The sequence below is a fragment of the Dermacentor andersoni genome, chromosome 3, assembly GCF_023375885.2.
Source record: "Dermacentor andersoni chromosome 3, qqDerAnde1_hic_scaffold, whole genome shotgun sequence".
NCBI classification, from domain to species: Eukaryota; Metazoa; Arthropoda; class Arachnida; order Ixodida; family Ixodidae; genus Dermacentor; species Dermacentor andersoni.
Window position 1 is genome coordinate 113754116 of NC_092816.1, and position 144085 is coordinate 113898200.

The window sequence follows — 144085 nt, forward strand, 5'->3', positions numbered from 1 at the left end:
GCGCATGCATGTTGTTATGTTTTCAAAAGAATAATATATGATCATAAACGCAATGACTTAACAAATCAGCAACCCATTCCTACGTTTTAGGAAGTAAAAATAGAAAATATAGTATTTGAAGAACCCTCCTGAAGAAACTAAAACTGAAACCAAATCGTGAGTTTTGTGTTTCGGCCATCTGGTGGAAGACTGCCGAACTCAGTCCTGCGCGGTGTTCAAAAAATTGGCGTCACGGCATCGAACCGCTGCCAGCATGACGCGGAACGATAGCTGATAGCGGGTGTACGACTCGGCCACGGCTTCCGACGTTTCCGCAAGTGATAAGCTTGAGGTTTTATAGATACCACGTGAACTTGCACGACTGTGTGTCAAAAATTTATTTTGGGAACAGTGTTACCCCATGTGTTGATAGTCAAGATAGGCATCGATTGGAAGCTGTCTCCGGACTACATACGCTGCAGCGACTTTTACGATAGACGCCGTAGTGTTTTCACAGCTGCCGCTTATGTCTCGAAAATCGAGTACACATTTTCGTCGTTTCCTTAAGCTTCCATTCCTGAATATTTAACCGTTCTGGAAACAGAATTTTTGCTTTCCACAGCGTGATCGCTGCATTTGGCTCGTGTGGATTGTCATCCAGAACATGTCTGTCGCCTCCCTTTTTCAATAATCGACCTGTAGCTTTTGTTATTCGCGAAAAACCCGCTCGTTTCATTGAAAACGCGCTAACTTCGTGCCGGCGCCGCTTGGGGCGCTAGTTGGTACTTGTCCAGAAAAGCTGGATATGAAGACAACTCGAAGTGCTCGACGCGCATTGCAACGGCTGCTCGCTTGCTCGTACAGCAGGCGACAAAGTGATTAGGCTTCGTGCACTTGTTGCATGTTTTGCCGCACGCCGGACACTTCCTGGGCACATGCGAGAAGTTTCAATACCGGTATTTTCGGCGTCCGTGTTTAGCTTGCGTTAGTAAAACAGGTTCAATCTTGTTTTCCTCCGTCCACGCCCTATTTTGCGATTCGGCAAGTTCCTGAGCTTTGCAGCATTCTACTGCTGTGGCTAGGGTCAGGTTTTTCTTTCGAAGATGTTTTACTCGCAGGGAAGAGCTGCAAATGCCTTGGACGATTTGATACCGCAGCGTGGAATTTCGTAAATCCCCGAAGTGGCACGTTCTTGCTTTTAATTGCAGATCCCGAAAGAACTGCTCGAATGGCTCGCAGTGTGTCTGACGACGCGAACGAAACACATATCACTCATAAGTTTCATTACACTTAGGCAAGCAGTAGTTTTCCAATGCTTTAACCAAAACGTCGTAGTCTTTAGCTTCCTCCGGTGATAGGTTCATAGTATTAAACACGTCAATTCCTTCTTGACCCGCAACCTGCGAAAAAATTGCAGCTTTCTGCTCCTTACTGCATGGCTTCGTGTGCTCAGTTGCTATCAGGTACAGCTCGATGCGTTGCTTGAATGTCTTCCAGGACGCCGCTGCGTTGTCGCCCACTTGCACTGGCTCAGGTGGGCGTAGGTCGGTCATGGTCCCGTGAGCGATGCCACTTCTGACACCATGTACCGGGAGTAATGCACACGGTCGTGGCTACAAGAAGAATGCTTTATTGGTAAGAAGGGAACGTATATATAGCTGCGCTACTCTGTTCGTTTGCACAGTGTTGCTCTCTTGGTTGACCATCGTGGCCCCAAGGTCGTACACCGTTGTGATAGAGGACGGCCGGATTTTCCGCCGAAATAGGCAGCACCTTCGCAAAACACCAGAAGAGTTCCATCGAGCCATCCATTACCAGACGGACGACTGCGACGACACCCCCGATTCATCTTCGAGCGCAGCCTCGCAGCAGCAGCCAGAACCTCCGCAGGCCGCACCGGATCGACCACCAGCAGGCACAACCGGCCTACCCAACCTCCCAGATTCACTAAGGCGATCTAACAGACTACGAAGACCACCAGATCGCCTGGCCTACGCGCACGGATTCCAACAGGCTGAAACAGCCTAGAAGTGTTGACTGCTACTCTTCGATGTTGAGTGCTTTCCGTGTTTTCAGTGTTTCCATTCTTCAAAGAAAGGAGGATGCAACGGCCAACCAAGATAGCAATACTGTGCAAACGAAGAGAGCAGCGCAGCTATAAATACGTTGCCTTCTTATCAATAAAGCATTCTTCTTGTAGTCACGACCGTGTGCATTACGCTGAATACACGCATGTGTAAATATATAATCTGAGGAGGTTGTCTTAGTATATATAACAGGGGTTCGATTCTGAGCAGCACTAAAAATTTATAAATTTTTCCGTCCTTGGAGAGCGGCACATACCCAATGACACATAGTAACGGACCTAAGCTGACGTCGAATAGGTGGATTGAAGAGTAGTACGTGCCCAGTGGCATGTTCCCTGACTCAACTTGGCGTTGAGCAGTACACATAAGAGCACCACGCACCCAGTGCCACATACACAGCACGTAAGTTAGTACGATGGTAGGTTTTGAACCGAGATCCCTCAGTACATTAGCCCAATGTACCCATCAGACAATAGACTATCCACTGACCCAAGCTCGCTAGAAAAGATTAACGACCCAGACATGCAGGCATATAGACAAACAGAAGTATAGGCACCGGAAAATGCGTGAACACTGTGAATGATAACTGCTTGTAGTACATTGAAGTGAATGATGACGCTCTAAAGTACCGATATGGGGTTTTGGTATGAAGCTCCAAAAGTGAATGTTTCTCACTCTATATTTCATCCCTGTAATAAATATGTTATCGCAAAATAACACCGAATGAATTCTGAAAAGTAAGAATTTATCGAATCAAGCACGCTCATTATTAAAAATTTGCGTTCCTTTGAAATTGGAGCTTGTTCTTCGGTGTCATCGTAATTGCTGCTACTTGTGTGTTTCTTCTGTTTAGCGGTAAACAACTAAACGCTCCTGCATTCTTTCGAGGACTTTGTTCTACATTCTTAGATGCCACTCTTTTTCGCAGTTATACGAATATGTACTCAGTTTTGTGCACAATGATGTCATATTATCGTGGGCACAAACCATTTACAGCATGCGACGAGCTATATTTACATAAACGAGCGCAATACAATGTATTAAAAGACGGCCGCGCATTAAGTCGAGTTTATAGCGGCACAAAACTACACGTTTCAGCAAAACATCTGGTACCCAAGTCTTCCGCTTTGTGCAGGGAGAACCTAACGGAAGCTCAAAAAAGGAAGACCGCGGCTATGGCTGGCGCCATATGGCACTGCTGTTGTTCTTGTGCTTTGTCGGTGTGGTGTATGGAGCACTGACAGCTGGATTTCTGACAATGTTCCTTATCCCCTCCAAGTCATTCGCTGCTCTACCAAGAAACAAAGTAAGCGCAAATTTTTCATGAACTTAATGCAACCTGACCCTCCGTCCAGTGTACCATCTGTAATACTAAGCTTCAACCTCTTATTTGCGAAGATTCAGTCTTTTATTCTATGACTTCTTGGTTGGTCTGCGATCGTGAACTCTAAGTAACAGGAAGTGATACAAATATTTATCTAATGGCCTTATTAATGACCTGTGCTATAGACAAGGTTCGTTTTTTTTTATAATGCCTTGCACCGCAGGAACTGACGGGACTAGATTTGTCCTACCTTCAGAAACACGCTTCAGAGGCCACCTGCAAGTTAAACGCATTAATTGCTTGTGTTGGGAGCTTGGTTTAGCGGCAAGTACACATGTTTCGACAGGTTGAGAATGCAGAATCGATTCCCTCTATTCAGAACTAAAAGTAGGTTTGCCGAATGGCTGATGTGGCTCCACCGTCGGGAGAGCAAAGGGAAATGACCCCTACGTCGAGACACGGCAAACCAGGTAAACTGGCTTTCTGCGGAGCAAAGACAACGTACGGTCGCTACAACCCCTCCCCCCCCCCCCCCTCAGAATTCTGGAGGCTTAGGTGTGAATGGGGGAAGGAATGAAGAGTTAATGCTCAAGATAGGCTGATTGCACGCGTTCGCACGACATTGCCTCTTTTTTGCCGCGATCGTCAATGTTCAAAGTTTTTTTCTGAACAGAAAACGTCACGAAAGGGGCCTGCATAGAAAGGAGTCAATGGTGGCTTGTCGCGCCGCAAAAAGACGTGTGTGGTTGTGTTCACTGTTGCGAAACAAAACACAGGGAGCCCAAGGGAGGTACGTGGGAGTGTACGTCGACACACAATAACAATTGTTATTAAGATATATTTTTCCTTAGTGGGCCCTTCCTTCGGTCCAATTCTTCCTTATTCTGTACCTTGCTTACTAGTCGGTTATATCGCCGGAGATACATGCCGTGCAAGATATCTGGCATATCACATCACCAATGGATTCGTCCTGCTTGAAGGGCAGGCCATGTGTGGGTTTGTGAAGCTGTCAGTCGGGCACGCGAAGAGAATTTGTCGACTTTAGAAGTTACAAGTTTGCAGGGCTGCCTGAGATGGAAGTGCTCTGGATATGACGCAGGCTGGATAGCTCATCATAAGCTCAAGTCCTGTCAGAGCGCTGCGCAATAGACGACGAAATTTTGGTGGCCATGTAGGTTAAGCGATTTGACCAAGCCTACCAAGAAGGAAGCTGCAAAACCGGCCCAACTGCATGTCATAGGTATTTTGTAATTGAAAAGATATTTAAGACGCTGAGGAAAGAACCAAAGCGTTTCCACGTCTACGGAACTTCAGGTCCACGGCCTGTTGGCACTAAATAGGCGTGTCTCCAACTCGGTGGAAAGTAAAGACAGGGAAAGGTGCCTGTTGGAAGGAGTGGAATGCCTTGCAAGAAATGTTCGGCGCGAACAAATGGAGTGTAAGGATCCAGCTATAGGCAAGTGGTTTCCTATTTTATGCAAAACAATCGTCAGCTCTTGGAGGCCGATAAGGAGGGAGGATTTGTTGTTATGTCATCCAAAACCTACAGTGAACAAGCTGCACTTGCAATAGGGAAGAGCTTCAATAGGGAAGAGCTTCAATAGGGAACAATGTAGACGCCAATGCCACGTCGCAGCGTAAAGATCGTGATCCTTTAAGACTGTCCAGAGCGGCTAATACTGCGAAGCTAGGTGTGCTGCCGGTGTTTTTAGCGTGAAAACGCATAAGTCAGAGAAGTCAGAGTGTTTTAGTGAACGAGATTCGTGGCAACAACTTGTAAGCCGGGTTCTTTTAGAGCAACTAAAATCACTTATAGTAGAAGATCCGTTTGTTGCTCAAACTTCAGATGATGTCACGCAGTTCTTGATACGTGTTCAGCGGGTGGGTTTCCGGTCTCAGTGGATGTAGTATATTTATTTTATTCGGTGCCGCATACAGAACTATTTAACGTTGTGAAAAACTGTATTGTCGAGAACGGCGTTCTTGCCTTTGAGACGGCTGCAGGGATTTCCATTGATAACATGTATGACCTCACTGGAATTTTGTCTGCGTTCCCCATTTTGATGTACGAAGAACAGATTTATATTCAAAGGAACGGGAACTGTATTGGATCAAGCGTGGCAACAGTACCGTAAAACACGTTCTTAACCTCTTTTGACAGGGCGTTGGCCCAGACCCTCCATGTTGCAAGTGTGCATACGGTTTATAGATATGGGGATAATTTTTATTTGTGTTAAAAGTCGAACCGTGTATGACTATCACTAACTTGGTGGATAGAATCCTAAAGGAGTAGACAGCATGCGAAGCGGTTGTCCTTCATGCATGAGCTGTTTTTTGATAACCATATACATTTTATAGATATGAACCCCACGCTGTCAGAAGAACATATCTGCTGGACCTCCTGCCCCCGATCATGTAAAGAGTTGATTTCCTACAATGCGGCCCCACTCAAAAGTCATTAAGAGAGGTATTGCCTCTGTGGTTTTGAAGGTGCGCTGATGAGATCCTGACCTCACCGGATGGTTGAGAGCTTTGACGGTCAGGTCAGCCGATCTTATTCCGCTGTTTATCCTCGCTCCGTCGTAGGTGCAGTAGCTGAAACCGTCCTTCAAAAATTGAAAGGAAAAATGAAGGAACGGGACTGAACGAAAACAAAGAACAAAAGATTACATGTAGAACGTTGCGCACAACCTTAAGAGGATACCTAGTAGGCACAAGGTACCTTTGGTCTTCTCGGCACCCAAGAAAGCTATCGCGCCTGAACATGTGGATTTCAAAAGCGCCTGAGCCATCCGTATCTGCTAAGAGGCATTCAAAGTCCCACGTCACCTGTGCGGTGGGTGCGGTTTATGAAATTCCGTTCAGCTACGGCTAGACCTACATCGGCCAAACAGGCCGATGTGTTAACCACAGAGCGAGGGTACATGAACTTTCCATTAAGGATAACTTATCGGCACATACCTGTCCGCTCCAAATCCTGTAAAGGTAAAGGAAGATTTAAAAAAATCGCCATTCTTGACAGAAGCAACCAGGTGCTGGCACGTGAAATGTTGGAGACAATTATATATGAAAAGAAGATATCTGGATTAGCGATACGTCAGTAGTATTGCGAATTGCTGAGTTTAAATTTTTTTAGACGCTTTTTGAGCTAGCACATGTTCGTATTAGCGATACGTCAGTAGTGTTACACAGAGCTGAGTTGAAATTGTTCAGAATCTTTTGAATCTAACACAAGATTGATATTCACAGAGTTATGGTGATATGATGCGCGGAACTTTGATGCTCATGTATGGCATGGCTACACATTGCCATGTTTTCAAGGAATAAATTTAGTTGCGAGTGACGCCCTTTCCTTTCGGCTGTATTTCTTCGTGCGTTCCGTTGTTTTCGTTGTAAGAAGTGTACGTCGAAGCTCGTCGAGCCATGTGTGTAGGCTCTATAAGTGTTGCGCGGTGTCACTGCTGGAGTGCCTTGCTGGGTGCAGAAAAACTGGCCTTGAGCGCGGATTGCTGACACATAGAGCGTCTCGTCTTAGCTGACTCCAAGGTTATCCTTGATTGTTGTTCGCAGCCCACGTAGTACTAGAGGTAGCCTTTCCACCCAGTTCGGATTGTCGAGGTCAATGACGCGGTTAGTTGTCTGTAAAGGCGCTCGACCATGCCGTCGCTATGTGGGTGGTAAGCCGTGGTCTTATGAAGGCACCTGTCGAGCGGCGTCTTTAGGGCAGAAATAAGCGAACTTTGGAATTGTGGACCTCGGTCAGTAATTCGCAAAGGGCAGCCGTACCGCGCATGTATCAACAAATGCTTCCGCCACTGTTTCGTCTGTGATGCCTTGCAGCGACGCCGTCTCAGGTCACCTTGAGTACCAATCAACACACGCGAGAAGGTGCCTGAAACTTTAGCAAGGTGGGAGAGGCTCCCCCAAGTTTAAATGCACGTGATTGAAACGGCTCCCGGGTAGTCGAAACGGCTGCACCACTTAACGTGTGTGCCGGGTCGCTTGCACAGTTTGACAGGATTGGGAGCTTCTTGCCCAGCATCGAACATTTGTGTAATCTCTGGCCAGACGAAGGGGTCTGTGATAAGCGTCTTTGTCGCTCTGACACCGGGGGGGGGGGGCTTAGCCCATGCCATGAATCGAATATTGGCTGCCAAAACTGATGAGGCATGAACGGGCGAGAAGCCCCCTGCGATGTGTCGCACGGGACCAATAGCCTTGTGTAGGGAAGCGGCACCTTAGCAAAATGGAGCGACGAGCCTTTTTCCCGCAATTCGCGCAGCTCGGGGTCGTTTTCACGGCGGAGGCTAGAGCATGGAAATGCAGAGGGCCAGCACACACAGCGCCGATCTGCGACAGTGAGTCAGCTGCCTGATTTTCGGCCTCCGAGATATGGCGGATTTCTGCAGGAAATTAGCAGAGTTGTCGGCGCTGTTAGACTCGGTGGTTGGCGGCGGGCATTTCCATCAACACTGCTCATGTAGGTCGGCGTGCTAGGTATTGAGGGCCATCAGTTGCGATGGTATCACGCGATTTGACCAACGCAGCGACAGGGGAAACATATCGGCTGGTCGTCCGCAGTTCTCCACTCAGTCGAGTTGCGACACCGCAAAGAGAAGCGTCGCGAGGGAGCGAAAATAGTAGAAGGGCGTTCGTTAGCTCTGGGATTGGTGACAGCACAGACGGAATGTAAACCAATAGGCTCAAGTTGCTGGCGAACGATGGCTTGTACCAAGGAAATGAAAAAGTGGTAGCATTAGGGCTACGTGAACAGAGTGATCCGGTTGCCATCGCATCCAGTTCACGTCTAACGATTCGCACCACCTCCTCTGATGGCGACGCATGCTGGTGTGCAGGTTGATCTTCACATGTCGACGCTGCGGCAATAATGGGAAGTCTGGCGAATGGTTGCAAGAAGGGTCGGCTTTTGGCATGCTGGAATCGTCGGCACACTTTAATGATAGCATCAATTGTGGAGCAGACTTTGCACATGAGCAGATTAAAGGCGTCTTCAGCAATGCCCTTAAGCACGCGCCCGACCTACTCAGCTTCTGTCATGTCGTTATCGGCTTTGCGACAAAGTGCCAGCACGCCCTGGATGTTCGAGACATAGGATTCCGTGGGGAATTGGGCACGGGAAGCCAGTTCCTGCTTTGAGGCAATTTTATGGCCAGCTGGTTTGCCAAACAACTCTGTCAACTTCTCTTTGCCTTGGTCCAGCTAGTTTGCTCCTCTTCGTGGTTTTGGTACCACACCTTTGCCGTGCTTCTTATGTAGAACAGCAGGCTGGCTATCATCAGCCTAGGTTTCCATCTGTTGATTCCTCTCACGCGTTCGTACATAGCCAGCCACTCTTCAATGTTGGTGCCATTGGTCCCGTAGAAAGTTCCAAGATCCTTGGGTTGCACAAGCACAACCGAAGGTAGCAGCGACATAGCCGGTGACGGTGACGTTGGACGCGGCAACAATGTTGATCCGGCGTGCTCACCGTCCGTGATGGTGCGGACGGTGATGCGATGTCCACTGCGGAGCTCCGTTTCCAGTCGTGATAACCCGCACCTCCACCTGTATGCTACGGGTATGTTGGGAGAATACAAAGGCTGTATTTGCATTATATATATATACAATATCACCCAGAATAGTTAAGATGGCTGACCAACAACAACACGTAGCAGCCAGCATCTCCCGATTTTCTTCTTCCTCTCTCTTCTTTCATCCTTCCGTAACAATATATTTACTGTTTGTTTTCAATTTTTTATTCACGTCGTAAATTTCTTATATAATTTCGCGAAGATCACATAATCTCCAAAAACGAAACTACCTGTAACTCAGGAATAAAAATGGAGGTGACAATTTCATCAATTGCACTTAAAAGCACATCTAAAGCGGACAAAAGTGATACATCATACATTACACTAAAGAATACCACTAATTTGTGAGTCTACCTTCTGCGAAATCCTTGTAAACTATGTAAGTAATTCATGTAAGCGCAAAGGCGTTTATTATTCACTGGCGCTTGGGAGCGACCGTTAAGCCCGGAATACATGGAGCGTTTTTGAGGCGATTTTCGCCTCACGGCGCCGATTTGACGCCCGGCGTCGAGAAAAACGCCCACCGCCGCCGATCAGGAACCGCTAGATTTTGACGCGGCGCGCACGCGTCTGACACTACCGGAAGTGCCTGTCGGAGTCCCATCCGTATGTTTTCCGCGGGAGCGCCCAGCCGTTTCACCGTTCCTTGCCGTCCCTTGAACACTTCTCGCGCGTGTGCGCTGGTCAGCACCATGGCTACGTCGGCGAAAGCATACCTGGTAATGTGTATAGACATATTAGTGGGGTATTTATTGCATAATTTATTAATTATACCACAAGAAAACAACATATAAGCATTGTTCGTTCATTTAGTGGTAGCCAAAACATTTTTGCCTTGTCTGGCCACACTGCGGCGGCGTTCGCCGCTCGTGCGCCTCATGTAGCCTGGCCGGCGTCCCGCAAGCACGTTTTTTTTTTTTTTTTTTTTTTGGCTCGCGTTCAAAAGTGCCAGGAGCGTTACAGAGACCGAATGGCATCACTTTGAATTGACAAAGACCGTCGGGTGTTACAAAAGCAGTCTTCTCGTGGTCGAGATCGTCCACGGCAATCTGCCAGTAGCCGGAGCTAAGGTCAATAAAGAAGAAATAGCGAGCGAGCACCGTGGAGACAGTCAAGGGCATCATCCATCCGAGCTAGGGGATACACGTCCTTTTTGGCAACCCTGTTAAGGTGCTGATAATCAACGCAAAAGCGCCATGAGCCATCCTCCTTTTTAACAGTACAACAGGTGACGCCCATGGACTACATGATGGTTTAATACTGTTCTTGACAAGCATTTTGCTAACTTCGGCGTGAATAACTTGACACTCAGCCGGTGACACTCGATGCGGGCGGCGATGAATAGGAGGGGCATCCCCGCTATTATTGCGATATTTAGCAGCTGTAGTTGGGCCAAAGGACGAGGGTTAAAGTAAAAAAAAATATGGTGGTCGGATATCATGGTAGAGCTCACGAGCGTGCTCACAGGGCAAGTCGGGCGCAATCATTTTCTGTAAGTCAGCGATGGTACAAGTTGTCGACTGCGATGGTAGAGGAGGATCACCTGAATTGTTGTCTGCTGCAATACGTGCTACTGAGTAATCTTCGAATGAGCAAAGCTGGGCCAGAGACATCCCGCGTGGCAGCACTTGTGTCGACAAGCAGAAATTGACCACTGGCAGACAGATGCAATTTACCGTAATCGATAAAACTGTATGATGTGGTTTGATCCTATGTGTAAGGAGGACGTCTTGCATGTAGAGACCGTCGGGGACTGGTGGGGATGACAGTAAGTCAACGTATGTCAGTGCTGAAGGTGGCAAGCGAACGAAGTCGACGGAAATGAGGCGAGTGTGGTGTCGTTCATCGGGATCCAGAACGGGCAGGTCGAGGCGGAGAGTACTGGTGGAACAATCGATGAGAGCAGAATGTGCGGAGAAGTTTAAGCCGAAGATGATGTCGTGGGGACAGTGGGTGATAACTGTCAATAGCACGATAGTAGAGCGATCGGCGAAGGAGACGCGGGAGGCAAACATATCAATTACGGGGGATTTTCCACCATTGGCGGCACGGACAACAGACGTCGTCGCGGGAGTGATTAGTTTCTTCAATCGGTTACGAAGGTCAGCGCTCATTACCGACAAATGCGCCCCAGTGTCTATAAGAGCAGAAACAGAAACACCGTCGACTTGCACGTCAAGAAGGTTGAAATGAATGGGCAACGTCAGTAGAGGATTTGGCGGCGTAGGGAGCAATGCAGCGTCCCCTTGATGCGCTGCATCGTCTAGTTTTCCGGCTGGGAGCGGCGTCCGAAGACAGTCGGCGAATAGGAGCGACGGGGCTGGGGAGAGCGATTTTGTCGTCGTTGGGACGAAGGCGAACGACAATAGGGGCGGTTTGGCGCAGGAGAATCAGTGGCGGCATTACCGGAGAGTGCGGCATAGGGACGAGAAGGGCCTCCTGGGGACCGATTGTAGGCAGTATAAGTAGACCGGGTCGGGGAACTCCAGCGACTGACACAGTGCAGAGAAATGTGCCCGATTTGACGGCAGTGAAAAATGGTCTTGTCGTCAGCAATGTGCCTTTCAGATGGGTTGCGGAAACGTGTTGCGTAATAAGATGCGGGACGGGACAGAATCGAATAAGACGGGTGGGTAGCAGGGCGATGGGCCGAGCAGCTGTTGTGAAGACCCATGTTTGCGAACTCCTGGCGGACAACTGCCTGGATCAGGGAAACGGTGACTGCAGGTCCGTTGGAGGGGCTGGAGTCGAAGGCAGCCGGATAGGCGGCCTCGATCTCACGCCAGACGAGCCTGGTAACATCACCAGTTTTGTTGGCATGAGGAGCGTCGGCGCGGGAAGATGTCACTAGGATGCTGGCCCCACGGGCAAACTGCTGGTCGATACGTCGGCTTTTAGCGAATTCCAGGCGGCGGCACTCTTTTACAACTTTATCCACCGTCGCCACGTTGTTGAAAATGAGCAAGTTGAAGGCGGCATCTACAATGCCTTTGAGGATGTGGGAAAGTTTGTCTGACTCACTCATGTGTGCGTCAACTTTGCGGCACAGAGCCAAGACGTTCTGAATGTATGTGACGTAGGGCTCTGTTGACGTCTGCACATGGCCGGAAAGTGCCTTCTGCGTGGCAAGTCGATGACAATAGTGGTTGCCGAACATGTCTCGCAACTTGTACTTAAGCGAATCTGAACTGGTGAGCTCATCTTCTTGCGTTCTAAACCAAACTCGAGGTGTTCCACCTGAGGCAAAAGCCTACGTTGGTGAGCATGATAGAAGGGTCCTACTGGTTATTGCGGCTGACGTGTTCGTACAGGCTGATCCAGTCCTCTACGTCTTCCCCATCTTTGCCCGAGAACACGCCAGGATCACGGGGAGCGGGGAGAGCGATGTAGGTCGTCGAAGTGGCAGCAGGTGTGGGAGCCGGCGGAGTCGAGTTGTCTTCGCCGGGAGCCATGAAGGAAGGTTTGACGTACCGTCCACTGCGAAGCACCGTGACGAGGTACCGAGAAGGTGCACCTCCACCAGATATGTTATCTAGGAAGACGCAGATGAAAAGCTATATACAAGTATATTTACAAGGAAATACGTCGCACTTGGCCAAAATGCAACAGCGCGCGCTAGCCGCTAATCGTCGTCGTCGTCTTCACACTGCTCGCCTCTTCATCATCGCAAATACGCTTCCGTTGCAATATGAATGTGTTCCATTGTATCCTTTCCTGAAGGTAGCCTGTTGCCTTGGTTGACTAAAGTACAGTGTTGCTCTTATTCTATTGGAGATTATTTTGGTAAATATTTTATATAATACTGGGATTAAGCTAAAGGGCCTATAACTTTTCAGTTCTTTAACATCTCCCTTTTTTGTATTAGTATATTTGCATTCTTCCCGTTTTCTGGGACCCTTGCAGTAAATAGACACTTCGTATAAAGAGCCGCCAGTTTTCACGCATTATCTCCCCTCCATCTTTGATGGAATCGAGTGTTATGTAGTTATATAAATTTATAAGGAGTTATATAATAGTTATGTCACGAGTGTATGTACGTGAGGAGTGTGAGGAGTGTGTGTATCCTGCTCATTAATATTTCTAATTGAGGTATCCTGACTCCTCTGTGTACTGTACAGGTCAGTATAGAATTCTTCCGCTGCTTTTACTCTATCTTCGAGATTGCTCATGATATTAGCCTGCTTATCTTTCAGTGCATACATCTTGTTTGTCCTATTCCAAGTTTCTTTCTCACCGATTTCAGGCTGCGTCCACTTTTTACGGCTTCTCACGTTATTGTCTTTCTCACGTTATAGTTTCGAATAACCCTTATTTTCGCTTTGTTGATCAGTTTTAACACTTCCGCGAATTCTATCCTATCTCTTCAGCTGGACACTTTCATTTGTAGTTCTTTGCTTAATAGGTCCTTTGTTACTTGGGAGAGCTTGCCTACAGGAAGCCTTGGTGCCTTGCCTCCCACTTCAATTGCTGCCTCTGAAGCCAACCTAGTTACGGTTTTATTCAATAGTGCTATACCATCGGCATCTCTCTGTTCTAAAGCGAATATAAGTATGGACTCTGTACCAAGGATGAGAAAGTTTACAGTATCACGCATATCATATGAGAAATAACGTAGTGACAACAGCAGCAAAGTTCTCAAGATATATATATATATATATATATATATATATATATATATATATATATATTCTAGCCGGCTTGTTCAAGCGGACGTGTATGCTGTCGCGTAGGCTGTGCCGCAGGCCAGTTCTAAACGTCCAAATTATTTTTTCTGCTTTCCACATATATTCTTCCACAGAGTGCAGCATGCACCAGCAACGACTGCAAGGTCCTGGCGCAGTGGCTAAGGGTGAAAGTAGACCATAACGTCGACCCCTGCGATGACTTCTACCACTTCGTGTGCGACGATTACAAGGACGCAAATGCTCTACAGAAAGTAAGTCCCAAAGCTTGAAAGGTTGACGGTAGCTACTACTGATGCACGGCTGCTATGTAGCTCGAAATAATGCAAAAAATGCAAACGATACGACAGAAAAGACAACACTGTGCTCCCGAAAAATGAAGGTGTACCGAGGCCTACTCAATATCAGGGCCCGGTTTCCTGCGCATGTACCAATGTCCACAACTTGTGGGGCACCGCGTACCCGATATGCATGTGGTTTTTAATTTTACGTTGCTCTAATATGGGACATCGCGATGCCTCCAGCGCGAGAAAAAAGGCGAAAATTGATGCATTGCATACATTTATTGGCTTCTAAAATCACTTTCCACGCCGACTTAAGTGTCAGACATTAACAAATTTCAGGAGCAAATCTGACGCAATGGCACGTGACTTATTCTGTTCGATTGGATAGGCTCGGCATAAGACAATATTGCTACGGAACAGTACTTGCGATCACGAAGAGGCGAGCAGTGTGAAGACGACGACTACGATGAGAGGCTAGCGCGAGCTGTTGCCTCTTGGCCAAGTCCGGCGTAATTTCTTGTAAAGATACTTGTATATAGCTTTTCGTCTGCGTCTTCCTACGTAAAATATCTGGTCGAGGTGGACGTTCCCTGCACTTCGTCACGTAGTTTCGCAGTGGACGGTACGTCGAGCCTTCCTTCATGGCTCCCAGCGATGACAACTCGACTCCGCTGGCTCCAATACCTGCTGCCACTTCGACCACCTACATCACTCTCCCCGCTCCCCGTGAACCTGGCGTATTCTCGGGCAAAGATGGGGAAAACGTCGATGACTGCATCAGCCTGTACGAATACGTCAGCCGCAATAACCGGCGGGACCCTACTATCATGCTCGCCAACGTAGTCTTTTACCTCTGTGGCACACCTCGAGTTTGGTATAGAACGCAAGAAGATGAGCTCACCAGTTGGGATTCACTTAAGCAAAAGCTTCGAGACTTGTTCGACAACACTACGGTCACCAACTTGCCGCGCAGAAGGCGCTTTCCGGCCGTGTGCAGACGTGAACAGATCTAGGTCACGTACTTTCAGGACGTATTGGCTCTGTACCGCAAAGTTGACGCACACATGACTGAGTCAGACAAGGTTTCCCATATCGTCAAAGGCATTGACGATGACGCTTTCAACTTGCTCATTTGCAACAACGTGGCGACGGTGGATGCAGTGATAGAAGAGTGCCGCCGCCTGGAACACGCTAAAAGCGGCCGTATTGACCAGCAGTTTGCCCGTCTGCCCTACACCCCAGCGACATCTTCCTGTGCCGACGCTCCTCGTCCCAACAACACTGGCGATATTACCAGGAGCTTCCGGCGTGAGATCGAGGCCGCCTATCCGGCTGTCTTCGACCCCAGCCCCACCAATGCATCTGCAGTCAAGGTTTCCCTGATCCATGCAGTTGTCCGCCAGGAGTTCGCAAACATAGCTCTTCACAACATCTGTTCGGCCCATCGTCCTGACACTCGCCCGGCTTGTTCGACTCCGCCCCGTCCCGCATCTTCTTGCCCACCACGTTTCCGCAACCCATCTGAATGGCGCACTGCTTACGACAAGCCCATTTGTTTTCATTGCCATTGAATCGGGCACATTTCTCGGCACTGTCGTAGTCGCTGGAATTCCCCAACCCGGTCTACTTATACTGCTTACTCTCGCCCCACAGGTGGCCCTTCTCGTCCCTATGCCGCATGCTCCGATAATGCCGCCACTGATTCTCCTGCACCGAACCGCTCCTATTCTCGGTCGCCTTCGCCCCAACGACGACAATCTCACTCTCCGCAGCCCCGTCGCTCCTATTCGCCGACTCCCTTTGGACGCCGCTCCCAGCCGGAAAACTAGACGATGCAGCGCCTCGAGGTGACGTTGCATTGCTCCCTACGCCGTCAAATCCTCTACTGACGTTGCCCACTCATCTGAACGGTCTTGACGTGCAAGTCGACGGTGTTTCTGGGGCACATTTGTCGGTAATGAGCGCTGACCTTCGCAACCGCCTGAAGAAAATAATCACGCCTCCCACGACGCCTGTTTTCCGTGTCGCCGATGGCGGAACAGCCCCCGTTATTGGAATGTGTACCGCCCGCGTCTACTTCGCCGATCGCTCTAATCTCGTGCTATTCACAGTCATCGCCCACTGTCGCCACGACACCATACTTGGCTTAGACTTCCTCTCCGCACATTCTGCTCTCATCGATTGTTCCACCAATACTCCCCGCCTTGACCTGTCTGTTCTGGATCCCGCTGAACCATACCCCAGTCGCCTCAGTTCCGTTGACTTCGTTCGCTTGCCACCTTCACCACTGACTTACGTTGACTTAGTCTCATCCCCACCAATCCTCGGCGGTCACTGCATCGCGGCTCCTATGCAAGACGTCCTCGTAACAAACGGGATCACAGTACCTCATACAGTTTTATGTATTACGGCGAATTGCGTCTGCCGGCCAGTGGTCAATTTTGCCTTGACGACACAAGTGCTGCCACGCGGGATGTCTCTGGCCCAGCTAGGCTCATTCGAGGATTACTCAGTAGCATCTATTGCAGTAGACGACAATTCATCCGATCCTCCTCTACCCTTGCAATCGGCAACATGCACCATCGCCGACTTAGAAAAAATGATTGCACACGACTTGCCGTCCGAGCACGCTCGTGAGCTCAACCGTGTTCTGTTTTCCTACCACAATATTTTTGACTTTAACGATCGTCCTTTGGCCCAAACTACAGAAGTTAAACATCGCATTAATACCGGCGATACCCCTCCTATTCATCGCCGCCTGTATCGAGTGTCACCGGCTGAGCATCAAGTTATTCACGCAGAAGTTCGCAAAATGCTTGCCAAGGACATGATTCAACCGTCACGTAGTCCATAGGCGTCTACTGTTGCACTGGTCAAAAAGAAGGATGGCTCATGGCACTTTTGCGTGGATTATCGGCACCTTAACAGGGTTACCAAAAAGGACGTGTATCCTCTACCTCGGACTGATGACGCCCTTGACTGCCTCCACGGTGCTCGCGTTTTCTCCCGCGGACGACCTCGACCGCGAGAAGACTGCTTTTGTAACACCCGACGGTCTTTATCAATTCAAAGCGATACCGTTCGGTCTATGTAACGAATCTGACATCTTGAGCTGGTTCGTGTTCAAGACTCGCATCACCAAAGTGTTTGACCGCCCCGCTGTCCGCAAGCTATGTGCCCAACAAGGTCTACGCCAGTGAGCTACATTGAGGAAGTATTAGATCTCTGCGGCCATGTTAATCCGGACATTATGGAGGATGAGAAGATCATGCATATTTTCAAAGGTGCTGAGGACGACGGATTTCAAAGTGTCTTGCCAAGAGTCCAACCATTGTTCCTACCAGGCGCCGTTTTCTTCAACGTAAATCAAAGTTTCGAAGATTTGTGCCGCGAACCTAATATCGCCCGCCGAACCGTCTCACAGGTTGACTCCGTCTCGACCATTGCAGTTGCTGCTGGCCATGGCGATCATTATTCTCTCGTACTTCAGCTGAAGGATTTCATATCAGACGAGATGGCCCGTCAGCTATCGCACCTCCCTCATAGCCGAGAGCCTCCTCAAACATTGACTCTGGCCGTGCAACAAGGCATCCCTGCTCACATATCTGACACACATTTCCCTGTTCGCCCATTAGCTTCTATGACGGCGCCACTTTCCTATGCCAGCTACCGGCCTCTTACTGTAGAGGCTTGGACGAGTTGGTCGGGGTTCATAAGGATGGTGTTTTTCGTAGCGCACGAAAACAGAAAAGGACAGAGACGAGTAAAGAGCGCTAACTTCCACCTAATTTTTATTTGTGGACGAGCATAATATATATGGGCGGCAAACAGGAAAAGACCGAGAAGGGTGGGATACGCAGAGCCAGAACATCATTGATAAGTAAGGTCACTTCCGTGCTCGTGATTGCCCAACGTTCGGCCAAGCAATATCTTTCAGGTCACGACAGGGCACTGGAAGCGGTGCTTACGCAGCGGTCCCCTTCATTGTGAATGTATTCTTCTATTATTTTTTCGGTCAACTGCGGCCAATGCCAATGCATTAACACGCACTGATGAAGGAGGGTGGTGCAATTGCCATCCCGGCAATGAATGTCAAGATGCCCCTGTACCGTATTGTAGACGTTGTATCGGAGCTCCCGCAAGCGGTCGTGGAGGCATCTGCCAGTGTGGCCTACATAAGTCTTACCGCACATCAGTGGGATCGAGTTAAGGTCCCTTTACACGCCCAGGACAAAACCCAACCTGTGCTTGATGGAGCACGAAGTTCGCGCGTGGTGCGTTGATTCTAAACCACCCGCACTCTAGCGCCCTGGCCAATCTTTATAGTGTGCAAAACATTGTGCATATACCGCGAACCGTCAGGCCAAATCTTTTCAGAGATTTCACGTTTCTCGGACATATGTCGTCGTTTCACGAACTTCAGCAATTTTTCAACCACCGAATAAAACAAGTCTACTGGATAATTGGCTTCTACCAGGTGCCTCGCCTGTTGAGACGAGCTACTTAGCATTGTGTGGGGGCAAGATTTCTTGAGGGCGTTGGCAAGTTAAAGATAAGTGATGCTCCTCTTTGCTCCCTTTGAGTGGGCCGAGAAACGCAAAAATGGTTTACCGCTTCTTGGTTCATAGATGCAGTAAACGTGTGCAGGCGTGAATAAGAGCTTCAAATCAAGAAAGGGCCTCTCTTAACACCTCCGACGGCACCGCTTTCTTATACCGGTTCACCCCTCCACAGCCCAACTATGCTATCGCGATTGCTAGGCCACCCCCACCGTCATATTCCGCCCTAACAGCAACGCACGTTCTCCTTGATCTCGTTCCATGCCAGTCACCCGAGCTTATTCTTTGAGCCGGCACGTGGCGCACGCCAGACCAGTATTCCGTGACGATACTGAGCGGTGACACCTTAGGATTTCTGCAAGCTGCCACGTGTATTGAAAATGTTGATGTTCACGATGGCGCCGCCCGTTTAAACCTTGATGGCACAACCTCTGTGTCACAAACACGAGCTTCAGCCATTTGCGACTGCACCCCCACAGCAGACCTTTCGCCACCTAATCGCACCCAACTTCTTACTCTCCTTGACGAGTTGTTTTGTTTCTTCGTTCGACTGCAACCAACCATCCTTGAGTAGCATGACAAATGTCTCTTGCACCATTGACACCGGTTGACATGCCCCGTTACGACAGCGTGTGGATCGTGTTTCCTTAATAGAGCACCCAGTTATCACGGAACAATTGGACGACATGCTGCAGCGTGGCGTCACTAAGCCTTCTCAAAGCCCTTGGTCCTCACCTGTCGTTCTATTATGCAAACAATTATGGCTATATTCGATTTTGTATCCATTATAGCCGCCTAAACAGGACTACCAGTAAGCACGTTTACCCACTGCCCGAATCGAGAACGCTCTTGATTGTCTACACGATGCCTTTAGATCTCTTGCTTGGATGAACTTTAGGTCACCGCTCTGGTACCAGACAGGTTCCCAGGGCTGAGGCTGACCACCCAAAGGCAGCTTTCATCACTCCAGATAGCGTGTAAGAGCTTAACGTTATGCTGTTCGGGCTCTGCAATGCGCTCGCAACCGTCGTGCTCATGATTGATACCATCCTTCGCGACTACAAGTGGAAGATTTGTATATGTTGCCGTGATCACATAGTTGTTTTCTAAAATTCCCTTCCGACACATCTCGTCCGTCTGCATCACATGCTAACCTGTCTGACTTCAGCTGGCCTACAGCTCACCCTGAAAAACTGTCGTTTCGATGCCCGAAAATTAGCTATTTTGGGTCACGTTGTCTCGAAAGACTGTATTCTTCCCTATCCCAACAAGCTTCGCGTAGGCGCCGTCTTTCCGAAGCCCACGTCTATCAAGGCGCTCCGAAGTTTCATAGGCCTGTGCTCTCATTCTCGTCGCTTCGTCCGCAAATTCGCCTGTATCATCGCACCCTTATCGAAGGTGCTTACCACAAGCAAAGGCATTTCGCCGTGGTCATCAGCATGCAATGAAGCCTAAAAATATTACGCGTTTTGCTGACTCCACCGCCGATTAATCATCATTACGACCTAACTGCGCCGACAGAGGTTCACACCGACACCAGTGGCGTCGGCCTTGGCGCTGTCTTGGCCCACCGGAAAGCCACGAATGAAAAACACGTCATAGCTTATGCAAGCAGTACCCTTTAGAAAGCTGAGTTGAATTACACCATGATGTGGAATGTTATCAAGGTTATAAACAGGTATAAGGTGCCTCAGAAAGGCTGGCCAACGTTTCGATGGGAGAATCTACCTTCTTCAAAGGCGGTCGCGTCTTCGTCGGCATGTTAATTTTAAAGGGTTTGTAGAGTGACGTCCCGTGCAGTTCTTGTCGGTGGCAGCTGGCTGTCAAGGGAGAGGCTTCAAAGAGAATGAGCGCTGTCGCCTGACGTCTGTAAGCGTGGTTCCTAAGTCGAGGGGACAAGAGCGGGAGAGTGGGAAGGCGGGGAGAAAAGATAATAAAGAAAGGTGAAGAAAAGGCGCACCAAGAGGAAAAAAAGAACAAAAAAAGAAAAAGAAGAGCATGGCGGGCAGCTGGGGAAGCGAGAGGTTAGGGAGCACTCAGGGGTGTTGTTGGCAGCATGTTTTTCTGGCGTAGGAGAGCTGGTCAGGCGGTCAGTGCGCGAGTAACAAAAAAAAGACACAGGAAGACATCACTTGAAAGAAGCACTTGAGTAGCGTAGCAGCAATGCATCGGGTAATATTGAAGGAGTTAAGATGGCGACAAGTGATCTGGGGCGCAATACATGTGATAGCTGGAAGGCAGCGGCGTGGTCTTTCAAATGACCTTAGCCCCAGCAACTCAACGTAGGTGCGGTCACGGCAGTATATTAAACTGGCGAACCCTGTGTGGGTGAACTTAGGAATGTGTTAGTGAGGTTGTTTCAAAAAATATAATAACAGACAAAAAAAGGGGGGGGACCGTAACCGGAAGAACAAATAGCATGGTGACATGAGCAACCGTCATCCGGGCACGTCTTCCTTGCCTGTTCCTTTGTTTGGCTATGGACACCGCCTCATAGCCCTAGCCTTTCTCCTAAACTACTCACACTGTACCACAGCCCGTACCCAATCATTGACGCCACTTCACCCGTAAACTATATCATTTGGTCCGTCATACAATTACCGCACCTTTGTTGTCGGTGTCACGAGACAGTGCACGTTAGCCGGCCCCTCAAGACATATTACGATCCCCTCACCATGCCTGCTTCCTAAGTCACCAGGAGGGTTCGGTTTCACATCCGCGTCCAGTGTAATGAAGCAGACGCGCCTCCCGTTTTCGGTAGCAGCTCGAAGACGACGACGACAACCCGTGCGGAGACTGCTAGAGATGTCGTGCTATTTGCGGCTCCTAGGCTGCTACTAGACTGGTTCTGCCCTTTGTTATCGAATCTCAACAGAAAAGGAATATAGTTAAAGCTATTTGACGGGGTCTTATTGCGTTATGTTAAAGGAGGATTGTTGGCTACATGGTCTTGGCGCAAGTAAATGCAGCCCGCATTACTACACAAGTTTCCTTGCTTAGTACCAACGCGCACTTCAATACCTAAGAATAATGTCCTCTTTATTCAACGCACGTTTCTGATTTGAACTATTCTGATATAAGTTCTTCAAAGTTAAGAATTACTAAAGGTCCTCATATATTTCTTCCACGACGAAAGCACAGGAGTATTGAAATTTTTGTGAATAGACAGAGGGGCGTGTTAATGCACCTGTCATGTGAGAAAATGGAAAGATTTGAACCGCAGATGTTTTCTTTAGTTAGGCACACGAAGTTCTGCACGACGACCTTGTGCTCGGCTACAAAGACCGCAGTTGTTGCCGTATTCTGCAATTCAGTTCTTTCCTCACTCTGCTGCCACTTCACAACACCCTGATATTACTACTTGTGCCATTCTTCTGCGATTCTGTGAGAACGTTCTTCGACTCTTATTTTTAAGTTTGATGTAATAGTTCTGCGCAAACCCGCAAGGTGGATAGAAGTAATTAATAAAGGAAAAATGAGTCATACAGCGAGAATGAGACAGAGCGGCGGCCCCCGGAAAGGCGGCGATCCCGAGTTCAACTCCCGGAACAGGACGAATTTTTTGTCAACTGCGAGGCTTTTCTTTCGAGGAACCCGTACGGTTTTCCTTTGTAGTACTTAGCTACGTTTGGGTGGATTAGACATTTTCCCTTTAATAAATTGTTCTAAGTTTTAGAACAACTGAATAAACATGGGAAACGAACGTGAAATTTTGCTATAATATTCTTTTATTCAAATCACTTACGTCCTCCATTACCACTTAGTTTTTATTATGATCCCTCCAGCGCTCACTGAAGATAATTTAGCACATTCTGCAATACCAATAAGTAAAACTGAACGGTGTACTTCGTTGGGCATCACTAGCACAACGCAGTTGAACGATTAATATGTTTCCACTCGGCTACAAATTTTATTTTCTGCCACAGTGCCGCAAGCTATCGCTGTTTCGCTCTTGAATAGAGGCCTTGCGATTTCGCAGAAACCCTAGGGATGTACACGACGTGAGCTGGTTGAAGTTTTAGTTGTCCTGACATTTCCGTAAAATTTCATAGGCAATTTCAGTATTGCTTATTTGTTTACGAATTAATAATACTTCCCAGTTGTGCTGATAATTATGAATTCCATGAGACCTAAGTTGTTATACTCCATACATCATGTCTGTGATGGCTGTCCTGAAAATTAGCCAGGCTGAGGTACTGTATGACGTTGTTTGGAAGGCGCTTCGTTAAAACAAAAACATTGTGTGTGCGGAACCAGAAAAGAGACAGGCGAGCCGGCGGCAGTAGCCGTCAAGAGTTTACGCGGCCGAAGTTCTGCGAACAAGCGTAATTTCAAAGAAGCTTGTCCCGCAGTCGGTAAAACTATGCAAGCAGGTAGTTTATTCCAGACCAGCATATGCTGTAAATCCGAATACTACGCGGCGTGCCTAGGGGGCAGAACTTTCAACTTTATTTTCACATTACACTGTCGTTAAGCTTTTGATGCTGGCTATATGTTCCGATGGTAGTAAACAGCTTATCGGCTGATATGTTATGACGAGCGCCGAGATCTTGATTATGGAATATTCGAGCGTAGAATGGTAGAACATAGGTAAGGTAAGGCGACTTAATGAGACAAAAAGAAGATCAGCATGCTTTTTCTTTAGCAACTGGGATGATGATGAATGAATGGTGAGAGTGAATGAGTCTTATCGCGCAATTCTGGAAAGACTAGAGTTTGCTGCAGAGGTTCTAAGGGGTGATAATATTTTTTAAATAATAAAAAAATTTTCAAGTTCTCTATGGCAGATATCATAAATGTTGTCCTTCATATGTATTATTCTAAGTGGTCGACATTACCAGCACGACAAAGCAGAATAGGTATTTACATAAATAAGAAAATCCCTTATTATTACAAATAATTTATTCACGCAGAATCCAAGCACTGTCGAACGAAACGGTACATACCGCGCCAGCAGTACCGAAGCTGGAGCCGAGAGTATGTCTTTATTACATCAACGTGACCGCATTGTGGGTCGTCGTGGAACGTGGTGCAGATGTCGGAGCGGAAGTGTCGGGGTATAACAAGCAACCACTTGCGGCCGCTCGAATTGTAGTTGCGGCGGTACAGCAGGTTATGCCGAATGATGAAGTGCGCGGCTTGGCGACGGAGCGTCCGAGAGGTCGGCGCTGGAGACTGGCTAGACAGGAAGTTAATAAGCAACGAGATCCGTGGGTCTTCGCGCTGCTCTGAGGGCATGTCAGAAATGTTGAGGGCGAAGGCCTTACGGCCATTTGGAGAAATGCAATGGTCGAGCTTCCCAATATAAATACAGTAATCGCATCGAAGCTGTATTCGCAAGGACTAATTTTATCCCGCCTGCAATCACAGTGTCCAATTCATTATTTTCAACTTCACCCTTACTACGTAATACTTTGTGATTTGATATCATGGATGTGCACTTTTTTGTTTGCACCCTCTCCTGCTTGGAGCTATTGTGCCCAGTATTGTACCAAATAAATAAATAAACGCGGGAAAAAAGCAGCGCCGGGTTGTAAGCGTTGGGGCCGCTGCACTGCGAGCCACATACACTATAGCTACACCGGTGCATAAAAAGACGTCTTTGTGTGCATGCCAGCTCTAGCTGCAGAACAATTTATGAGATACTTGCGTCAAACATCAGTTGCCGTCTCCAACGTGTCAATGGGCCCGTTTATGGGTCCTGTTTGTGAAACTTGACAAGTGGATAGGCTACGCCGCGTAAACGAGACCGCGCCGAACCAGTTTTTCAGTTTGCGAACAGCGAAAAATTAATATTTCTCCGAGCCGTAACTGATCATGAACGAAATTGGAGCAAGTGGTAGTTGAACCGAACCCCTATTTCTCTTTGTTTCCACATACTGATAATTAAATATTTATTCAAGTGATCATGTACCGAGACCATAGAAATTTGCCCGTATCATGCGCAGATAACATGGGAGGTCACGCGTATTGGCTTATCGGCCGCTCGCGCAAGCACCGTCCCGGCCACAGGACAGACCGCCTGGCAGAAAGCAACGGCACTCTTCAAGGCCTGCTTGTCCATGGTCGATACCAAGCGTGTTGAGGTGAGCACCACGCACACAGAATAATGTTGTTTTATGCCTCATGCGGTGCTAATTTAAGGTATGCATGAGGCTTTGCTTGGTATTGTATAGTGGTACTTTATCGTTGTCAGCATCCGAAAGTGCAGGATTCTTGCAGGTTAAGAGGCCAGCATTATTGCTTTTGAATAGATGCACGACTGGAGAATGGGAGGTATTCTTTTTTTTTTTGTCTACTTTGAAGGTGTATCACTAAAACTTACGAAGAAGAGAAAAGTAAGCATTGATACGCACAAGAAAAAAGAAATTAAGTGCCGATATAACGGTTAATTAAAAAAAAATATGCGTAAGCAATAAGTCTTACCGATTTAAGTTTCCAGATGCGTGAAGTCGACTGCGCTCACCACATTGCAAATTGTTGCTTAGGAGCTAACTAAACACATGCCCCGCCTCTTCGAGGAGCGAAGTGGAAGTGCAACTGACAGTGATCCGTCGCAGATTACCTCCTGCTGTAACACACACACACACACACACACACACACACACGCACACGCACACGCACACGCACACGCACACGCACACGCACACTCACACGCACACGCACGCACACGCACACGCACACACACGCACACACACGCACACACACACACACACACACACACACACACACACACATGCATACGTACATACATACATGCTGTCCCGCGTGGAAAAAAGAAAGAAATCTACATTAAAACAAAATGAAATATCTCGTAGATTACTGCAAGGAGGCGCATCATTAGAGTAAGGAAATGCATCGCGTTTTCCTACAAGTGCTCTTATAGCCAAGCGGTACAGAAACGTCGTGTACCGCTGATGTCGGTCAGCATTCAGGTCCAACTGTAGGTCTTAGTGTCGGCACTCCAGCCCTCACGAACAAGGTCAGGAGAAGCACATTGTGCATTTTGTATTTGTACTCGAGGCACCCAAGCCTTTACCAGTGCCGGTAAGAACCAGCGCAGCGCAGAGTCCACACAGGCCTTAGTAAAGGTGCGGAAGAGGCGACATCTTACGAAGAAGGCGGCACCTACTCGGAGCGCTCAATTGAGGAGCACCCTTGTGTTGCCAAAGCTATGGCTGAGTGTGCTGCATGCTGCAGCCACAGATGAATGTTGAGAGCGTGCTCCCATCAGCAAGCCCTCAAAGCAGCCTATAATGTCCCCGATGATCTGAATCTTAGTTCGTTCCCTCGATGTCAGTGTAGACTAAGCGAGGCGCTGTTGCATGATTTCTAACAATGTGGGGACGTAGTGGCTAAGATGTAAGCGGAGTTCAGTATATGTGGAATAATTTCAGCCCTTGAAATAAATTACGCGTGCAAGTGCTCCGGAACGTGACGAGTGTGTCTTACAAGCACTGCAAAATTTATCCTGTTGCCTTTGGCATAACTACAAATGCCTGTAGGGAAAGGTAGATCTATGTATTCTAAATTTTTTCTCAAATAATCCCTATCCCAAGTGCTGGAGGGCGATTTACGGCCACATGACAATATGTTTCCCAAATGTCAAAAAAATGCAAGGTTACGCCGAACACACATTCGGTAAATAGAGGAAACACTATGCGTATTGTGTAGTGAAACTTCACCACTTCTGGCCTAATTTGAACGCTGAGAGTAATTATTGTATCTCCGTATTTTTTTCCACAATTGCACGTGTTATACGAAGGGCGTGGTTCATTTCCCCCGTGTCCTCGGTAAATGACGGCAGATTGTTGATATTTCGTTAGAGTTTGGAGAAGGTTATGGTTAACGTGTAGCCTAGGTCAATGTGTGAGGACTGGTTTTTAAGTGTGTCTTGCGAACGACGTAAAATTTAACCCACCGCTCTTGGACAAGTGTAAAGACCGCTAATATCACATTACGCGAAAATAGCTGAAGCACTATGCCTTGCCTGTATGCGAAGTCAAATTCACGGGATCAAACACAGTGTTTGTAAAAAAAATATCCATGAAAGTCCTCGAAAGCGTTAAATGCGCACCCTGTGTCAAACGGGTCAGTCAAATACAGGCATGTTTAATTATCTGGTTCATTTCAAGCAACTTAACCTCCTAATAAACTTGACCGACGAACAGTTTCCTCGCACACGAGATTTTGATTCTCCAAATAGCACAAGTCTGCTCTGATTTGTTATCATTAAAGCTAAGCAGCCGTCAGTCATTTGTTCTGATAAAAATTTCAGCATTTACTATGATAATTTTATAGCTTGGGAATATTGTATTATTTGTGATGTAATGCTCAGCAGTGAAGTGGAATATTTTATGTATGGTAGGGTTTTCTGTGTAGGCTGAAAAACAAAGCATGCATACACTGTATGGGGTGAGCACGTTTGCGTTTTTCCGGAATTTACGAAATCCGCTTATGGAAGATACCATAATTTCTATCCCTTGGATGAATTGTTCGAAGAGGCAGATAATATTAGCACGGGAAATTGAAACATGCTTTGAAATATTAATCGAAATTTACTAATCAGCTATTTAATGAATTAGTGCAAGGTAACTGTTGGAAGTCCTGAATGGTAGCGAGTGAGTGCGCAAGACGTATTCAATTGAAATGAATCTACAAGATAACGCCAGTTATGAGAAAATGTTTCCTAAACTGGGGGGGGGGGGGACAAAATAGAGAGGCACTCTAGATACTTTTTTGTTTCAAGTCATAAATGATGGTGTTTATAGAAAATCAGTGGAACAAGCACTCGTATTTATGAGTTTGATGACGCATATCCCGGACTGGTATCATTCTGTAATTTCAGTCCAGGTAAATACGGCTTGCGCGCTCAACAGCTACAATGCGTAAATTGCAATATGTGTCATAAAGCAGTTAATCAGCTTGTGCATGTCCGCCTCTCTGAATAATTCAACTAAAGGACTAAAATCGTTTTATCCAAAACAGGCGGTTTTTAAATATACTGGGAAAGCTAAAAACGGAGACTTTGTATTGCTAGAAAAAGTTGCAATCCAAAATTTCTTGTGTGGTTCACAACCCTTTACAACTTGAGAACGGATAAATGTATTCACAAGCTTCAAAATTCACTTACACAAGGTAACTGAATCACATAAACAATGCAGTCCTTGACGGGACTTCAGCACGACTGCCACCAGCTTGTGCTTACTCTTGGTACCGCAAAAATTGTTCAATTTCATTAGAGCTGGTTGAAGGATATTTGATGAACCGTGTGTAATGAACAAACACGTGCTCAACAGACACCGGTATAGAAGGTGGCCCTAACTTCTCGTCTTTGCAGACCACAGACCTCACAGCGTGGATGATTTCTCTAGGCCTGGATTTGAATAATTTGACATCTTCTGACCGGTTTGAAGTTGTGGACATGATCGTGCGCTTATCGCTCGACTTCGGCATCCCTGTGATCCTTGCCTTCGCTTTTGATAGCGAGGCATTGCTCAACAACAAGCGCTTGATGTTCGTGAGTACCTATTTCTTGCCGTTTTATCGTGATTATCCATCAGCACAATGTATACAGGGTGTCCCAACTACTATGCATCGAGATTTAAAAAATATGCAAATGGCACGTAGCTAGATAGAACCAATGCCAGGTCGCTCAGAGATACCCGTCGCTTAGAGATACTCGGATTTATTTTTTTGCATTCTGCATAATTAAATAATTAGCAGTTTTATTTATTTCATTTCACAAATAACCTGTTTACGTAAAAAGCGTCAATGAGAAATTTTCAGAGTAACATGAAAAACTCCCGATACAACTACACAAAACTGTTTTTCTAAGCGTAAAACAAGCCCGCGAATACACAAAAAATTGCCGCGTGACTGGCAGCACGAGCTACTTTCTTTCCTTTTTTTTTATTGCGATAAAGGCTTGCCCTTAAGGCATAATTCTCGGAGCGTATATGTGTATTATATGTCTGCTGTGAGGCCTGTGTTGTGTATGAATTGAAGCAGTGTTTTGTGGAATCTGTTGTCATGTATCAAGCGGTCATAGCTGGTTGTCACACTGTAGCGGAGGCCGGCTTGCAGTAGGAGACGCGAGCGTTCCGATTGTAAAACCGTACATGTCCATATTAGGTAGTATGCATCTGCTTCCACCACAGGAACGGAGCAGTATGGACACGTAGCACCCAGTGGTAAATGCGACCAGTTCCACTTTGAGACAACAGCCGGTGTATGGGCCACCCAGGCCCGAAGCCTCCTAAGCACAACTTCCTCCGCCCTAGTAAGGTGAAGGGGGAGGGAGCAGACACACGGTGGGATAAGAGCGCGTGTGTCCTGCCGGAGAACATTTTTACGGGCTCGCAGCGAGTTACGGGGTTGGGGTGGGAGGGGAATAGGTGGAGGATCGGGATTAGGAGGGCAGTGTGCCCGCTGGTCAGCAGCAATGTTGTGAGGGCTCGCTGAATGGACTTGAATCCAGTGTACCTTAACGCAAGTAGCTGTTTTACTATTCATAGTGTGTATTGTCTCGCAGATTTCTATCGCCTTATCAACCTTCTTGAGTTCCTGAATAGCCGCTAAAGAATCAGTGAAGATATCTAGTTGCTTGATGGTAGGCAGCTTAGATGTCGCATCTCGCACAGCGTCGTGGATGGCTTGAAGTTCCTTTACTAGAGCGCTGGCTTCCGTAGATAGATAGCGCTGGTGGCCGCTGATGAAATTATGCGTAGTACTCAGGAATGATGTCCTTCCGCCGTCTGGGGGAATGGCAGCATCCGTATAGACTTTGCAGATGTTAGCGCATGATGCATCGACGATGTTGTGTTCGTCAATAATACCTGTTGTATCGCTGCGTCGTAACTTCGTTGGCTTATTAGTTGTGATGCTGGTGAATTCCCAGGGAGGCATTGGATAGGGCTCATTGTCAATCCGAGAGCCGCGTTGAAAATGAGCATGCAACGCAGCGACAGCGGGAACAAGTTGCTTTTTTTATTTCACGTGCTTTTTCACGTTGCAAAATTAGCTCTGCAATTGTGTTGAGCTGGGCATGTTTCTGTAAGGTTGGTATCCGAGTGACGCGGGGCAGCGCTGTGATTGTGCGCATAGCATCGCGATTAATTGTCTCCAACTGTGCCAGCTGTGCCAAAATCAGCCGTTGAAATTGTGCCTGATATAAAATTTGTGGCTGCAAGACTGCACGCAACAACTGTCGAGCTACGTCAGTACGAGCTCCAGCTGCTTTTGCTGCAATGCGACGAATAAGGTGAAGTGTTTTTGTCGAACTCTGTCTGGTTTTACGGAGCCAGTGTGCACCACTGCCGGAGCGGTGAATATCGTGACCCAGTATGCGGAGCTCAGAAGCCTCAGGGATTGTCACTGCGCCGAGTCTAAATGTAAAGGGGTGCTGCGTGATTCTTGTGCGTCCTTTCTTGTTGGCCACCACAACATAGCTTGATCTTTGGGCGGAAATGTCCAACCCTGCTTTCTGAGCGTAGTTGTTCAGAACATCAAGGGCTTCTTGAAGCTGTTGAGTTTGTCTAGATATATCTTCATGCACGGACCACAAAGTGACGTCATCCGCATAGATTAAGAACCTCACGTCTGGAATCCGATGCAGTTGCCAGGCTAGAGGTATTAGAGCAACCTTGTAGAGAAAAGGAGCCAAAACCGAACCTTGTGGGACTACTCTGTTCGATGTGAAGTATCTTTCTTGCCTTCCATCTACTCTAATCACAAATATGCGTTTAGAGTAGATGGAATTTCAGGCTCCTAGATACGCGATGGCAACTGCAGTTCCCAGTGCAATTCTTCGTCGTTACAATCACCCCGTGGCAGTAAAAGGAGCCATGTTGGCTACCTACAGCCATGACACAAAGATGGACACATAATAAGGCGTGAACCTGTCTGCACAAACTATTTCAGGTCTCCGGCAACGATGGTCACTTGGGGCTGTCAGTGGCTCGTTGTTGTAGCTGGCGGGGGACGTTTAGAGCGTAGAAAGATAATAGGTTTGGGCTTGTTGGTTACTCACCGTGACACTAGTAAACAACGCAATAAGGACGAGGGACAAGTCAAGACAGAAGTAGTTGTCCTGTCTCGACGTGTCCCTCATCCTTACTGCGTTACATTACTTGTATCACGACGCTATCGCGGCCCCATTACGAAAAAGTACTCCAATATGTTTTATTCCAAACTCGCGACGTCCAGTTTGCGTACAGCCGACGCAAGGATCCGGTGGTGGCCCGCAGAGTTGTCTCAACAGCCCAGTTAAACACTCTCCATTTTTATAGGAGGTCACTTTTATTTGTTTTCAAAACAAATGACATTGCCTACGCCGAGTGGTTTTTCTTATCTCTCTGGCAAAAGGCGAGGAGCGCGGTCAAATTGAGAGAGTGTCGATGGGGCCACGGTACGCAGGGAACATAGATAAGCGCATCAAAAAGGTGGTGCCGCGTGTGCGATTGGTCCGCTTTCACATACGTGGCTCTCGGTGAATGGTCGAAAATCGTGGTGGCGTACTACGGAAGGCTAAGTGTGCTAAGAAAACGGCTCCTCAGCGAAGAGTAGTTGGCAGGGTGGTTTCGTAAACATGCCGAAATGGCTCGATAACGTTATGCAGCCGCGCAAAACATTTTAGTATGTGCACATAAACCCATGCTTTACGACTGCTGCGAGTGTCTGTGCCTGAGTGACCAGCGGGCAGCCATTTTTTGTTCCTTTCGGAATGGGACAGTCTCCGAATATTCAGAAAAAAAATTGGTTTGTTTGGCCTAATAATGCGTCTGACGCGGCGAGTTTTCGCGGATTTGTGACGTCGCGTGACAGACAGGCGAACTGGGCGCAGTGCGAAAGGTTTTGGCCAAAAGCAGAGGGCTAATGGTGAAGAGGCGTCTAATGTGGAATATTGCTGTTTGGTTCTGTTTAAACATACATAATCAGTGTGTAAACGTCACATAAGATGGGGAGCTATCGCGGTTTTCGTGACGTCCTGTCACAAGCAGGCGAAGTTGGGGATGGGCCGAAATATTTTTGACCAGTAGTTTAGGGCAGATTACAGCATTGGAATAGGAAAGTTTGGAATAGCTTTACGTTATAGTGACTAGGGACCGCCATATTTTGGTAGTAGTTTGGAAGAGAGGCGAGGACTCGTAGGTGGGACTGACTCAGAGCCGTGCAACGGGTCCAGTCGGAAATCCAGTAGCAGGTCGGCCGTGGTCGTCTCTTTGACGCTTTTGGCGGGATTGGCTTAAGGAAGTGAGCGAGTGGGCGAGCGGCGAACATTCTTCGGGGTGCTTGGCGGTGGTAGAAACTGGAGTGCTCTGTGAAGTGCCTGGATGATATGGAAGGATTGTGTCTATGGTACAGGAAAGTTCACAGCCGTAGAAAAGGAAAAATGGAGAGAATCCAGTTGTGGCTTGTTTGGCGTTGGCGTATGTTACAAGCGTATGTTACGAGGGACAGAACAAGGTACCAGTTAGAGTAATCGGTGGCGACATACATGGAGGGAATGTCGCCCTGGGTACTGTTACTATTAGTTAATGTACGGTTTGTATTAGTTAATATGTACGTATTAGTTAATACATATGTATGTATTATGTATCAAGGAATTCCGCTGCAGTCCAAATGATGGCGCCACCTTCCTTCCCGGTTGTAGAATAATTTCCTTTCGCCCTTCACACTGGCAGCTAGCGTAAGATATCAACCCTTGAATTCCGTCTTTACTCTGGACGAGGACGGCACGGAGGCCTAGACAACTGGCATCATTGTGAAGTTCCGTATCGGCGCCCTCGTGGAAGTGCGTAAGTACCCATGGTGACTACAAGTGTCGGTTGAGCTCTTGGAATGCGTCGGCCAGCAGCGTTTCCACTTCAACTCGACATCAGGTTTAATTAGATGTGTGAACGGCTAAGCAATGCTTGAAAAGTCCTGGACAAACCGTCTGCAGTAGGCACACATGCCAAGGAATCTACGCAGCGCCTACTTGTCGATGGGCTGCTGGAACATTCCGGCGGCCGCTGTCTTCTGCGATTCGGGGCGTACTCCAGATTGCTGATGACGTCACTCTGGAACAGAAGGTCATCGCAATCCAAGTGGCACTTTCCTAGCTTCAGAGTGAGTCCTTATGACTTGATCTCTATTACTTCAGCAATCCGCCTAAGGTAATCGTCGAAATTCCCGGTGAAAATGATGACGTCATCCAAGTAGAAAAGGCAGGTCTGCCACTTCAACCCTGTTAACACGGTGTCCTTCACGTGCTCGAAAATTGCAGGCGCCGAGCACAGGCCGAATAGCATGACCTTGAACTCGTAGAGGCTGCCAGGCAGGATGACTGTGATTTTTTCACGATCGCTCTCGTCAACTTCTATTTGCCAGTAGCCAGTCTTGAGATCCATCGACGATGTTTTGCGTTGCAGAGCCAATCCAATGCGTCTTCTCTCCGTGGGAATGGGCATGCTTTCTTCTTCGTCATCATCTTTAGTCAACGATAATTAATGCAGAAACGTAGGGTTCCGTCCTATTACTTCGCGCAGACTACTGGACATTCCCAAGGGCTTTTCAATGGGTGGATGATGTCGTCGAGCAGCATTTCGTCAATTTATTGCCTGATAACCACACGTCCTCGCGTCGAAACTCGGTAAGGGTTCTGGCGGAGTGGTGGAGCGCACTCTTCGGTTATTAAGCGATGCTTAACAATTGGTGTTTGTCGAATCCTTGATGAAGTCGAAAAGGAGTCGTTGTATCGTCGGAGAAGACTTATGAGCTGTTGCTGCTTACGTTGAGACAGTCTTTTCGGCGTCGTCGTCTGTGGCAGAGGCTCTTCCTTAGCTCGACAAACATCAAACGCACCGTCATCGGTTGCTGCTTTTAGTTTTCCAGATATGGGCTCACAAGCTGGCCACGGGCTGGGCCAGTGTATGATTGACGTTACGGCGACAGGTAGCAGCCTGGTGACGCGAGCGGGACGGTCGTCGAGAACTCCACTCAGTGGCGGCGAGGTAGTCGGCGATGTGATGTGGGTGCTCCCCAAGCTGAGGACGCGGCGCGTTGATGGCGAACCCCGGAGTCCCAAGTCGCGGTATGGGCATCGGTGGTACACATGGCCGGCTTCTCCGCAGTGGTAGCCCAGCGAGATGTGGTTCCGGGAGCGACAATGTCTGTGTTCCTCGGGACGTTTCGCGGGGCGACAGGTGGCTGGGCGTATGGCGATGGAATCGCGGCGACATGGGGCACTGGCGCGGGCACGGAAGGATAGTCTAGCAGCGGGTGACGGCGGCCTATGTCATCGCGTCCGGTTGGGGCTATGACGATAACGGTTGCAGTTCAGTAGCCCCAAGTGATCGCTGAACCTGACCTTTGACGATGTCGGCGATTGAGGCCACTTGGAGCTGCGACTTTGGGAAAAGCTTCTACAGTTCCTCGCGAACGACCGCTCGGATGGTCTCTCGCATGTCGTCACTGCCGAGTGCGTGAACATCGCTATAGTTTCCTCGCTTATATTCGCTTTTCCGCATAATGAACGTCTTAATATTTGTGGCTTCGGAAACAAATTCAGCAACCCTTTTGGGCGGGTTGCACATCAATCAGGCGAAAAAGTCCTGCTTTACCGCACGCATAAGGAAACAAATTTTCTTCTCCTCAGGCATATCCGGGTAGGCGTGGCGGAACAGGCACGTCCTCTGCTCAATGAAAATCGCTATAGTCTCTTTGATTTGTTATACTCGGGCTTCTAGCTTACCTCTTGCCATTTCCTTGCGCACGACGCTTGTAAATATCCGTAGGAAGCCGCTACGGAACCGGTCCCATGTTGTCAGGATCGACTCCCTGTTGTCAAAACACGTTCTGGCGGCGTCTTCTAAAACGAACTATACACGCCGCAACTTGTCGGAGTCCCAGTTGTTGAAAGCCTCAATTTGTTAGTAGGTGTCCAGCCAGGACTTTGGGTCTTCAGTCGATGACCCATGGAATGCTGGTTGGTCCTGAGGTTGTTGCAGCAGAATCAGGGACGCTGTGGCAGCCATTACGGCTGTCTTGGCCACGATGTTTTTGGTCGTCTCAGGTAGACGTCTGTGCTCCACTAGTTGCTGTAGCAGTCGGCAGCTTGTTCGATGATCCGGGACGAGGTTGGTGTTGTCTTTGCGTCCGGGCTTGGATCACGGCTTGTCGGGGCCGTCCGGTACATGAACGAACCAGCACCTCCACCAGACAATACGTGGTAGTGAATGTGAAAAAAGCTGCAAAACTGAATTGCGAGTTTGGTGTTTTATTGGGCGGACCTGTGCCCTCAAAAACAGGCTACACAAAACACTAAACCACTATGGTAGCGGCGAACACAATTAGCGATCCCCGAAAATCTGATCAGCGGGGGAAGCGCGTCGGCTTTTATACATGGGCCATCGAACGTTCCAGAGTAATCGCTGGTCCCAAACCGTCTTCCAGAGAGTTCTACACTATTCGCATCGCGTATACATGCAATAAGATTACACAAGGTTCGGTGACAACAGGCAGCGGATAGAACCATCGATAACATTGCAGAACCTTTAAAAAATTATGGGGTTTTACGTGCCAAAACGACTTTCTAATTATGAGTCACGCCGCAGTGGAGGACTCTGGAAATTTCGGCCACCTGGGGTTTTTTTAAAGCGCACCTTGCAGAAACTTCCGATACATGCAGGCGCGTCCTGTGCTGAGCGATAACAATTGTTTGGCGATCAAACGTGGTCCCTCGATAAACAAGTACACGTGTCAGTATGAACGGATCTCACTCGATGACCGCGAACAGTTTCATTCACAATGCTGGCGTTATTAAGAGCGCAGACCGCGGACTTAATGCTTCGTGTGCCCTGAAGTTTCAACGCGCCTTCCGAACCTCCAAAGCTTCGAACACTAGGCGAGGGGGAATACAACGCACATGAAGCGATGAGCTATCTCATTTCCCCTTATCTTTACCCGCCGTAGAATATTTTCATCATACGACACGTGGGACGAGCTGTGTAATGATTACAGTACATGGCATAGAAATCAATCTATTCTATTTGTTGAAGTAGTTCTATGCATCGATGTTATTTAATATTCCGTGAAAGCCTCGCCTCACATTAATGCATCAGTCTACTGGACGGAGAACATTTCTTCAGTAATTTTTCCAGATACTTTTCGCTATCTTGGGTATTACTGGTTGCCAACATTTTGTACATTTCAAGGTAAAGTTGAATGAATGATTGTAGTGGAATTTTTTTTCAATGTGCTTAGATGCTACAAACAAAATTAAAACACATTTCAAGGACGCACACAACGGCATGCACATGAATGCTAAATACTTATATATGTATTCAGGCACACTTTGATTGGCAATAACTTAAAGCTTTAATGTGGTTGCTTGAAAGTGTTTCAGTTATGAAATACTGACACTTACATAGATAAACACATTCATTTTATTGTTCTTCAGAAAGTTCATTAAGAGAGGCGGTATACAGTATTCCTCACACTACGCTTTCCCCTACAACAATATTTGTATGCTATACATTTTCAAGCAGCTTTTTTGTAGGAAGGAGAGGAATCAGTCTCCCCAGTTTTGAGCAGTGAGTTAATGCGGGCAATTCAAATAGGCATAACATCTTCTAAGATAATGGGCTTGGAAGTACAACAGAGTGAACTTTGATGCTTCCCTTTGCACTTCTTTAACTTAGGTTGACTAATCTAATTGAACATAGCTCTTATTAGCACGTTGCAATATTTAATACAGGTTGAGCATACAAGCAGGTCAACAGATTGGGATTCTTGCTTAGCTTTCCAGTGAAGAAATGATAACGTATAATTTTGGCAGGTTGGGGTCTTCAGCTTCACTCTAAGATAATGGGCTGAAGCAGATAGGAGCACTCTCACGTCAATCGTATTGACGTATAGTTGTGGTAACTTCCTACATTTCACTTGCCCCTACTGATATAAGAAAGTTGGCTGAACTATTCTCACGATGTCTGTCGACGGAAATGCGTGTAGCTCCAGCAGAGGCGTCTGCGTTAGCAGGCGTCAGCTGCGACACACCGTACGCAAGCACACGAGCGTTGAGCCACACACGCTAAGCCGTGTGTGGCTTAGCGTGTCTGGGGGATGGGGGAACCTGGAACTTTAGCCAATGCCGGTTCTTCGAACCTTTGAGGCCCCCTGGCGGTGGCAACAGAGCTATTTGGCCTCTTCTTCAGATAGATGGCACCCACGGACTGACCCACACGGGTGAAATCCGTAATTGCCTTTTCCTGTCTATCTCTATCTCCTACCTTCGTCTTTCTCTCACCTTTCACCTTTCCTTTCTTCTCCTGGCTTCCCGTCCATTTTTTCCAGGCAGCAAGGGTTAACTTGTGCGAACACCCGACATAGGTTATTTCATATTTGGTTGTAGTGATAACGTACAGCTGGCGTTTGTAGGACCTCTTTTTACAGTCCCTGTAGCGTCCCATTGTAGAGCTCCACGGCGGGTGGCTGGCGTTAGTGCAGAAAATTACCTTCCTCTTTGGCAAGTTCCTTCCCCCCTCCCTGATCGCCCTCAAAAAAGAGGGTGTATGGAAGAAGTATTCCAGGTCTTTGGACGTCAAATACCTACCTTCGCTCGATTTCACGTCATTCACTAGGGAAGATCACACAAATAAGTTCGATCAATCTCCCCATTTCCAGTTTCAGTCTTTAACTAAGTCTCTTGGTTCAGGTTACAATAGATCAAGGATGGCAAGTGGTGATATCCTCTCGGAACTTCATCATCTTAAACAATTCGAAAAGTTAACCAGTATAGTGTCATTTTCGGATGTTAAAGTGTTCGTGACTCCGCACCCGCACTATGAACACTACCCGTGGCGTTTTCTCAGAAGTTGATTTGCTACAGATGACAGAGGCAGAGCTCTTGGTGGACTTCAGTGACCAGAATGTTGTCACTGTCAAAAGAATAAAGATGAGGCGGGATGGCAAAGAAATCGAGACCAAACGCCTAATACTCACCTTCAGTTCGTTTCCTGCCCGAGTCCGTCGAGGCCGGGTACATCAAGCTCCGTGTTAGGCCATGCGTGCCAAATCCCCTGCGATGTTTCAAATGCCAGCGTTTCGGTCACCATTCACAGTGCTGCCGAGACCACCAAACATGCGTGAACTGCAATGCTCATGAGCACACCACTGAATCTTGTGAGAACTCTCTCCACTGTGTAAATTGTGATGGGGAGCGCGCTGCATACTCGCAGTCGTGCCCATCTTGGAAAAAACACAAGAAAATTGTTACAATTAAACTGAAAGAAAACATTAGTTTCAAGGAGTCACGCAGGTGGGTTTGCTTTCTGCCAAAGGACACCATTGCCGATGTGACGCGCCAGCGGGCAGCGACACAACGGCTTCCGGTGGCTGTTCGGCACACACGCACTTGCGCTACAGCTAGCGCTGCTCTGCCACCCCGGAAGAAGGGACCATGGACTTCCGGGCCGGTGGCCTCAAAGGTCTCTTCGAGCGTTCCGAGGCCTTCACGACAAACACAGTGCTTAGAAAAGCGCGTGTCCAGCGCCTCGCAAGAGGAGATGGACACAACCACCAGCCAGACGGCGCCGTCAGCGCATATGGTGCGGCGAGCCTCACTCGATCGCTCCAAAACAGACAAAACTAGCGTCTTGACGCTGGCAAAGGGCCCGTGAGCTAACCCTCGTCTTTTAACACACAGCATGCCACACATATATCGCAATGGAGACACATATGCTACAGTGGAATGCCAGAGGACTCCTTCGTAACCTCTACAACATTACAAAACTACTACACAAGCACAATCCAAAGTTGCTGTATGTTCAAGAGACGCATCTGAAACCTACGAACACTAATTTTCTTCGCAATTACTTCATCTTCCCAAAGGACCGCGCCGAAGCTAACGCCTCTGGCGGTGTAGACTAGTATCCGACAAGTCTGTAGCTTGCCGATACGTCGCCCTTCAGACGCCCCTTGAGGCAGTGTCAGTTTGGGCCATTCTTTTTAATAAATAATCACTGTATATTTCATTTATATACCCCCGAACCGTCATCTCGAAGAAAGAGACTTTTATAACCTCATTCTCCAGCTTTGCAAGCCTTACATGCTCGGGGTATATTTTAATGCTCACCCCACGATGTGGGAAGACTCACGACGCGGCGCGAGAAGTCGATTGATCATAACTTTTTAGTAAACAAGGGTACATGTTTCTTCCGTAAAAACGAAGAGACTTATATAATATCTATCACAAATTGCATTCATCGATAGACCTATCTATTGGCTCGGCAGCTCTTATTCGTTACCTAGAATGGAGCGTTATTAAAAATCCTTATGGAAGCGACCATTTTCGTCTACTCTTAAACTTAATCGTACAACATGAATGCCTTCCACATGTCCCACGGTGAAAGCTAGCTTCTGCCGACTGGGACTATTTTAGGGAATCGACCTACCTATCACTCGATTTTATCTCCGATTCTAGTACTGACGACGTGGTAGCGTATTTCAGCGATTTTATCATCGAAGCAGGGAATAACTTCATTCCGAAATCAAGCGGTAGCTCATCCAAAAGACGAGTTTAATTGTGGAATGATGAGTGCAAGGATGGCCGGAAAAAAACGAAATAAAGTGCGCGCCATGCTGCGCCGATCACCAACTGCAGAAAATTTGATAAAATTTAAAAACATTAAATCACAGGGAAGACGAACCAGATGGCAAGCTAAGAAGACAAGCTGGGAGAGGTTCTTGTGCGGTATTAACTCATGCACACAAGAGGCGAAACTATGGAATGGGCTCATGAGACCTAAGGGCAAACAAATTCATCCGTTGCCCCTTGTTGATACAGAGGGAAACAAGTTGGAAGACAAGGCCGACGCTCTTGGTTAACACTTCGAGCGCTTGTCTAGCTCCACTAACTATTCGGAGAACTTTTTGAAACATAATGCAATACAATAACTTAAGCCACTGAATCGGAAATGTATCCCAAACGATGCTTATCAGCATGTCCGAGCTCTGCACCGGGCCCCGATAGAATCATGTACGATATGCTTAAGCACATCTACCCCGACACACACACCAGGCTACTCACACTTTTCAGTACTATCAGGGCTGTTGGTTCTCTCCCATCAAAATAGATAGAAGCTATTGCGATCCCTGTTTGGAGCACGGTAAAGATACTTCAGTGTTGACTAGCTACCGTCCTATAGCACTTAACGAGCTGCATTTGTAAGCATTTTGAAAAAAAATCACAAATCACTGTCTTGTCCATTTCCTAGTGTTCAGCAAAACGCTTGACCCATGTAAATGTGGCTTTAGCGAAGGGCGATCTACAACCGACCATCTCGTGCGCATCGAAGAAAGCATTCGCGATGCCTTCGTACACAAACAATCCTTCTTATCTCTGTTTCTTGATATGGAAAATGCGTACGATACAACTTGGCAGTACAGAATCCTGCGCGACCTTGCGGCACTGGGTATCGGCGCCAATATGTTAAACATTATAGAAAGCTACCTAGACAACCGTACATTTTGGGTGAAAATAGTTAATGCACTGTCGGCGTACATTCATACAGGAAATTGGGGTACGCCAGGGTGGCGTACTCGGTTGCACGCTCTTTGTCGTTAAGATGAAGACGCTTCGTGCATCATTACCAACAGCTATTTTTTATTGTCTACGTAGGCGATATACACATAGGTTTCAAGTCCTGCAAACTTACATAGTGCGAGAGACAGGTATAGCAGGGCTTGAACAACCTGTCCATGTCGCAGAGCAAAATTGACTTAAAATCAACCTCCCAAAAAAGTTATTGTGTTCCCCTTACAAGATAGAGAGGCCTAGTTTCAGATCCTTGTATAGAACTGGGCTCGCAACAAATTCCTGTCAACAAAGAGCACACATTTCAAGGTGTTGTACTTGACTGCAGGCTTACTTCCATTTAAAAAAAAAGATTATTTCGATCGTCAATGCAAACGAATGCTTCGAAAGCCCTTGTTACCAATTGTTTGATCTTTATTGCGCTGTTGAAATGTGCTTTATTTTTATATTTTTCCTACCATACACTCCTCTCTGTAGAACCTCTGCCTTGAGAAACAAAACAAGCCCTGAATTTTTCAGTCAGTGGATTCTGCTAGTCACTACAGATTTAAGCAGTGTGAAAATAGCTTCGTTTTCCGTCAAGTTTCTGATTAGTTTTTTGATAAAATACCCTTTCGTTCCTCAAAAACACGAAATTCACGCTTAGATTTTTAGGAGAGGTTACGTAAAAGGAGTCGAGATTTGACTGCAGACAAAGTGCTTGTTGCTGTTTCTCAATATTCCTTTGTGCACATATCTCAAGGCTCCGTGGGGTGTCGTGATAACATAGTGTCAAATAAACGCTTTGTTTACTCTAATAATGTCGCATTGCTTTTCCTTTTTTCCAACAGTTATCGTTCCCCCAACCGGATATCGATAGGCTTAACTTCGAAGAAGCGGCCTCGGATAGATCACAAGCGGAGCTCCGCGCCTTCTACGAGTCGATGCTCCGAATGTACGGCGTTCATAGCAGCAGAATCGAAGGTGTCGCCACCGAATTAAAGGAATACGAGAATTATTGTAAGAATAAAGTTCTTTTATTCTTCGCTTATTAGATGCAAGCTGTTAGGCGTTAGATGTAAGAGCTCATCTGCCGTTCACTATTATCGTCATACATTCTTTTCTTTGCGTTATAAACCCACTCAAATGTGGTCCCTGGTAAATGAGCTTAGAGGCACTTATCAAGGTAGGTATTTGCACCCGATAACAAAAAGTTTCGGATCTATCAATCAAAATCTGGCAGGACAGCTTCAATGATTTCTTCAGTTTGCAATGATAATGATGGACCCACTGATCCTGTGGTCTCAACGGTGGTCTTGGTTTAATACTAGATTCGGCTTTTCTTCCACCAATAAATAAGATGACTTAAATTGATTGTTGCATCGATCTAGAAAAAGCCGTGCTGTCGGACTTGATGGCTTATCAGCCGAAGACATATGTCGCAACACCCGAGTTCTGGCCGATCCGCTTCTTTTTATCTTCAATAGAATCCTTGATACTGCACAATACCAGATACACTAAAGAGAGCATGCGTGATACCGATATTTATAGGCGGAGATGCTTCAAAGGCCGAGAACTATCGCCCCCTCTGTGTTCTTCCTTTCTTAGCGCAACTGTTGGAAAGACACGTGCTTGAAACGATTCAGAATTTAATTTACAACAAAACATTTTATCTTCCCAGTATGGCTTCGTGTCTGGTAGAAGCACGCACGTGCTTTTTGAAGAACTTCTATGTGATACATTTGAACTTAACCAGGTAGCGTGTGGGCTTTTTTTAGATATATCTAAGGCTTTCGATTCGGTAAGCCACAGTATTCTATGTGCAAAACTACACAATTACGGGTTTCGGGGACATTTTCATGCATTTATACAAAACTACCTGGTAAATCGGTCTCAGATTGTGTGTATTGGCGACCAAAAGAGTTCTTTGAGGTTTCGCAGGGGTTCCACAGGGGTTCCACAGGATTCCGTTTTGTCTCCGCTTCATCTTAATTTGTACGTTTTTGACTTGGCACAGGTGACTACTTCATGTAGATTTTCCAATATGACGATGATACTTTGCTTGTTTCTAAGCACGTGCAGTACGAAGCAGCTGTCGCTTTACTTCAAAGCGACATAAAAAATTTGATGAACTGGTTTTTGAAAAACCATATAAATTTCAGTGCTCCAAAAACTCAATTAGTATGTTTCAGAAATCCGTTGAAGGCTCTTGTAACAAGTCAACATGTCTTCCTTCACGGTTCTGATTGCTTAGACTGTGTTTGCGCCCCAGTACAATATGCAGACAGTGTCAAGTACCTTGGAGTATACTTTGAGAATGACTTATCATAGAATATTCAAGTGGCTTGAATTTGTGCGCGACTGCGTAATGTTGCGTGTGTCCTTTACCGTATAAGGACTTATGCACCTACCAAGATTAAAAAAAGTGATAGCGCATGCTTTAGGCTACTCCCATATAAGGTACGCCATTTGCTGTTTTTTAATGGCACCGGATTTTGGAAACATAAAATTGACAGCCTATTAAAAGCCAAACTAAAAAGTGTTGCGTACAACCAAACCACGGATAACTTATTTCGAGATTTAGATATGCCCGATTTCGAGTCTTTGTTTCGCTCGACAATTGTGATGCGTTAATTCTGGAGCAATGGTTTCCGAGAACCTGTACACAAAAGTGTTGCTTTTCGTAGACATCAGAGATATGTAGTTCTTTGGACAAGAACTCGTTATGGAAAAGGACAAAGGAGGCACTATATCCCCCATCATTTTAAAACCCTCCCAGTGCTGTACTGGATCAGAGAAACTTGTCAGCATTGAAAAAGACCCCCAAGGCAATGATAGAATAGTTTTCACATGTATACAGTCAATTTTGTTGTAGTGTGATCTTTGGCAAAATGAATGTAAGACTGTTTCCGCTGTTGTCACGAACCGATTGCGTATCATACGCTGGTGTAACAACAGTTCCTAGACGAAGTCTTTCGTGTCCCTAAAGACAACAGGTGAATGTGCAGTGTACGTCGTGGTCTTCATTTGTGTTAATCAGTGTAGTCAGGAAAAAGTCCATGTCATCCACCGCTGTGTATTTTATGAGCAAGCATTACTGGTACGTCAGTGAAACGAGGTCAATGATCTGTTGTGTTGTAACTCAATTTCATTCTTTTGTGTCGGGGCGCATGATGGCATGATCTCTAATATCATACGTGCGCTCAAGTAAAAGAAACGAAATTGGCATGTTGCAGGGAAGGGGGGGGGGGGGCGACGCGGCGTAAAAAGAAAAGAAAGCGAGACTGGGGTGGAGGAGCCACGCGGCATATGTTACAGTTTAAGTAAACCGGGGAGCCATTCAAATGAACCGGTTCATTTCAGTGAGCTGGGTCGTTCCGAGCCGCTCACTGAAGTCAGCCGCTTTGCCAATCTCTGATCGGGCGGGTCCGCATGACACCAGTTTCCCGCGCGCACGTCACTGAAGCGGCCGCTCTTATTGGTCGCCCCCGTTCACTGCTAGCGTCTTTCATCTCCCGCTCCGCATTCGCTGTTTTGTCTTTCGCTGTGCTCGTTCGCACGATTACGCCACCAACAACGACGCCCGCCACAGGAACCGGCGCCTAGCAGCTGCGCTCTAAAACGTGGTTGACTAGCCGAGTGCGGAAAAACAAGAGCGGCGGTGGCCGCGAATTCCACACTCACCGCTTCCTGGTGACCAAAGAGGCTCGGGCGATTTCATACAGATATCGCCTGACACACCCGGTGGCGCTGACAGCGCTTCCGATTCCCGACTGCCGCCCATGAAAGGGAGGATTCCCCTCTCCGCAAGCCGCGTGCACCTGACGCGGCGCTCGCCGAGCGTGCGACGGTCATGTGACCCGAAGATTCCCACATGCTTTACGAGCAGCGGGAAATTGTGATAGCTGCTCTAGCCTGACTGCAAAAGCCAACGCGCCAAAATTTAGCAAAAATCGTAGCACGTTATGGCAATCTCAGTGCGAAGTTCCGGACAAGATACCAGCCCTCGTTAAAAAATTCTTAATAAATAGTTAGCTGCCGCTATCAGCTGCGCTTTACAAGGTACCGAAATAACTGCAGGTTACAGTGTGCTTATATTTCGCTCAAAGCTAGGGCATGCAAATGCAATTTGTGAAAAGTACGTTCACGTTTCGGGCTTGTTTTGAACGTTTCAAATATAAACAAAAGCCCCGTTTGTTTTTTTCTTATTTAAATACATGCATCATAACATGTTCATATCTAATTTATTTGGTGTCTTCCTTCTGCTAAACAAGGCACATTGTTTCTATTTGGCGAAAATAAGTAACACCCTATGGGTAATGTGCAGGCAAAGTTCGAATTCCCGATCCGGAAATATCCTGATCTAACGCAACTAATGGAATGCGGATTCATGCATATGTCGTGTAAATCTTCGAAAAGTATTTTGCGCTTAGCGATGGTGTGGTTCTACTCCAATTTCACACAAAAAAGAGCAGTTTGTGGTTCGGATTGTACCTCAACGTAACACTTGGCACAGTTACTTTGCCACCGTTTGAAGAATACAAAAGGTAAGGTTGCATTCGTCGATGTAAAAAGGTAGCTGCTGCCGAGGCTGCACTAGAATAAGCTAGACTCGCTGCCTCGCGGCAGCGGTGAAAAGCAGCCTTTCCGGTATGGTTTTCAAGTATTGCCCACTCTTCCGGAATGTGCGGAAACTATCCTGGAACAGCTGCTGGCCCCAGTTGGCGACCGGTAGTGAGAGAAATTTTTGCTAGCGTAGCCTTGGCAGCGCGGCTAGTTTCCCCATAGGTGAATGCAACCTCGCACGGTTTGTTTTTAAGGGACCGTGAAACAATTTGGACGATTTCATACAAATATATTGACCTGTTAGGGTAGGTACTACTGATCATTAGTTTAGGCATTAAAGCGGTCCGCGTAAAGCACGCTATTTATTATAAGGTTTTAAAGGTGTGTATCGCTAGCGAGTGCAGTGGCGCCTGTTCCTGATATATTTTTTTCAGCCGCTCCCTCCCAAATGACGTAGTTATACCCATTGACGTCAGTTTGGCAAGGTATCCAGTTGCCTAGCCAGGTCGCGTCAGCAAAAGTTTTTTCAACTTCATGGTGAAGGAAAGTTGTTCGCAATACTGGAAAGGTTGGTTAGTGTATTTCCCTAAAGATCTAACACAGAGGGAATATGCAAACACAATATATAACCACCCATGCATTTGCGGCACACAGCAAGTGCCGTCTGCTTCTGTTACAATGCTCGCCATGCTAACGCGAGCTGAGCAGTCGGTGTTGGTCTCGAGCTTCCTTAACTCGATCGCCGTGGCTCGCACTAGTTAGGTTGTGGACCGCAAATCAAGCGGTCGGTTACACGTCAAGCTGCGACATCACGTTCTTTGCAGGGCAACATGCGATCGCCGTCGGTGCAGTGCTTCGGGCTGGCGGTATCCGATCGGCGGAAGCTTCAACGCTTTTGCAGCTGTCACTTCACGCCGGAAGAATATTGCCACAATAGAGAGTTTTGGCGTGTCTGGTATTGTGGTAAACTTAAGCGCAAGCGAACTGGGCGTTTTATGCCAGATGAGTGGAAGCACAAAGATGAACGTTTGCACCTCCACGTCGTGCGTCATGCCAGTGACTTGATGGCAGAGAGCAAAAGCAGGCAAGCACAGAGCTAATATAGCAGTGACCAAGTTTATTCTACTTTGCTGCTACTGTAAATATTCGGCAGGAGTGTAATCGTGAACACGTCTTTTTGAATGTTTAAAATGTCTTCCACTTCGTTACAGCAATAATAGTTCTACGTTTCGCCGGTTAAGCTCTGCACCACCAGGTGGCTGTACGGTGCAGGCTGTTCAGGCCGCTCACTTTCACCTTAAAGCTCCTACATCGTGGCGGTAGTAGTAGGGTAGTACGCACCGGCTTTAGGTTACGCGTCCGCCCATACGTCAAAACGCCCAGTTCGCCTGCGGCTACTAGAATACCGGCCACACTCGTAGCTCTGAAGGAACGTTTTGAACGCAGGCTTCTTGGATAGCTCTCATGCGGTATCAACCGGCAGGCGCTTAGAGGAGAGGTTGGAAAGGCTTCGCCAGCTGGCTCCAAGACAATTGGAAGTCGCATCATGACGCGTAGTCAGTGAAGGCTGAACTTTGCCCCCTATCACTATCACTCGGCGAATGAGATGAGGAGAAAAAGCATGGCTAGGAAGGAGGGTAACTTGTGATCATCCGTAGCTATCTTAATCTGACACGCTTCACTTAAATTGTGGCGCTAATGTTTTACAGTAGCCGTGCCTTGCGCGTCTGCAAAATTTGTCCAGGCTGTTGCAGGATCCCTTTGCCATAAATGCATTTACCCGTACTAACTTTTACATTGAACCTTCCGTGGCATAAAATTGTACCTTTTGGCGAAATTTCATTCATTAGAAATCAGTTTTAAGCACAAATATTTTTCTACAACTTTAGGCGAAATACGCACGTCTTCATAGGTGGAGCGGATCTTTGGGGAAGCGGTTACTTAAATGCTGCAGAACTAATGACAATGCGTTACCTGTGTGTATTTTCATGTTACGAAACGTGTAATATATTTTGACGCCGCAAATGTCAAAACATTATTGTCATGTAATTTTTATATTCACGCGCTACACCATTCGCTAGCTATACGGAAATGTAAACCTGTTCAGCCTGAGATGCTATGCAAAGGGTGAGACGTCTACGCAGAGGTGTCATGAAAACGAAGTTGTGACGGTTGTCAATGGAAGGATGCGAAAGACAGGTGTATGCACAGTAAACACATACCTAGCTAAATTTAAATATTCTCTACCTCTTACCTTACAGTGAACAATATCGATTTTGCAGCGTTGCCCAAGCTTTGACACTTACCAAATGACGATATCAAAGAAAAATAAAACAAAGCAATGAAGTTTTTCAGTATATTCACAAGTTCATAAAGTATTGATTGTGATTTAATGGGGTCCAAGAGAAAGTGTAAGAGTGGTCCTGATCGACAGTAAGCATCAAAAGTACGCGCAGGAGTACTTTTATCTTGGTCAATTACTCACAAAGGACCCTGATGATAAGGAAATTTACAGAAAAATAAAAACATTTTGCGGTGAAAATAGCAGACACTACCAAACCCTGACTGGCAGCTTGCCATTGTCGTTGAAAAGAAAAGTGCACATTCACTGCATTTTGTCGGTGCTAACATAACGGGCAGAAACCTGGACGTTACCAAAGGAGCTCGAGTACAATTTAACGACCTCGCAAACAGTGATGGGATGGAATGAAGAATGTCAGGCGAAGGTTGACAGGGGGGACAGCGGTGTGGATCAGAGAGCAAACGGAGATTGCCGATACCTTTCTTTGCATTAAGAGGAAGAAATGGAGATGGCAAGGAATGTAATGCGTAGGGAAGGTAAACAATGGACGATTACAGTTACAGAATGGGTGCCAAGGAAGTGGGAAGCACAGTTTAGGAGGGTAGAAAATTAGGTGGGGTGATGAAATTGGGAAATCTGCAGATGCCACTTCGGATCAGCAAGCGCGTGGCGGGGGTAATTATAGTTCTGCGGGCGAAAGCTTCGTCCTGCATTGGACATAAATATAAGCTACTGCTGATGATGATGAAGGCGACAATCCGACATTATATCTCGAAGTATATGTCGCAAATTCATTTTTGAATACAAATACGGGGGCAGCGCGTATTGGACTAATTTGTCGGTCGACGTATTGGGCTGGTTAAGGCATGTATAGGTCCAGCCGCAGCTGCCGTACCAGTAACGGGGCCTGCGGTACCACCACAGCTGTTGCACTGTGGTGTCAGTTTAGGAAACTTCGCTTTTAATATTGACACGTGTACTTATCTTTATCGGGCGACCACGTTTCGCCGCCTTAACAACTGTAATCGCACAGCGACGGACGCGCCTGCATGTATCCGACGTTTCTGGAAAGTTATCGATGATTCTACCCGGCTGTCTGTTGTCGCCGAACCTTATGTTATCTGATTTCATCGCCTGACGCGAATGGCGTAGAACATTGTGGAATACGCGCGGGTCCCAGCGATTAGTCTGGAACATTCGACGACTGCTGTATAAAAGCCGACGCGCTTGACCCGCTGAGCAGATTTTCGACGATCGCCGAGCGTGTTCGCCGCTATCGTTGTGCTATAAGTGTAGCCTGTTTTGTGGGCACAGGTTCGCCCAATAAAAGTTAGTTTTGTCGTTCACAGTACTGCTACTGTGTTATTCAACGTCATGACCACGTGACATCTGGTGGAGGTGCTTGTGCGTTCATGTACCGAACGCCCCCGCAGAGCCGCGATCCAAGCCCGAAGCCCGAGGACAAAACCAACGTCGCCCAAGACCAGCGAGCTAGCCGCCGGCTGCAAGGACTGCCCCCAGAGCACGGACTCCTACCTGAGACGTGCAGGAAGATTGCCACCAAGTCCTCCCCAATGGCAGCCCCAGCATCCCCCGTCGTGCTGCAGCAGCCCAGGGAGCCCCCCACGTTCCGCGGTTCAACATTCGAGGACCCGGAAACCTGGCTCGAGACGTACGAGAGGGTCGCTGCATTTAACAGCTGGAACAGCGACGACAAACTGCGACATGTCTTCTTCGCATTGGAAGACGCTGCCAGGACGTGGTTCGAGAACAGAGAAGCCACGTTAACGACCTGGGACCTTTTCCGAAGTGGCTTCCTGCAGACATTCACAAGCGTCGTACGCCGAGAACGAGCCCAAGCACTACTGGAAACCCGAGTGCAGCTGCCCAACGAGACCACCGCGATTTTTACAGAAGAAATGAGCCGCCTATTCCGCCACGCCGACCCGGAAATGTCCGAGGAAAAGAAAGTCCGGCTACTAATGCGTGGTGTTAAGGAGGAACTTTTCGCCGGTATGGTACGAAACCCACCGAAGACTGTCGACGAGTTTCTTCGCGAGGCCACTAGCATCGAGAAGACACTCGAGATGCGAAACCGGCAATTCGACCGCCGCACCAACGCTACAAACTATGCCGGAGTTCAATCACTGGCCTCCGAAGACCTGCGCGAGGCTATCAGGGCAGTCGTACGAGAGGAGCTTCAGAAGATCTTCCCGTCGTCGCAGCCTCAAGTGGCCTCGATCGCTGACATCGTCAAAGATGAGGTTCAGCGGTCGCTTGGAGTTCCGGAGGTGCAACCTCAATTACCCCAACCCGAAGCGATGACCTACGCCGCCGTCGTACGCCGTCAAGGCCCTCCTCAGCGACCGCGCCAGGGCCCTGTAACGCCGCAATTCCGTCGACCAGCGCCGCCGCCGCCGACAGCGCGCCCACCCGTCGCCCAGCGGAGCTACCCGAGGAAGACCGACGTTTGGCGCGCTCCTGACCACCGCCCGCTCTGCTACCACTGCGGGGAAGCGGGTCACGTCTACCGACGATGTCCATACCGGGAAATGGGACTGCGAGGTTTCGCCGTCAACGCTCCGCGCCCGCAGCAAGGTGAACGCCCTCGCGATATCGCTGACTACCTCGCGGCTACTCAGTGGAGTTCTCGACGACCGTCACGTTCACCATCACCAGGCCGCTACCTGTCGCCGCAGCGCCGACCATACACTGGCCCAGCTCGGGGCCGGTCAGCGAGCCCATATCCGGAAAACTAAAAGCAGCAACCGATGGAGGTGCGGTTGCTGTCCGTCGAACTGTCGAAGATCCTCCGCCGCCGACGAAGACGCCGAAGAAACTACCTCGACGACATAACGACACGCCGCCGTCCCGACGAAGTCTGGAAGGAAAGAATCCGACGACGAAAGACGACCTGACGACGTCACATACCAGCCACAAGTCAACGCGACGCAGTCGTGATCCGACGCCAAGACCGAACTGTAATGCAAGACAAAGAGCCACCGACCTCGACGTGCTTCTCGACGGCCACGCAGTCACCGCCTTAGTCGACACAGGGGCTGATTACTCCGTCATGAGTGGACACATCGCCGCCCAGTTGAAGAAAGTTAAGACTACGTGGGAAGGCCCTCAAATTCGTACCGCCGGAGGACACCTCATAACGCCGACTGGAATGTGCACGGCAAGAATTACCATTCACGACCGGACTTACCCTGTCACCTTCGTTATCCTCCAACAGTGTTCACGAGACGTCATTCTCGGCATGGACTTCCTCAACCAACACGGCGCAGTCATCGACCGGAAGTCGAAGTCAATAACTCTGTCGGAAGACCATGCGATACCGTCGGAGAACCCTCGTAGTCACCACGCCTTGAGTGTGCTCGAAGATCAGGTGAGCATCCCGCCTCGCTCCAGCATTGTTATTTCGGTCGGCACCGAAACACCCGCTGACTTAGAAGGTGTCATCGAAGGCGACCAACGTCTACTGCTAGACCGTGAAATTTGCGTCGCAAGAGGGATCGCTCGACTGCACGGAGGAAACACGAAAGTGTTGCTGACAAACTTCAGCCAGGAGTACAAGCACATCAACAAGGGCACGACGATCGCATACATCGAGGAAATTCTGGAAAACAGCAATGCGTTTGTCCTCTCGGATTCCGCCGCATCTACCCCGACGACCGTGGTTGCCGAACCAGACTACGACATTAATCCAAGTCTCCCCGTGATTAAGCAACAGCAGCTCAGAAGTCTGCTCCGGCGATACAAAGGCTGCTTTTCGACGTCATCGAGGATTCGACAAACACCAGTCGCCAAGCATCGCATAATCACCGAGGAGTACGCTCGACCACTTCGCCAGAGCCCTTACCGAGTTTCGCCGCGAGAACGTGAAGCTATAAGAGAACAAGTCGACGAAATGCTGCGCGACGACATCATCCAGCCGTCGAAAAGCCCGTGGGCATCTCCTGTTGTGCTGGTGAAGAAAAAGGACGGAACCCTTCGTTTCTGCGTCGATTATCGTCGTCTGAACAAGATCACGAAGAAGGACGTATACCCTCTCCCACGGATAGACGACGCATTGGATCGGCTCTGCAACGCTAAATACTTCTCCTCGATGGACCTCAAGTCTGGCTATTGGCAAATAGAAGTTGACGAAAGCGATCGTGAAAAGACCGCCTTCATCACCCCAGACGGCCTCTACGAGTTCAAGGTTATGCCATTTGGACTGTGCTCGGCGCCTGCAACGTTCCAGCGCGTGTGGACACGGTTTTAGCAGGATTGAAGTGGCAGACCTGTCTCGTTTACTTGGATGACGTCGTTGTATTCGCCGAAAATTTTGACGATCACCTTAGGCGGCTCGCCACAGTACTAGAGGCCATCAAGTCATCAGGGCTCACTCTGAAGCCAGAAAAGTGCCGCTTCGCTTACGATGAGCTTCTATTCCTAGGCCACGTCATCAGCAAATCCGGAGTACGCCCCGACCCGCAGAAAACAGCTGCCATTGCAAAGTTCCCGCAGCCCACCGACAAGAAGGCAGTGCGTAGATTTCTTGGCATGTGTGCCCACTACAGGCGATTTGTCAAGAACTTTTCACGCATCGCTGAGCCGCTGACACAGCTAACTAAATGTGACGTCGAGTTCAAGTGGGAAACGCCACAGGGCGACGCATTTCAAGAACTCAAACGACGCATGCAGTCGCCGCCCGTACTTGCGCACTTCGACGAGCACGCCGATACCGAAATACACACTGACGCCAGTAGCCTAGGCCTCGGTGCCGTCCTAGTCCAGAGAAAAGATGGACATGAACACGTGATAGCTTACGCTAGCCGATCATTGTCAAAAGCAGAAGGCAATTATTCTACAACCGAAAAGGAATGCCTCGCCATCGTTTGGGCCACAGCGAAATTTCGCCCTTACCTATATGGCAGGCCATTCAAGGTGGTCAGCGATCATCACGCGTTGTGTTGGCTAGCTAACCTAAAAGACCCCTCAGGACGGCTGGCACGGTGGAGCCTCAGGCTACAAGAATACGACATCACTGTAACCTACAAGTCCGGACGAAAACACTCAGATGCCGATTGCCTATCCCGCGCCCCCATTGACCCGCCGCCGCAAGATGACGAGGATGACGACGCCTTCCTTGGAATAATAAGCGCGGAAGACTTCGCCGAACAGCAACGAGGAGACTCGGAGCTAAAAGCCCTAATCGAGTATTTGGAAGGGCACACCGACGTTGTCCCAAGGGCATTTAAGCGTGGATTATCTTCGTTCACGCTTCAAAACAACCTACTCGTGAAGAAGAACTTCTCACCAGTCCGCGCCAACTACCTTCTTGTTGTTCCGTCGGCGCTACGTCCAGAAGTACTGCACGCCCTACATGACGATCCGACCGCTGGGCACCTCGGTTTCTCCCGGACGCTATCGAGGATACAAGAAAGGTATTACTGGCCGCGCCTAACCACCGATGTCGCCCGTTACGTCAAGACATGCCGCGACTGTCAGCGACGCAAGACACCACCGACAAGACCAGCGGGATTACTACAGCCGATCCAGCCTCCTTACCGACCTTTTCAGCAGATCGGGATGGACTTGTTGGGACCGTTTCCGACATCAGCTTCCGGAAATAGGTGGATTGTCGTGGCGACGGACTATCTCACCCGCTTCGCTGAAACTAAAGCTCTACCGAAAGGCAGCGCAGCCGAAGTGGCTAAATTTTTCGTCGAGAACATCCTGTTGCGACATGGTGCTCCAGAAGTCCTCATCACCGACAGAGGAACGGCCTTTACAGCGGAGCTCACTCAAGCCATTCTGAACTACAGTCAGACAAGGCACAGGAGGACAACGGCCTACCATCCGCAGACGAATGGTCTTACGGAGCGGCTGAATAAGACCATCGCCGACATGCTAGCGATGTACGTCGACGTCGAGCACAAGACGTGGGACGCGGTCCTGCCGTATGTCACCTTCGCCTACAAGACGGCGGTGCAAGAAACAACACAGATCACGCCATTCAAGTTGGTTTACGGCAGGAACCCGACGACGACGCTCGACGCCATGCTGCCGCACGTCACTGACGAGGAGAATCTTGACGTCGCTACCTATCTCCAGCGCGCCGAAGAAGCCCGACAGCTCGCCCGCCTACGGATCAAGACCCAGCAGCGTACCGACAGCCGACACTACAACCTCCGACGACGCTTCGTCGACTACCAGCCCGGCGACCGTGTTTGGGTATGGACCCCGATACGCCGGCGAGGACTCAGTGAGAAGCTGCTGCGACGCTATTTCGGACCCTACAAGGTCATCCGACGTATTGGCGCACTAGACTATGAGGTCGTGCCAGACGGCATTTCGCACTCACAGCGGCGCCGCGCACGATCTGAAGTGGTCCACGTGGTGCGCCTTAAACCATTTTACGGACGCTGATGAACTTCCTTAGTTTGTTGTTTTCTTCGCTACGAGTGCTTTTCTTTGTTACTTTCGTTTGTTAGCAGCATCGGGGCGATGCTTTTTAAGAGGGGGGTAATGACACGTGTACTTATCTTTATCGGGCGACCACGTTTCGCCGCCTTAACAACTGTAATCGCACAGCGACGGACGCGCCTGCATGTATCCGACGTTTCTGGAAAGTTATCGATGATTCTACCCGGCTGTCTGTTGTCGCCGAACCTTATGTTATCTGATTTCATCGCCTGACGCGAATGGCATAGAACATTGTGGAATACGCGCGGGTCCCAGCGATTAGTCTGGAACATTCTACGACTGCTGTATAAAAGCCGACGCGCTTGACCCGCTGAGCAGATTTTCGACGATCGCCGAGCGTGTTCGCCACTATCGTTGTGCTATAAGTGTAGCCTGTTTTGTGGGCACAGGTTCGCCCAATAAAAGTTAGTTTTGTCGTTCACAGTACTGCTACTGTGTTATTCAACGTCACGACCACGTGACAATATTTATGCAGAGAGATAGACGTACATAATAAGTCGTGCGGCACAGCAGTGGATGTGCGCAATGGACAAGTCCACTACGCGTTCCAAGTGTTCGCTCTGTCCGGCTTACTGGATTCATAATCGCGTACGCTAGTGCTAGTTTGATGAATATGGATTATTGTAGTTAAGAAAGAAACAGCGAACTTGTGCGCCCTCAACGGATTGAATGAGCGATCAACGTATTATTTGTTTGATTATTTGACTGAGGTGAAGGAATGAACTGATTGGTATGTCTTAATTTTTATTAAGACACATGAAACTAAGTGGTTTAAGGCATGCGGTATGTTCTTTTTTTGCAAGCAGAGTTCCCCGTACTGTGCCGTGCTGCAAACTTCAAAAAAACGCGATCCCCGAGCAGCTTTCGCCATTATTGTGTAAAAGTTTATTATTATTTTTCCTAATTTCTTGCAGTTGGAGAAATAGCTGCTACATTGACCAGCACCATGCAAGGAATAACGGATCCAGTTCGTATTCGAGACATGGGCGCAGCAACAGCACCGACCATCACAGCTGGTAACGTTTCTTTTTTTCACTTTCGTTACCAATCTATTTAGTAAAGCAATGAAGGGGGCTAGTTGGTGAACGTTCATGGTTATATTGCGCTCAGTTTTACAAACACGATATTAAGGAAGAACAGGACGTGACGTGGACGGACGTAGCGCAATTGCGCTACGTCCGTCCACGTCCTGTCCTGAAAATATTTAGGAATCAAAATACTAATTTCGGTGGTTCGACTGTTCAACTGTTCCTCTGTTTCGCAGCTCTGGCTCCGAAAGAGTTTCGAGCCCCCGGGGTTCCTTATCTTGCGACCAAATTTAAGCCAAACGAGCGGTTTCGCGTTCCGCTTCCATCGGAATGCGAAACCACTCGTGTAAATTGAATTGAGAGCTCGAATATATATATATATATATATATATATATATATATATATATATATATATATATATATATATATATATATATATATATATATATATATATATATATATATATATATATATATGTGTGTGTGTGTGTGTGTATATATGTATATATACACATTGGTTTTTTGTTACGTTCAGTTTAAACACGTCGCAGCTGCCGAACGGAAACTCAACTACGAAAAAAATCCTCAGAAACTGTTCTCGCGCATTTCAAATTGAGCTTGCCGGTTTAAACACAACATAAAACATAAAACATAAAAAACATAAACATAAAAAAATAAAAAAATTAATTAGGCATAAGAACACAACCTAAAACCCAACATAAAAAAATGACTTCATTCGCATATTTTTCCATGTTTGATTTGAGACGTATAGTACCTTCGGCTAACACACGAAAGGGGTAATTAAAGCTGATGATTTTAGGTGACGTAGGTCGTTGCAAGACCCTTCATTCTACAGGTTGTTACGAGCTCAACATAAAAAAATTTCATCCCGTTTATGTTGCACTGATAACAAGAGTCAAGAGCCTAATTGGAGTGCAGTGAGGTCTGTGTCCGAGCAAGTTGGTAAAGCAACATCATTGAACGGAACCTCGCAATAAGACCAGACCCAAAGAGCGGAAAACGGACACACAGAGTGCTATTTATCCTTTTGCCACCCAACTGGCCCAATCTGTTGCCCTGTTTCTTTATAGAGGTTGCCTAACCAGGGTCTCTGGCAGATGTCTCGATCCTGCGAAGTGGCTAGATATCTAGGTGATAATGATATTAGACGCGTTGGGAATGTCAAAGTGGGTACAAGGATTCAAGTCTTATCTATACATAATTTCTTTCTGAAAAGAAAGTGTCCAGGGGAAAAGTTCTTCCTAATATTTTTCGTTTTACTTGCGGCATTGCAATGATGTGTACTAGAGTTTAGGAAAGAGCCCGTCAGTGGTTTGAAGACAGGTCTGCACACGATGCTTCACTTGGTGGAGACTTTCTGGAGAGTTCACTGTAATGTGTGCAATGTAATGACTGCATATCGCGCAGTGTGTGAGGGCGGTTCTCATACATCTTTGCATTGAGCGCCTTTCAGAGACTTTATTGGGCATATTACAGTTCCTGCTTTAACTATTCGCACATGAGACAGACACCTTGAATTCTTTGATCAAATCGAGAACATCTTTGAATCGAAAGATGTTCTCGATTTGATTGTTTTGTCAAAGAACAAAAAAAGACGATTATGTTTTTCCCGCCACTTCTCAATAAAATATTGACGACCTAAATCGAAAGTTTGAAACAAACCATCACTAGAATGTGAGTTTTTCTTTTAAATGCAACAAACCTCGTCAAATTTGGTGCAGAGGTTGCCGAGAAAGACGAATTCTCCTTCTACATGTATTTAGATAGGAGCATGCGACCTAATGTTTCCTGTTAGGGGGAGGCTCAGCTGCATTCTCAGCTGCCCGCTGATGTCCAGAGGCAGATTTCTATGTAGAATGATACACTCACTGTTTCCGGTAGGGATTCGGCCAGCCCTAGAAGCACGAGGTTGAAACCAATAGGGCTTAGAACACCTCCCTGGGGAACGCCTCGGCATGTGTAGTGGTCGGTAGTCGGATCATCTTCCGTACGTACGAACAAGGACCTTTGTGTCAAGTAGTTTCTGATCCATCGGTATACTCGCCACACTTATTGTAGAGAGTGAAAGCGCTAACCATCGTCTTGCGTTCTTTAATAGAAGCGGTATACTTACCTCACAGGTCGAACGTGCCTGTCAGCTGAAGGAAAATGACACACCCAGGTTGTTCTGATATTTTACCCGTATTTCCCCTTAATATTTCGTTACAGTGGGCATGAAATTAAGCTTATTGCGTTGCTTTAAGGTTTTCTATACTTTGGCACATATAAATATATTCTGCAGAATAGAAAGCACTTCCTAAATTGACTATTGCGTCAAATTTCATTTCGGTTAGTTGAGCTCTGTCTGGTAGCTTTCTAGGGGTGACACAGTAAATTTACAGATGTCATATCGTCACGTTGTGTAGTCTTCGTGGTCGCGGCGCCTAACGTGGCGCGGTTCATTTGCAGAAATGTGGGCCGGACCAATTGCGAAGTACACGAAAAACAAGTACGGAGGCAATGACTTCATCTACCAGAAGAGCATCCCGCTGGGGCTGGCGAAGGCACTTGAGTCCAAAGACATAGGCCCGCACGGAATGTGGTGCTGTATGGCCTGGAGCCTGTTCTGCCAGCTCGTACAATTCACGCATCCCGATTTATTAGTGAAGCACCGAAATCCTGAACACGTTTGCTATGATCAGACCAGAAGTCTTATGGGGTACGCTATCACAAGCCGGTTCTTCCTTTCAGGTGAGTTGATGCGATTATATTAGAAAATTAGTAGTGAAGTGTTTGCGACAAAGCAGACCACTGACATCACACTAAGGAAAACGCAAGGTAATTACTTGAGCTGAATAAATGAAATAAAGAAACGAAAAAATAATGGAAATGGAAGAGGATGGAAAAACAACTTGCCGCAGGTGGGAACACTTCCACAACCTTCGCATTACGCGAGCGATGCTCTATCAATTGAGCTACCGCGATGCCGTTTACCCACACACTTTTTTGCGTATTTATGATTCAACCCTGGCAATGTTATCCCGTGCCAACACTCACAAATGTTGGTGGCGGACGTGGTACATCCTTTCTGCCGCAAGCGTCACGAGAACGTGATCTCTTTAGGTGAAGGCAAGCGGTCAATAAGCCCATACATGCTACCTCAAGGCATCAATGTTGCCGGATTCGAGACCTTTGTTGTGAATATAACGAACAGACATGGGTTAGCTGAGGGGCCCGATTCTGCAAACACTGACGCCTGCAAACACTGACACCAATCAGAACATAAGGAAAACTCCTTGTGCTTAATAAATGAAATAAAGAAACGATAAATTAATGGCTAGAAAGCTGATGAAAAAACTCGATTCCCCATCCACTTTCTTGAGTATTAACATTTCCTAGTAGAACCCTGGGAGTGCTAGCCAGTGCCACCCTACGTCACGTTATTGTGATGCCTGCGGCTGAAAGGATGTTCCACATCCGCCGCCAACGTTTGTGAGTGGTGGAACTCGACAACATTTCCAGGGTTATACTAGGAAACATAACCACCCAAGCAAGTGGATGGGGAAACGGCTCCGCGGCAGCTTAATTGGTAGAATCGCACACGTAATGCGAAGATTCTGGGATCGTTCCCCAACTGCGGCAAGTTGTTTTTTCATCAACTTTCATTTGCATTACCTTTGCGTTTCTTTATTTATTTATTCAGCTGCAGTAATTTCCCCTATGTTCTCCTTTGTGTAAGTGTTCGTTGGCGTCCTATGGTATGACTAATAAAATTGGGCCCCTCGGTTAACCCCTCTCTTCTCGTTTCTTACGTAATGAGGGTCTCGAATCGGGCAACAATGATGCCTTCAGGTAGCATATGTGGCTTTATAGACCAGTTGCCTTCACCGAAAAAAGATCACATTCTCGTGACGCCTACTGCAGAAAGGATGCCCCCATCCACCGCCAAATTTTGTGAGTGCTGGAACTAGATAACATTGCCAGGGTTCTACTAGGAAACATAAGTACCCAAGCAAGTCGATGGGGAAACGGCGCCGCGGCTCCTGAATTGGTAGAGCATCGCACGCCTGATTCAAAGCTGTGGGATCGTTCCCCACCTGCGGCATATTGTTTTTTCATCAACTTTCATTTTTATTACATTTTGGCTTCTTTATTTCATTTATTAAGCAGAAGTAGCTTTCCCTATGTTCTGCTTGGTGTCAGTGTTTGCAGGTTTCTTATGATATGACTAATAAAAATGGGGCCCCTCGGCTAAACCATTTCTTCTCTTTTTTTACGTAACGAGGGTCTCGAATCCGGCAACACTGATGTCTTCAGGTAGCATGTGTGGTTTTATCGACATGTTGCCTTCACCCAAAAAAATCACGTCCTCGTGATGCCTGCCGCTGAAAGGATGCCCCACATCCGCCGCCAAAGTTTGTGAGTGGTGGCACCAGATAACATTGCAAGGGTTCTACTAGGAAACATAAATACCCAAACAAATGGATGGGAAAACGGTGCCGCGGCTGCTGAATTGGTAGATTGCCGCACGCATGATTCGAAGGTTCAGGGATCGTTCCCAACATGAGGCAAGTTGTTTTTTTATCGACTTTCATTTCAATTACCTTTTCGTTTCTTTATTTCATTTATTCAGCTCAAGTAATTTCCCCTATTTTCTCCTTCGTGTCAGTCTTTGTAGGCTTCTTATGATATGACTAATAAAAATCGGGCCCCTCGGCAAACCAATTTCTTCTCGTTTTTTTTTACGCAACGAAGATATCAAGTCCGGAAACATTGATGCATTGGGGTAGCATTTGTGGTTTTATTTACATGTTGATTTCACCCAAAAAGATCACGTTCTTGTGACGGCTGTTGCAGGAAGGATGCCCCACATGCGCCGCCAAGATTTGTAAGTGGTTGAACTAGATAACATTGCCAGGGTTCTACTAGGGAACATAGGTACCCAAGAAAGCGGATAGTGAAACGGTGCCGCGGCAGTGGAATTGGTAGAGCATCGCACGCCTAATGCGAAGGTTGTGGGATCGTTCCCCTCCTGCGGCAAGTTGTTTTTTGATTCACATTCGTTTCCATTTATTTACCGATTCTTTATTTAGTTTACTCAACTGAAGTGATTTCCCCTATGTTCTCCCTGATGTCAGCGTTTGCAAGCTTCATATGATAGGACTAATAAATATGGGGCTCCTCAGCTAAACCATTTCTTCTCGTTTTTTACGCATCGAGGGGCTCTAATCCGGCAACATTCATGCATCCAGGTAGCATGTGTAGTTTTATTGACATGTTGCCTTCATTCAAAAGGATCACGTTCTCGTGACGCCAGCTGCTGAAAGGATGTTCAACATTCGCTGCCAAGGCTTGTGAGTGGTGGCACTGGCTGACACTGCAAAGGTTGTACTAGCAAACAAAGCGAAGAAAGTGTATGGGGAAACTGCACCACGCTAGCTCAATTGGTGGAGCATCGCACGCGTAATGCAAACTTTGTGGGATCGTTACCTACCTGCGGCAATTTGTTTTTCGATCCACATTAGTTTCCTTTATTTATCGTTTCTTTACTCCATTTATTACGCACACATAATTGCCCCTATGTTCTCCTTGCTGTCCTTAGTTGTTGACTTATGATATGACGAATAAAATTCGGGCCCCGCGGTTAAACCCTTTCTTCTCGTTTATTGCATAACGAGGGTCTCGAATCCGGCAACATTGATGCCTTCAGGTAGCATCTGTAGGTTTATTGGCCGGTTGCCTTCACCCAAAAATGTCACTTTCTCGTTACACTTGCCGCTGAAATTATGTTCCACATTAGCCGCCAAGGCTTGTGAGTGGTGGCACTGGCTAACACTGCTAAGGTTCTGCTAGGAAACATAAGTACCACAGAAAGTGGTTGTTCAAACAGCGGCGCGGTAGCTCGATCGGTAGAGCCTAGCACGCGTAATTCGAAGGTTGTGGGATCGTTCCCTACCGGCCGCAAGTTGGTTTTTCATCAATTTTCATTTCCGATGACTTATCGTTTCGCTATTTAATTTACTCAGCTCATGTAATTTCCTTTATGTTCTCATTGGTGTCAATGTTTGTTGGCATCCTTTGATATGACTAATAAAATTTGACCTCTCGGTTAACCCCTCTACTCTCGTTTATTACGTAATAAGGGTCTCGAATCCGGCAACATTGATGTCTTCAGGTAGCATGTGTGGGTTTATTGACCGGTTGGCTTTACCGAAAAAGATCACGTTCCTGTGACACCGGCTGCAGAAAGGCTTCCCCACATCCGCCGCCAAAGGTTGTGAGTGGTGGAACTAGATAAGATTGCCAGGGGTCTACAAGGAAAAATACGTAGCCAAGAATGTGGATGGGGAAACGGCGTCGCGGCAGCTGAATTGGCATATAATCGCACGCGTAATGCGAAGTTTGTGGGATCATTCCCCACCTGCGGCAAAGTGTTTGCTCATCAATTTGGATTTCCATTAAGTTATCGTTTCCTTATTTAATTCATTCAGCTTAAATAATTTCCCCTATGGTCTCCTTGGTGTCAGTATTTGTTGGCTTCTTATCGTATGACTAACCAAAATCGGGCCCTTCAGTTAACCCCCTTCTTCCCGTATATATATATATATATATATATATATATATATATATACATGTCTCAAGAAGCCAACAAACACCGACACCAAGTAGAAGATAGGGTAAATTACTTGCGCCTTCATATACGGAGTAAAGAAACGAAAAATAATGGAAATGAAAGTGGATGAAACAACAACTTGCCGCAGATGGGAAAGGATGCTACAGCCTTCGCAGTACGCGTGAGCCGCTTTGTCATTTGAGCTACCGCAGCGCTGCTTTCCCATTCACTTTCTTGGCATTTATGTTTCCTAGTCGGCTCCTCGGAGTGTTAGCCAGCGCCACCACTCACAAGTCTTGGGGGCCTATGTGGAACATCCTCTCTGCCGCAGACGTCACGAGAATATATTCTTTTTTGGGAAGGCAACCAGCCAATAAACCCACACGTGCTACCTGAAGGCATCAATGTCGGATTCGAGACCCTAGTTATGCACTGAGCGAGAAGAGGGTAAACCAAGGGGCCCGATTTTAATTTATCATATCACAAGAAGCAAACAAACACTGAAACGTTGAACAACATGGGGTAAATTTTGCATAAAACATACATAAATATGTAAAACTGCGCTGCTACAGATTTCTTAACCTAGACTTGAAGTTGCTAGCGTATCATAGAAAAAAGGAGCATTATCTGCCTAAAAGAAATACGTATATACCAGAAAACGATGTTGCAAAAATGTATGCACGCTCAGCTCTAACTTCTTCGATGGAGATGGGTTCATCGAGTTCAGGGTGAGGCGCCCCCCCGTATTTGGTGACACAGGGTGGGAGAAATGGGTCTGTTCCGAAGCACTTGTTATATAATTCTTCTTTGAGTTCTTGTTCCGTCCCTGGGTACGTATGGATTAGCCGTTCCACCGCTTTACAGCCCTCGTTCGTGGTTTTTGTTGGTTCCATTTGGTTCCATAATTTGGTTCCATAATTTGTTGGTTCCATTGGTTCCAGTTTCGCTGCCATAGCGAAACTGACCCGAAACACAGCGGCAGGCAAAGACCGGATAACTAATCCCATGATTCGAAACCTAAGCGATGAGGCGTTACAGGCCTATACTACCTTTATAAATGAACATTGGCAACAGGGTACTATTCCAAGGGAGTGGAAGCACGCTCAAACAGTCTTAATTCCCAAGCCTGGCAAGAAATTAGCAATTACTAACCTTCGACCAATCTCCCTAACTTCGTGTCTGGGGAAACTATTTGAAAGAATAGTAAACTCTAGATTACAAAACTACTTGGAGGACAATGAAATCATTCCAGACACTATGTTTGGATTCAGACCCAAGCTCTCAACTCAAGACATCCTCCTACAGTTGAAGGAAGAAGTCCTGACAAATATACCAAAATCAAGCGAACACGTTGTCATGGCCATCGACATAAAAGGAGCTTTTGATAACGTAAGCCACCAAGGAATACTCGATGGCCTGGCTGAAACAAACTGCGGAGAGCGGATATACAACTATGTTCGCAGCTTTTTGCACCAACGAACCGCTGAGATTAAATTTGGCGCAGTAGAAATCAAGACTTTCAAGGCACCCAAGAAGGGTACTCCCCAGGGCGCAGTGATCTCGCCAACGCTATTTAACGTGGCGATGATAGGCATTGCAAGAAAACTACAAGCCATCTCGGGTATCCAGCACGCCCTATACGTGGATGACATTACAGTCTGGTGTGTCACCGGGTCGCTACGTGATAAAGAAGAACGATTACAAGCAGCTGCCTGTGAAATCGAGACGTACGTGCGAGCCAGAGGGCTGCAATGCGCGTCAGAGAAATCTGAGATTATACGAGTCTGGAGAGGGAAAGGGAATCGTAACGTCCCGACGGACCCTGCCCTTAAACTGGAAATCAGACTTGGCAATAATGCAATACCTGAAAAGACCACAATCCGGGTACTAGGCATGTGGCTACAATCAAATCAACGCTGCCAACACGGGCTTAACCTCATCAAGACGGCAACACAACAAGTCGCGAGAATGATAAAGCGGGTAGCCACGAAAAGGACGGGGATGAAGGAATCAGACACCCTTCGCCTAATCAGAAGTCTGGTGGTTAGCCGCTTCATTTACAGCTTGCCGTATTACCAGCTAACGAAAACAGAGAGGGATGCGATCAATTCGTGCTTAAGGAAAGCCTACAAGATCGCCCTACAAATTCCGCAGTGCGCCCCAACCGAAAAACTCATGTCTCTAGGGATTCATAATACATTCGAGGAACTGGCAGAAGTTCAAGTGATAACTCAAAGAAACAGACTCGCACAAACGACCACGGGTAGGAAACGCCTTGGTAGACTCGGGTATCACGAGCTCCTTGAAAAACACAACCAAACTAAGCCAATCCCCACAATAATCAGAAACTGCATCAAAGTGGCGCCAATACCCAGAAATATGGACCCAACTCTACATGCAGGCAGAAGAGAAGCCAGAGCTGCATACATTGAAAAAACGCATGGCGACAAACCAAACTCCCGCTTCGTGGACGCGGCAAGATACCCAGGCAGGCAGAAAAGAACGGTAGCTGCTGTCACTGACTACATGGGCAGAGAAATCATTAGCGCCTCCACTCACAACACCACTATCGTGGAAGCAGAAGAAATCGCAATAGCCCTTGCTATCAAAGCGACGGAACCAAACAAACAACAAATAACCATCCTATCAGACTCTCAAGCGGCATGCAGAAGCTACCTCAGGGGACGAGTATGCACCGCAGCCTATAGGATTATAGGAGATATAAAACCCCGAGCCAGATTTCACCTTATATGGGTACCCAGTCATGAGGGAATCAAGGGAAACGAAGAGGCTGACAGAGTAGCTCGTGCGCATGCTACACACCACGGGTGCTCACAGGACGCCTCTGAAGAGCTGATCCCGATTGACCAGAACTACTCTGCAATTTGAAACTACCACAGAGGAAATAGAATGAAGCTACCACCCCCAGATAAGAACCTCAGTAAGGAAGAACAGGTTATATGGAGAAAACTACAAACGTATACATAAACAACCTGCACATTCTCCATAAAATTCACCCTGAACGATATGCGGACACATGCCCATGGTGCGGAGCTACGCCAACCTTAGACCACATCTCATGGGCATGCAAGCATATCCACAAAAGACAAACACAGAAATTACGGATAATACACAATGGGAGGCGGCGCTGTCCAGCTCACAGGAAGAGGTCCAAAGGGCCATCATCCGACAAGCAAGACGGCGTGCGGAAGCCAGTGGGGCCCTTGTCTAGGGGCTCCAACCATTGAGCGTTTTATTTTTCAATAAAGTTGTTCTATCTATCTATGCACGCTCAGGCGAACTCCATCTGGGTATCAGTGAGTTTCTAAAACACGAAATCTAAACAACGCTCCAAACTTGCTTATCAAAGAGATTTCTCTCGCAAATCTCAAAACTTCTAAGCAAACTCTTAAAATAAAGAAACCCACTGTCGTTTTTACAAAGTATGTGTCATTTTTTTTTTCATTTCGAATAGCCGGTGGTTGCGTCGTCTCTTTAAGCCGTAGTCGAGGCGCGCGCAGTCTGCAAGCTGGTCTTGTCAAGATTGCCAACTCGGGATTGCAAAGGACACGTAGGCCATACGCCTCACTGCCTAACCCCAACACTTCATGTACTGGCTACATGCTTTCTAGGCACTGCATTTCGAATTCACTGCCTGATATGACCACTTCGCATCAACTTACCGCCACGTTCACCCTTGTCATAGAGGTTAAACCTCAAAAATTAACTCAAGGAGAGGGTTGCCCCTGACTTTCGTCCTCTTCTGCGCGAAACGTGTCTTTCTTTTCGTCCTCGTATGGCGACTTCGACGCGCTCTGACTGGAAATATTCCAAACGACAAACGCTCCTTTCTAACCTTCTTACATTTGCTCCCCACAGCGTTTAGTGATTTTCGGTTTATTCGGCCGCGTTGTCTTCTCTGCCACATTCCTGGCTCGGCGACGCCTCTTTCTCTTAGCACGTTTCTGGTGCTCATTTCCAAATGTCTCCTTTTTCTTCCCATTATCGGCTACTCAGCCTTACCCTATTCCTGAATTTTTTTCGAGAAAATTGGAAAGTAATCCTCCACCGGTGCCTCTGCGCCCAGTCGGGCTACGACTTGCGAGGCTTCTCCCAGCACGAACGCAAGCAACCGCTCTGGTCATGTGTCTTGGTGAACTGAGTGCTTCTTACAAACACGTTGAAAATTAATCTGTTAGAGACAGATGTCATCGACTGTTCAGTGCGAGCAAACCAGACTCGCCTATTTCATGCTTTCGGTTTGTGGAGGCGCCAAATCAGCACTGCGCACTAATTTCACTTCCTCCAGATTTTTTTCGCTTGACGTCAATTTGTGCCTACCTTTCTTATCTCTTTTTTACCCCTCCTTTCTGCCTGCCTTTCTTTCCTTTCGCCCTCCTTCTTTACTCTCGCCAGATATCTTTTCCCAAGCACCCATGAGGTCATCCTCCTCGAAACCCTCTTCGCCAATCGAAGTACGAATTAGGGACTTCCTCAACTTATCGTTAATCTTGATATGGTGCTCTGTTGCTAACAGCAGGAGCCTCTTTAACACTGTGATATCAAGCTTTTCAGAGAGTCGACTACAGCTTCCCCTTTATTGACCGCAAGCCCGTTGGTGATCAAGTACAGCCAACTGCCCTGTAGAACGCTGTCGTTATCTTCCGCCAAAACATAGTGGCTCAAGCACTTATCCAAACATCAGCTTGCGAAGGTCATGTCTCCCGGAGCCACAGTCACTGGCAGGCCGATCCCAGATCATGAGTACTTTCTCCTTCTGCTCTTCCTTCAAATTTCTTCAAGTCGCCCAAGACTCCCCGCCATTAGTGCGATGGTTGTGCCTCCCTATTCGTGAAGAAGAGCTCTGCTGATCCCAGGTCCGCAGAAGTCACTCCTCCGTCCGAAGTTGACCACACTCTCGTGAAGGCACCCAGTACCACCGATGCCAGATCGTAAAGACTGCATTTTTAATCTCACCGTTGCCAACCAGTTTCTTATGGCTTGCAGTCGCGTTTGATCTAGGAGTCCACCAAGCCTACTGCAGAGTACGCCGGCTAGTATGAATGAAGGAAAAGAGGTTTATGCTACATTATTTACATAGCCTGCAGATACGGAAGCCCCCTCTATGTAGGAGCATATTAAACATCTCAATTCACATCAGGACTCGCCAGCACCCCTCACTGCACTAAAGGTCTCTGCTTTCAATACTGTGGTTTCCCCTAGGAAATTGATGGCTGCCAATCACAGTGGTAGACTCGGCCGCTATATCTCTCCCAGCCTGTCCAAGTACAAGCCTGTCCAGCTTAGGTATTTCTCTAGAACCTATTCGCACGTCCATGGTTGGTGCCATCGTTGTTGATCTTCCTCGTGAGCGCTTCTCGATTATGAGGAGCTCCGACTTCTCGAGTGTGCATTACAGTCTCCTTGTATCCGCGTATCATGCTGCGAGGACTACAAGCTACTCTAATGCATCTGGCTGTTCTCCTTCAACCTCCGTCCATGCATATCGTGACGTCGTCTCCATACAGAGCGTGTCTGCTCCTTGGCATTTCCTAGAAATAGCATGGGGGTTTCATCAACACCACGTTCAAAAGTGTCAGCGACAGGAGCGTTCATGTGACGTTCCTTTATTCCGCTTGTCTACTGTCTGTGACTTCCCCTTTCCCAGTCCTGTTGTAACTGTACAATCCATGAGGAAAGCGCTCATGCAGGTGCAAAGTCGTCCGCCGCAACTTATGTACCTGAGATTGACTAGCATCGCTCCGTGGCTCACGTTATCAAAGTCCCCCTATAGATCTAGTGCGAGAATTGCTTTTGTACAGCACGACCTTTCTGCATTCAGTACTTCCTCTATCAGCTGCACAAGCACGTCTTCCGTTGACAAGTTGTGCCGAAAACCAAAGCTCCTGTTCGCATTAGTTGGCGTTCTTCTAGACGCGTGTGTAGCTTGTCAATCATCATGCCTTCCGCCAGTTTACCGAAGGCAGACATGAGCGAAATGGGTCTTAGGTTCTCCAGGAAGAGCGCTTTTTCTGGCTTTGGCATTCGCGTAATCTCTGCATGCTTGAATTGCGTGGCTAAGGGCCCCTGGCTGCAGTGTATACATAGAATAATTCCAGTATTGCCTGCAAGGTTGCACCGTCCAAGATACTTAGCAACTTGCTGGTCATTACGTCTTCACCCGCAGCTGTGTATTGAGTGAGTCCTGCGGTCGATTGTTTCAGCTTGGAAAGCATTATGTCCCGGTCAAGTTCGCTGTTTTCCAGTCCTCAATAGTGAGCTGCAGGCTGTACTCCGTGTATTGGCTGGCGAATATATCTCCTTTGTAGGGCACACAATAGCTCAGTACTAACTGGTGTGCTAGATGGTTATGCCGGACTATTTGATCCCAGCGGTCACTAAACTGACAGAGCCCGACCGGGTAGATACTAGAAAGCGCTGCTGCAACTGGTGTATTGCCACACAAAGCCTTTGTAAACATACAATTAGACGCATACGCGCGCAGGAAAAACAACAAAGCCAAAGTGATGCGTTAAGCTCTTCCACAATAGCGGTGGAGGCCACGTCACGCGGAAAATTTTAAAAATAGAAGCAAAACTTCACTGAAGAATGTACTGTAGCGACCAAGTCGCCACGTTAACTGGCAGCCTTTGAACCATTATTTGGTCACTATGTCTAGGAAATATCGCTCCTTATCACTTAAGGTCACCGAAGCAGCACTTTGTGTTGTCTACTCTGTCGGTCCCTGTCAATTCAGTGTTCGCTCTAGTGAAATGATGAAGGTTTCTCATCATGTTTGGCGTAGCAGGACCGATCTTGTGAAAAAGACCATGGCTGAAGCTTTCTGCAAAGCGCTCGAGCGACAGCGCGCTCGACAATTTCGAGAATTCCGCGTCCCATTACCGGTTTATTAGCGTCAAGGACGTGACGGTAGTATGAGCACCACATATTCGTCTTTAATGTTCTCGAAGAACGAGCAGATCCGTCGTATTTATTCATTTTAGAACTTTTAGTAGGCAAAGGCTTGTGAAAACATAAATGCTATATAAAAAGAAGCTTCGTTTCCGAACATTCCTGCCCATGGCTACATGGTGCTGCCTGCTGTATTAATCAAAATCTATCGCTTAAGCAGCAACGTTCAACTGGGTGTCCGATTGTGGAATTCAACCTCGTTTCACTGGCTCAGCAATCCGAGGCTCTAACGATTAGGCGGTGGCGGCATGGTTGCCAGATTGGGCTAAGAATAACCAAATTGGGCTACATTTTATGGGGGTTGGCATCGAAAATTACTAGTTGGTTGCATTGCTATGTTTGGGCTATTGTTGTCTTAAGGACTTCCAAGTCCCGAGGACCACGTAACCCTTACAAACTTCGGGAACTCTGGTTTATCAATACCTAAAGATCATTGCTGCTTGAAAGATATATAAGCAGTCTTTAGATGTTGTGTTTTTAGGCATAGCCGACGCTTCGAAAATGACGTTATTCATACGTCATTATACGTCATTCCAGCACTGAACTCTCTTATTTTTGATTTGGTTTTGGTGTCATTTGCTGCCGGCTCACGCGTAGTTCAGTAAAAACAAAAACTGTAGGGTAGAGTGCTATCGAGTGCGTGTTCCGTACAAACTGTCATACAGCAATCTATTATGGACTTAACAGAACTGCCCAAGTATTCGCACGCATGTTATGCCGCGTCATTTTCGCCCATGGTATTTTCAATGTTTATGAAGGGTTCCTCAAAACCTATTGCATGGTCTTCCTGCGAATCACTGCGTTATTTATTTACCTAGTAACTTCACGAAAACATTTGCAAGTCGCTTTAAACGAGACATGTTCGCCCTACTGTCTGAGCTTGCTTTGCCCCTACTTGCGCTATCTCTTTCGAACGCAGCCTTCGGACGCATCCTCAGCCTTGTTTCGTTGACAAAGAATTATTTGAGAAACTGCATGTCGAATGAGACCCTGCAAGATCTCGTTCACGTTAAGTTTGGTCTGGCAGAGAGTGGAGACTCGTGCAAAGATTTTGAACCAGATGAACAGTTTCTGTCGTGTTTCAACTCTCGAATTCTACATGGTACAAGTGACAGTGGAAGGTACTTAAAATGGGGCTAGATCGTATATTTTATTCATTCGCGTAAAACCCTAGAGTGAGAAGTATCTACTAGGAATCTACTCAATGTGCTTTTTCTGTCCTTGTTTTAGTCAAGCAGCTCTGTATTACGTGAAAGTTGTGATTGTTGCATGGTACTTATCGAACGTTGCATATTATTACAATAATAAGCTCCGTAAAATTATGAAAAATGATGTTCGTCTACAATAACAATGGCAAGGCAATGGCTAACCAAAGGTCGGTGATTGATTGCCGTGCCAACGTCTTGATGATAACTCCCCGGTTTTCATACCGTACTCCTGCGCCAATTTTCCTTTTAAACTATGTGCGTACGAGTAATTGCGATTATTTATTTATTTATTTATTTATTTATTTATTTATTTATTTATTTATTTACAACATACTGCAGTCGTAGTACCAAGCATAACGACGTAACAGAAGTAGTTGACAAACGAGATTCAAAAAACAAAGACGTAGTGAAACGGTAGATTACAGTGTAATACATAATTATAATCAAAAGTCAGCAGGACAGAGCAAACGTGCATAGCACAGCCAAACAGATACACAATATAAAAAAACACCACAGTTCGTACTGTGTGGTCATAAACAGAAATGTACACAGCTCTCAAAGTCAGGATTATCCTTATCACAAAATGCTTCCATGGCCACGCATTCCATTCTTTATTGGCCCGAGGGAAAAAAATACACGAAAAAATTTCTGCGCCCAAAGTAAGGTTCAAGAGTATGAGCATGTGTGTGTCCAGTTTGCCTAAAAATTAGGTGTGCTAAGTAATTTTCAGGTTTAATGTTAAGTTTGCCAAAATATACTTAGTGGAGGAATTTCAGCCTAGCAACTGCTCTTGTGTGTTGTAAAACAGGGATGTTACCACTAGCCATGAGCATTGACCGCGAGTGATTTCTCTGGTAAGCATTAAATAAAAACGGACGGCTTTTTGTAGCACCATCTCAAGTTTCCTAATATCTTTCTTGGGACATGAATTCCAAACGAGACTAGCGTAATCTAAGTTAGGTCTTGTAGATTCATTATAGACCAGTAGTTTCATTTCTGCTGCCGCAGCAGCTGCACTACTATTACTATTACAACAACTACTACTACTACTTATACTACTACTACTCGAAGAAAGGGCCAAAGTTAGCTTTAATAGCCAATTGGCTTATTGCAAGTGAAATTTCACTACTATCCAAAGGGAGAGTGCAGAAGTGAATTGCTGCGCTCCCCTTATGGAGGTTTTTAACCAACTAGCCCAGCGACTAACTATTCTAAAGTTCACTAGCACATGATATTGAAGAAAAAACGCGTAGGCTGCACAACCTATGCCAGAACTACCGTGGTTGCAACTTTGATATGGTTTTAGATAGTTAAGCACGAGGTAGGGGGATTGAATCCTGGCCATGGCGACCCCTTTTGATGGCGGCGGAATGCGAGATCCCCTGTGCACGTAGATTTAGGTGCGCGTTAAATAACTCCAGATGGTCGAGATCATTCCGGAGTCCCTAACTCTGGCGTGCCTCATAATGAGAACGTGAGTTTTGGCAGTAAAATGCCATAACTTAATTAACAAACAATGCAAGATGTTTGCGGGAGATTGCATAAGATACGGACAACTTTGAGAAAGTATCCAAAGATTGAGTCTATCGAACGAGATTGACATAACACTTGCGGGCCCTAATTTCTACCTACTGTAGCGGTGAATGAATCACAGGCTCGGAAGGAATCAAAGTTATTTCGTTTGTTCTTTCTTTTTTTGCTGCCCAACAACAAGTGGTCAGCAAGGAGACGCTCATGGAGGCCGACGAAATGGCTTCCAACATTCGCAAGGCCTATGAAGCAGCATTCCGATCGTCAAGCTGGATGACGGGATCGGTACGCGAAACCGCCCTGCGAAAAATTACGAATATGCGGCAAGATGTCGCTGCCGTGGGTGCGTTGCTTGACGGCGCCTACGTGGAGAAGTATTACGGTAAGTTCCTTCCCTTCAACTCATCTGGCATACCCATCAGATTAGAATAGAAAGCCCATAAGTTAGGCTTTTATACCGAGCTGCGTCAGTTCAGTATACAATCAATGATTCCAATCGCACGAGATTACCGGCATACAAGCGGTGCCTCAATTCTTCGACTCTGCCTCAAAGCGAGATTGCACGTGGTACCTAAAACCTGCTGGCTAGTGGCCCAACCTTGGACTGTTCTTTCTTTGAGAAATCGTTGCCGTTCATTAGCTACACTTCAGTAAAACACATTGTTAGAATTCGAGGACTTACACGACCTGAAATTTGAATTGAGTCCCTCACTGAAGTATGTGCTTTTTATTTAACAAAACGGTGCATCACAGTGAAATTGACCCTTTATTACTCGATAACATTAACGTAATGCCGAAATTTTAAGGCACTGAATATAGGCGAGGAGGGACTTCCACGTCTATTTACGCGCTTGAGACATCCAAACTTGCAGCTGCAACGCACAAAACCTATAGACCCCCACCTTGCGTACGCTTTCCGTCAAGGTCCGTCTGCTACTGTAAGAAGCCTCTACGCGGAGACTGCAGGATGCGACCATTACACAGACGAAAATTTAGCTTGTTTTTTTTTTATTTGTTAATAAATACTGTGGTCTAAGTTAAAGCATAGCAGAGTCGTACATTTTCTAAGGAAAGGTACATTCGGTGAAAAAACATAAGTTTAGACGGTATTAAGAGGATACAGAACACTTCAAGTTAAATGCTCTTCAAATGACACCAAATGCTTTTGGATTAGAGCTTCGTTAGAGAGGTAGTTTCAATCGTTTATTGTACGAGGAAAGAAAGAATATTGAAAGGAATTTGCTGTTTGCTTTAAAGGCATCATCGTTGGCCAGTGTCGGTTTCTAGTTGCGTAACTTGCAGATGATGTCAGAATATGTGATGAGCTAACTTTCTATTGAGCATTTACCAATTGATAAAAAAACATAAGCCAACAAACATGGTTTCTATTAGTAACTGGTTGGAAATTACTCTATTTTGTTAATTGGCTAATAGAGCTGCGACCATACGAGTTGTAAAGGAATCTCAGTGCCTTTTTTGTATATTTTGTAATTTTTCACTGTTGCAGTTAGTGAAGGGTTCCTATATTATCACAGCATACCCTAATATAGGACGCATACCGGATTTGTAGGCAAGAATACGCATCTGAGACGTAGCTAACTTCAGTGTACACCTTGAAAACAACAACTTCCTTAAGACATTCGCTACAGCATTATCTGTGCCTGTATTCCAAGAGAGGTTGTTAGCAATCAGATATCCTAAATATAGTGCTCAAGCTCAGAGAGAATTTCATCATCAGTAGAATAGTTAAAGGGCAGTGGTTTCTTGTGGCGAGTGATTCTCATGAAAACAGCTCTTTCAAAATTGATGGGCATTTGCCACTGCTTGCACCACAAAATGATCTTGGCACAACCTACGTTTAGCTCGGTTCGATCCTGTACAGAGCTTACTGATTTATACAAAACGCTATCATCAGCGTACAACCTGTTATTCACAGAAATGCCTGGAATATTATTTATGAACGCCAGAAAAAAGCAAAGGACAGAGCACCAACCAATGAGGAACCCCAGAATCAAATTCCACACCTCTGGAGGAAACATGATTGAATGCCGCATATTGGCAGAGTTTACAATGGCAGGCCCTAATGCAATTTAATATCCTTTAACATTTTATTATATAGCCTTATTTATGAATTAGTTTTTTTGCAACACATTAACGAAAGCTTAATTTTTATATCAATGAAAATTACGTCCACCTGCTTCTGTTTATTCAAAGCCTGTACAAAGTCATGTGTAATGGTAACTAATTGGGTAGAGATAGAATATGCGCACGGGAAACCATGTTGAGTGTTTGTTAATTTATTATGATCGTCAAGAAAATTGATTATGTTTTTATGTACCATATGTTCTAGTAATTTGCAAGCTACTGTGGTTAAAGTCATGGGACGATAACTTGTAGTACACCTTTTATCTCCAATGTTAAGTGTGTGCTTGATTCGGGCAGTTCTCCAGTCGTCCGGTGGGATGGTCTTTCTCGATAAATTCGTTAATAGCACATGAAGAAACTTAGAGCACCATTCCACGTACTGTGTCAGAGAACCGTTCGTTGTTCCGTCAGGTCCTGGCGACTTCTTTAACATGCGAGTTTAACAATAAATTAAGGATGCCCTGTTACGAGTTCTCTATAGTATGCATCTGATGTACTCACATGCTTATTCTAGCAGACTTCCTTCGTATTCCGTGACGACACTTTTGCAATAGCTATTGAAAGCGGAACCAATTACCTCTTCCTCACTTACAGATGGACCGTCTATGTCACTATGATTAGAATGCTGTTTAATCCCTCGCCAACAATTCTTGGGAGAAGCTCTTATGAAGGCGGGGAGAGTTACTCGAAAATATTTTTCTTTATCTTGTGCAGTTTGTACTTTCAACTCTTCTGGTACCTTGCCTATGGTACTTTCAATTTCACGACAGTTTGGTTGTAAGGACCTTTTGTTTTCTCATGTTTCCAGTTTGCGGTCTAAATGCATGTCTCGAGTAATCCAAGGATTTTATGCAGTTATGTTTTAGTTATTTTGGGCAGAAAACACTTTATACAGTCGTGCAAAATTTTTTTTTCTGAAATGAATACGTTGGTCGTTCACACTGCACGTATCATATATTGAAAATTGTTAGAGAGAAATCTGAGCTCATCAATCACTGACAAATAGTTTGCGGAAGCAAAATTAGGAAATGTTCTAATTCTTTTGGTGGCGCACAAACATGCCTTTAAAGTTACTACAACAGAAAAGTGATCCGAGATGTGATTCGTCACTTGAAGCATTATTTGTTATGTTACCGCTTGCAAAGAATAAGTCCAGCACTGACTCAGAGTTTTGTTTCTCGCAGGCTCACTTACAACCTGTAAACATCATAGGCAATGTCGCGTGCTTAAGATTCAGGAGATTTGGAGGATTTAGTCGTAAAGGTAACCCAGGAAATGTTAGGCAGGTTATTGTCGCCTGCAAGAATTAGTCTATGATCAATTTTAACGCGGCACTGCATATAACACTTATATATATGGTCGATAGAAGGCCCCAAGTACGTAACTTATATTGTTCACATACGTTTTACAAAAAAAGGCTTGTATATCCGGTGCATCAGGCATTCTGAAAAGTTGAAGGGAAGCTTTAAATAATGAACTTATTCCCCCACGTCGTCTCTTAGGTTATCTAGGAAATATTTTGTAATCACATGAATCTATTTCACTTTTGAAAATCTCATCCCACAACCACGTTTCAGTTAGCGCGAGAAGTTCGAGGTCAAGCATAGCCAGAAGAGTGTTAATTTGCGCAACTTTCTTAACAGTACTTCGACAATTATTATTTAAATTTGTTGTAAACATTTCCTGCTGTTGTCGTTTGCCATATATAGTGTTCTTGTGGCACCGGTCAGCTGCTTCACCCCTAGCAAAGAGAGTATCATCACCATCATCATCATCACCATCATCATCATCAGCCTGGTTACCCCACTGCAGGGCAAAGGCCTCTCCCATACTTCTCCATCTACCCCGGTCATGTACTAATTGTGGCCATGTTGGCCCTGCAAACTTCTTAATCTCATCTGCCCACCTAACTTTCTGCCGCCCGTGATACGCTTCCCTTCCCTTGGAATCTAGTCCATAACCCTTAATGACCATCGATTATCTTCCCTCCTCATTACATGTCCGGCCCATGCCCATTTTATTTCTTGATTTCAACTAAGGTATCATTAACTCGCGTTTGTTCCCTCACCCATTCTGCTCTTTTCTTATCCCTTAACGTTACACCTATTATTATTCTTTCCATAGTTCGTTGCGTCGTCCTCAATTTAAGTAGAACTCTTTTCGTAAGCCTCCAAGTTTCTGCCCCCTCCGTGAGTACTGGTAAGACACAGCTGTTATGCACTTTTCTCTTGAGGGATAATTGCAACCTGCTGCTCATGATCTGAGAATGCCTGCCAAATGCACCCGAGCCCATTCTTATTCTTCTGATTATTTCAGTCTCATGATCCGGATCCGCAGTCACTACCTGTCCTAAGTATATGTATTTTCTTATCTTTTCCAGTACATCGTTACCTATCGTATATAGCTGTTCTCTTCCAACACTGTTAAACAATAATTTAGTTTTCTGCAGATTAATTTTTAGACCCATCCTTCTGCTTTGCCTCTCCAGGTCAGTGAGCATGCATTGCAGCTGGTCCCCTGAATTACTAAGCAAGGATATATCATCAGCGAATCGCAAGTTACTAAGGTATTCTCCACTAACTCTTATTCCCAATTCTTCCCAATCCAGGTCTCTGAATACCTCCTGTAAACACACTATGAATAGCATTGGAGAGATCGTATCTCCCTGCCTGACGCCTTTCTTTAATGGGATTTTGTTGCTTTATTTATGGAGGACTGCGGTGGCTGTGGAGCCGCTATAGATATTTTCAGTATTTTTACATATGGCTCCTCTACACCCTGATTTCGTAATGCATCCATGACTGCTGAGGATTCGACTGAATGAAACGCTTTCTTGTAATCAATGAAAGCTATTTATAAGGGTTGGTTATATTCCGCACATTTCTCTATCGCCTCATTGATAGTGTTAATATGGTCTATAGTTAAGCAGCCTTTAGGGAATCCTGCCTGGTCCTTTGGTTGACGGAAGTCTAAGGTGTTTCTGATTCTATTTGCAATTACCTTAGTAAATGCTTTGCAGGCAACATACAGTAAGCTGATCGGTCTATAATTTTCCAAGTTTGGTGTCCCCTTTCTTATATATTAGGAATATGCTAGCGTTCTTCCAAGATTCCGGTACGCTCGAAGTCATGAGGCATTGCGTATACAGGGTGGCCAGTTTTTATAGAACAATCTGCCCACCATCCTTCAACAAATCTGCTGTTACCTGATCCTCCCCACCTGCCTTCCCCCTTTGCATAGCTCCCAAGGCTTCCTTTACTTCTTCCGGCGTTTTTTGTGGGATTTCTAATTCCTCTAGACTATTCTCTCTTCCATTATCGTTGTGGGTGCCATTGGTACTGTATAGATCTATATAGAATCCTTCAGGCACTTGAACTATGTCATTCATACTAGTAATGATATTTCCGGCTCTGGCTCTTAAAGCATACATCTGATTCCTGCCTATTCCTACTTTCTTTTTCACTTCTTTTATGCTTCCTCCTTTCCTGAGAGCATGTTCATTTCTATCCACATTATACTTCCTTATGTCAGCTGTCTTACGCTTGTTCATTAACTTCTGCCAGTTCTATTCCAGCTGTAGGGCTAGAGACTTTCATACATTGGCGTTTCTTGATCAGATCTTTCGTCTCCTGCGATAGCTTACTGGCATCCTGTTTAACGGAGTTACCACCGTATTCAATTCCAGATTCCTTAATGATGCCCGCAAGATTGTCCTTCATATCTTGAAAGCTAAGGTCCTCTTCCTGAGTTAAGGCCGAATACCTGTTCTGTAGCTTGATCCAGAATTCTCTATTTTCCCTCTTACCGCTAACTCATTCATCGGATTCTTGTGTACCAGCTTCTTCGGTTCTGTCCTGACGTCTAGGCTAATTCGAGTTCTTACCATTCGATGATTACTGCAGCGCACCTTGCCGAGCACGTCCACGTCTTGTATGATGCCAGGGTTAGCGCAGAGCATAAAGTCTATTTCATTTCTAGTCTCGCCATTCGGCCTCCTCCACGTCCATTATCGGCTATCCCGCTTGGGGAAGATGGCATTCATTATCCGCATATTATTCTGTTCTGCAAACTCTAGTATAACTCTCCCATGCTATTCCTAGAGGCTATGTCATATTCCCCCACTGGTTTGTCTCCAGCCTGCTTCTTGCCTACCCTGGCATTGAAGTCGCCCATCAGTACAGTGTATTTTGTTTTGACTTTACCCATCGCCGATTCCACGTCTTCATAGAAACTTTCGACTTCCTGGCCTTCATGACTGGATGTAGAGGCGTAGACCTGTAGGAACTTCAATTTGTACCTCTTATTTAATTTTCGCAACAAGACCTGCCACCCTCACGTTATTGCTATGAAATTACTGTATGTTACCAGCTATATCCTTATTAATAAGGAATCCGACTCCTAGTTCTCGTCTCTCCGCTAAGCCCCGGTACTACAGGACGTGCCAGCTTTTCAGCACCGTATATGCTTCTTTCGTCCTCCTAACTTGAGTGAGCCCTATTATATCCCATTTACTGCCCTATAATTCCTCCAATAGCACTGATAGACTCGCCTCACTAGATAACGTTCTAGCGTTAAACGTTGCCAGGTTCAGATTTATTCAATTCAGGTCAATTTATCAAAAATGCAGTGCCATTCAACTCTTTGACGGTGAATGACCAGAGAAGCTGTGCATGTGAGCCGTTTAATGGTGGATGTTCATTGCCGTGCGTGAAACGCCATATTCACATAGAGTTTTCGGCGTACATGCGACAGATGGAAATACCGTTCATTCTCTTTTTTTCTTTCAGACGAGCTTAAGCATAGATTTTTCCTAATTTCTGTATCTCTCCTTGAAAAATCCTCAGTCACCGAAATAGCGAAATCTTTTAATTTGGAGCATGCTTTCAATATAAATATTTTTCACAATAATCCAGAAGTCTGATAATGAATGGCCGTCCTTGGTTATCTTCCGTTTTCATTATTTTATAGCACCCTTCTACGTCACTGATAGAGATTTCAAGCTTTTTCATGGAGCCTATCACGTTTGGTTATACAAAGAAGGCCATCTTTAGCTTCACCACGGGGCTGATCACTGCCATAGATGACTCAATTTTTGTTCTATCTTCTTGTCCAACATTTATTCATGTAAATTCAGAGCTCTTCTTCTGAAGCAATTGTACCTCTGGTCTGAGCCCTCCGACTTCATTTTACAGAGAAGCTATATACCCTTCCGTTCAAGGAAATTTTCGTGCCGTAAGCAAAAATCTCCCCATACGTGGGCCGATCCCGAAGATATAGCACTGCCGGACCGACCCGCGGTGGAGGTGAAGCAGGCGTTAAGCAATCTCCATACGTGGGCCGATCTCGAGATTGTACAATGCCGGGCCGACCGCCGGTGTAGGTGCTGCAGGCGCTAAGCCCTCCCCATACCTTGACCGATCCCGAAAATAGAGCAATGCCAGGCCGACCCGAGGTTGGGTGAATAAGGCATTAAGCATTCCCCACAGGTTGGCCGATCCCGAAGATAGTGCAATACCGGCCCGACCCGCGGCGGAGGTGAAGCAGGCGTTATGCACTGCCCATACGTGGGCCGATCTCGAGGATAGGGCAATGCTGGGCCGACCCGCGGCGGAGGTGCAGTTCCCCAATAAGGAACCCACATACACTGCTTCCCCGGTCATCCTGCTTCACAGAGTGGAAGGCACTGACATTTTTTTCAGCGTGGTATTTTCGGAGAAAGAGAAATACTACTCATTCGTTTAGTCAAATTTGATCAATCTGTTTCCACCCTCATCTGGTTTGTGAGGACGCTGTTAAGCGTTCAATTCATATTTTGCTGTCCCTGATATAGTCGAAGCAGTATTTCATGATTTGAGAGGCCACCGTTAGCCTCAATATCGCCTCATATCAGAAGACACCTTTCAAAACAACAAATATCTCATAGATTTGCTACAACCAGTGGGCACGGCAGACGCGCTAAAAACAATTCTCACTTCTGTGACAATCGGCTGGGAAATATATTCATAATAGTGATTGCTTTATTTGTCTTAAAAGCACCAGATATAAAATTGGTCAGCCCAAGCCAATGAGGCTTGTCGAGGTGTACTCGGCAGTTTCGGGGACGCAATAAACTACTGGAGCGAGGAAAAAAAAAGAAAAAGGGAAAAAGAACAACAACAAAAAATAAAAGGAAAGGGAAGGCAGTTAATTGCGGACCAATGCTACGAAGAAATACTGAAAACAAGCAGGAATCTAGCAGTGTGAGATGAGTTCCCCCTTAAATACAATTCCAGAGCACGTTTCGATGAAATGGAAAAATTTCCGTGGCCACGGCAAAAATATATGGGGAACATAATAATTTTGCACAAAACGTCCAAATCGCGTTTAGCATAGGGATGTACAAAACATGGGGTGACGCTTAAGTGGTTTTGTGGGCACAAAACGTAACAGAAAATCGCTATTCAAGAGATTACAGCAAAGAACAGTCTGAAAAAATAATGCCTCAAAGGAAGGCAACTGTAAAGCAGAAAACAAGCTAGTACCACCGGGAATGTTAGCATGATATGCCACATTTCGTAGCAGTGATTTTATTATACAGTTTATTTTTGAGCGCCATGTGAAGAAAAATGATAAAATACTGTTTGTTTGTTTGTTTTTTGGCGTATTTTTTCTCTTTCCTTTTTTTTACAGCCGGCGTGTCAGACGCCGTTGACACGCTGGCTAACACGCGTGCGTTGACACGTGGTTGTTGACAGACTGGGGGGGGGGGGGGGGGTGGCTTTGGCCTTGTGCACATCATTCCTTAATTCTCAATTCGACACGCTAACACACCTTCCCTCGTTACCGCACCCACCCGCCTTACACCCTCTCCCCTTGTATATCATCATGTGGTGGTAACGTTGAAGAACACAGTAGCAATCCTGGGAAAAACAAAACTATCTTTTATTGGGCAAACCTGTGCCCACTTAAACAGGCTACACTTATAGCACAACGATAGCGGCGAATACAGTCGGCGATCTTCGAAAATCTGATGAACGATCAAGCGCGTCGGCTTTTATACGTCAGTCGTCGAATGTTCATACGTCAGTCGTCGAATGTTCCTGACTAATCGCTGGGACCCGCGTGTCTTCCACAAAGTTCTACGCTATTTGCGTCGCGCAGACATGCAACCAGATTACACAAGGTTAGGTGACAAAAAGCGGACAGAACCATCGATAACATTCCAGAAACATCCTATACATGCAAGCGCGTCCTGCGCTGCGTGATAACATTTGTTAAGCGGTGAAACGCGGTCACCCGAGAAAGATAAACACGTACACGTGTCAATACCCCCCTCTTAAAAAGCATCGACGCGATGCTGCAAACAAACGAAAGTCATAAACAAAAACACCAGTAGCAAAGAAACAAGAAACTAAGCAAGTTCGTCAGCGTGCGTGGGCAGCGTAGGTAGCAATCCCTGTACATCGTGACCTCACTGTGGTTGAAAAGACGGGAAGAGAACACTCTAATGCTGTGCCTACTTGCCTAATGCTCTCTAATGCGCCCTAATAACACTCTAATGCGCCCCCGGCGACCAAGACGAGGAAGCCTTCCTAGGAACAATACGCGCAGATGACTCTGAGGAGCTGCAAATGAGCTCGGATTTAAGAAACGCTAACAAGTATTTAGAAAGGAAAACTGACAGTGTCCTAAGTGTACTTAGGTGCAGATAATATTTGTTTTTCTTGCGAACCTACGTCATCGCTTAAGAGTAGTCCTCGCCAGGCCTCGCCAACTAGCTAGCTCCTCGTTCCGCCATCAGCACTGTGGTCAAAATTTATGCACACCCGGCATGACTATTAGGCACTCGGGTTTCCTTGTACTCTCCCGAGGATACAGGATAAGCATTACTGGCCAGGCGTTAAGCCTCTGTTGCTCACTACGTCAGGACCTGCCGAGACTGGCAGCTACGCAAGACACCAACAGGACGAGTATGATTGCTACAGCCATTTGAGCACGCCTTTCAACCATTGCAGCAGAGCTTCATAGATTTATTGGAGCCCATTGCGACGTCAATGCCTGGAAATAAGTGGATTATCGTGGCTGCCGAGCATTTGGCCAATATGCCGAAACGAAAGCCCTGTCGAAAGGCAGTGCGGCCGTAGTGACGACATTCTTCGTGACATGCGGAATCGCATGTCACTCTCGGTGTACTGGTCATTGATAGAGGAAAAGCTTTTTCATCGCAGCAGGCTCAGATCATCCTGGAATACCAGCAGACTAGTCACCGAAGGACAACTACCAAGCATTAGCAAACAAATGGTCTCGCAGAACGCCTAAATAAGGCGCTCGTCAACATGGCGGCAATGCACGTCGACGTCGAACTGAATATGTGGGATACTGTCCTTCTAAGCCTAATCTCTGCTTACAAATAGGCGGTGCAAGAAACAACGTACATGATGCCATTGGAGCTGCTTTGCGAAAGGAACCCGATGACGACGCCCGGCGCTATGCTACCGAACGTCACAGACGAAACAAACTTGTCGCCAGCATGCGTGCGTGATGGGGCAGTGCCAGTGCACTGAAAATCAATACCGGGTGAAGACGGTGTTGCCGGCGTCTGCAATTGGTCGACTTTCCTTACTTAGCTTCTAGTGGCTAGTCGAAAATGGCGGGGGCATGCAACGGAAGCTTAAGAATGACGCTAAAACGGATCCTCAGCAAAGAATAGTTGGCCGAATTAGATCGTTAACGTAACGAAAGTGCTCGAAAACGTTACGCGGCCACGCAAGAAGTTTTATTATACGCAAATAAACCCATGCTCTCCGGCAGGTGCGAGTAGCCAGCGCCTGATGAAATGGCGGCAGCCATCTTTTATTCCTTTCGGAACCGGGCAGCCTGCGGCTATTCAGAAGAAAATTTAGTTTTGTTCGGTATATTAATGCATCTTTAATTCGTACACGTCACATTGATGCGGTGAATTTTCTCGCTTTTGTGACGTCGGGTGACAGGCAGGTAAAGTGGGCGCAGCCCGAAAACTTTTGACTAATAGCCGGGGGCTAATGACGAAAAGGCGTCGAATCAGGAATAAATGTTTTCCAATTTCGGTAAAATCATGCATAATCGGTGCGTACACATCATATTATGAACCCTGTTATAATCGCTGAGGAGATCGACAGCATGAATAAATCAGATGGGGAGGTATCGCGGTTTTCGTGACTTCGTGTGACAAACAGGTGAAGTGGGAGTGCTCCAAAAAAGTTTTTGACCAATCGCGGAGGGCTGATAGCAGAAATGGAGTAGAAAAGTTTGGAATAGTTTTACGTTATAGCGCCTCATATTTCGGCATGCAACGACTTTGCTCGCCGCTATCATTGTGTTACTTGTTTCGACATGCAGATGTTTACCCTATGAGCCACTAGTTTGGTGATTTGCGTTCTTCCATTGCAGTTGTTAACTGTCACTAGAACGCGAAGTTGTACATTTCAAAAAAAATTCAAAGAAAACTTTGAAATGTACAAAAGAGGACGCTCTTGTAATAGCTCTTGCCACTCCCACCATGCGTCTGCTTGATAACGCTGTTTCATAGTGCTGGTACTGATAACTTTGAGCACCAAAGCATCGCCAATAGCAGCACTGTTTTGAAGCATAAACATTTGAGAGCTACTTTCCTGAGAAATCTGTCCGTCTCTCTGGAACCCGTGGCACGATGTGGTTCATAAAATAAACATAGGGTCCTATGGGGGTATATATGTTAAGATAAATTACACTAAACGCAGGAACAGGTGCCTAAGAGCTGTGCTCTAAGAAAAGCATGACTGAATAAACAAATTACTTGCTATGAGCTACGGTGCACGTAACCGTCTTATCGGCTATCGACGGCCAGTGAAATGCCGCAAACCGCCGTTTTCTAAACACGCAGGCACGATGGCAGAGCCAACAGCTAGCGGAAGAGCGTTCTCCTTTACCTGTTTTCGACAGCGAAATCCGCGTATGGCTCTAGCTCGGTTCCGAAGCTATGTGTCACGCGGTCACGTGTTCCCGCTCATATTGCTGACGATAGTACGTTTTTTGAATGAATGAATAAGGGCGTTTTACGTGCCAAAACCACTTTCTGATTATGAGGCACGCCGTAGTGGCGGACTCCGAAAACTGCGACCACCTGGGGTTCTCTAACGTGCACCTAAATTTATGTACACTGGTGCTTTCGTATTTCGCCCCCATCGAAATGCGGCCGCCGTGGCCAGGATTCGATCTCGCCACCTCATGCGCAGCAGCCCAACACCATAGCCACTTAGCAATCACAGCGGGTGTTTCTTAAATCGAAACCAGCCAGTTTTCAAGGTACATCCACACAGAAATAATTTCGAAATTGGCACCAGTTGTGGAAAACTTACAGCAAAGTAGAATGTAGAGCCACTTGCAAAATGCCCTTTTTTCACATCGGTCCTGTACACTACTTGGAACACCAATTTATTCGTTGCTAATTTTGGGAACCTATATCTCGAAACATCCGTTTCATAATTCATTCCAGGTAGCTATTCCCTGCAAATTCACCAGCTCATGCATTGCAACAGGTGCCGTAAACATATTAGCTTAAAGGCGTCTCATCAAAATTTGCTGTATTAGACAAATATGAATGTAGGTGCCACAAATCTGGACCCCCCCTTAAGGTAAGTGAAGTCAACTAGTAGATAGCCCTGCATACCTGAGACAATTTTAAAGTTTCTGCTAACGCAAAAAAAAAAAAACGTTATGCGTCTTTGTCGTCTTTCTTACGAGTGATCGATCTCTTCAAACAGCGAGCTTTCCTGACCTTCCCACTGATCGGTTCTTCAAAGCGTGGCGTGAGGCCGCCGCAGCCGCCGTCCATCAAGCTGCGGCCGACACAACGATGCTGCTCAATAAGGACACTGAGGTGAACGCGTATTACGTGGCCAGGTATAACAAGATGGTCATCCAGCCATCGATTCTGCTTCCCCACTTCATTTTTACGGACGGTCCTGCTGCCTACAACTACGGTAGCCTCGGCAGGGTGAGGATGGGCGTCGGTATGATGGGATAATCGCTAATTTGTGAGTCCCGCAAAGACGGACAGCTCTTTTTGCATAAGTCACTTAATGCCTTGTGCGATACTTGACGACCTTCGCAGTGCTCTAGTATAACACGTGCAAAAGGCGAAATCAGTGATGTCAGATTTTCTCAACAAACACAAAACAAAAAGGGAACGGAATGATAAAATGGAGGTCCCGATGCACTCTTTCTTTAACCTTACATTTAGCTCTACGTCCGCCTTTCTCATTCCGAACGCGAGTGTTCCATTATTGGAAGATCTTGCGCTAGAGGGAGCAGATGTACTGTTGTTCAGACACCCCCTCCTAGATAGGTCAGCACTCTGGGCTCTGCGTTCTGGGCTCAGCATTCTGGGCTCTGAATATCTCGAGCAGTATCGTATTCAACTGCTTCCACGACAAGCAGACCATTTTAGATTCTGAGTGGCTGTTCTCTAAGTGCTCCTTGATTTCAAGCACTAGCGAATCTTCATACTCAATGATTTCTTTCACGCCGCATTTCCAGCGCTGTAAACAGGTAAGCCGGCTATGAGAAAACGCCAATGCCACATTTATCAACTAATTAAATAGTGAAAAGTCCGGCCAAATAGACACGTGACTGCTGATCTCAACACTACTGTAATGAGCGTACGCAGACGGTATAACCATTGTTCGCTGTTCGAGAATATTCAAAATTCGCTACGTACACTTTGTTGCTCTTTTTGTGCAGATGTTGGGTCACGAGATGATGCATGGCTACGACGTCAAGGGATCACAGTATGACGAGAACACCAAGCAGAGGCGTTGGTTTTCGCCTGAATCAAGCAAACACTACCTGAATATCACGCTCTGCTTGCGACACCTTCACATGAATGTAAGTAACTTTCTTGCAACCTTGACGTTAGTAGCATCGCATTATGTGCTTGCAGTGACCGCCCTCGTATCGAAGCTTCTTATGCAGAAGCAGCACACTATTTCTGACAAATACGGTGCTAATGCAACCTCCAATAAAACCTAACACACACCTCCGTACTGTCTGAAACGCTTGGTCTTGTCGATTGCCTCCTTGCGCTTTACTTGAACCTCACAGAAGTTACGCTGAACTTTTTCTGTAACATCGATTGCGATTCACTTGAACTTTCCACTTACCTTTACAGCCCTAAATTCTCCGCATCGGATCGGCTTCTTTCTTCGGAAGTTTTCTACGTGATTTGGTTTATATATTTTTGTAGGCGTAGGTCTGTGAAGGTAACATGACCAGCTAAGGACTGCATATGACGCCCAGCAGTAGCTCCAGGATTTAGTAACGGTTGGTTACGACGGCTAGGAGCATACATTCGCCTCGCATGTGTTGTGTTATGGCGACTACATCCTTAGTCGAGGATTTAGGGAAAATGTCACTTATTAGTTATAGAAGGCATTGAGTCGATGAGCTAATGTGAATGCATGAGTTCTCGGGGTTAGCCGTTGACCTCAAGAAAGACGTCCACACACCATCTACCGGAGTTTCATCATATCAGAGTGAACCCAGAGGGGCTCTGACAGCTGACGTTCCGAGCAAACCGACCGCAATAGCGGCTATGACGTGGTGCTGCTGAGCCAGAGGTTTGCGTTTCAATTACAGCCCTGACGGCCTCTGTAGGCAAGGGTGACGCACAAAACTCTCGCGCACATTGATTAGGGGGCACAGCAATGAACCCCAGGTGGTAATAATTATTACGCAGTCTCTCATTACGACGCGCCACCTACCATAACTTGTTTTTGACACGTATTGCCCATAATTTATTATTTGATTCAGAGTGCGTGCATCAAAAATTCTACCTGGCCGTGCCATCAGGAGCAGTTTCATTCCATTTACATTATTACCTTAAAGACCCCTAGAATAAAGGGTACTACATGAGCGGTCATAAGTTCAAACTACAACCGACGGAAGCTGCCCCAAAGGCCTTTCGAGGAGGTATCCAGTGCGCCAGTCGTACATATCCAGCGCTGGGTGCTACTTCATGTGAGATATTGTATCTCCTGAAGAAAACGACATAAAATACCCCCACCACCTCAGAAACTGTGGCCACGCTTACTACATGCTTTTTATATTTTTTGTGTGGAGGAGAACTAATTTCCAAGTGCGAATCCAGTGATTTGCGACTGAAATACGTAGGGGAGCCTGCCGGTTGACTAATACAGGCATATTTTTGTGGCACAGTACATTAGATGCAGACTGGTCGCTGATACTCCTCTCCTGTTGTACATAGGGCTCTGAGACGTAGGTGAATAAGCTGAACGTCAACCGCCGCCGCGTGATCACTACAAGCCACAGCCTCTGTTTCGCGTGAGTCGTCCTGCAATTCTACCTCAAAGTGCTGGCGAATGAAACTGGCCCCTTGTTGTTTGCTTGTAATAGAACCGCACTCTTCGGTTTCAAGACAGCATTGAAACAATTATAATGAGGGAATTCATTGACACAAAGGAACCCATCGACGCCTTTGCGCGAGGCTATAGATTTATGAATTTGCACCATCTAGGGTTCTTTAAGGTGAATCCGAAGTACCGTACACTGTCCATTTCGCCTTCCGCCCCTACAGAAATGACAGTACGCAGGCAGAAATCGAACGCCAGACGTCATGCTCAGCAGCAAGATGCATGGCCAATAAACGACTGATGTGGTTCTGAAAAAATTAAGCCACCACTCAAGCGAATATTTACCCTCGTGTTCTCAGACTACTTTGGAGTCGAAGTTGTTGCTCCACTCCAGTGAGTTGAGCGCAGCGCGGACCCTCGACTGAAGAAGGCGCTAGGCTTTTCATGAAACGCCATCGTGATCATTTCTATTTAGGGCTGGTGCTGCCATTAAGTTTCTTGAGTTGTCATGGAGTGTTCAGTAGAGAAACGACCGAGAATGCTGGAGGGAAAGTTTAACTGCTAACCCAGTGTGTGCTGGGTGTCCATAACCCTGCTGTTCATGCATGTCAGCGTCTTCAGCTAAAAACCTCTTTTCAAAGCTCTCTCCCTTTCCTGATCCATTCATCTATCAGGGATTGTCAATGTTGGGAGGAAGTAGAATATTGTCGCAGGCAATATCGCAAGGCCATCAAGCCACAGATGCGGCTGAATTGAGGTTGGCGTATTCATCAGGGTAGAACATCGTTGCTTGATTGCGCGTTGTAGCATTTGCCAGCGTTCAGTGTTCCCCGCAGGTAGTTGGTGTTTCACCGTTTTCTGAAAGCAGCGTCTTATTCCTAAGTGGACAGGCGTAGTAGAAAAGATGGTCGCAATTGAGCTGTAGAGGGGAACGGGTTGCTGGTGAGCGAAGTGCCGAGTGGTGCTATCTGCGGGAATGGTTACGCAGTGTATCGAGAGTAGCGATTTGTTCGTTTCCCTTCACAAATAACTTTTTAAGTGATGTTGCTCAGTCGCTGCAGAACTGCAGAAGGCCAAATAAGCGACTTATCCACGCTGGCGCATCGTTGTTCTATTTCTCACTTTATCGCGAGCGTGGTGCCTCATACCTCGGTTAGGAAAGTTGCACTGGTTGGTGTCATGCTATTGACGGCAGATATGCATTCGGCAGATAGGCATTCGAGCAACATTAGCCGCCCCGGAGCATGGCCCATCAAAGAAACTCGGCAGCATTCGGATAATAGCGGAACATGGCGTACAACATTGCTGAGTTCTCCGACACATGCAGCAAACGGAAATGACTGAAGCCGGTTTTTTCTTAAACAGCAGTGTTGCTACATGAACGCCCGTAAGCAATCATGTCGTCCCACTTGTGGCCTTCCTCAACATGTGTGAAATATCACCTTACCCATGCTTTTCTTTATACGCTATGTGAGCCGTTCGTTTACAGATAGCAAGCCCTGACATTGCCGTAAATTTTGTCACTCAGCTCTATATCAATAATTCGGAATGAATATATGCCCCTTGAGGCAGAAAAGCCGGCGTTGTCCTAAACAAGTGCCACCCAAACCATCAGCGGTGACGAAAGATGGTGAAAGTTAAAGCCGGGTGGATAAAGACCGATTGAAGTGGATTAAGGCAGATTAAAGTGCATTAAATGAGATTATGGTTTGTACGAATTAGAGCAAGGTGGAATAATTTGAAGTAAATTGAAGTCAGGTGGATTAAGATGGATTAACGTAGAGTCGTGAAGGACACGTGAAAATGTATGACGTCACGTATCATGTACGTCAGGGATTATAGAAATCATAATGCCTGCGCTATAAAATGAAGTAAGCACACTTAAGTGACCGTCAATTTTTGTGATGAGGTGCGCAGCAAATGCTGTGCCTATGTCGGCTACTACATGAATGTTTAAGCGAATGGGATACACTATGCATTGACAATAAAAGCGGCAAGCAAATACGCGAATTTCGCTGTATTTCGGCGCGCAGTCCAGGGCGATAGCGCTCCAGCGCTTACCAGTCTTGGACAATGGGAACGACTCAAGCAAATTCGTGTCAAATCTGCAGAAACGCGAGTTTTAGTGACCAATAGTGCAATTAGCCAGCAGGACGCACGGGAAGTGTTTTGCACTTGGGACAACCGCGATATCCCTTAAGATGTTGCTTGACGGGGCGGGAAATGAAAAGCTAGTAGTATTCATATCCCGTATACGTGAAAGCGTGCGTGTGAAGGCCAAACATCCGGACTCGGGCTCCTCGTGAGACGCACACAGAATCTTCTCATGTAACAATGAAAATACAACATGGAGGCCAACTAGGCCGACTCGCAGTTATGCTTCAGGAGGGTGGAGGTTACGTTGGAATCATAACTCATAACGCACCGACGGGGATAAAGAACACTGGTAGTTCACAGGTGAACGTAAGAGCAGGCACTTGTATATGGCACTTACGCTAGTCGATGAGTCACCCCAGTTTATGCCCGTCCAGCTGTTCCTGGGCTAAGCCGGGCGCGGTGATGGCCCAATGGATCGCGCCATCTTCCTCAACGTAGAATATTTTCGTAGAGAAGCCGACCAGAAACTCATTATGAGCTTTAGCGTCGGAAAAAGATACACAGCCTTGGCAACAGGGCAATGCATCTTTGAGCATGGATGGTTGTTCTCAGGCAGTTAAATTACGCGTCAAAGGCGCGCACCCTTCTTCCTAAAAAGACGCTGCTTGTAATTGAATATTGTCTCGGCTGTTTTCATCAGTACATTTGATTTCTTTATTTAAAATATTCCTATAACTCCAAAGCACAATCTGGGAATGACCTATTTGTTATTTGAAAGGCAAATATATTCAGGGGGCTGCTGTAGCGTATTGTACTGATGTAAATCATTCGCTAGTATTTGCAGAATTTTACCCGGGTATCGCTAGACTTTGTCGGCCCTGAACATCCCAAAACCGCTTGTAAAAAAAGACCATTGCGGAAATGCAGCATAAAGTGCTGTTCTGGGTATTCTTGGCATTAAAACAACACGAATTCTGCAAGTTCTATCTCGACTCTCTTGAAGAGTAGATGGTTTGCAAACATGTTTTACAGCTGTAGAGCGAGAAATGAGTGACGGAGAGGAAAAGAAATCTCATAAAGTGTTTTAGGAAGATAAAGAAAAGAAGAAATTCCGTATATTAATATATATCATTTCTAACACTTGGTAAAATTATAAAAGTGTGTGTTTCAAAAATGATATTTGTTGCATTTTCTATAAACTTTGATGAACTTTTTCTATAGGTACTCACCAGACTAAAGTAAAACTGATGCTGTTTGTACAGCGTGTCCCAGTTTATATTAGCCAAGCTCTTAAGAAATCTGGGCAAAAAAATATACGGCTATGATATGGGTGGTGCTTTGTCATCAATCGCCGTCTGTCTCCAGGATAATTATGTGCTATTGTTCTGGCAAGTGTTAAAACGGTTTGGTGAGACCATCTAATGCGTGCGACAAACACAGCAGCATCAAGGGCTCAGTAGGGTGGCAAACTGGCTCCAAGGCACGCGATTAGCGACGCGGCTTCAGAGGGTGGCCATGTTCTTTTTTGCAATCAACCGCACCGCTGAACGGTAGACATACTGGCGATCTACTGGCAGGACGAGGTCAGCGCATCGTAATACAGTTTCACTCGATGAACACGGGCAGTCTCTCAGCCGCGACGATGGATATCTGAAGACGGTGTAATGGTTTCGACCAGGTAGCAGACGGGGGATATTTGCACGACCACGTACATTGAAAGCAGCTTGCATGAAAGCCCAGGAGGAGAAGGGGTAGCGAGAAGCGCCTAAAATGGTGCATGAAGAAGCAAGTTTAGTTACATCGTGACGCTGTTTTCGGTGGCACTGGTCAGCGGACGTCCAAGAACGGCCCTATTGTCGGCATTCCTCGGTGTGTTGAGCGACCACCGAAATAGGTGAGCTCTCGTCAGGCTAGTGATAGTACGGTCGAATAGTGCCACTGGGACAGTAGGGTTAGCGGTTCCTCTAGCAGAAAGAGCGGTTGCGCTCCGGCGGTGCCTTGCGAGGTGGTGTTGTAGGCGTATGTGACAAACGGAAGCACAAGATTGCAGTTGCAGTGGTCTGACAGCGCATGTATTGAAAGCATGTCACCAAGAGTTCTGATAAGCCATTAGTCTAGTGATCGGATCAAAAGCGGTATTGGTACGGCCAGTAATGTGACATTCAGAAAGGAGGAACTGCAGAACTTTTGAGAGGAACATCTGTCTTCGATAGGTCAGCAGTTTTTGAGGCACACCATGGCGGAGAACAAAGTTGCGCAGGATGAATGAGACAAGGTTGCGCACTGTTGCAGCAAGTAAAACGATGGTTTGAGCATATTGTGTGAAATGATACACAGTGACCACGATCCAACAGCTACCAGCAAACATATACCGAAGCGGTTGGTATAAATAAGCGCTAACATGTTAAAATTGGTGAAGACGGGGTCAAGGAAGCGGCTGGAGTGGGGAGGCGGAGAGGCGAGATACAGATTTGCGACGCCGGCAGTCAATGCAGGAGCGCTCGTATTTGTGGACGAAGTTGTATATCCCACGCCTATGATATCGTAGCCGCAATCGCGTGAATGTTTTACAGGGAAGCGGCATACAACTACCCCCGAATGCATCTGTCGAGTCCTTGGCGAAAAGTGTGGTCCTATCCCGGAGATAGTCCAATAGCAGGCCAACCCGTAGCTGAGGTGATGCAGGCCTCAAACACTCTACCCGTAATATTAATAAAAATGAATAAAATTAAATGAACTAAACCAGTCAAGTAGATGGGTGTACTGCGTATGATGGGTGTGCGTATGCGTATGTACGACCATACACTCCTGATTCGCAAGAGGACGATGTCAGTTACTGTAGGGATATCTGTGCCGTACGAACGTAAGACGGGATTGCCATATCCGCTCTGTATATATCTCAAGGCACACCCAAGAGTGATATAGAGAAGTTGATCACAACACACTTAGCGTGGGTTAGCCGCGATTGAACTACTTCTGTGACCCTCGTTGCACACTTGAATGTGGATTTTTCAAAACCAGACAAGAAATGGTTCACTGAGTTTATGCTTGAACAGTTTGGTTTCAAGTGCCACACCAATACGGGTCACTCAAATACTCAACAACGGTCGAGTATACTTTTAATGTTGGCCAAGATTCTGTCTAAGTTTGTAACAGAATCATTCAGTGTACATCACAATAATCAGAAAGCTATCGTCACTAGCATTGCCATATGACGCAAATGAATACACCTACCCTTCGGTAACCCTGTGTAATATGCTACACCTTCGCTGGTCATCTCATTTTCAAAGAGTGGAATGGTTGGTCAGACTTTTTTCACACGGCGCCATGACCAAACTGGAGCTGAGAGTGGAAATATTGGCACAAATCTTTGTGGAGTTGGTGGGACACTGCTAAAAGCCATTTAGATCATCATCATGATAGCTGTGGTGGTAATGAAGCGCCTCGCGAATAACAAAATGCTGCGCGTGTCGGCGCAACGCGCGAGGTACCGTAGCAATTGCAGGTTCTGACAGGAAATTATATAGCCAGGCAATAAATAGAACTTTTTAGGTCTAGTGCCATCTGCGAGATGTCGAGGGCTGAGACATTAAGGCTGGAGTTTTATGCACTGTCGTCTAAAATTACTGCGAACCACGACAGGGCATCCGCGCCGGAGAGCCTAAGTCCGCAAATACAGACGACGTAGTTATATTCTTGGATATGGATGTCCTACCCAGCGAGAGAGATGGACTGGTCTTTGGGATTAGACAACCATGGTAGCCCATTACACCGTCGGAAGGTTGACCGTATAGATACAGGCGAAATTTTTAGAGGGGCACATACGATGGCCACTCACTATTTTTCTCTTAAAGAGTAATTGGCCTCAGATTTTTTGAGGGCACAACAGGCATAGGTGACCGGGTATTCACCTACGATGGTCTTACACTAGGCCAGCACAGAGCCAAGACCGACACCACTGGCATCAGTGCTAAGTTCTCTCGGTGCGCCTTGCGTCCAATTACATAAATTACATAAAATTGACGGAGTTGTAAGGGGTTGACAGAGAGTCGTAAACGCATTTTCACGTGCCCCCAACCACGTAGCAAGTGCATCGTCACAATATAGAAGTTACTTTACGGGTGTGATCTCAGTTGCAAGGTTCTGCACGAAACTTCAGAAATACAAACACAGGCAAATAAAATATAGCTGCGTGGTGCCGCCAGGTGGCGGCTTCGGGAGCTCTGATACGACGCACAGTTTCATAGGATCGGGATGAAGGACGTCTTCTCAGACACCGTTGGCCAAGGTGTTCAGTTTTCGAGCTTCAAACAGGCATTTTTCCAAGATAAGCAAACCGGCATCCCAGCAGGAGAGGGTGAATTTTGTAGTTTTTCTGGGCGCAGAGTCGGGTGTCGAATACTCTCCAGAAGAGAGAGAGAGAGAGAGCAGGTGCACACTGGTGAGTCCATATTACCGTGCTTCCCGGGAAACCGCTCAAGGAACTGATAGCGAATGCCAAGCAACGCAGGTGTTAGTGTTGTTGAAGATGATGATGATTTATTGGCATTTCCTGCGAAACGTCGCGATGACGAATAGTCACCTAGCCTACTTGATTTATTTAAGAATGCTGTACATGTTTTTCATTGTGAAATTTTTCTATAAACCTCTCCGACCCTCTTCTCCATCTGCCTCAAAACTTCTATATCCACCTTGTGCCGCTACCTATATCTGTAACAGATCGAGTCCTACGAATCTCTTCCTTGTGTTTTTGCACTAATACTTAAACCTTATTTGCTTTTCTCGCCGGCTGACCGGTTGATGCTTCCGTCCACTACAAATCTAAGCTCTTCTGGGTGGTATCTGTTACCTACGGGTAACACTGGCGGAATCCCTTCGCAATCCCTTCGTATTTTTTATGCAGTTGAGCCCTTCCTCATCCTGTTGCGAATACTTGCTCCGTTATGGTATTTTACCTCAGTCAACCAGCCCCAGCCTCAAATATCAAGGCACTGCCCTTTGTGTTATCGTACACGTTTTCCTAATCTTTTCAGTCTTGTAATTCTGCATGACCATCTTTCCCATTCACTCATTGAATTCGCCGTTTCTTTTTCTGTGACGTGGTTGTTTATTTACACTTTCAATTACCCCATAATCCGTTGCCGACTGTCTTAGCCTCTTTCTTCATTGTGTGTACATGTTTATCAGGTGCAGATCCTTGCGCACATAGCCTCACGTTTATTTTCAACCATGGCCCGGAGTCTTTCTTCAAAACTAATTTGGCACTTACTCTTACTCCAAAAGAGACGCTATCCATGTCACTGAACAGTGCCTCATTTGTGGTTTTCCCGTGGACCCCCAAAGCCAACAGGCCTGCCGATCTTTGGTTAACTTCCAACCTCGCGAAGATATACGGTTTTATTCATAGAATAGCATTTGCGAACGTTAGCGCTTGCACAATTACTCATTTCGAGATTCTACGCACCACCTTATATTCATTTCGCCCCTAGGTGCTCTGTGTTTTATTATTGCTACATTCCGATTCCTTTATGTATTTTTAGATGATTTTTGTGGGCGCCTGAGTTAGTCCGTCCTTCGTTTATTTATACGCCAAGGTATTTATTTTGCTTGACTGCGGGTGTGACTTGCCATCGAACTGACACTACTGAACTGACACAACGTAATTACTCGTCCCTTCACTACAAATCAGAACTGCGGATTTTTCCGGGACAAAATGTTTCATCGCGTTGCCAGAGATATTCGCTAGTGTCATTAAGTCTCTTGTATTCTCCGCTGGTAGCACAATGTCGTCCGCATACGTCAGTCTGGAAACCTTCAATTCCAGGTTCTGTCTGTTAGCCCCCCGCCCTATGCCTGATAAATCAAACACTAATTCACGGTTTTCCAGTCGTCTTTTGATGCCTTAGCATAAAGCGTCAACAACGATGCAGACAGAGGACTTTCGTGCTTCAGTCTGTGGTGAATTTCCATCATTCACAACATTTTTGGCCATTCCATGGAATTTGTACTGGGTTGACTCATATGGAGATTGTGCCTCAGCAGCCCCACGAAATCTTCATCTATCCTTTCGTGCTTGAGAATATCCAATAATGATTCCCTTTCAACGTTGTCACAGTTTCTATGATATCTAGAAATGCTATCCATAAATGTATATGCCCTCAGTTAGTGCAGATATATTATTCTCCAAGCGTCTGCATGGTCTGAACGCTTGCAGTTCCCACAGTACATCATTTTCTCAACCCACTTCAAGAGTTCTAACTTTATGGCTTGCATCGCCATTTTGTACCGGGTGTTTTTTATGAAGTCCAAAATGTCCAAAAGTTGCCCGCGGCAATCAGCACAATTATAACCTTTGATATAAATTGCTCGATGAGGCGGCTATTAGTTCTGCAAGAAATGAATATTCTTCACAAGATATATTACTCATTGCGCATATAAAGGTTATAAATAATTACTTTACGGCATATATTTCTATTTACGAATTATGGGCGTTGAGTTCGCAAGGTGCAGCTACGTGTGACTTATTCTCTGGACTGCACCACTTTCGAGAAAATTGCAAAACGTCCGACGAAACGCATTGCCGTTCCTGTTACTTTTATGGTTCAATGCCTAAAACAGCCTTTCTGCAAAAAGGAAGTAACTGAACCGCAGTGCATTTCTTCAAACACTTTGAAAATATTATCGGAACTGGTGCAGTTCAGAGAGTTCGTTCCAAATTGATCAGCCTTGTGAAGTCACCAGTTATAATTCGTAGAATGAAATATGTGCTTTAATTATTCAAGTTGTTTATTAGCGTAATTGTTAGTTTTTAAAGAAGTATTTTCATTTCTAGTATAACTAATGGCCGCTCCACTGAGTAGTTTCGAACAAGCGTTAGAATTGTGCCATCTGCAATATTTAAAACGCCATTTGTAAAATTTTCGACCTTCTAAAACACACCCGGTATATCAGCGACCATGCGGCAACTGGCCTTTAGGAGCTCGTCTTATTCTTATGACCTTTGACTTTGTATATAAGGTTCATCTATGCTTTCAAGCCAACTAACTGGAATTTTTGTCTTCTAATCATTTGCTCTGTAGCATCAGTGAGCATAGCCTTGCTCTATGGACCGCAGTTTTTGATTAGTTGTATCGGTATTTGATCGGGTCCTGCTGGCATGTTCTTAGGGAAATTTCTTTTTGTTTCTTTTTGTAGTAAACGATTTGTATGCTAAATATTGATCACTAGGCTTCTCTGTTGCTTCATAATATGTTTGAGTCCTAACTACGCTTCCTTTCATGCCGAACTAAACCCTAATACCTTATTTGGTGCATCTTAATGCATCAGCCCCTTCGAAGAAGTCGCCAACTTCATCCCTTATTACGGTTTGCGAATTTTCATTCGGAGTTCCGAGTGCTTATACATGGTTCCAGAATTCCTTCTAGGACGCCTCTGTCTCTTTTGCGATATTTATGCATCCAGCGTTCAGTTTGTGTTTTAGTTGTCTGTTGCACAAGCTCGCTCGCTGGTCGCCCTTCTCTTTTCTCGGTATTTGTTTTATCTAAGGCGCACCTGTTCTTCGTTTAATCCCAATTTTATGGCTTCTCGATGATCCCAATACGCCTGCTTATGCTCATCGGTAAGTTGCTTTAATTCCTTCTTCCGCCACTTCCTCATTCAAATTGAACAATTCTTTTGCCATATCTGTCTTATTTCGGGCTGCACGCCTCTACCAGTTATCTTCCCTCACTGTTGCAGGTAACGCCTCCATCAGCCTCTATACTTTCTCTTTCGAAATTCTGATTCAATCAGTTCGAATTTTCTATTAATACCTCCCCAAATTTTAAGATTACACATTTGTGATCGCCAGCCAGGCATTTTTTTTTTCCATGTTCATCCATTATCATTTTGTCTAGTTGTTCGCAGATCATATCTGGCACTAAGGCACAGTCGATACATGACTGCCTGTTTCCGCAATGCCCCGTTACATTCCCTTGACCCTTATTCTCCCTATTAACAAATGTAAGGTTCTGTACATCACCCAGTTCCAGCACTAGAGAACCGTTGCAGACATTATATCCATCTAAATTCTCCATGTGGCATTCATATCCCCTACTAATACCACAAGGCCCGATTCTTGTGCTCATTATTATCGCTTCTAATGCGACCAATCAATTTACCAAACAATTCCTTCTGATTTCACTGCCTGTCTACAGGTAGTGAAAGACACGTCTTGGTTTTCTTCCCATGTGCCCCGAATGAGTAAATGCTCCTTGTACCCTGTGTGTGGCAGTGTGACAAAATCAAGATACGACACCTGGTGCTAATATTGGCAGGAGTAATCAACGTACTACAAGAACGGTGCCCAGGGATTGCGAAAGAAATAGCTTATGGATGTACCGATCTCAGGAACCTTTCCATCGAAGTGCAAATCGCAGGGTGTTAGGTACCAGAGGTTGAACGGCAGATATGTGAAATAGAAACGGCAGAGGTTTCACTAAATGGAGAGATTTTGGAATCTACCTATTGTAATAAATTTCGCACAGATTAGCATCAATCGCCAGGTCCACCGAGCAAGGCGCATCAGTGGTTTTATTCATGGCGGAACACATTTTAGCGAGCATGTAGCAGTGCCAGTTTGATGTTGATTCGCTGCACAGTCAGATTTTTCAGTCCGCTCTAGGCAATGAGGAAGGTAAAATAACTATTTAGTGGAGCGACAAGCCTGAAAGGAGTAGAAATAAAAAGAAGATGTTGAAGAAAGGCGCACAAAGTATAAGTATAGACTGTGTAGGTGGGCTAAAGCGGTATAAGGAGCTGGACATTCAAACGAAGCTCATTCGCGAAGTTAATACTATGCACACTCCGACAAGACGCATCTGCAAGATTTGAAGCCACCGCGTCTTATGAAATATTGTGTGTGTGGGAAGTGCACAATAGATTCACATGGTCAAGTAAAGGAAGACACATGACATGCTAATGAGTCGAGGTATGCATTGGCAAATGGCAATAGAGGAACATTCATTCATTAGAGGTCCATGGAAAAAAGAGACGAGTGTGAGTGTAGCTTAATAAAGGACAGGTGCCGATAGCACATATCAAAATAACTAATCGAATAAAATGCTTAAAAGGAATTGCATTAGAAGGGCTAATAATGGATTCACAAAATTGGGCCCAATGAGATTGGCAGGGAGTGTGAATGCGCGCATGGGTTACTTACACGCATATATTGATTACAAGCTTTCTCTAGGTAAGTATCGGTGCAATTAAACGCATCTTGCAGAATATAACAGGTAGTATAAACGAGGTACACGCAGAAGTGGATAATGTTTGGGTGGACAGAGCTAGTGCAGTGCAAATAGATGACCAGATGAGGAGGGCGGTGTCGGCGCCTGCGCTTGGTCCACTTTCCGTTTCTTCGGTTGCGGTGGCTAATGAACATCGGGGTGGCGCGCAATGCAACGGTAAAAATCCGCTTTTACGAATCCCCAGTGAATTATATTCGGTAGATCTCGCACAAATCTCGCATGCGTGCCAAAAGAACTCGAAAACATCTTACCTTTACGCAAAAATTATTATGCGCAGGCGAAATCATTATCAGCTGCAACACCGAATAGCCAGTGCTAGAGGGATCGGCGGCCATCCAAGTTTTATTCTTTTCGGAATGAGGTAGGCTCCAGCTGTGCTGTGAAAAATGCTGTTTTTGTCATATGAAAGAAACTTTAGTGCGTGCACGTCACTTTGACGGAGCGACTCTCCGCGGTTCGATAACGTCGCTAGATTGAGAAGTGAAATGGCCACCAGGCCGAAAACATTTTACCAATCACGGAGGTTTAATTGGAAGCAAACACTCACAAGCAGAAATAAATGTTTATCCTTTGCGGGCCTAATCATGCCTAATCAGTTGTTAACGTCATATCAAATGGGGAATTTTAGCAGTTATCGTGACGTCTCGTGACAGACAAGCGAAGTGCGGGTGTCTCGATAAGTTTTGACCAATCTAGAGGGCCAGTAGCAGAAATGGAATAGAAACATGTTGGAATCGATTTGCGTTATAGCGCCTCTAATCTGATTCAGATTTTGTGCAAACTTACGAAGAAACTCGTCTACGTTTCATCAATAGCGCAGCCTGGCGTCGACAAGGTGCGCGTAATTATTTAACGGAATTCTTAGCGAAAAAAAAAAAAAACCTTGCAAATACCACCGAAAATTAGAGGCCCTGCGAATGTCTGTTGAGCTGTACATGCCCTTGTGTGCCAATTTTGTCTAGTGATTTTCCTGATACCAACTGAGTACTGCGAAGACATTTTCTCTTATTATGCTAAACTACCTATTCAAAATACCACCACGAGTTCTTACTCTGAGTGGGAACGAATGTGAAATAACGCTCTTGTGAAATTTAGCGACGAAACCACCTTGCACTTCAAGAATACATGCATGGCATCACGTGAGTACGATTGACCAGGGGCCTAGAGAAGAAGCATGATTATAACGTTTCAAATAAAAGCGTTGCTGTGAGTCACAATTTGCCGATATCTCCTAATCTGTAGCCATAACATTTTTTTTGTTGTTGTTATTTTTCTCACAAAACTTGAAAGCGATAGTCCGTGGTTTTTGCTACAATGACGCAGCTATACTCGCGGAGAATATTTTGTGCCGGCGAAGAGGAAACCTCCATGGCTGCGCTTCTGCGCACATGTTACCGCGCCCCGAAGTCGGAGAGCGTTTGACGCGACATTTGGTATTTTGGAGCCGATGCTAATCGGCGTAGCTTACGCAACAGATACGAACGTCGTAATTAAAGCCGAAAAATAAGCCCGCTTTATCACTCAGTTGCGTATTTAGTGTTATTTTGCTGTTGTAATGAGGTGCTTATGTCTTGCCTTCCACAGACTAAACTATCGCTGATGAAATTGTGATAATTATTCCAGAAGCGCACTGAATTGAGTGCACTTTGCCGCCGTAGCTTTTTCTTCACTGCCACAAAAAGGTGACCGCCAGTATTCAACTGAAACGCAGACCACACAATAGTATTAATTTCGATAACGCATTCCACTGGAGAAAGACAAGCAATGGTTAGCCCCTGCTTGTTCAAGGTCACAAGGTGATTACCACCCATATTGATGACATAACTTCCTACTACCGGTACTACTACTACTATCAGTCAAACCAATGGCTGATGATCACTGGGATGGCTGTGCATCTCGCAGGTCCTGCGGCAAAGGCAAGAAGTCCTAAACGAGACGCTAGACTCTGAAAACCTCGCCGATTTAGGGGGAACAACGATGGCATACTCCGCGTTTAGGTCGCTGCCACCCTCGAAGAGAGACACCACGCTGCCTGGCGTCACCATGACTGCGAACCAGCTATTCTTCGTCGGTCATTGCACCACGTGGTGTGAGAAACAAACAAGGGAACCGGCACCCTGGCTCTCTGGCCGCGATCGCTACCCACCTGGCCGCTCTCGGTGTATCGTGCCACTCATGAACATGCCCGAGTTCTCGGATGCATACCACTGCACGCGGGGTTCGTACATGAACCCGTCCAACAAGTGCAAGTTCTGGACCTGAAATTGTGACAGCCCAAGCGTTCTTTGTGTCATTTCCTATCTGTGGTTGCATGTAAATTCTAGGTTCTGTCGGCAGCAGAACAGATAAGCTTTCCATCCCAGCTTTCGTGCGCCTATGCACATACACTTGCCTGCGTGGGTTTCTCGCAACGCAGCTGCTCCAAAAATGGAATAGCGCGTGGTAATAGCGGCTGTACACAAGTAACCCAAACTCAGTCAAATATTCCATGACTTCTTTTAAAAAGCTCTCTTGGAATGCTATGTGAAATCATTTTCCCGCTCATTTAGAGACAGACGTAAAAACAAAGAAAAAACGTCCCAGTTGAAAAAGACAACAGGAATTCTTGTCGCAACTACAGAAATTTCTGTCGTGACTACCGAAATTTCTGTTGTACGACAGAAGTTCCTGATGTTTCTGTAGTTGCGACAGATATTTCTGACGTTACGACAGAAATTCGGATGTCACAACAGAAACATTCTGTCGCGAAGACCAGGAGTTCTGAAGTCGGAACAGAAACGTTCTGTCGCGTCAACAAGAGTTCTGAAGTCGTTACAACAGCTTTCTATTGTGACAGCGATTCTGACGCTACGACAGAAATTCTGTCGTCGCAATAGAAAGATTCTGTCGCGACGACGAAGAGTTCTGAAGTCGCAACAAAAACGCTCTGTTGTGACATGAATTCTGTAGTCACAACAGCTTTGTATCGTGACAGCGGCTTTGACGTTACGACAGCAATTCCGACGTCTCAACAGAAACACTCGGTCGCGACGGCCAAGAGCTCTGTAGTCGCAACAGAAACGTTCTGTTGTGACATGAATTCTGTAGTCACAACAGCTTTGTATCGTGACAGCGGCTTTGACGTTACGACAGCAATTCCGACGTCTCAACAGAAACACTCGGTCGCGACGGCCAAGAGCTCTGTAGTCGCAACAGAAACGTTCTGTTGTGACATGAATTCTGTAGTCACAACAGCTTTGTATCGTGACAGCGGCTTTGACGTTACGACAGCAATTCCGACGTCTCAACAGAAACACTCGGTCGCGACAGCCAAGAGCTCTGTAGTCGCAACAGAAACGTTCTGTCGCGACCGCAAGAGTATGAAGTCGCAACAACTTTTTATCGCAACAGCGACTCTGACATCGCAACAGGAACTCTCTGTCGGGACTACAAAAATGTGCTACTTTCTGTCGCAGCGACATAAGTTCTGACGCCTCGATAGAAGCGCTTTCCATAGCGACGCTTTAAATTTGTATGTCAGTTTCGCATAGGTGGTGTACACTGTACTTTTCTCTTGCATTGTATTCAATCGTGCTTCTTTGAAGCCGGCAATGCTGATAGCACCGACACCGGTATTAAAGTCGACGTGGCCAATCGTTATAATTGTGCCTTACGACGAGGCACTAGAAACGCCATATCGGCCTCATCAAGATCATACCATCTGTGGGAATGGCTGCATATCCATTTTATTTTATTTGGTAAGATGTGGCACACAGGCCTGTAGACTTACATGTGCCGTTACACTGACAGATTAGTTAATTTCCCAGAAATATTGCATAAGCTTTTGCGAAGCGATAAGGAAGTATTGTGTTGTTCCTTAAAGTTGCGTGAAAAGCTGTTTCGCTCTGGTCTCATTATTCTGGTACAGCGCTGCCGTGAGAAGCCAGTATGCTGTCAGAAAGAACACTCATCCGCGAATGTTCATGTAGCTATTTTGCATTGAACACACGAATTATATGCGTGCTCGAAAGTGTAAAGAACAAGCGAGAACTGTCGAAATTAGCAGTAACAACCCTAACAGTCACCGTTGTCTATTTCTGAATTTCTTATTTAATATGGATATCGTACATCAAAATTGATGTTCTAGCACTCCACGATGAACCTGTCGATGGCAACAACACTTTCTCTCTTCTAGAGATGCGGCAGTTGACGCGGTGGAGTGATAGTGGAACTTGGCTCTTGAAATGCAAATGTTAACATCAGCGCATCATACTAATGACACGGCCAAAATGTACACTCAAAAGACATGTTAGGAGTGATGCAGCGGTAAGATGCTGGGTACGGAATCGTGAGGTCGCAAGTTCGAATCTGCGGCAAGGACGTTTATTTTAAATGTTTTTACTTTTATATTTTTCTTTTTTGTACTAACAAATTTACATAGCCTTAAGGAGGTCTCTCTCAATTTTTAAGTAAATATTGATCAAGAACTACAGAACTCTCTACTACAGGACGTCACACTACAGACAACAGAACTACAGAAACAACGTACCAAAATGCGACAGACTGAAATTTCCTGTTGTGTTTTTCAACTGGGGTAACCTTCACGGAGTTTGGGATATCGAAAAGTTTCCAACGAAGAGATACTCACGAATTTGAAATGTTTGCGCGGTCCTATATATCAAAGCGGCGATGTGGCACACTCATGCACACAAAATGGTTAGTCGAAATGTTATAAACTAAAAAAAGGAAAAGTGCTCACATTCCAACTTTACAGACGCAGCAATAGTATATGTGAAGTATATGGCTTAATTCGTCATTGCACATACAATTGGCCGTGTGAGTTGCCGACGCTCAGACAATGTGACACATAATCGAAAATTTCCTAATTATAACGTCGCTGATACGTCGCAGCAATCTGTAAGATGCAAAATGGTCTCTACTACAGTTTCTCGCTTAGGGCGGGGCGGCGAACAGTTGTTCAGACTCAGACGTTGTCGCCAAACCGATACGCAACGTCTTTGTGACATGCGTTGGCGAAGCCACTCAAGATTCTCTGCTTGTATGGATGGGGCTGCGCTTACCACAGTCTCATGTGCACACCTTCTAATTCACGGACTTCTTCGGCCTGATGAGCAAGTTTCTCGTTATCCGGGACAGCATTGTTCTGATTGTTGCACGGAAGCACATTGTTGAGAATCGGGGCACCATGCTGATAAAGTCGAAATTCGCCTTCTTACTCATGTGGCCGCTCCTTCACTACATAATACCGGCCTACCATCTGCTAACATAATGCCTAAAATACTTTGAACCATCACTCATTTCGCAGATCGTAGCTACCTTTTAAAGCTTCGTTCTCATATCCAGACATTAAGTCCCGTTAGGTAATCCATGACAGAACCCACTTTCAGTCATATAATTGCGTTCTAAAAACTACTGTCAGCAGGAGTTTATGGTCTGATAATACCCGCAAGCTACACTTTAACCCACTTTTAGTCGCCTGGCGATTTCCTTCTCGTAATGAGGTATGTTTCCGGTCAGCTTCTGGTACGTTCCTCAAATTGGCCTAGTGAAAAGATTCTGTAGGAAGAGATTGACATTTGAAGTCGATCGGGATTTGTATGAATGGCGTTTTTTAACCCAGGTACTGCTGGAATTCAGTGCCAAAGACCCTGTAAAACCACGGCGAAGCGAAGACGCAGTGAAGACCTGAGAAACAATTTGTCATGCTGCTTGAAATGCAGTGCCTCATATGACCAAGGCTTTAGTGCAATGATATGGAAGGGCGAGAGAATCGGACTAGAAGTGCTTAGCGGCGCAACACATTCTGCATAGAAAATTGGTGTTTTATCTATATCAAGCATGTAGCTTTCCTCTGCTGGTTAAAGCGCACATACCAGCAGTGACTCGAGTCCGGACAATTTGCGTGCATGAGCCGAAACATCCCCGAGGGAATGACTTCCTTCAATTAGTTCCTGCAGAGCTCAAGAAGAGAAGCCGTGCGGAATGCCATAGCTATAATCGGATGAAACAAATGTTGTTTCTTTTCGAAAAAATGAGCGAGCCCCAAGAGGTGAAAGAAAACCAAAAAGAACAGCGACAAAAAGGCAAGTAAAACATAGCAGTGACATGAACGAAATTTGAAGTCCTATGCTAAGGAAATTGCCTTGGTGACATCACCAGGGCAAGCAGGCGCCTAGCCAGGGCGACCACATTTCGCGAACGCACAGACAAGAAAGCAGGCGACGCCACCTTCATGGACGCGGCCGCCTATCGATGTAGCCGAGCCTTCGCCGCAGTCACGGTTTCGTCCTCGTCGCGGACCCTAAACACCACCACGGTACTCACACGCGACCCCGATGTGGCAGAACAAGGGGCCATAGCCTTAGCAATGCTCGACGACAAGCGAGAGGTAATATTCAGTCACTAGAGACAGGCCATCAAAGCGTTGGGTAGATGAATCGTCTCCAACCAGGCGTTAAGCTTGCTCCGCGGTGCTGATCCAAGCACCCTCAAGCACCACACCATCATCTGCTTTCCTGCCCACCTGGGTCGGATTCCGGGCGCCTCGCCCAACCTCAACGAGGCAGCCCACGACGCTGCGAGCGCGCTTACCGACCGTGTTCTCACCTCCGGAAAACCGCGTCTCGACGAGTTGGAGGCGAACAGGGACGCCCCAGTAACGGTACACCGAAATCACTAAACACTTTTACTTGGGACCACGTCTCTTTTCGCCCCCGCACCCACCCCAATTTACACAGGCCGCTAGCTCTCACGCTGCGCTTGTTAGACACATACCTATTCCAACCCCGCTACGTTACACGTCATCTACCCGGACATCTACCCCGATGACGCGTGCCCCTCGTGCGGCGACACGGCGACACTCGAACACGTGATCTGGGTGTGTAGAAACGCTTCGGCCGACTCTACCTCCGACAAGTGGGAGAAGACCCTATGAAGACCGCTACTGCAAGACTAGCAATGGACCGTCCAGCAGGCCCGCGCCGCGGCCGCCAGGTACTCCCTGTCTGTCCCTGCGTGGGAGACGGTTCCTGCGTGCTGACGTGCGTCCTGCAGAACCTTTAATAAACTTTCTCCAATCCAATCCCACTGCTTTTTTTTATTTGCGCGTGAGGCAGGCCCCACGGCGAAGAGCCCGTTCACGAGCCAACTCTCGCTGACGCTCACGCTAGGCAGCTTCTTCCTCAGGAGCACGCACTACTCATGGTCTTCCCATAGTTGTAGCTGGAGTGAAATGCGCGGAACCACTAATCCAAAGTTTCGTATATTCAGCACAAGGCCCACCACTGGAGATGCGGGTGCTGCAGTCGTTTACACGATTGGTTAAATTGGTTTCACGATTGACGCCTTTGTGTTTCTCAATGAGGTTACACACATGTTCGGCTGCGACGGAGAGGTCTACATCAGTGACGGTGTGCGTACAGTCCGCTGTTGTTGCTTGTGTTCGGTGTATCAAGTTTTCTCGGTGGCGTGGTAAGCAAAGCCGTGCGGATGCTGCATAATCAAATTGCTCCAAACTTAAATCTGTCGTGCACGTAAGACAATGAATGGCGCATACTCCCTTAAGCAATGGCGCATACCTCCGTAGAGGCGGCCTCCCCATTGTGACGACAGAAATGAAGCGCGACAACGGACGCAGCTGTAGAAGAAGACGAGGAGGACGACAAACGCGGGAGGGAGCAGTGGCACGACCATGTTCGCGTGGTAGCGCCGAGGCGCGCCGAGGAGCCAGCTTTGAAAATCGACGACGACGACACTCGAGCCATTGCTGATGGTGATAGTTTTAGCGAACTCCGACAACAACGGCACAGGTTCCGCATAAACAGCTTCGCTGTACTAACTTTCTACATTCTCGAAAAAGGGGGTCTGTATTCTCGTTTGCATTATTAGAGCGTTTTAGCATGCCCAGTACTCGGTAAACACAAGCCGACTGGGTGTTTTATCCCATGAGCGGAGGTGCAAATTTTAACGCCCTGCATAGGGGCAGCAAGTGGGCGGCTCTATATGCTCTGTGTTTGTCTGAGTGAGCTCTATACCTTCATGCGGCTGCACAGTGCACGCCATTCACGTTTGTGCCTCCGCTCTTCCGGTAAAACGCCCAGTCTGCTTGCACTTATTCGAATACTGCACGAGCTAGAACTCTCCATTGTCACAATAATACTGCATAATTACGTCTGTCATTAGCATCCCTGGGTGACGCAAAGCCGCTATAAAGCACCGCAGCGTCTAGGACAAAATACGGAAGTGGCCGCACGTTATCAACACTGTTGTCCCTGCCATGGTAGCTTTGCCATACGGTTGCTCGAGATTACGGGTTCGATTCCGACATCGTGGCAGCCGCATTTTACATGAAGTACAAAACCGCTCTCGCGCTTAGATATAGGTGCCATTAAACAATCGCAGTAGCTGGATTGATAAGGAAGTTGCCACTACGGCGTGTCTCATAATCCAATTGAGTTTCTTCACATAGATCCACATAATTCAAGTAAGGTTTAGAATGTCTGCCGCTATACGATAAGCCGTGTGAGACAATGACAATTCTTGCTGTCTCGGAGGTTGTGAAGAATGCCAGACAACACGGCCACAAGTAATCACGTCTCGCAGTTTAGTCTGTGTACTACGCAGACAAACAGCGGGGGTGCACGCAAGGTAAAGCCAGCGTCCTCCAATACTTTAAAGGACCCTAGTAAAGCTTGCCATGGACTCACCATTCTAAGCGCTGAATAAATTAAACACTCGTAATCAAAATCGCCGCTAATTGCCGCCAATGATTGCAAATCGGACAAAACATTTCGCTTACATCCATTCACAGAGACCATAGGATCAGCATGATTTTTAAGCGTTATTTCGTTTCTCTTGCTAGAATAACAATTTTTCTTAAGTTGCATCCTACGGCGAATTCTTAACTTATCGACCTTATAGGCGAACCGCAATAAATGGGGATCATCATCTTCATCTAGTGAGTGACCTTCTCCTGACAGCAATGCAGCAATTAAAGACAAAAAAAAAAGTAGCAGCCAGTTACTGGCTCTTTACTGAGTTGTCATGGATTTTAATTTGTTATAAAATATTTATGAACATTACCAATTCCGATATTTATTCATTTAGCATATATGTAAAATTTTCCCGACTCTTGGTTAATGCCAATGAGTAACTGTATGCCAATGATTTTAGGTCATCATCATCATCAATTTACTGCAGCGTTGAGCGAAGTACAACAGAGCAGGCAAGCAAGGCCAGCAAAGGAGCAGCAGAATGAATGCCAAGCCTTCATCGCAGTCTCCCATAAAACCAGTAAGTCATTACAATATCTCCACAGCAGCTTCAGTTTCTCTTCGCTATTTTAAAGAGAAGTATATGTGATAATATTATGATAACAACAGCAAGCTATAGCCTTCCACTGTAGTAACTCAGTGTACCGAGAATGCACGTAGGCGACACGCTGGCAGATAAAGCAAGTTAGATGATGGCTGCTGTGCCGCAGAAACAGCGTCTTCACCGCTGTTGAGAGATGTCTCATGGAACGGAGCTGAATGCCGAGCGCGTCTGCCGGCCCCTCCAGGCGACGCTCCTCAATGGTCCTCGAAAGAAATACTGAAAGCCCTTAGCGTCTGCAGCGTTGAAGTGTACCGTCCATTCCAGGCAGACCCCAGCGCCAGCTATGGTGAAGTGTGCACACAGCTGCACACTTTACCCGGCGGTATGTTTTGCAGCACAGCCAAAGGTACACGCACGATCGCGCCTGTCTGGAAGTTCTCCTCTTGTGTTACTACGCCAATTTGTACCGACGTTTTGCTGGTGGTTTATAAGAACAGGAGAACCAGCCATGATAGGCATGGACGCCAGAAAACTAGGAACATTAGGAAACCGAAATCGTTTTGCGAAGCAAGCTTCTTATTTGTTGCGCGGTAAATCAATAACGCAGGAAATATTAATTCTAATTGTTGCGGATTCTTTGACGCCACGCAACATACAATTGCCTACATTAGAGCACTACACTCATATGCGCAGGAAAATGTTACAGTGACGTTTCAATCCGCAAACGCGGATAACATGCAAGCGTGTGGGTGCTATTCCCTTTTTGTCCATTGCGCTTAAAATATTCGCGTTGTAGCAAGCCCCCTAGGAGACTTCTCGGGAGGCCCCTAAGCACGCCAAGCCCGCGCGTTCTGCCTGAATTGTTCAGCTCGTGGACAACGATCGGCGCCGACTTTTTGGTCACTCGATTCGTGCTCGGGCTGGCGCCGCTTCCGTCGATGCTCCGTCCTTTTCGCTCCGCGGTCAGCCTCTTGATCACAAGATGAACCCGGTACGACCATTGCGCACATCAAACCCGTAGCAACAGCCAGAGGAAGGCAACCCAGCGCGCCTCCGCCTACCCTCTTCCACCGCAATGCTTCGCCCTCAACGCTGTCTCCTTCCTCGTATCGCACAACGCCGCCTAGTCTTTTGGTCAAGCTAAAAACGTTCGGAGGGAGCAGGTCGGCATCGCATGAGCTCTCCCTGATGGGCTTACTTCCTCATCGTCAGTGGCATTGCGTCGAAGTTGCCGTTGCTCACGCGCACCGACCTAAATATCATCATGCGTACGAAAAAGGGTCCAGCCATTACAAACTTCACGACGCACCAAATATCTCGCGCTGTTGTGGTGGCGGGCACCTATAAATATTTTTATTGCAATAGAAATTATATGAGCACTCCAGGTGCATTCCTGCTGTCGGCGTCGCCGTGAGGTTACGTATCAGGGAAAGCGTGCGAGGGTGAGCCGGCGAACGCAGTTTAATCTCGCGTGGGCGAGCGAGGAACGCGGCGCGAGTGTATGCCCTCTCCTGTGGCGCTTGAAGCAGGGGGATCAAGCAAGGGAGGAGGGGCGTTTTACCACGAAAGCGTTAAGGAGCTTGTGTCGCACACTATCAATCAGGTGATAGAAAAATGTGCGGAATATAACCAACCATTACATATGAGGAGTTTTTTTTTCGAAATGGGTCAAATCCACGTAAACAAAAGTTGAGAAAAAAGCAATAATTTGTTACCGGACCTAAATGCAACGCTAGCAAAGCTATTATATGATATGCTTTACATGTCGGCTAGGGCAAGTTTACGACCACAAGTAATGAAAAATTATGCGGCAGATATGCCCAATATTAGGGTGAGAACTCTGGATTTGGCTCGTATTGAATTGAAACACTGGATTTTAGGCGGTATTGTTATGAAAACTTTATTAAAATTGGCTTTCCAGAATGGCATCATGTAATAATGACAGAAAAGCTATAATAACATTGGCAGCAGGGCTTTGCTGTGCGTCAAGAACAATAGAACTATACTTGAAGAGCAGGTGCGTCTTCTTGGCAGCATAAGCAGCTCTCTTCTAATTCTTCCGCAGGATCATTTCCTTGGGCGCGCCTGAAGACACTAACGAAGTACGCAAGCTCTTCATTGTCTTGCCAGGAATTTCCGAAATGCTTCACAAGAAGGCTGGTCACATCTCTGACTTTCATTTCGTTGACGTGGTGTGCGTACAGTGCACATCTTATGGGTGCTTGTGCAAGGGACCTTCCCCTTTTTAGCACTGACACGAAATTTGACACAGAAACTTTATAGTGAGGCTCTGCTCTAATTTGAGGACTCCTACCAGCTGCATTTCTTTGAATGTAGAAGACCTTCGTTTCGGTTATCTTGAACGGCAAGCTGGATGTCGACTTCATCACCGCCGTGCAGTAGGCCTTCCAGTCGTACGCATGCCAATGTTTTCCAAGCTCTAACACAGTGCCGTGATTTGAAAAAATCCTTTGGTAGCTTTGTGGATTCAGGATTTCTTCGTGTCGTCTAACATCTTTTTCAATTCTGCCAAATACTCTGTCTGGGGGTAAAAAACTGTGCCCTGTGACAGGAAACACAAGGGAAACTACTGAGACACCTGCTGGAGCCTCATGCTGGAGCCAGCAAAGAAGCATGCAAAGCACAGTACTGTTCTTGTTTTGTCCAGCACAGCCATCGGCTACTAACCGCACCTCTCTAATTCCTTCGAAGTTAGCGCTTCGAAGTGTATTATGTACCGCACTGGCTACTTGGTTGCTTCCTTTGGCGCTTTCATCTTCGCTCCATGTGTAGGAATGGATGGCCTCTTTGGGCATTGATCGATCGGCCTGGTTTTCCACCACGCAGAGGTGGTACTGATAGAGCTGGCGGCTGTAGTAGGCTTCCTGCTCCGGAACTTTGGGGAGCACTTGATTTTGTTGACAATCAAATGAGAATGTTTTCAAGTCTTCCCTCTTCTCACGCAGCAGGGAATAAAAAGCCTTATACTTCAACTTGTGTACACGTTGCTCTGTTATGACACGCTGCTTCTGTGAAACATCTCCACAAGTTTTCATCTCATACGCATTTTTCAGGCACACAGAGCAAACGTCTGTCCTCGGTGTTCTGAACGAAAGATTGAACGTCGCTCGAAAAATGTGGTGAAAGAAGCCATACTTCACCCTCACATTTTCGGGTGCTTGCTGGTTATAAATCTGCCACAGGTTTCGGATGCTCTTCAGCTCACTTGGAAGGTATAACTTTTTTGTCTTCTTCCGGTTGTAGTGCGACTCTCTTGCCCGAAGTCGCTTAATGAAACCCACAACAGCTGATCGCTTTCGACCGTAGCGCTTGATCTTCTGGTCACCTCCACGACTGTCGGCTTTCACTTCACCTTTTTCATGCTTGTGCTTTATATAGCGAGTAACTGTGCTGTGACTAATATCAAGCACTGCGCAAAACATATCGCGACAAAAACGAATCTCTTGGCCATTTTCTATCCGTACCTTGTAAACAACAGCAAGGCTCCGACGAGGTTCCGCTTCTTTTCCTCTCCTACGTTTTACGGCTGTTGGCGTGCAGTACATCAAAACGAACGCCTTTTGTTCCACGCTGCACAGTTCATAAAACTTCTCCTTGAAACGTTTAGTGGATGCTTCTGTCACAAGCGCACACCTGAGAGTCTTTTTCGCGTGTTCACATTTTGGCAACGGCGCATTCTTGCTTTTACGGTGGTGATGCGGCTTTTTTTCACTTCGCCGTCGACGTCTAGGGATAGATCTTTCGCCGATCTCTTCATTGCCATCCGAATCCATGAACAACGATATCAGAAAAGCGAAGAACTCGCGAAAACATGAACGAAACACTCTGAGCTGTCAGGCGGGAACCAACTCCTTGGCGGGAACTGACAAGGAGGCAGCGATGGCTAAATGACGTCATGCCAAAAGCGCTCTCCTATTGGGCAAATGGATTTGGCTCATTTTGCTCCGTGCAACAGCTGGATCTGGCTCAATTTCGATACGAAATACGATCTGCGAACACGTTCGCCTGGCGTTATTTGACCCATTTCATTGCAACGGTTTTTCTATGAGAAAGTTGCCTAGTTTTTCTTGTCATTACCGTTTTATCTGACCCAGTTTCGGTTTGTGGATTTGGCTCATTTGGAAAAAAAACTCCTCATATAGCTTTCATTGACTACGAGAAGGCGTTTGATTCAGTCGAAACCTCAGCAGTCATGGAGGCATTGCGGAATCAGGGTGTAGACGAGCCGTATGTAAATATACTGAAAGATATCTATAGCGGCTCCACAGCCACCGTAGTCCACCATAAAGAAAGCAACAAAATCCCAATAAAGAAAGGCGTCAGGCAGGGATATACGATCTCTCCAATGCTACTCACAGCGTATTTACAGGAGGTATTCAGAGACCTCGATTGGGAAGAATTGGGGATAGGAGTTAATGGAGAATACCTTAGCAACTTGCGATTCGCTGATGATATATCCTTGCTTAGTAACACAGTAGGGGACCAATTGCAATGCATGCTCACTGACCTGGAGAGGCAAAGCAGAAGGATGGGTCAAAATTAATCTACAGAAAACTAAAATGTTTAACAGTCTAGGAAGACAACAGCAGTTTAGGGTAGGTAGCGAGGCACTGGTAGTGACCGCAGATCCGGATCATCAGACTGAAATAATAAAAAGAATAAGAATGGGCTGGGGTGCGTTTGGCAGGCATTCTCAGATCATGAACAGCAGGTTGCCATTATCCCTCAAGAGAAAAGTTTATAACACCTGTTTCTTACCAGTACTCACGTACGGGGCAGAAACCTGGAGGCTTACGAAAAGAGTTCTACTTAAATTGAGGACGACGCAACGAGCTGTGGAAAGAAGAATGATAGGTGTAACGTTAAGGGATAAGAAAAGAGCAGAATGGGTGAGGGAACAAACTCGAGTTAATGATATCTTAGTTGAAATCAAGAAAGAGAAATGGGCATGGGCAGGACACGTAATGAGGAGAGAAGATAACCGATGGTCATTAAGAGTTACGGAATGGATTCCAAGGGAAGGAAAGCGTAGCAGAGGGCGGCAGAAAGTTAGGTGGGCTGACGAGGTTAAGAAGCTTGCAGGGACAACATGGCCACAATTAGTACATGACCGGGGTAGTTGAAGAAGTATGGGAGAGGCCTTTGCCCTGCAGTGGGCATAACCAGGCTGATGATGATGATGATGATGATGATGATGATGACGATGTCGCAGGAAAACCGGTGTCGTCGGCGTCGGTGTCGGCGTTGGCCATGAGCTTAAGAGCTCGGAAGGCAATTCATAAATAAAAAGAACTTGCAAGATGTGCTTGGTGGGAATTGAAGGGGGTCTCCGGAGTGTGAGAGAGAGACGGTATCACTCAGCCATGAGTTCGATGGTTCAAAGCGGGACAAAAGCACCTCTAGTGAATGCGGTGTTGCCTTAGGAGCGTGCCGTAGAAACTTATACTGCGGTGTATATTGGTAATTATGAGCATGTAAATTACAGAAGTCGCCGTTAATCGAGTATCGAAGTACGTTTACGCTACATTCTTCTCTGCATGGCGCACACGCAGAGCCATCTTGTGGCAAACACAGAAGACCTCCTCCTCGCAATGTACGGCGTTGCCCCGACAGGTGACGAGCCAATCGCCCGCTTCTCCCGTTCGTCTCGTCAAGAGCATGCCGAGCGAATGTGTGGGCGGTGCGAATGAGGTGCGATAACGCTATCACGTTCCACTCATGGAGGCGAACCTTAAGCGTCCTCCAATGTTTTTCTCCGGTGGCTGCTACGGTGCCTCGATGTCCTCCTCGGCCGCCACTCCGTACAGAGTGGAGACAGCCGCGGCCTCTACTACGACGTTGGCTAGGCGAATCGTGGACGCCGTAGTATACGCCTTTGGCGGACGCTGTGGGAACGCGTTGCGGGCGCTCGTGTCTTGAAAGCGGTCTGCGACATGGCTAAAGTGCGCGCCCGCGCGGGCCTCATCTTCAAAGCGATCTGCGATGTTTGCAGTGCACACGTATTGCTGGTAGCTTCGTATGCGCTGTGCATTCGATTTTTCGTACGCGTTGATGCGACAGATGCACGGAGGTCAATTGGCTCTCGGCTTCTGCCGCGATTCCTAACTCCGCCGTTTTCTCAGACAGTTCCAACTGTTATCGAGTGATGTGTGTTCATGATTACCTGTGCGCGCGTGACATCATTATGATTAAGTTAGTTAAAACACGTTGACGGGCTAGTTGGTTTTATTGAATGTTAGAATGTGTAAGCGCGGCTATTGTAATAAAGCACTATCCAGGTGCAATGGTAATAACAGAAACGTGGCTGCATCCGGATGTGACGATGTCGAAGTAACGCCCCTCGGATATTCCATAATAAGAAAGGATTGGCGCACTAGAGGGGGTGGGGTAGCTATACTTGTGAAAAGCGACATTTGTTTTACTGCACTTAATGGTCCAGGCAATCTCCAAACAGTCTGGATTAAAAGTACATTGAATGACCGCAATGAGTCTTGGCAGTAGCGGCAGTGCTCGCGCATCTGCTCACGCATTCCTTTCTACTTCTACAGGCCATCTTGTTAAGCAAGTTCTTCTCAGAAGACGACCTGATTGCGGCTGGCTCGACTGCACGTGCCATCAAGGAAGCAATCTTGTCAAGCAGCATCTTCACAGAAGACCACCAGGCGGTGCTTGGTTCTCCCGGCATCGCTACATAAAGGCCACCTTCGTCTGCTGTCGACCAGTCTTGGCAGTAGCGGCAGTGCTCGCGCATCTGCTCACGCATTCCTTTCTAATTCTACAGGTTGGTTTCGACAGCATCTGTCGTTTTTATTATTCTCCTGTTACTGTCGCTGCTGCCAAGAACTGTGTTTATGCTACTTGTAACTTTGCATTAGGTTTTTCAGTGTTTTTTTGTGTTACATGCCCTCCTGTGCTGAGCTCGCTAAGAGAATCGATGAACTGGAATCAAGACTTCTTAATCAATCGGATCAAATGACTGATCGCATTGTTGAGAAGATTTTCGTTAACATGAAGACATCTGGCGTTGACGTGCTGGAGCTAAAGAAGCACGTGGACAGCCTTGAGTCCAGTCTTAAGTTTCTGAACGATCTGGTTGACAAGCTGAACGGTGAAAAGGCCTCACTCGTGGCAGAAAACAAAGCCCTCAAAATGGAAAACTGTTCACTTTCCCGCAGGGTCTCCGAGCTTGACCAGTACTCTCGCATTAACAACATCGAGATCAGGGGTATCCCTTGTACACAGGGCGAGGACTGTGTTGCAGTTTTGGAAACAGTTGGCAGGAAAATTGGTTGTCCCGTGACTTCTGCTGATATCGATGTTGTTCATCGAGTCGCCACTAAAGATAAGGGTAAGAAAAACTTAATTGCAAGATTCTGTTCTCGAACGAAAAAGAATGAGTTTATCAGCAAGGCACGAAAGGCAAGGCTCTGCCTGAATGACATCGGCAAATATGACAACAACTTTCACATATTTGTTAATGACCACTTGACACCACGAAATAAGGCACTCTTTTCCAAAGCACTAGTGCTAAAGAAAGCTAATAACTGGGAGCACCTGTGGACGGATAATTGTCAGATTAAGGCCAGAAAGACAAATGAAAGCCGCGTTTGTCGCATTGCTCACGAGTCCGACCTTTCTGTTTTCAACTAACTGCCTGTATTCTGACTCTTATTATCATTACCATCCACCATGGATTCTTACCTGTCAGCTTCTGCGCTGAATAAATTCATGTCACGCGACTACCATTCAATTATTCACTTCAATGCTAGAAGTCTCCGCAAGCATTTTGATGATTTTGAGAACCTGTTTTCGACACTTAACAATACCTTTTCAATAATATGTGCGTCTGAAACCTGGCTTAGTAATGATGAGAATGACCTATTCTGCTTTACCTCATACACTTCTGAGTATTCTCACAGAAAAATTAGTAATTACGGTGGTTCAGCTATATTTGTCTCATCTAACATTCCATATAAACGACGGCCAGATTTGGAGTTGAATATTACTAACTGTGAATCTGTGTTTGTTGAATTTGATTCCCCCGTCTTCTGTATAGGCAACAAGAACTTAGTGTTTGGCTGCATTTATCGCTCACCTTCTTCTTTAGTTTCTCACTTCTGTAGTGCGCTTGATCTAACCATGGAAAAAGTATCATACGCTAATTGTAATGCAATAATCATGGGCGATTTCAACATTAACCTCTTAGATACCAATTCATCTAATTCTTCTAGTTATTCAAGCATCTTCCACAGTTTTGGATATGAATGTTTAATTTCCCTCCCTACTCGTTGTCCTAACGTTGCTGATGGCACCTTAATTGATCATGCATTATCGAACTTAACAGATCCACCTGAGGCTTGCATTGTTACCACCGATATTACCGATCACTATCCTATCGTTCTACGCCTGCCTAATCACTCAGCCTTATCTAACACGTCATTCTACAGAGTTGTACTTGACAAAGAGATGTTCCTTGCAAGCGTAACTGAAACTGACTGGTCAGAAGTTATGTCATCTAATGAACCTCAAAAATCTTTTTCGCAGTTTTTAACCACACTTTCATCGCATTTCAACTCCCACTCTCATAAAATAAAATGCAGAAAAAAGGTATCATTGCCACAAAATCCATGGCTTACAGATAGCCTTCTGAAAGCTATGCGGTCTCGTGAAAATTTATATAAAAAAACAAAGAAGCAACCTTTCAATACTAAACTACTTGCCCGTTACAAAAAATTTTCTAACTCTTTCTGCACAGCTTAGAAGTGCGAAGAGGAATTATAACGAACAAAAAATTATAGAATGTGGTAATAACACCAGGAAAAAGTGGGAAATAGTCAACACCTTTTTAAACCATAACTCTCAGAAAGTCATTTCGAGAATCATTCACAATGACATGGAATACATTAATCCGCTTGATATTGCAAATGCATTTTGTGATTCTTTCTTCAATAACACTTCTGATTCTGATTCATGCTGCAACATGCCCTTTAAGCGCTTACCTCACTCATTCTTCCTTTTTCCAACAACACCTGATGAAGTAATTTTAGTAATTAAAACCCTTAAAGCCACTAGTGCTGGCCTAGATAATATTAGTGCCTACCACATTAAAATGATCGCGGAACATATCGCTAACGTCCTCTCAACTATCATTAACCTGATTTTTAAAACCGGTGTTTTTCCACGTGAACTCAAACGCGGTCGAGTCATTCCCGTTTTCAAAAAAGGTGATCGCACGCTTACACGGAATTATAGACCCATTTGCGTTCTTCCATTCTTTAATAAAGTTATTGAAAAACTTATCGAAAAACGTTTAACAAAATATTTAGACAAATTTAGTATTCTTTCCCCTTTACAGTTCGGCTTTCGTTCAGGCTTTTCAACTAATCTGGCACTCATACCTCTTACTGATTATCTCCAAAAAGCAATTGATGAAGGCAAATTTGCAGCCTCGATATTCGTTGACCTATCCAAGGCCATCGACTCAATTAATCACACAATTCTTTGTGCTAAACTTGAAGCCATCGGAATAACTGGTCCGCCTCTACTTCTAATCCGCAGTTACTTACAAGTTAGAAAACAAGTCGTTGATATTTCTGGGTACTACTCTAAAGAAGCTACTACTAACATTGGTGTACCACAGGGGTCCATATTAGGTCCTCTACTTTTCCTAATTTATATTAATGATCTGCCCAGTTGCCTCTCCTCATCGAAGTGTATTCTTTCCGCAGATGATACTACTATATTTAGCTCTAACAATTGTATATCAACGCTAACACGTGAGCTCAATGAAGATCTCGTGAAAATTTCCACATGGTGTGAACTTAACAAGCTACAGATTAACCATAATAAGACCAATTTTGTCGTTTTTGCCTCACATCAGCGATCACCTAAGCTCCTTCAGTCTATTTCAATCAACAATCACCTAATCAATGCAGTTGATCATTGCACCTATTTAGGTGTGGAATTCGACCGCCATCTCAAATTTCACCTTCACATTGCTAATGTTAATAAGAAACTGGCATACGGGATACGCGTTTTAATCAAAGCACGACCATATTTATCATTTTCTACTCTCATGTCGCTTTATTATGCTTTTCTTCATTCTCATATTAACTATAACATTGAATCATGGGGAAACACTTATATCAGTCACCTAACTTCGTTGCAAGTCATTCAGAATCGAGCTATTCGGCTAATAACATTTTTACCTCGTAGTATTAGCGCAACTTAGCTGTTATATGCACATAATATTTTGAATGTGACTGACCTCGTGAAATATAACCTGGCCATATTTATTTTTAGGGCATTAAAAATGATATTCCAGTAACCATCATACCGAAGACATCCCTTACTAATACAAATAATAATAGATTTGCTGAAGATAGTAACTTCATTTTACCCTTAGTTCGCACCAACTATGGTAAGCAGTCACTACACTTTTCAGCTTTATCTCTGTGGAATACATTACCATTCCCTGTAAAATTGTTCAAAGCTCACAGATTTCGTACTGAACTTAAGCATTTTCTTTTAGCTTCCTCCGACTTTCCCATTTGAGTATAGTATAAGTTGTATTTTGAACTTTCTCTTTGTCTCTTGATTTCCTTCCCGCATATATATGTGTGTGTGTGTGTGTGTATGTATGTATATATATATATATATATATATATATATATATATATATATATATATATATATATATATATGTGTGTGTGTATATATTTTACTTTCTTTCTTAGGTATTTTTGTAGTTTCACCTTTCGTTGACTAAGTCGAAGCCTTGTTTTTGTTTAATACGTAGATATGCTGCTTTTCTGTTCATTTATGCCCTGTCTCCTTAAACCTTTATTCCTAAATTTTTCATGTTGCCATTGTTGTATGTATTATTAATTCTAGTCATCATGCACAGGAGGTCCCATTTCAGTTTCTAACTACGGGACCTCCTTCTGTATATACATATGTTGTAATTATCCTCATTTTTTGTCATGAATAAAACTGATTCTGATTCTGATTCTGCTAAAAGGTGGTGCGTACCGGCCACCCAACTGCCCTGTAGAAGTACGAGAAAACTTGAAAACCTTTATGAACTTGCACGTACATCCAGATGACAACATGTGCCTTGCGGGCGATTTCAATTTGGCTGGAATCGATTGGGCGCCGTATATTTCAGGAGGAACCGTAGTACGGAGTTGCGATCAATTATTAAGTATTGCATTTAATTATAACCTAACTCAATTTGTGTCCGGCTTCACAAGAGTGGACGCGGAACTTCAACGCTTTTAGATCTTGTTTTCGTTTCAAATCGCCTATGTTCGTTTAATATGAGCTGTGACATTGATGACGCTATTTCGGACCATAAAATGGTAGTGACGTCCTTAAATTTCTCTGTGTGCAAACTCGTCCATGCATCAAAAATACTGGTCTTGAATTTAACATAAGCCGATGTATCTATTTCACATTACCTCGAAGTCTCGTTACATAAGTTCCTAGGCCTTGCTCTCTCTGGTGCAGGCGTGGACGACCTATGGAACTTCTTCTCAAACACAGTCGAGCACTGTGTGGAAAGCTTTGTCCCAAAACGTTTAAAAACAACTAAACAAAAAGCTCCCAGGATTACCAGAGAGATAATTCACGCAAAAAAATAAATGCTAAAAGGAAAGCCAATGGCGTCTTCAAAGAATTTTCGGCCAATCGACAAAAGCTGCATTTCTAGTATCAGTCGAGAGTTAAAAGGGCTAATCAAAGAATCTAAATATAGGTTCTATAATGTCACATTACGATCTTTTATGAAAAACACCACGGAAAATCTTGGCGATATATTAAACCCCCAGCTGCGACTCCTTCGCATGAAACTGGAGACAGCGCTTTAAAGAAGGCACAGGATTTCAATTCTTTCTTCTTTTCAGTCTTCACACGCGATAATGGTTTCCTGTCCGATTTTGCAGAGGAATCTGGAAGGCCACCTTTTCAAGATATAAAAATTGACGAACAGGGTGTACTTTACCTCTTACTCAATATGAATACTAAAAAAAAGTACAGGGCCTGATGGAATTCCTAATGAATTTTTACAAAGGTACGCAGAGTGGGTTTCTAAATTTGTAACTCTAATTTTTCAGGCATCTATTGACCAACGTTTCTTTCCCAGCGCATGGAAGCGTGCTAAAGCTGCCCCAATTCATAAAAGTGGCAGCAAATCGAACGTTAAAAATTATAGGCCGATATCCCTCACTAGAACTTGTTGGAAACTACTTGAACATATAATACCTATGCAATTATTGGTCTACCTGGACAACTACCATATCCTAAACAAATGCCAACACGGGTTCTGTCAGGGACTCTCTACAGTGTCCCAACTAAGAGAAACTGTTCATTATCTCGCATCTACAATAAATAACCGAGGCCAAACAAAGATAATACTCTTGGTTCTGGCCAAGGCTTTCGATAAGGTGTCGCACCCAAAGATGCTATTAAAAATTAAAACTATATTCAACAACCCTATATTGTCGGAGTGGTTTTCGTCTTACTTAACCCATAGAGACCAATTTGTTGTATGTGAGGGATACCGGTCTTCGTTTTCGCCTGTAGAGTCTGGAGTACCCCAGGGAAGTGTATTGGGCCCCCTCTTATTTCTTTATTATTTATCAATGACATGCCGGAAGACATTACAGTTCCCATCAGACTCTTCGCAAATGATTGCGTACTATATAGCCGTATCAAATCGCCTGCCGATCAGACCGATTTAAATTCAAATTTGCAAAAGGTAAAAATTGGCATGGACACCTGGCAAATGGTTTTGAACACTGAGAAAACGGTTTACATGTCCATCACTAGAAAACAAAGTATTATTGCTTACGCTTATTCCCTTGAAGGTGTCGCGTTAAAAAGAGTATCAACATTTAAATACTTCGGTTCAAAGCTTACCTCGGATTTGTGTTAGAACGAACACGTTGATTACGCATCTACTAAGGCCCAGAAAGCCTTATGGTCGCTTAGAAGAAATGTGCATAATGCTACTCCTGAAGTAAAATGCCTCGCATATAAAACTTTTATTCGACCGGTTATGGAGCATGAAAAAATTGTGTGGGGCCCATACACTTCATCTAATCAGTCTAAGCTGGATAAAATTCAGTGGCTTTGTGTACGATTTATTTTTAACAAATATCGTCGTTCTCACTCTCCTACCCAGTTATGTGAACTTGCTGAACTTCCCTCTCTGCAGTCTACAACTGAATCTGGCCGTTTGAAGTTCCTTTTCTTGTTATTCATGGCCAATGTTAAAATTGATAAAGCTATTTTCAGTTTTCTCCTAGTAGCTATTTTCTTCATCGCCACAGCATGGATATGTCTCCTTCTACTACTCGCAATGATTGTTTTAAATATAGCTGCTTTCCGAGAGCAATAAAACAATGGAATCCATTATCAGACTCAATAGTAGGGACGCCATCTATACGCGACTTTCTTGAAAATGTCAAAGCACACGTGTACGCATACCATAACTCGGCGAAATGTTAATACTGTAAACACCTCGGAATTGTATTACATGCTGTATGTGCCATGATATTACTATCAGTGCATTCCCCAAAATGTAATTTTTTTCTTCTTTATCGTGTATATATATTGTTGCTTGTATTGTCACCTACCACTCCTGTAATAGCCCAAAGTTGGGCTGACAGTATAAATAAATGAAAATGAAATGAAATGAAATGAGCCAGGACGTAGAAAGAAGCAGACACACAGACAGCGCTGTCTCCGTTTGTCTGGTTCTCTCTATTGCCGTTGAGTCACGCGCACACATTCCATCACTGTTTTTTTAGTTACTAAGCGGATGTTTACAAGTTCATACGGCTGATAATACTACTATCCTTACCCCGAGCAGCCATCTCCTAATTTCCAATCGCAATCATTGCTTCGCCTTTCCGACCGAACTGCAACTTTTATGGCCAGCACGCCACATGCTGACACAGCAGAAATTCTTCGCCGGATCACTACCCTCACGCTTGGAAGGAAGAGCCACGAGTTCAACAGTAACGAGGCCATCCCCCGAAGACACGCCGTATGGAGTCATCCATGGGATAGAGCCCGGTACCACTCTGGAGGAACTAACTGCCAACTTACGTGTGCGCACGCAGGAGGTGACAGTGCACAGTGCGCCGATGTTTAATGCTACTATATCTGCTGTGATCACCTTCGAGCACCTTTTTATTCCCAGCTATGTACTGTGTTACGGAGGATGGAGCCTGCCACCCATACAAGCCGACGCGGAAAGCCTGCCAAGTCTGCTTACAGCCGGGGCACCGATCAGACGTGTGTCCTAAGCCGAACGCTCGAGTGTGTCGGCAGTGCAGTACGCTCGACCCAGTGGACGGCCGCCCCTGTGCTTCCAAATGCAAAGTGTGTGGCGATGGCCACCTGACAGGTGCCAAAGAGTGCTCACAGAAACTGAACGCCCTGCTGCCACAGCCACCCTCCCCCCTCGCAGCACCCACCCGGGCCCGGGGGCGCAACCCCCTGTGCAATCCACCCAATCTCAAACGCGGGTGGCTGTTCGAGGAGGTGCATGACTGCGCGCAGCCACTCTCGCGAGCAGTCGCAGGTTTCCCTCTCCTACCCCCTGCAGGACCTGGCCAGCAGCAACAACCGCAGAATCAGGACAACACTACCAAGCAGCAGCATCAACAACCCACCCGCCGACAGTCCCAGCAGGCCTCTAGCAAGTTTACACAGAAGCAGAATTCCACCCCCTCATCCGGCACCGATAACAAAGTGAGCTGGTCAGCAGTAAGGGCGACACCCATCACTAAGACAGCAGTGTACGAACACCTTCTCGCGGTAAATTTAAACCTTAAACAGGACCTGGCGGCCGTCAAGGCGCGACACGTTAAGGACTGCTCTCAACTTCATGTCCTAATGGCGCTTCTAAGATCTCCACCTGACTCCATCGAACACTGTTCCCAAACCACCCCCAACAGACAAGCAATCACTAAGATTCCGCCCTCGATTACCACCCCGGCCGACTCTGCGGTCACGCGCGAAGGGATAACAACTCTCCCAACAATTAAGTACCCTCTTCACACACCGGCTCACACAGTTGGCAGTCCGCCTCGGCTCCCTCGAGACGCGCCTCGAGGCCCAAATTGCCGAAACATGGGGCAATATACCAAGGAAGAGGGCCCCACTCAGTTCCCGCACCACGGCAGATCAAGCCCCTCTCACGCTAAGCCTGGAATCGCTTGCCCCCAAACTCTATTCCACACCGACATCGACACCCACTGACTTCACTCGCACATCGGCCTCGCAAATTGATACCATGGCCCCTTCCCCCCACTTCCTCACACCGCGAGTTAACCATGGGTAGCACAACCCCACCCATTGGCGAACCTTTTGAAACTGGCAGTGGAACTGCGGCGGCTTGCGCGAAAATTGGAGCCTCCTCCAAGTACACATTAAGACACACCTTGCCCAACAAGGGGCGCTATAACGTAAAACTATTCCAAATTTTTCTATTCCAATTCTGCTATCAGCCCACCGTGATTGGTCAAAATTTTTTTAGGCCACCTCCACAAACCGCGATAGCTCCCCATCTGATATGACGTGTACACAGTGATTATGCGTAATTTGACTGAACAAAAGAAAAATAGTTATTTCTGATTCGATGTCATTTTGCCATTAGCCCTCGGCTGTTGGTCAAAGGCTTTCGGGCTGCACCCACTTCACCTGCCTGTCGCAGGACGTCACAAAACCACAAATACTCACACCGTCAAAGTGACGTGTACGCGTTAAAGATGCATTAACATGCCGTACAAAAGTGAGTGTTCTGAATAGCCGCAGGCTGCCGCGGTCTGGAAGGAATAAAAGATGGCTGCCGCCGATCGCCCAGGCCCTGGCAACTCGCACCCACCGGAAAGCATGGGTTTATTAGCGCATAATAAAACTTTTTGCATGGCCGCGTAAAGTTTTCGTGCACTTTCGACACGTTTACGACCTCGTTCTGCCAACTCTTATTTGCTGAAGATCCATCTTAGCGTTAATTTTAAGCTTCCGTTGCATGCCGCCTCGATTTTCGACCAGCCGCCGCGTGTTAAATAAGGAAAAGGGGACCAATCGCAGATGCCGGCATCACCATCTTTGCCCGGTTATCAATTTTCAGTGCAGTGACTCGGCCCCATCTAATCCCTCTGCACTTGAGCGTGCTTCTCGTCTCTTGTCAGCCAATTAGATAAGGCAAACCTTATCTAAGGCAGCGTAGGCAATGTTATTCGTTTTTGAAGCAAACAAAGTGGCCTCCTTTGAACGACGAGAGCGTTTGATTGGTTTGTTCAGACAACGGTGCGGGTGACCGCCCGATGCTTGCGTCGGCGGTTACGCAAATTTGATTTCAGGAGATTGGAATAAAAACATTTTGGAACAGTCTTACGTTATAGAGCCTCTGGTACCATCAACGGAGTTGGCTTCGCGCAGTATCCGCATGGCATGCAGATTAACGCTGATGGGATGTCTTTTGATGTCATGTGATTGATAGTTCCCGATGACTGTTCGGAGGGCAAAGTCGAGCCGTCTAGCTATAATTTTAGCAAGTATTTCGTAATCGGTCCTTAAAAGACAAATGAGGCGGAAATCACTCACTGTCAACATTTGCCCTCATTGCTTCTTCGGCAGTACAACAGTAGGACCTTGTCGCATCGATGGCGGCAGCAATCCTCTCTTCGAAATGCCATCGTACACGTCGCGTAATACTGGGACTAATTTCGGTGAAAAATTTATTGTAAGAAGCAGTGATGACCCGACCAGCTCCTGGCAATTGCCTTCGTTTTAGCTTATGTATGGCCAATTCTATTTCACTCTGATATGCATTCATTCTTTCGCTGTTTTGTCTCACCGTCTATGCATTTAATGTGGAGGTATATTTTTGCAAGAGTTCACGGTTGCATTGGCTGCTTCCATATTCGTAGAGGTACTCGTATGCTTGAGTAAGAGCAGCTTCAATGTCGTTCTGTGATGTGAGAATTCTGCTTCCGCTTTGTAGTGCTTCTGTTTTTGTTGCTCCGCTGTCTTTCTTTTGTCATGAATATCGTGAACGACTCCTCATCATCCTGCTGTGACTCTGTCCAAGACCGGATCATAGCGCTCTTGCACTCCTTCTACAGAATTGACAGCAGCTGCCCTGTGCACTCTTTGATATTGTTACGGAAGGATGAAAGAGAAGAAGAAGAAGAGCGCGGGACGCTGGCTGCTGGGCACGGTTGGTGGTCAGCCACCTTAACTACTCTGACTCGTTTTGCATATATATATATATATATATATATATATATATATATATATATATATATATATATATATATATATAGTGCTACGGCACAATATGCGCGATCACGAAAGGCCAGCAGTGTGAAGAAGACGACGACGATAAGAAGCTAGCGCGGGCTGTTGCCTCTTGGCCAAGCGCAGCGTATTTTCCTTGTAAATATACTTGTACATAGCTTTTCCTCTGCGTCTTCCTACGTAACATATCTGGTGGAGGTGGACGTTCCCTGTACCTCGTCACGGAGCTTCGCAGTGGACGGTACGTCGAGCCTTCCTTCATGGCTCCCGGCGACGACAACCCGACTCCGCCGGCTCCGACACCTGCTGCCACTTCGACGACCTACATCACTCTCCCCGCTCCCCGTGATCCTGACGTATTCTCGGGCCAAGATGGGGAAGACGTCGATGACTGGATCAGCCTGTATGAACACGTCAGCCGCAATAACCGGTGGGACCCTACTATTATGCTCGCCAACGTAGTCTTTTACCTCGGTGGCACACCTCGAGTTTGGTATCGCACGCACGAAGATGAGCTCACCAGTTGGGATTCACTTAAGACACAGCTTCGAGACTTGTTCGGCAACCCCTACGGTCAACAACTTGCCGCGCAGAAGGCGCTTTCCGGCCGTGTGCAGACGTCAACAGAGCCCTATGTCACGTACATTCAGGACGTCTTGGCTCTGTGCCGCAAAGTTGACACCCACATGACTGAGTCAGACAAGGTTTCCCACATCCTCAAAGGCATTGCCGATGACGCCTTCAACTTGCTCGTTTGCAACAACGTAGCGACGGTGGATGCTGTTATAAGAGAGTGCCGCCGCCTGGAACTCGCCAAAAGCCGACGTATTGACCAGCAGTTTGCCCGTCTGCCCAACACCCCAGCGACATCTTCCTGTGCCGACGCTCCTCGTCCCAACAACACTGCCGATGTTACCAGGATCGTCCGGCGTGAGATCGAGGCCGCCTATCCGGCTGCCTTCGACTCCAGTCCCACCAACACATCTGCAGTCACGGTCTCACTGATCCAGGCAGTTGTCCGCCAGGAGTTTGAAAACATGGGTCTTCACACCCTCTGCTCGGCCCATCGCCCTAATACCCGCCCGGCTTCTTCGATTTCGCCCCGTCCCGCATCTTCTTACCCACCACGTTTCCGCAACCCATCTGAATGGCGCACTGCTGACGACAAGCCTATTTGTTTCCACTGCCATCGAATCGGGCACATTTCTCGGCACTGTCGTAGTCGCTGGAGTTCCCCGAGCCGGTCTACTTATACTGCCTACTCTCGCCCCTCAGGTGGCCCTTCTCGTCCCTATGCCGCACGCTCCGATAATGCCGCCACTGATTCTCCTGCAACGAACCGCCCCTATTCTCGTTCGCCTTCGCCCCAACGACGACAATCTCGCTCTCCCCAGCCCCGTCGCTCCTATTCGCCGACTCCCTTCGGACGCCGCTCCCAGCCGGAAAACTAGACGATGCAGCGCCTCGAGGTGACGCTGCATTGCTCCCTACGCCGCCAAATCCTCTACTGACTTTGCCCACTCATCTGAACCTTCTTGACGTGCAAGTCGACGGTGTTTCTGTGTCTGCTCTCATAGACACTGGGGCGCATTTGTCCGTAATGAGCGCTGACCTTCGTAACCGGCTCAAGAAAATTATCACGCCCGCCACGACGCCTGTTGTCCGTGTCGCCGATGGCGGAACAGCCCCCGTAATTGGTATGTGTACCGCCCGCGTCTCCTTCGCCGATCGCTCAACAATCGTGCTATTCACAGTCATCGCCCACTGTCCCCACGACATCATCCTCGGCTTAGACTTCCTTTCCGCACATTCTGCTCTCATCGATTGTTCCGCCAGTACTCTCCGCCTTGACCTGCCTGTTCTGGATCCTGCTGAACCACACCCCAGTCGCCTCAGTTCCGCCGACTTCGTTCGCTTGCCACCTTCGGCACTGACCTACGTTGACCTAGTGTCATCCCCACCAGTCCCCGACGGTCACTACATCGTGGCTCCTATGCAAGACGTCCTCCTTACACACGGGATCACAGTACCCCATACAGTTTTATCTATTACGGCGAATTGCGTCTGCCTGCCAGTGGTCAACTTTGGCTTGACGACACAAGTGCTGCCACGTGGGATGTCTTTGGCCCAGCTTTGTTCATTCGAGGATCACTCAGTAGCATCCATTGCAGTAGACGACACTTCATCCGATACTCCTCTACCATCGCAGTCGGCAAATTGTACCATCGCTGACTTACGGAAAATGATTGCCCCCGACTTGCCCTCCGAGCACGCTCGTGAACTCTACCGCGTTCTGTTTTCCTACCACGATATTTTTGACTTTAACGATCGTCCTTTAGCCCAAACTACAGCTGTCAAACATCGCATTAATACCGGCGATGCCCCTCCTATTCATCGCCGCCCGTATCGAGTGTCACCAGCTGAGCGTCAAGTTATTCACGCAGAAGTTCACAAAATGCTTGCCAAGAACATTATTGAACCATCATATAGTCCATGGGCGTCACCTGTAGTACTGGTCAAAAAGAAGGATGGCTCATGGCGCTTTTGCGTGGATTATCGGCACCTTAACAGGGTTACCAAAAAGGACGTGTATCCCCTACCTCGGATTGATGACGCCCTTGACTGCCTCCACGGTGCTCGCTATTTCTCTTCTATTGACCTTCGCTCCGGCTACTGGCAGATTGCCGTGGACGATCTCGACCGCGAGAAGACTGCTTTTGTCACACCCGACGGTCTTTATCAATTCAAAGTGATGCCGTTCGGTCTATGTAACGCCCCTGCCACTTTTGAACGCATGATGGACTCCCTTCTTCACGGTTTCAAATGGTCCACGTGCCTGTGCTACTTGGACGACGTTATCGTATTCTCCCCAACGTTCGCTACGCACCTCGAGCGCCTCTCAGCAGTCCTGGACGTTTTTCGGCGAGCCGGTCTGCAACTCAACGCATCGAAGTGCCAATTTGGCCGTCGCCAGATTACCGTCCTTGGACATCTCGTTGACGCGAACGGAGTGCAACCGGACCCAGGCAAGATCCATGCTGTTACGCACTTCCCTGTTCCGAAGTGTGTCAAGGATGTGCGCAGCTTCATCGGCCTTTGTTCGTACTTCCGCCGTTTCGTGAGAAATTTCGCCGCCATAGCACGACCACTAACCGACCTTTTGAAAAAAAGACGCTCCTTTCCAGTGGGGCGATAACGAGGCCTCTGCATTCTCTCATCTAATCGACATTCTCACAACGCCTCCCGTTTTGGCCCATTTCGATCCTTCTGCGCCTACCGAAGTCCGTACTGATGCCAGCGGTCACGGAATTGGAGCAGTACTGGCACAACGCCAGCGTGGCCACGACCGTGCTATCGCTTACGCCAGCAGGCTCCTCTCACCCGCGGAGCGCAACTATTCCATCACTGAGCGTGAGTGTCTGGCGCTAGTTTGGGCGGTTGCGAAATTCCGCCCATACTTATATGGCCGATCCTTTTCCGTTGTCACAGACCATCACGCGCTTTGCTGGTTATGCTCACTGAAAGATCCTACAGGAAGACTTGGTCGCTGGGCCTTACGCCTCCAAGAATATTCGTATACTGTAACCTATAAATCTGGCCGACTACACAAGGACGCTGACTGCCTGTCTCGCTACCCGGTCGACGAGCCTGACGACGCCGACAGTAGTAGCGCCAACGGCATTTTCTCTGTCTCTGCCTTCGGTAACATCGCCGATGAGCAGTACCGAGAACTATCGCTGCGAGCACTTATCGAGCGTCTGCGCTCCACACCTACCGACGCATCCGTTCGCCGATATGTCCTCCAGGGTGGCATTCTGTATCGAAGGAACTTCCTCCCTGACGGCTCTGACCTTCTTCTTGTCGTGCCAAAACAGCTACGACAGACTGTGCTCTTTGAGATGCATGACGCACCCACTTCAGGACATCTTGGGGTAACCCGCACGTACGACCGCGTCCGCCGCCGCTTCTATTGGCCTGGTCTCGCTCGCTCCGTTCGACGCTATGTTGCTGCCTGTGATCCCTGCCAGCGTCGGAAGACACCTCAGGTGCTACCTGCCGGTCATCTCCAGCCGATCACAGTCCCTGTGGAACCGTTCTTTCGTGTTGGATTAGACCTGCTCGGTCCCTTTCCCACGTCATCTTCTGGGAACAAATGGGTAGCCGTCGCGACTGATTACGCCACCCGATACGCTATCACTCGGGCTCTCCCTACCAGCTGCGCCACTGACGTCGCGGACTTTCTCTTGCGTGACATTATCTTGCTTCATGGCGCCCCGCGACAGCTGCTTACTGACCGTGGTCGAAACTTCCTCTCGAAAGTTATCGCTGACATTGTGCGTTCCTGCTCCATTCAACACAAACTGACTACTTCATACCATCCTCAAACCAATGGCCTGACAGAGCGGTTAAACCGTACTCTTACTGATATGCTGGCCAAGTACGTTTCCAAGGACCACCACGACTGGGACATTGCCCTTCCTTACGTAACATTTGCGTACAATTCTTCCCGGCACGACACCGCCGGATTTTCTCCCTTTTATCTACTGTACGGTCGCGAACCTACCTTGCCCCTAGACACGGCACTTCCTCCTGCTGCGGTCTCAACAAGCGAGTATGCGCGCGACGCCATCGCCCTCGCCGACCATGCACGCCAGCTTGCCCGTGCTCGACTGACGGCCTCACAGACCACTCAGCAGTGTCAGTACAACGCCCGCCATCGTGACGTACAGTTTTCACCTGGTGCGCTCGTGCTCTTGTGGTCGCCCTCTCGTCACGTCGGACTTTCAGAGAAGCTCCTTTCGCGATACACAGGGCCCTACCGCGTGCTGCGCCAGGTGACGCCTGTGACTTACGAAATTGCTCCTGTGGCCTCAACCTCGTCCTCTCCTGTGGCATCTAGTGATGTCGTACACGTCAGTAGGCTCAAGGCCTACTACACTGCTTCCGAGTCCGATCTTTAGTCGCTCCGGGACGGCGCTTTTGCAGCCGGGGGTAGTGCTACGGCACAATATGCGCGATCACGAAAGGCCAGCAGTGTGAAGAAGACGACGACGATAAGAAGCTAGCGCGGGCTGTTGCCTCTTGGCCAAGCGCAGCGTATTTTCCTTGTAAATATACTTGTACATAGCTTTTCCTCTGCGTCTTCCTACGTAACAATATATATATATATATATATATATATATGTACATTCATTCACCAGCTGTTATTCCAGCACTATTATTGCCCTAATATAGAAAGAGATTCCATTGTTGATATTTCGTTTATTAATATCTATGTTATTGGACTAATCTTCAAACAGCTTCTATTGTCGTTTTTTTGTATTTGTTTTTTGGAACTACCCACCTGCTTGGACCCAAGGGTCTGCAGTATGTAATAAATAAATAAATAAATAAATAAATAAATAAATAAATAAATACAATCTTCTATACCCCTAACATCCCCGTAACAATACCTTCTATAAAGGTACTCGGCTTACAGTTCGCGGCTTCGATTAGATTTTTCAAAGTTCGCGTCTAGCCCAGCTTCTGGCTTTTCTTTAGTACTACTGTTTCCTGCCCTATTGTAAGTGGAAACAACTGACATTTTTGTTTAATCTCCTTCCACGGTATCACGCGCACGTTTCCTCCGCTCGTTCTTTACTTGACTCCTAATGCTGTCTCATGTATCTTATCATATAGCAAACTCTCATTCAGCTTACATAACTGCTACTTCTTTTTTCTCCTTCTTGTTCCTTCCTTTCTTCTTTAAATATGGCAGCGACAAATGGATGATCTGAGAATACGACAGGTTTCACCTTATAACGCACGTTGTATGATGGGAGGTCGCTAGACACGTAAAAATTATCAAGCCTTGAGTGACAGCTTCATGGCAATGTTTAAAACCGTCATTATCTCCTAACGCAAGTTGAGTAACATCCTACAAGTGATAGTCTCGCAAACGCCTCCGGAGCTCTGCTAGGCTGATGTCTCGAAATCGCTTTTTTGAACAGTCAGAAGCACGTGAAACACAATTAAAATCTGCAGCAAACATGGTATGGCACGGTGAGTAAAGATACTGCCTCAGGTCCGAAAAGAATCCTTTTCGTTGAGATGCATCATTCGGAACATGAATCGAAATAAGCTTGTATGGTTCAGTCTGGTTAATCAAATCCACACTGCACACACGGCCGTTTCACTCCTTGTCCTATTCGGGTATACTAGGCCGCTATCTTGTACACGCTCGAAAAGCCGACATTCGATTTCGCCCCGCGCCATTGTCCAGGCTGCGCCAATATCGCGGGCTAGGCCAACCTTGCCCAATCGTGTGAGGTGAAATCGAACGTCGGCTTTTCGAACGTGTACACGATAGCGGCCCTAGTCCCTCCGAGTGTCCTTTTACCAAAACTGCTGTCCCTCCCCGGTATCCACAGGCAGGCGAAAATGAGTAATGGTTGCGGACGAAGTGGTCCATCTCTTTCAACTGCAAACTCGACGAAAAATTAGTCTGCCGAATTAATGCAATGTCTACAATTAATTGCAAGAGTTGATTCAGAAACCAATGCTTCCTCCTGCGTCGGACCAAGCTCACGCAGTTAGAGGTTGCCAGCTTTAAGCCCACTGCTACTGCTAGGCTACTGAACAAGTAAAGCTACCGTTACTCCGGCCAAACATGCATACCTTTGAGGCGTGATCTTCACTGGTCATAACGTACGCTTGTGACGTACCTCCACGGAAAGTATCCGAGGAGCCGTTTTAACACTTTTCCTCTTCTTGCTGTGTTCGATTCTGCTTTTGGCACCGTGCTTCTCGCTTCGGCGATCCTCTCCGACATTCCATCAACCTCGTCCCAACAAAGCCCAGATATCGACGTAGCCATATTGTCACGTGGTGGTGACGTTCAATAACACAGTAGCAATACTGTGTACGACAAAACTAACTTTTATTGGGCGAACCTGTGCCCACAAAACAGGCTACACTTATAGCAAAACGATAGTGGCGAACACGCTCGGCGATCGTCGAAAATCTGATCAGCGGGTCAAGCGCGTCGGCTTTTATACAACAGTCATCGAATGTTCCAGACTAATCGTTGGGACCCGCATGCCTTCCACAAAGTTCTACAACATTCGAGTCACGCGATGAAATCAGATAACACAAGGTTCGGCGACAACAGACAGCGGATAGAAGCATCGATAAATTTCCAGAAACTTCGGATTCATGCAGACGCGTCCCGCGCTGTGCGATAACATTTGTTAGGCGGCGAAACGTGGTTGCCCGTTAAATATAAGTACACGTGTCAATACCCCCCTCTTAAAAAAGAAAGCATCGTCCCGATGCTACAAATATAAGGGAACGAAACACAAAAGGACACTTATTAAACATAAGTAACAAAACAACGAAAATAGATCAAGTCCAAAGGTCAGTTACGCGAAGTCCCAAAGTTCGTCAACGCTGGTGGTACGGCTTGAGTCGCACAACGTGGACAATTTCAGGTCGTGAGCGGCGCCGCTGTGACAGCGAAATGCCATCTGGCACGACCTCATAGTCCAGGGCGCCAATACGTCGGATGATCTTGTACGGTCCGAAATAGCGACGCAAGAGCTTCTCGCTCAGTCCTCGTCGGCGTATAGGGGTCCAAACCCAAACACGGTCACCGGCCTGGTACTCGACGAAGCGTCGTCGGAGGTTGTAATGTCGGCTGTCGGTCCTCTGCTGGCTCTTGATTCGCAGGCGGGCGAGCTGTCGGGCTTCTTCGGCGCGCTGGAGGTAGCTAGCGACGTCAACATTCTCTTCGTCAGTTACGTGCGGCAGCATGGCGTCAAGCGTCGTCATCGGGTTCCTGCCGGAAACCAGCTTAAACGGCGTGATCTGTGTTGTTTCTTGCACCGCCGTGTTGTACGCAAAGGTTACGTACGGCAGGACCGCGTCCCACGTCTTGTGTTCGACGTCGACGTACATTGCTAGCATGTCGGCGAGGGTCTTGTTCAGGCGCTCCGTGAGACCATTCGTCTGCGGATGGTAGGCAGTTGTCCTCCTGTGGCTTGTCTGGCTGTACTGCAGAATGGCTTGGGTGAGCTCTGCTGTAAAAGCCGTTCCTCTGTCGGTGATGAGGACTTCTGGGGCACCATGTCGCAGCAGGATGCTCTCGACGAAAAATTTCGCCACTTCGGCTGCGCTGCCTTTTGGTAGAGCTTTAGTTTCAGCAAAGCGGGTGAGATACTCCGTCGCCACGACGATCCACTTATTCCCGGATGTTGATATCGGAAACGGCCCCAACAAATCCATCCCAATCTGCTGGAATGGTTGGCGAGGAGGTTCGATCGGCTGTAGTAATCCTGCTGGCCTTGCCGGTGGTGTCTTGCGTCGTTGACAGTCTCGGCATGTCTTCACGTAACGGGCGACTTCGGCGGTCAGACGCGGCCAGTAATACCTTTCCTGTATTCTCGACAGCGTCCGGGAGAATCCGAGGTGCCCAGCGGTTGGATCGTCGTGTAGGGCGTGCAGTATTTCTGGACGCAGCGCTGACGGTACAACAAGAAGGTAGGTGGCGCGGACTGGTGAGAAGTTCTTCTTCACGAGCAGGTTGTTTTGTAGCGTGAACGACGACAACCCGCGCTTAAATGCCCTAGGGACAACGTCGGTGTTCCCTTCCAAATACTCGACGAGGCCTTTTAGCTCCGGGTCTGCTCGTTGCTGTTTAGTGAAGTCTTCCGCGCTTATTATCCCAAGGAAGGCGTCGTCGTCCTCGTCGTCTTGCGGCGGGGGATCGATGGGGGCGCGCGATAAGCAGTCGGCGTCGGAGTGTTTTCTTCCGGACTTGTATATTACCGTGACGTCATATTCTTGTAGTCTGAGGCTCCACCGCGCCAGCCGTCCTGAAGGGTCCTTTAAGTTAGCTAGCCAACACAATGCGTGGTGGTCACTGACGACTTTGAATGGCCTGCCATAGAGGTAAGGGCGGAACTTAGCTATAGCCCAAATGATGGCGAGGCATTCCTTTTCAGTCGTAGAATAGTTGCTTTCGGCTTTTGAAAGCGACCGGCTAGCATACGATATCACCCTTTCAAGTCCTTCTTTCCTCTGGACTAGGACGGCACCGAGGCCTAGGCTACTGGCGTCAGTGTGGATTTCGGTATCGGCGTCCTCGTCGAAGTGTGCAAGTACCGGCGGCGACTGCATGCGTCGTTTGAGTTCTTGAAATGCCTTGGCCTGCGGCGTTTCCCACTTGAACGCGACATCACATTTGGTTAGATGTGTTAGCGGCTCCGCGATGCGCGAGAAGTCCTTGACAAAGCGCCTATAGTAGGCACACATGCCAAGGAATCTGCGCACTGCCTTCTTGTCGGTTGGCTGCGGGAACTTTGCGATGGCAGCGGTCTTCTGTGGGTCGGGGCGTACTCCTGATTTGCTGATCACGTGGCCTAGGAACAAAAGCTGATCGTAAGCGAAGCGGCACTTTTCCGGCTTCAGAGTGAGCCCTGATGACTTGATGGCTTCCAACACTGTCGCAAGCCGCCTAAGGTGATCGTCGAAATTTCCGGCGAAGACAACGACGTCATCCAGGTAAACAAGGCACGTCTGCCACTTCAGTCTGGCTAACACCGTGTCCATGACGCGCTGAAACGTTGCAGGCGCCGAGCACAGTCCGAATGGCATGACCTTGAACTCGTAGAGGCCGTCTGGCGTGATGAAGGCAGTCTTTTCGCGATCTCTCTCGTCGACTTCTATTTGCCAGTAGCCAGACTTGAGGTCCATCGACGAGAAGTATTTAGCGTTGCAGAGCCGATCCAATGCGTCGTCTATCCGTGGAAGGGGGTACACATCCTTCTTCGTGATCTTGTTCAGTCGACGATAATCGACGCAGAAGCGTAGGGTTCCGTCCTTTTTCTTTACCAGGACTACAGGAGAGGTCCACGGGCTTTTCGACGGCTGGATGATGTCGTCGCGCAGCATTTCGTCGACTTGTTGCCTAATAGCTTCACGTTCTCGCGTCGAAACTCGGTAAGGGCTCTGGCGGAGTGGTCGAGCGCTCTCTTCGGTTATTATGCGATGCTTTGCAACTGGTGTTTGTCGAATCCTTGATGACGTCGAAAAGCAGTCTTTGTATCGTCGGAGAAGACTTCTGATCTGTTGCTGCTTACTCATAGGAAGACTTGGATTCACGTCGAAGTCTGGTTCGGGGACAATGCTCATCGGGGTAGATGCGGCTGAATCCGAGAGGACACAGGCATTGCTGGTTTCCACAATTTCCTCGATGTATGCGATTGTCGTGCCCTTGTTGATGTGCTTGAACTCTTGGCTGAAGTTGGTTAGCATAACTTCCACTTGCCCTCCGTGGAGTCGAGCGATCCCTCTTGCGACGCAAATTTCACGGTCGAGCAGTAGATGTTGGTCGCCCTCGATGACGCCTTCTACGTCAGCGGGTGTCTCAGTGCCGACGGAAATAATAATGCTGGCGCGCGGCGGGATGCTCACTTGATCTTCGAGCACACTCAAGGCGTGGTGACTACGACAGCTCTACGACGGTATCGCTTGATCTTGGGACAGCGTTATCGATTTCGACTTCAGGTCGATGACTGCGCCATGTTGATTCAGGAAGTCCATGCCGAGACTGTTGGAGGACAACGAAGGCGGCAGGGTAAGTCCGGTCATGAACAGTAATTCTTGCCGTGCAGATCCCAGTCGGCGTAATCAGGTGTCCTCCAGCGGTCCGAATTTGAGTGCCTTCCCATGCAGTCTTAACTTTCCTCAACTGGGCGGCGATGGGTCCACTCATGACGGAGTAATCGGCTCCTGTGTCTACTAAGGCGGTGACTGCGTGGCCGTCGAGAAGCACGTCGAGGTCGGTGGTTCTTTGTCTTGCGTTGCAGTTAGGTCTCGAGGTCGGATCACGGCTGCGTCGTGTTGAACTCAAGCTGGAACGTCGCGTCGTCAAGTCGTCTTTTGTCGGTGTAGTCTTGGCTTCCTCACTTCGTCGGGACGGCGGCGTGTCGTCATTAGGTCGTCGAGATGGTTTCTTCGTCGTCTTCGTCGGCGGCGGAGGATATTCGTCAGTTCGACGAACAGCAACCGCACCTCCATCGGTTGCTGCTTTTAGTTTTCCGGATACGGGCTCGCTGACCGGCCCCGGGCTGGGCCAGTGTATGGTCGGTGCTGCGGCGACAGGTAGCGGCCTGGTGATGGCGAACGCGACGGTCGTCGAGAGCTCCCCTGAGTAGCGGCGAGGTAGTCGGCGATATCGCGAGGGCGTTCACCTCGCTGCGGGCGCGGAGCATTGACGGCGAAACCTCGCAGTCCCATCTCCCGGTATGGGCATCGGCGATACACATGGCCAGCTTCTCCGCAGTGATAGCAGAGCGGACGGTGGTCGGGGGCTCGCCAAATGTCCGTCTTCCTCGCGAAGGTGCGCTGGGCGACGGGTGGGCGTGCTGGCGGCGGCGGTGGCGGACGACGGAATTGCGTCGTTCAGGGCCCTGGCGTGGTCGCGGAGGGGGACCTTGACGGCGTGCGACGGCGGCGTAGGTCATCGTTTCTGGCTGGGGCTGCGGTAATTGAGGTTGCACCTCAGGAACCCCAAGCGATCGCTGAACCTCATCTTTCACGATGTCAGCGATCGAAGCTACTTGAGGCTGCGACGAAGGCAGGACCTTGCGCAGTTCTTCGCGCACAATGGACCTGATGGTCTCTTGAAGGTCGTCCGAACCCAGTCCTTGGATGGCATACTGCGGCGTGTGCCCCTGGCGGTTATATTGCCGGGTGCGCATCTCCAGAGTTTTCTCGATCATCGATGCCTCTGCAGAAAACTCAGCCACAGTCTTCGGTGGGTTACGAATAAGTCCGGCGAAAAGGTCTTGCTTGACGCCGCGCATCAGGAAGCGAACTTTTTTCTCCTCCGACATTTCCGGGTCGGCGTGCCGGAAAAGACGGGCCATCTCCTCCGTGAAGATCGCGATCGTCTCGTTTGGCATCTGCACTCTGGTTTCTAGTAGAGCTTGGGCTCGCTCTTTTCGCACGACGCTTGTAAACGTGTGCAAGAAGCCGCTTCGGAACAGGTCCCACGTCGTTAAGGTGGCTTCCCGATTCTCGAACCACGTCCTGGCGGCGTCTTCCAATGCGAAATAGACATGCCGCAGCTTGTCGTCGCTGTCGCAACTGTTAAACATAGCGACCCTCTCATACGTCTCCAGCCAGCTTTCCGGGTCCTCAAATGTGGAACCGCGCAACGTCGGTGGCTCCCTGGGCTGCTGCAGAACTATTGGGGCTGCTCCGGCTGCCATTGGGGCTGTCTTCTTGGTCGTCTCTGGACGAACTTCTCTGACGCTCTTCTTGGTCGTCTCTGGTAGAATTCCGTGTTCCGGGGGCAGCTGCTGTAGCCGGCGGCTTGCTCGATGTTCCCGGACGGCGCTGGTGTTGTCTTTACGGTCCGGGCTTGAATTACGGCTTGTCGGGGGCGTCCGGTACATGAACGTAAATCACTCCACCAGATTTCACGTGGTGGTGACGTTCAATAACACAATAGCAATACTGTGTACGACAAAACTAACTTTTATTGGGCGAACCTGTGCCCACAAAACAGGCTACACTTATAGCACAACGATTGTGGCGAACACGCTCGGCGATCGTCGAAAATCTGATCAGCGGGTCAAGCGCGTCGGCTTTTATACAACAGTCATCGAATGTTCCAGACTAATCGTTGGGACCCGCATGCCTTCCAAAAAGTTCTACAACATTCGAGTCACGCGATGAAATCAGATAATACAAGCTTCGGCGACAACAGACAGCGGATAGAAGCATCGATAACTTTCCAGAAACTTCGGATACATGCAGACGCGTCCCGCGCTGTGCGATAACATTTGTTAGGCGGCGAAACGTGGTTGCCCGTTAAATATAAGTACACGTGTCAATATTGATTGCGTCCTCTGGATCCGACTCCAGGGAATAGTATGCCTCCGGCTTCCTCGCTTCCTTCGGCAGGTTCGTGGCTTCAGACGCTGCTGGCGTTTTGGGACGTTCTGCTCTCAGGCCCACAACTTGTGCTTGCATCTCAGAGGCCGTGTCTTCAGACACCCCGGGTGTCTCCGGGCGTTCTGGTTCTGCTTCTGCGTAGACCACTTCAGACGCCGTCAGCAACTCTACGGGCGCTAAAGGGCGTGGAGCTTGAAACACTGCGCTGCAATCTTGCCATCTGCAAACACTGCGCTGCAAGCGTGAAGCTCTGAGCCTTCATCGCCAAGAGGCGTCTGACCACCCCGCGGATATTGCCCGGCAAGCTGTTTCACTGGAGAGGGTCCGGAATGCAACAGGCGTCCCACCATCAGGATCGATGCAGAGGCCGCGTTCCTGCCCTCTCCGTTTCTACTTCGACGCTGTGCATGTTCGCGGCGTCTCTTTGAATGTCTAGACCTTGCGCTTTCCCTGTAGCACAACAGGCATCGCAGCGTCGAACGATGCGTGTCTACCCAAGCTTAATCACTGTCATGTCTAGCCACTGACTTAGGCACAGCGTTCATACATGGCTTAAAGATGATTGTATACCGAAGTATAATAATTACAGCTAAATCAAAGGTTAACCAAGTGAAACCAAGACTGAGCCAGGCTAAACCATGCTTTCACTTTGCACATTCAGGGTTAGCTCACCTAAGCCGCATTAAACTTTTTTTCCAAATCCTTCCAATGCTTTTCGTACGGCGTCGTCACTGATATTGTAAGGAAGCCAATGAAGCTTCACTCTCACCCGGCTATCGTTGGGATCGGTCACAAGACATTTTTTCCTTGATTACATTCATTGATTTAAAGTACCTTTGCTTCTAGGACATTTGCTTTGCATCCATTGAATATGTCGTTAGCGCACAGACATGATTTATCGGGTAGGCACATATCAACGCTATGTCCTTGACTACTTGCAGTCGCTCAATTTCTTCTTCAAATTTATTAATTCTGTATGGCCTGGTGTACACTTCACAATGCAGAAAATGAGTGTTCAGGGAAGTGTTTTGAGTTGGCAGTTGGGGCAGGATAACCCCGTAGACATCAGTAGAAACAGTGGAACCATGGCCTGTGGCCACTGACACAGCTCGGAGAGAGAACATGATCCCAGCGTCCGGCGCGCATGAGACCCGACGATGAAATGACCTTGCCAATATGCCATGCTAGCACACGGGCCCTTCTTGAATATTTTGCGATATCAGGAACTAGGCGCAGTTTTCAGACTCACCGAGAGGTGTCTTGCACAAACATGGTTGATGCGCTAGAGCCCCGCAACTAAAATTTTCACCTGTATCAAAAAGAAGTTGTCCGTATGCAATAGTTAGCCTGGGAGTGGCACAACACTGATTTTCTTTTGCGATTAGTATTTTAACTTCGGAAAATGTACTAATTGAACCGCCGACCTGGGAAGCTGTATGGGCTGTTGCTGCTGATATTGATAATGGTTTCTTGTTGTTTGCGCAGGGGACATGCAACCTTTTCTTTATTGGACGATGCGTTTCAGTCGACACGTCTTTGTATAATCACATATTTCAGTCAGAGAAGCCTAAGATAGGTGGCTGGCAGCTTTCGGCTATAGCTGATATATGCATGTTTAAAACATGTCACGTCGGCATTCATAGCTACTTGTGCTGACGTTGCAGGCATGAAAGAAAAAAAAAACAGTTTATTCCAGAGCATCGATGCCAAATTTAAGATATAGGGTGACTTACCCTTGTTAGACTTGTTGATTCTGGAGCCCAGGTGGGACGATAGAGCGCTAGCACTGTGGGCACGCTAGACCTAAGCTTCGGTGGAAGGGAACGATCTCTGCGTGGGTACCTGGCGAATGCTGAAATGTCCGTAATTAAGCCGCAGAGCCTCTTTTACATCATTTTTAGTACACTACGGAAAACGGAACCACACGTATTGCCTCAGCCTTCTTATCGGTTGGACAAAAGTGTTACGTGACGATACGTAAGACACTTCGGAACACCTAACACATTACACATGACACATTTCGGCACCGAAAAGGGCGTAATAGCATGCAATTCGTCTGGGTCCGGTTGCACTCCGTTCGTGTCAAGGCGTTATCCAAACACGTTAATCTAGCGACGGCCAAGGTGCCACTTGGATGCCCTAAGTTGCAGACCGCCTCCATCAAAAAGGTCCAAGGTTGCTAAGAGGCACTCCAGGTACGTAGAGAATGGTGGGGCGAATACTATAACGTCTTTGAAGTAGCACATGTATGTGGACCATTTCAAACCTTCAAGGAGGGAGTCCTTCATGCGCTCAAATGCGCCAGGGGCGTTACATAGACCGAACGACATCACTTTAATTTGATAAAGACAGTCGGTTGCTGCAAAGGCGGTCTTCTCGCCGACTAGATCATCCAAGACAATCTGGCAGTACCTGGAGCGAAGGTCATTAGATGTGAAATAGCGAGCACTGTGGATGCATTCAAAGGCGCCGTCAATGCGAGGTAGGGGATACACATCCGTCTTTTGTAACTCTGTTAAGGTGCCGATATTCGAAGCGAAATCGCCATAGTTCGCCAAGACAACAGGTGATGCCCATGCACTCTACGGTGGTTCAATAGAGTTCTTGGATAGCATTTTGCGAATTTCTGCGTGAATAAATTGACGCACAGCCAGCGACACTCGATACGGGTGGCGGTGAATAGGAGGGGCATCGCCGGTATTTATAAGATATTTGGTAGCTGTAGTTTGGGTTAAAGGACGATCGTTGAAGGAAAAAGTATCCTGGTTTCAGAACAGAATGAGATAGAACTCATTAGGGTGCTCGGACACCAAATCCGGCGCAGTTAGAGTGTCCGACCAACAGTTTTCAAATTTGTACCTCCCTATCCTGCTACTTATTGTATCCTGCTAAAATCCTGCTATCCTGCTAAAATGTACCACATGACTGTAATAAGTGTGAAATCGGAATCCGGTAGCCTCTTTAGATAATTCCTTAATCATCCCTACCCATCTTTCTTCAATTGATACGCAAATCTGCTGCGTTCCGCAGGCAGAGTCTAACAGGAACTCACAAAAGCAAGGCCGCACCGATGGCCGGCGCTCTAAGACATCGCTATTGGTGGTGTGCCTTGCTGGAGTGATACTGGGAGCACTGGTATCTGGATTGGTGATGGCCCTGCTTAGCACCGCGGAGTCGTCCGTCTCTACACGGACAAACGACGTAAGCGAATTTTTCATGAGGTTAATGGTGCCAGGTGATCGGTTTAATACATCGCGTGTTATACTAAGCGTTAGCGTGTTATCTGTGAAGGTTCAAGCATTCAATCCATTGGCGCTTGGTATACATTTGCAAGTGCCAAGTAACAGGATGTGGTACGCATATTTAACTTGTGGTCTTATGTAGCGACCCGTGCTACAAACCGGTTTTCAGCTTTTTTTTTTCCTGGTGCGTTGGACAGTAGAATCTGAGGGGATTAGGTCTGACATCCCTTCAGAAAAACGCTCGTGATTTGAGTAGAGGCCGCCCGTAACATGAGCGCATTCATTGCGTCTAACGGTTGCGCTCGAGCTTCTGTTATTTGGAACCTGCTCGTAGTTTGCTACCTCGCAGACCGCAACGGGCAGCTGTCGTGTGATGTGAATTTCAGCGTACACATCAATTGTCACAACAACAGCGGCGTCATGAACTTTGGAGGGGCCTATTTCTAACTGGCGACTATATTTAAGTCTAAAACAGCATCAGTGACGCCGTTTCCAGCCACTACATTCCCCGCATTAGAAGGGGCACTGGTCAGCGTCTTCATTATGAAGCGCTTACTTTGAAACTTCCTTCTTGGAATGTAGCGGCGTTTCCGCAGACGAGTGTAGTGGAACACAAGGGCAGAAGGCTCCCTGAATCGGTCAGCCAGGGTTTGTGTCAGCAAGTGGAAGTTCTCATATTCTGTGAGCGTCGCATTTAGTAGGACTTGCCTCGTTTAGCTAAGCAACCTTGAGAACAGCACGTGCGCCATTTGGCCGTCGCCGTACGAAATTGGCCACAGAAGCAGTGCCCAACTGAATTGGCTCAGCATCCCACCATAGCATGCCTATGAGGAGAGAAGCATCCCGTAGCTTGGCAGAGGGTATCATGCCGACGTCGTTCGAAGGTACAGCCACACCAAAGACCAGCTACTTCGGACTTCGCGTCGTGGTCACCTCGCCATGCACGCTATCGATGCAATCTCACACACCTTGACATAGTAGTTCTGCGGAAACCCGCAAGGTGGAGAGAAGTAGTGAATAAAGGGAAGAGTCAGACATCCACCCGTTCGTAGCAATTGCTACAAAGGAAACCCATATGGGTTCCCCGAAAGAAAAGCCTCATAGTTGAAGAAAAATTCGTCCTGGTCCGGGACTCTAACCCGGGACCACCGCCTTTCCGGGGCAGCCGCTCTACCATCTGAGCTAACCAGACGGCTAGCAGATGGCAGGGCGAAGTCGAATTTGTCGACAACACGAAGCAACGGCAAGAGTTTGACATAGTAGTTCTGCGGAAACCCGCAAGGTGGAGAGAAGTAATGAATGAAGGGAAGAGTCAGACATCCACCCGTTCGTAGCAATTGCTACAAAGGAAACCCATACGGGTTCCTCGAAAGAAAAGCCTCATAGTTGAAGAAAAATTCGTCCCGGTCCGGGACTCGAACCCGGGACCACCGTCTTTCCGGGGCAGCCGCTCTACCATCTGAGCTAACCAGGCGGCTAGCCTGGTTAGCTCAGATTGGCCTTTATTCTCACACACTTTGTATAGTACCGCTGACATCAATATGTGGTGAGGCGATCACTCCAAGGAGAAACGCACTAAATTTGGCACGGAATTTTACTATAAAGCTGCCCTTCCCGGATTTACATCGTCCTTCTCTTACTATGTTTTTCATTTTGGTCGGCGTAGTATTTAGCCCTCGATATTATAAGGGTATGTAAGGTATAAGGTATAAGGGAATATATCTACTTGAGGCAGATAGTGACTGCGGATCCGGATCATGAGACTAAATAATCAGACTAAGAATGGGCTGGGGTGCGTTTGGCAGGCATTCTCAAATCATGAAGAGCAGTTTGCCATTATTCTTCAAGCGAGGAGCATAACAGCTGTGTCTTACTAGTACTCACCTACGGGGCATAAACCTGGAGGCTTACGAAAGGGGTTCCACTAAATTGAGGACGACACTACGAGCTATGGAAAGAAGAATGAAGGGTGTAACGTTAAGGGGATAAGAAGAGAGCAGAGCAGATTGGGTGAGAGAACAAACGCGAGTTAATGACATCTTAGTTGAAAGAAAGAAAAAGAAATGGGCATGGGCAGGGCATGGTAATCAGGAGGGAAAGTAACCGATGGTCCTTAAGGGTTGCGGACGGGATTCCAACGGAAGGGAAGCGTAGCAGGGGGGCGGCAGAAAGTTAGGTGGGCAGATGAGGTTAAGACGTTTGCAGGGACAACATAGCCACAATTCGCACATGACCGGGGTAGTTGGCGAAATATGGGAGATGCCTTTTCCCTGCAGTGGGCGTAGCCAAGCTGATGATGAAGATGATGATCATGATTATACGGCAGGTTACAAGTTGTTTCGAACGAAGAGAGAATGATGCACGAAGTAAAGGTATTGCAATGAAGAGAAATAAAAAAATAGAATCAATGCGAGAGGATGGAACATGACTTGTGGCTGAAGAAATAGAGGAATACCGAAGGCTGTGTGAACCTCTATTTTGGATTTTTGGAGCAACTGGTAGTATTCCAATGAACGAAGGAGCTGGAAAAATTAGGCCGAGAGAAGGCAAGTAGGCTCGAGGAGATGCTTCACCATTTGACGTTAGTGAAGGGAATGCATAACACTACAACAGTGATCAGCCAAAATATCGCATCAGCAAAGCATTTGCAAGGGCAACAGGATCATGCATGCCAACGAAGACACGTCTGACAAATGCAAGAATCCACAGGCCCTTCGCGGCGCCGTAGCACAATCGGTAGTTAACGCACGTGTAATGCGCAGGCCTCCAATGTATAAATCTTTAGTTGTTTAACTTACAGATTCTTGTTAACTGTAAAACAAAAATTATTCCAGTTAAATTACCTCTCGTAAATTTAGAGCCCATGCCGAATAAGATGCACTTGCTGACGCATTTTTACATCAACCACTACATTGGAAAGAAATTACGCTTCACGTGGCGCGTAATTAGTTTCTCTATAATTTATGCACCGCGTTCAGGAACGCTAACAAATTCTTCGGCAAACAATTATGCATGATATGCAATGTAGCAATGACGAGTTCACATATTATGAAAAGAGGGGCAGCTGCTGATATGACTAATAAATATCGGGCTCCTCGGTCTCCTGTCTTGCCGTTCATTACACAGCAAGACTCTGATTCTGCAGCTTTGATGTCTTCAGGTAGCATATGTGGATTTTTTTACCTGTTGCATTCACTGAACAAGTTCACGTAGACGTGACGCCAGCGGCAGAAAGGATGTTCCACATCCGCCGCGAACGTCGTCAGTGGTGGGCTCGCCAACACTTCCACCGTTAGTTGTAGCATAGGTAAACATATACCTCAGAAAGTGAATTGGAAAATGACGTTTCGTTAGCTCGATTGACAAACGCATCCCACGCATAATGCGAGAACGCAATTTTGTATCCCACCTACGACCACCTGCATTTTCATCCACCTTTCATTTCCGTTTATTTACCATTTTTCAATTCCATGAAAAACTACACGTCATTTCCGCTACGCTGTCCTTGGTGTCATGCTATGTTACCCTCTATTGATACGATTAATAAAAATGGGGACTCTCTCTCTCTCTCCCTATATATATATATATATATAT

At 46.9% G+C, this 144085-nt stretch overlaps 1 protein-coding gene across 1 annotated transcript; it reads left to right on the plus strand.

Annotated features, from left to right (window-relative positions):
- Positions 1–5909: 5909 nt before the first annotated feature.
- On the plus strand, positions 5910–100092 carry LOC129386416 (neprilysin-1-like). The gene is made up of 11 exons (XM_055074350.1): positions 5910–5933; positions 13780–13917; positions 24455–24592; positions 27847–28026; positions 40914–41082; positions 54322–54423; positions 56906–57187; positions 70944–71141; positions 83665–83897; positions 84644–84787; positions 99558–100092. Exons 1-11 carry the CDS (start codon positions 5910–5912, stop codon positions 99915–99917), a joined length of 1968 nt encoding a protein of 655 aa, XP_054930325.1. The 3' UTR covers positions 99918–100092.
- The last annotated feature ends 43993 nt before the right edge of the window (positions 100093–144085 follow it).

Excerpts from the sequence above, each read along its gene's own strand:
- LOC129386416 (XM_055074350.1), top strand. The coding sequence starts at position 5,910 with ATGGTTGAGAGCTTTGACGGTCAG. Across the intron at positions 13,918-24,454 it reads ACGCAAATGCTCTACAGAAA|ATAACATGGGAGGTCACGCG; the intron begins GTAAGTCCCAAA and ends TATCATGCGCAG. Across the intron at positions 54,424-56,905 it reads AGCACCGACCATCACAGCTG|AAATGTGGGCCGGACCAATT; the intron begins GTAACGTTTCTT and ends GTTCATTTGCAG.